The sequence below is a fragment of the Populus alba genome, chromosome 9, assembly GCF_005239225.2.
Source record: "Populus alba chromosome 9, ASM523922v2, whole genome shotgun sequence".
Classification (NCBI taxonomy): domain Eukaryota; kingdom Viridiplantae; phylum Streptophyta; class Magnoliopsida; order Malpighiales; family Salicaceae; genus Populus; species Populus alba.
This window is the reverse complement of record NC_133292.1, coordinates 8,351,537-8,480,054: the sequence shown is the minus strand read 5'-3', so window position 1 is coordinate 8,480,054 and position 128,518 is coordinate 8,351,537. Positions and strand designations below refer to the sequence as shown.

Here is a 128,518-nt window from a genome sequence, read left to right as displayed (position 1 = left end):
AACAACAGATTCATTTACAAATTGCATTCGAATATCTAAGTCACAAAAGAGATCTAGAGAAGGAATAACCATGTTGTACGAGGAGAGAGTCTCCCCGACATTCTTAACTGCATATGCATCATAGAGTTTCCTTGTTTGATTCAGACTATCTGTATATATGTCTGCTTCTATGAGAAGAACGCAAAAAATTGTAAGAAGAATACGATCAAGAGACAAAACAAATGATTAAGCACCAGAATACTGGTTCGCAAATATCAGTGACCACGTCCGCGATTGCTTGGCCCCGAACGAGCTTGCCTTATATTAAGTGTAACACCCTTCTCCCATTCAAAAGAGTGTCCTTGTGTAACAGGCCTACCCTCAACGTGCATGGTGTACGACAGCAAGAGGAAGAAGATCAATATAGAAAGAGCATTGAAAGCTAGTATAAATGAACTGCACCTCATTTTCTCTCTCTAGATCTCTCTCTGGCTTAGCGTTAGGTAGGGGTGAAGTTGTTTATTGCTATCTAATGTGATGAAAAGTGAGAAGAGAGGATCGTTGTTTATATATTAGGAGGGAGAGACAGAGTGTTTATGTTTTTACAATTTGACTCACGGTTAACGCTGTTGTGTAGCTCATGCGTGCGTTTGAATTTGGTGCTTCAAATGTGAAATCTACAATTTGACTGTTGACATGTTGAGAATATTGAGGTAGGATACGAGCCGAGTCAATTTTTCAGGCAAGAATCGATAAGGATACAAAACTCTCCTTTTTGATCTTATACTAGTGTTTTTTTCACCTAACAAAAAGGCAAGGGCTCGTCCCCTTTCCTCAGGCCCCCCAACTCCAACCTACTCCCATTGAGTCCCAAATGCCTTGTGTCCTTTTCCCATTACTACTGTCAGTTGAACAAACCCGAATTCTTTTCACTCGTCTAAATCTCATAGATTGAGTAGGGCGTAGCAGACTTTCTCTGTAGTTTCCTATTCTGTATCCACTATGCCGCAATCAACTAGGCATATGGCGGGGCCTGAATGGCCGGGTAGAGATTAATTAGAAGTTACTGTTTTACATGCCGCCAAACTCGTAGCCCCGATATACTGCAACAAGGAAAAGATCACTAACTAACAACTTTAAAGTAGATAAATTATGTGATAGAACATGTTGATCTGACCTTCAAATGAAGAGGACGTGATCTAGTTTAGCTAGAGAACCCAGCATTACGTTGCTTGGCTGACAACAACATCAACGAGACTTTCTACAGAGATTTCATCTCCAATGCTTTAAGTTTCATGTTTTTCTCCTACAGTAAATTCGAGCCTAACACACGAGAACGATTGTAATATTTGCCCACTTGGGAGAGGAAATCGGAGAATATTTTTCTTGCGGGAAAAGAAAACTAGAAAAATTTTTAAAACAAATACAATTCAAGTTCAACTAACTGACTAAATTACAATCTTGACTGTATACAATGGCCTAAAAATCAGCAAGTTGAATTATGGGGAGATGAAGGAAAGAACCCGCAGTAAGTCGACCTGTATGAATGCCCAGCTTGATAGGCTGTCCAGTCACATGACAGGGGTTGATCTCCTATTTCAAAGCACGTGCCAGCAACATACACATGAGAATCAACCTGTTGAAAGGGTCAATTCTCCATTCTTTCCGTGGAGGGAACTGTTGTGTTTGGTAATGGTTTCATACATTTCTGGGTTGTTAGCAATACTTTCTGGTCTTCAGTCCACGGTCCTCATTGCTACAAAACGACATTTTAAAGATTTTAAATTCGACCATATCTCATATCTTTGGAGAAAAGGAAAAGGATGCCACTTTTCGTGGGATTGAAAAATCATAATTCATCGCCTCCCCCTCCCTACCAAGATGTAGGGGGTAAGAAATGAATTGCAAAAGTGATGATCTCGTGGACGTGATAATAGAAAGGAGAGAGTAATCTATTTAAGGAAATATCAGTGACTAATAGTTAACTTCAAATTTATTTAAAAAAAAACTAAATTTTTACATTTCACCAAAACAAAACACAGTTTATTGTGGGTTGAAGCAATGTAAATATGATTTTGCATTTGCTTAAAAAACTGACTAAGCATACAATTAAATAAATATATCTTTTCCATGAAATATATTCATATTGCATATTTGAATGGAGGCAAAATAACATGTGAATTATTATTTTTTTTTGCTACAATATAAATATTATTGTCCTTTGAAACACAAAAAAAATTAATTCTTAAGTGAGGGGCTCTTCTATCATGTAATTTTAGGTTTAAAAATATTATTAAAAAAAATTATCACTTATCAACGCATGATGGCCTCCATGTTATTCAAGTGGTGCATGAGATCCAAAACATCAACTAAAATCTTGCTTCTGCTGCAGCATTAAGAGCGGCTCGTCATCCTCAAAGAGGAGGGTCGGCTGGGCTGCGATAGAAGTTTTTTTTTTATTCTCTTTTTTCTCTCTTATTTTCTAGAAAATTGCATTTGAACTTTTAAAAAATTAATTGTCCTCCGGTTTGTAATATTATTAATTTTGATCCTTCTTCTTTAATTACTGTTTATTCTGCTTTTAAATCTTTTTAAAGTTTGGATTTTTTTAATTTAATCTTGTGAATTTTAATTTATTCAATTTCATTTTATTATCCAGTTTGGTCCCTTTACTTTTAATTACTTTATTTTTGTGCTTTATACTTTTCTTTTCTTGATTATTGCAATTTTTTCCCTTTTTATTTTATTACATATGTTTTTTTAATTTATTTTTTGTCATTATTTTAATTGTTATATTCTTATCATTTTCTTTATTTATCTTTTTTTCATTTTTTTTTCCCCTCAACTCTTTTTTATTGAACTTTAGTTTTTTTTACTAGATCATCCTATTTAGTACACTCAAACCCTACACGTGTGCATCTTGTCTAATAAGTACTAACAATATAATTATCAAGGACTTTTTGTTAGCCTAATTTCTTTTAAAAATGAGTTTCAAGAAAAGTAATTTTCAATAAAAACAAATTATTGTATGATGTTTGATTATAAAATAAATTAGAAATCTTTTTTCTGATGTTTGGTCATGTGGTAGAAAAAAATGAACTCGAAATACTACATTTTAGAGCTATTAAACTTTCTAAAATAGTAAATTTTTTAGTTATTAGTTTTTTAGGCCTCATTTATTCAATGGAAAATAAACTGGGAAAATGAATTGTTTTATTATATTTGGTTGTGCAATGAAAAAATGAGTTGAAAAACTTTGAAAAATCAATTGCAAAAGCTGACATGTAACCTACAGAATGAAAAGTGCTTCCCAAACCTCAAACCAATATCTAAATATAAATATTCCATAACTCGAATGAAGTATATCTTAATCATTATTTATTTATAATTAATATTGCAAATTAAAAAAGAACAAACATTGATGAACAATAAACTTCAAAATAGTTTAAATAGTGATAATATGCACCGAGCAAAATGGGAAAGTGTTTTCCCGAGTTTAAAAGAGGAAACCACAAAACCCTCTTTAAATTGTGTTTTCGCAACACATTTTAATGACGACACATTCTATTCACCGACCGAACGGTCAGAAAGCGTCTAAATTGTTTTAGAAAACCACTTTAATACAAACAAACAAGGACTGAATGTTAATGCTGATGGTTAACTATGATGCTAGTGAAAATGTTGTTACCATCTCTATGTCGCAGCGGTAATGACGGTTCCGGTTAGATTTCATTCAGGATGAAGGAACATGAATAAGAACTCGAATGCTGGTAGCTTTGATGCAGCATAAATAGTCACCAACCATCAACAATGCAGATTTTTTAACTGTAGCACCATACCATCAAGAAGACGATTCATTATCGGTGCTGCATTAAACCCATCTAGCTCAACAGGGCGACTTTGTAACATCCTTTGCACTTCAATGGATTGAACTGATACACTGTGATGATGCACATGTCTATTGATCTGTTCCTTCAATCGCTAAAACTATTTCTGAAACATGAATTGAAGACCCCACTGTGCTTAGCAATTCGTAAGGATTTAGTATATTATCAGCTGGATTTTCTATAAATCGAGGAAATCTATCTGAGGATTCACACCAGGAAGAAAATGGCTACCTTCAAACTGAGGTGTTTCCAAGACAATGCTCATGGGCCAGCAGAAACTGCACAAGGGTGGTTATGAAAATGAAATGCTCCAAGTGCAGCACCAATGATCCAATTGTAGCACAATGATGGGATGTGTAAGCCCTGTTATGACCCATTCCACTCAGTTTGGATAGTTTCCCCAAAGTTCTGGGTCAACCTTTCATAAACACAGCCTCAAGTTCTTCAGGTTGGTTACAGAAATGATCGTTCATATCAACATCAGGCGTGCCCAATAAGCTATGAATACTCAGGCCTGGAGCAATAATACCAATCTTAGAAGGCTTAAATGCCTACAGCATTCCAAAACCACATATAGCTGCAATTGGCCAAAAAAGGGATGAAAATCAAAACCTTCCAGAACACATGAATTTTTATTTGAATGCATTATAAATAGTAACAGTGATTCAGGATATACTTTCACTCGGTGAATCACCTGCAAGATTGGTAACGAGTCTCAAGCCAAGAGCACACGTGCAACTCCATTCAAAGATGACAGATCAGAAGTTCAATCATCTCTGGGAACCTGAGATGAGAAGCCAAAACCATGGTTAGCAAATCTGTGCTAAACTAGTTGTTAACAGTCATTCTTCATGACAGCAAGATGGAGCGATCAGATTTTGGAGCTTATGACAATCAACTCGCAGGCTCACAGCTATCAAATATGAATTCATGAAATCATTAAAAGGCATGAGATCAGCAAAGCTTCATATTAAAATCCAGTGAAAGGTTAAGAAATCAGACCATCATTGAATGAAATATTAATTAATGAGAAGGCATACGGTACTCAACTAATTAAGATGGTCTGGCATGCTGGGAGAGACTAATCATGCAGACACTTTCACAAAGATAAAGCTTATGGCACAGCCATGGAAATCACAATAATGTTGTGGTTAGCTAAGCTGTGCAAACACCCCCTATATTAAAGCTTTTTTGTGAAAGTGTCCATTCTAGCCATTAAAAATACCATGTTCAAGTCACGTGTTATCCTCAAAACACCAAGAAAAAACATAAAACAATTGATTTCTTCTAGTCGTGATTTTTATATTTTATAGAAAAACACATGCCACTCATATTATATAATGGAAAATGGACAGAATCTAACTGAAAGGGTTTCAAGCAAAACACCCTATAGTTGAATCGGGGTTTAAATAGAAAGGCATTTGTATGGATTAGCCTGTTGTGATCATCAATAGAAAGGCGTAGTGAGACAAAAATCCAAGAAATTCATTCATCCAGATGTTTGGAGTAAGAACAAATTTAAGAAGAAATAATAGCAGTTTAGATGTAAATGCTAGAAACTTGGATTGCTAAAACTTCAAAGCAGAGATCCATGGATCCTAAGAAAATCAGCAATATATAATCCAAGCTACTAACTATCAGATTTGATCTTACCATTAGGGTTGGTTAACACTGTGAGACCCCAAATTGGGATAGCAAAGTAAATGGTTGATAACTCTTCCCCATGAATTGCTTCACTTTACATCGTGTAGGAAATGGGTGGAGCTATGAAGTCCTTTCAGAAAGGCTGTAATAAATCATTTAAATATGCAAACCTCCTCCATAATTTTCTCCAACAGATGCCTAGAAGATTGAGGTCACAGGAACAGGAAGTCAGAATTCCAATTGTGGATTAAAAGTAAAATAAAAGAAAAGAGGCTCATAAGTCAAAAGGCGTCAAAACAAAGTGGAAGAAGGGAAGAACAAATGAAGACCTCAAAGTAAAATTAAAGCTACAAGTTCAACTTCCTAAAGTGCAAAATCCTCAGCAAGCAATAGTATCCAATGGAACAAATGAAGAGAGATGCTAGGACACAATATTAGCACAAAAGGATTAAATTCTTATTGTGCATGAAAAAAGCAAACAAAAACACTTGAGATAAATGACAATCAGCACAAGAACATGCAATAATTACTTTCAATGTGGCAACAGGTCCTGATAGGGTATTATAAAATCAAATATACAACTTGGTGGAACCACAAAGCATTGTTAAATCATAGCAAATCTTCTAACCAACTGTCATATAAATTATTCATACACATCTCAAATATGAGTTTTATAGAGAAACTGTATGCATCATTATATAACCACAATAAAATTGCTTCCACGATAAATGCAAAACATCTACAACAGAATCAATAAAAAAGTGGGTGTGCTAACCTGAAGGTAAGGAAAGACAATATTGTATACTTGTAGGAGGAATTTCGACTTGGTCGTCAACCTGAGGCAAGATTGAAGTTTCATTAGCGAAACACATCAAAGATTTGAATAAGAATTTGCCATATAAATAAAGAGCATGAATTCAGCAGTAGTATAGCTTATTAAGACCAGAAATAAAATGGCATCATCATTCATGAAGCCCAATATTGCAAACATAATTAGCCATCATAAAACAAGCCACACTTAACATCAGCAACAAAATCAAAATTAAACACGAGAAACAGAGAAATTTACATACAAGACTATTTCAATATGATAGACCAACTACAAAAGGTGGTAACAAAATGCAATGCTTAATTGTGCATTACCACTACCGTTTCTTTATAATCAATCTTACCAAACCCAACTTGCAGAGGTAAGAACTAGTTGCACCTACTCTAGCAACAATAACTTGCAAAAGACAGGAACTGGAGAGAAGCAAGAACTACAGGTGCATATGTGCACACGCACATGCACACATGAGACAGAGAGACACAAAAAGAGACCAATCAGATACATGCACATACCTTCTAAGAAGACAGAAACAAACATAAATTTCTTCGAGGTCTAGCTTTATCTTTAGTTTAACATATTGCTTGAAAAGCTCACACAAATCATATGTAGCTTCCTCAACACAAGCATCACTATTTTCATCCAAAGGATATAGACATTCAGAAATCATGCGTTGCAGTATAGGAGATAGACTTCCAGTTGATCCCAGTTTGTAATACAACTCTGCCAAAGTCTTTAATATCAAGCAGCTGCTGACTGTGAACTTATCAACCCACCGTGGGGGGCTCCCCATCCAAAGATTAGTATTCAAAACAGAGGCAATGGAATTTGATTGATTCTCAGTGATTTTAATAATCAAAAATCCCTCAGGATTTTCTGAAAGAGGGTGTGATCCAGCATTTGAAGTCAACTCTTGTTTTCTGTGCGCAGGAAGCTGTCCAAGTATGTCACCTCTCAATTCTTCTGGCAATTGTTGTAACACTGATACATCCACTTGACTTAGAGATAAAGGCATTAAATCAGTATTGTTAGTGCTTACAGAGCAAATGGCCTCATTCTGCAATCCAGCCCCAGAAGGTGCTGCTTGTGCTTCCTCAATCATATGCTGTTTTGCCCTATTTTCCACCATTATGAAGTCAAGGGGAATCATATCAGATGCAAGAGGTCCCTTGCCACCGTCAACTGCAAGCTCTTGCCCTTCAGCTGAAGGGGTGCTAGGATAACTGTTGGTGTTTTCACTTGCAACACTGCTTTTAGCAATGAAATCTGTTAACTTCCCTCCATAAATTTCATTTAACTCAGAAAAAAGTTCTGCTGGAAGACTCTTGACAACTCCCATATCAAGATGAGATAAAGGTGGTGGAACTGAAATACCACTTGATGAATTGTTGTCCACTTGAGCAGAAAACCCAGTCTGGTCAGGAAATAATTGGCCTGAAGTTCCAATCATGTTCTTCACCTCAGAATCTATCCTAGCCCTCTCTTTGTCCATACTGTTGATGCTACACTCTTTTTCAGTAGTTGCTGAGGAAGAGGTGAGCCATGACCTCAAATAGTTTCTTTCAAGCACTTGTTTAGAAGGGTCTGCATTTTCAAGCTTGGAAACTTGCAAGCCAACACCCCGAATGTCCTTGACATCCAAGCAGAAAGACCCAAAGAGCTGCTTTGTTATCCTTTGAAGAACTTCAACATCATCAGTAGCATTAGGAACTGTCATGGAGTGGCTCAGATTCTCACAGTCCCCGCAGCCCATATATTTAGCAGGTTCATCGGCATCTTTTCTTCTCTTCTTTATCTTAAGGGTAAATGTGCGCCCTTGCAATCTACATCCTTGCAAACGGAACGAAACCTCCTTGCATAGATTTAATAGGAAACATTGACTGTCTTGCAGATCCTTGAACCGGACACCCCAGTTGACTTCAGCACCTACAGTCTTGCTTTCCTGAATGTTACCAACCAGTCTATTATCAACTCCTCTACTATAGTTCCACAACATTTCTCCAGTTTTCAGTCCAAAATCCTTTTGAAGAGATTCCTTGGATATCAGGCGTAATTGTCCACAAGTCCAAACATTTTGCTTCTTCAACTTCTCCTCCAAAACGTGCCCTATTCCTGGAAGTGCCTTAATTGGAAGTTTGTGTAGATACTCATCCACACTTACAGAAGGGATATGGCATTGACCATTGGGTTTAGCACTTCTAGTGGCAAGTCGAGCCATGAGCATATTCCCAGCTATCCCAGCACTTGCAGTGCATCCTGTAGTGTCAAAAATCTCTTTCCTTATTGTTGAAGCTAAAAGCTCAGGATCTCCCATATCTTTTTCCGTGATGTCTAAAAATGCTTCATCACAGCTTACGGCCTGCACTTTGTGGCAGTGCTTATGCAAGATGTTGTAAAGCTGATCAGCTACTTCTTCATAAGCTTTGAAATTGTAAGGGAAAATGACAAGTTGCGGACAAAGGGCTTTGGCATCTCTAACAAAAATCCCAGCCTTAACTCCATAGTTTCGGGCAGGGTAGTTTGCTGATGAAATTTCAGCTGTTCCTTTTGGGTTGTCAGAATGGCATACTGCTACAGGCTTATCATGTAACTCTGGATGATTTCGGATGACTACAGAAACAAAAAAGCAGTCCTGTGCAGCATATAAAGCCAGTGACCATCAAGAAAACAAAATGAAGAAATATGGGAAGACAAAAAAAATATCTAAATGACATCCAAGTCCAACTATTTTTACAGTTCTGAATCTCATACTACTACTAAATCAACAGTGCTTATATGCTAAAATTGAAAATGGTGATAAGATGGAACTATTGGACAATTCATGCCAGCTGCATGAGCACCTTAACTAATTCACAAGGAAAGAAGACACAAGCAGGAGTATGTTCAAAAACAATACCATGTCAACATGGATAATAGTTGACTTGTAAGAATTATCAGAGGTGTTGAGATCTGAGCTTCTGCACTTAAACTCACTTGATGAGCTAGGAAAACGCTTACGGTACCGACTTCTCCAGGTTCCTATGAAGTGCAGCCTTGAACTCTGCAAGAACCAAAGTTTGGTCAGCATGTCACCAAAGAAGGCACCATGGGAGTACCCTAAACTATCAACACATTGAGGAATGGAAAATTCACAAGATGTCAAGAGAGTGATCACATGACAAAAATGACTCATCAAGAAAATTATGCATTCAATGTCCTTAAGTAGAAGCACTTGTGGATTCTACAAGCATATGAATCTACTATAATAAATTTACTTTCCTAATAAACAGAATTAAATGCGCAATCCACAAACACATAGGATGGATACTGTAGAGAGGAACAGATTGAGAAGAATAAAGTTATAAAGTGATGGATGCCATGTCAGTACTCATTAGTAACAAAAATCTAAAAGGCAGACTTATAACAAAAATTCTGATATAGCAGGCTTGTGAGAACTGAGAAAACGATTGCATCATTGGTCAGTAACACCCAACTAGCTACTAGTCATTTTCAGTTTGGTGGCTGAAAATTTTGAGTATTTTAACTCTGATCTTTCAGGGAAAGGCTCAAGTACTGGGAAAGTCAAAGAAAGTATCAACCAAATGCCTCAACAATAAATATTTCTGCTCAGCATACACATAGGCCTGTATTACCATGACCTTTTGGCATAGCCTGACAAAACAAACCTTTTTGTTAGAAGAAAGAAAATCATATTAAGCTTGATGAGAGAAACATATAGATCTGCAATTCCCAAAAAATCAAACATCGATAAGGCATCAAGATAACAAACACAAAGAAATACCAGAATAAGTATATACAATTTTATGAGGACCAGATCAAGTTCTAGGTAATCATTCATGCACATGGTTTAAAAGAATAGAAATTAAAGGAGATAAAAACAGTAGAGAAGAAGTGCAGGGTGGCAGCAATCTTCTTATTCAATAATGCACAGTCAGTATTCTAATCCAGTACCTTAAAGTAATTTTCCACAAAATTGGGATCCCCAAGAGTTGAATGACGTCGATTTGAAGGCCCACTAGGTTCTGAACTCAGTGATCCATCCAAACTTTGATTGTGTAAGCAATAGCCACTAACTGAAGAAGAAAATTGATCTGGACCAGATTGATGCTTGTTGTTTACACTGTTTCCATATTCTGCATCACTACTACCAAATTCTGCCATCTTTACTTCTGCAGATTTTCCACTACTGCTATTTAGCTCCTTGAGTTGATGATTAGGATCATCAAGTAGTTTGCTGGCTTGCTCGGCAAATCTCACGGGTTCATCCACTTCGGAAATATATGCATCCTTTGTGGTGCCACCCTTCAAAATTGGATCCAGGTTCACTTGACAAACTTCATCAGTCAAAACATTCTCTGGGACTGGGTTACTTTTCAGGGTAAAGAAGGCTGATAATTTTGGTTGGTTATTAGCAAGCTGGTTGAGCTGGTAAGGAATCCCTAGCGACAAAACAATAAATTTCATGGAGTCAAGATGTATGAATTTAACATACTTTTAACTCCTCAAACATCAGAGAAAGTGAGAGGGCAGAATCCCCTCAGGCCCACTCAGGGCAATGGCTCATCAAATTTGAAACTTTATTAGTTATACCCTTTTGCCAAAAGAATTTACATTTCAATCATTATCAAGGCCTCTCACAGATTAATCTTTAGGTTTTGATCAAGATATGTCTGTTATTGACTTGCTGAGTATTAACAAGTTAATGTCAATACATGTAGGTGGACAATATTTCAGCAAAAACAAGAAGGTGACCCATTGCCAAGTAACAGTCAAACTCCTCTTTCAAAAGAAGGAAAACTCATTCACCTATTTCAATTCTTTTAATAAATTAAAAAAAAAAAAAAAAACTTTCCTGACTGCCCCCACCCCTGCAATTTTTTCTAACAAAGCCAACGCTGCTTTTTTAAGCATTGATAGAGAAAACAAGGAGAATGCAACCTCAACATGGTTACCACTTACACTTAAAAATCCTCTAGTCCTTTATCTAATACATTTCTCTTTAGAAAATTAGATTTGGTAAGTTCTCTTATTGCTTATTTCTACTCTCCATCGAAGAACTATGCCATCTATAATAACAAGTCAAGATCAAGAAAACAGGCAACTTACAACTCAAAAGTTTGTTAGCAGCAATAGAATCCAAAATCCATGCAGGTTTGACCACTGGGAGCCCACCACTAAATGACCTGCATTGGATTACCAGCAATGAAAAGAAAAATTAATTCCAATTCCATGTTTATTGGTTTCAGAAAATAAAACCAATAACAGTGTGAACCTCAGGTTCTTGATTTTACTATCGGGAAGACTGCTACAGATTATATGCGTAACTTGATGCCTAGAAAAGTAATTCGCAAATCGCCCACCATACTTCAACATGTAAGCTCGCAGTTCCTGAAGCAGGTGTAAATATCAAACACAAATTCAAACAGTAAGGAATCGCAGATTAAAACGAAATGTATGAAAAATTAACCTGGTTCGAAGGAATTGTGAAACCATCAATAAAAATAGAGACTCCTTGAAAAATCAGCTTCCCGGAACTCGAACCAGAATGGTGAGAAGTGGAAGCCTCTGCTTCAAACTGGTGTTGAAGCTTCCTATTCTTCTCTACCATATAACTGCACCCAATTTTATTTTTTCAAACATTACAATTATAGCACAAATACACAATCAACAAAACATTATTCACAAATTACGTTCCATTAAATCTGAATTAAGGTATTTTTTAAGAAATTATTAAGCAGCACATTAAAAAGAACGTAAAGCAACATGTTCATTTCTTGTGAAATTCCAAGTTCTACAGAAAAATAAAATTATCATAGAAAACTTGAAAATTATTTTAAAAAATATATAATATATATAGAGAGAGAGAGAGAGGACCTGCCGAAATTGGAGAAAGGAGAGCTACGAAAAGAGGAGCGAGAGGAGGAGAGAGAGTTAGCACCCCAACCCATGCCGAGGGTTTTTTGCTTGCTATTTTTATTATTTGAAGAATTCGAATTATTCAAGCCTCTCTTTGATTTTCGACTTGAATTGGCAGAGGAGGATCGCGAAGAATCAAAACTCATTTTCTTTCCGTTTTTACTTTTTTTTCTTTAGGTGTGATAGATATATAGAGAGAATCCAAATGGAGTGCGGAAGAAGCTTTTTGACTCTCTGTTGTTCGTGTGTTCTAAATTTTAAAACAAACGGCAAAAGTGAAGTCCTGATTTTATATTCAGGATATACTGGCCGCTTGGCCCATGGGTTAGGCAGACTAGGATCACGGTCCGGCATGAGTTTTTTTTTTACCAGACTAGTAGTTTTTTAAATATTCTCTAAAATCGGACCAGGCCTGGGCTGGGTGAGGGGATCGGTGTTTTTCCCTCTCTTTTTTTTTTTTTCCTTATCAATGGGGATTGATTTTTTAAAACCACTATATTTGCACTCGTATTGTATGATTTTATTCTTAAGAAATCACCGCTATCAGAGTTTTGAAAAGTATGACGTTGACCTGCGTAGGCTCCGGACGTTAAGAACTTAAAACACCACCACCGGTCTACAAATTGATACTTAATCTTTAATTTTAATCATTTAATATATTTTTTCTAATGTGATGTTAATGACCGGTGAATCTGAAATCAAACGGTTCGAAAATATGAATCCGGGCTGGTAAAGGAAAGAGTGTATATTTAGTATTTCACCTGATTAAGAATAACTGTCGAGAAGTTCGGTGACTTTAGTTTTTTGATGTTTTGTAAAAGTATGTATCTTCAATAAATATTAAATTAATGTTTTTGTGCATTTTATTATTATTTTGATATATTAATATTTTAATATATTTTAAAATAAAAAATACTTTGAATAATATTTTGAACCACAACTAAATTGAGTTCAATTCTATTTGTTTGAAATATAATCTCGTTTTTTTAACAAAAAAATGCAGGCTTTTTGTGACGAAAAATGAAAAAGTGACGGCATAATTACCATCCCATGTCTTGTGTTTTTAACCAAAAAAAAAATTTAAGACTAAAAGTTTATTTTTGTATTTTAAAAATATTTAAAATATATATTTTTTTATTTTAAATTATCTTTTTTTGTATTTTTAAGTTATTTTAAGTTATTGATATCAAAAATAAATTTTATAAAATAAAAAATATTATTTAATATATTTTTTATCAAAAAAAATTAAAAAGTAATTGATATCACAGTATCAAACAAACTTAAAAAAAATAATGTGAAAAGGAATTAAATTAATGAGATAAATTAATATTGTAAAAAAAATTGAAAGTAGAATAATATGTTGGTCAAATATTAATCCACATCAAAGAGACAAGTCACCATTTGAAAACCTACTCATCTCCTCTCCCTTTATGAATAGGATATCAAGAGACCCTTCATGTAGTAGCTTCTCTTATGAACAGTTGCAGTTCTTACCAAGAGTGAAACACTTGCCCTCTCAGAGCATGTTTCGGGCTGCGTTTTGCTCAAATTTGATTTTTTTTTTTTGTTAAAATTGAGTTCGGTTTGTATTTTTTGGATCGTTTTGATATGCTGATGTCAAAAATAATTTTTAAAAAATAAAAAAACATCATTGACATGTATTTTAGCACGAAAAGCAGGCTCTCAGGCTGCATTGATTTCTTAGATGGTTGCCCTGCAATGGCATTCGAAAGGATTTATTTGCAGAGAGGGTGTCAATATTATATCATGTACGAGATAACCTGGCCATGCCTCCTCGATCACAGATGTCTAGCTAGAATTTTTCGACGGATTCCCTTTCTCATAATATTTCCCATTTGGCTAGATCAATTGCTTGCCATTTGCCAATAATCATATCATTTCATGCACATTAAGCTTAAGATGAGTTCATCCAACCATTGGCAAAAACACTTAAGAAACTGTTTACTTTTTTTAAAAAAAAAAATTAGCTTAATATTTTTTTTTTATATTTTGATGCTAATATCAAAAATAATATTTAAATAAAAATAACTATTTAAATATATTTTCAAGTTAAAAATTCTTTTAAAAACACTATCTACATGTCAATTGCATCATTAATACAAACAACACGGTCTTTTGCATGGTTCCCAGCTGTACAGACAAGATTTATTTTATTTTTTCTCCAAATATTTTTAAACTATGCAAGTTTGTCAAATATTCTTTTTAACACGTATTAGTTTCATAAAAACTTCGACCTGAGGGTTAGAACCTCATACCCCTGGTAAGAATCCCAAGTTAATTTTCAAGGATACATTTGAAAATGCTTTTGAGTGCTTAATGAGAGTCCTTAAGGAAAAAATATATGGGAGAAAAACATTTATATATATTTTTAAACTAAAAAATATCATAGATCACAGTATCAAATAACACATTGAATTGAGATAACATTCATTTTAGATGCTTTTTAAAAATATATTTAATTTTAAAAAATCAAATTGAAAACTTTTTTAATATTTCTTAATCGGTTTAATAGGCTAACATAAAAAAAAAATTAATATATTTTAAATAAAAAACAGTTTTTAAACAAGCGCTTCCTTGACTGATTTTGGCACCTCTGTACCTTAAAAGGTAAATACTCCAGGTAAAAGAAACGATTAGACTTGCAACCAACCCTTCTTACCGAAAAATGGCATTGATATCAGTAATGCCGGGAACATTTACAGGTGTGATCCATGTTAGAAAGCTAACTATGCCAAAGAGGCTGCCACCCCAAAACAAGGAGAGAAGCATCCTCCCTCTTCCCTTCTCCACCTCTTCCAGTACCTTCCCAAAAGTCTCACCTGGTTTACATAAAAAATAGGCAGAGAACCCCCTTGCACCCGACGCTTGGTTCTTCTCCACCATGCACGAGTCCTATGGTATTTTTACTACCATGTCCGTTTGCTCTTTTTGACCTTTTTCCACCTTGAGCTACCTGGCTCTCAAAACTAGGCAGAGAATTAACTATTACAATAGATTCACTGTTTACTTGATGAGAATGGTGGGTGGTTTTTTTCAGTAGTAGCAGGTGACCAGAAATCAGCACCATTGCTGCTTGACAGGTGAACGGTGCAGTCCACTGGGACAAGACACAGCCCCCTGCTGCTCAGATTCTTTATTGGCTCCTTTACTCCAATCTCTCTGCCTTCCTAGCATGGTTTTACCATAGTAAAATAAAATTAACCAGAGGCCATGTCAATATCAATACTAATAGCAGTCTGACTCTCTACCGCAAAGGCAAATTTGTTTCACCGTGGTCAAAATTTTCACTTGATCCGTGTGGTCTAGTCAAGAGTAAGTGGGACCTACTTAAGGTGGATCCAGATGCTAAGATGTGGATTCATATAGATGTTTTAAGAGAGGTAAAAAAGGACAAAATATGATTGTACTTTGGTACTTACAGGTAGATTTTGCAGGTAAGGAGAGCACAGGACCTTAACCTGATCTTGCAGAAACCTGATGTATCCCATCGCTTCATGGAGCACTGAAGCTGTGTCTGTCTGCTAAATTTCAATTCCCAATGACATCTTTACTTAGCATGAAGCCAAAGCCAATTTTCATCATAAAAAAACTCTTTGAACTATACAGAAAACAATCCTGACCAAATTAAATATAGAAAAATAACTTAATTGTGCAGTTCGGACCTTGCCAAAGGGAGATACAAGCTGTTGTAATGAAGTGATTCTGTCTCCCACCTTCTCTCTCTTCACCTGTCAGCATAAGGAAATTAAGCCGATCAGTGCACTTTCGTCAAAATTAAAGAATTATATGCAGCGTGCATGCAGGTATATCCTAGAAATTAAGAAAAATCTATAAACCGTAACCTTAGCATTTCCGGTTGACCTGGGATTCTCAGTTTTGGTCTTTTTGCTGGTTCTCTGGCTATGCAAATTAGTTTTGGCTATGGTGTTAGTACTCTTCGCTGTTACTTCTTGGCTTGACCCATTTCTTTTTCTCTGCAAAACTAGCAAGTATAAAGACAAGACCAGAAAAATCCAAAAGCAAAATAAGCAAATTTCAACCAGATACTAACATTTGATTTGGAGACGGTACTGATTGCGTTAACAGTACCGTTGCAGTTGTTACCAGAAGAAGCTGAAGATGAGTCAGTACTGCATGTGACTCCAGAGATTTGAAGGGTAGTCTTTGTTGCTTCACTAAACATCACAGTTTCACTTTCATTCTGATGGGTATACCCCCCGAAACAAAGCATTCTGGGAGACTTTACAGCGGAAGAGAAACGTGAGGCATGAGCCATATCATCACCAGCACCCACTCCATCGTCATCGTTAGAGAAGAGCAGTTCAGATAAACTAGGAGGATTGCCCTCTGCTACAAGATGGCTCCCCTCAAGAAAACTCTCACTCCCAGACATCTAAAACAAGGCCTAGAATCACGAAGAATACAGTGTGTAACAAATGGCGTTCTTTGTTTGTGTGAGTGTGGTGGTGTGGTCAGGACAGGGGTAGCAGCCGTTACCTTAGAGAGAGTGAAGTGACCACTGTATGTTGCGTAGCATGGGAGTGAAGTTTGTGGGGGCCTGGGATATTTCCAATACTGGCTTTGGGTTTCGGAGTGTTTCAGTCAACCACGCCTGGCCCGAGAAAACCGTGGTTTAGTCCTTCAAAGCATTCGGTTTGGTTAAAACCCTGTTAGCTTTCTTTCTTTCTTTCTTTCTTTCATTGCTTGGCTCGGACACCAGACTAGTCACGACCATGCACCGACTGGTGCTGGTTAGAACGAAACTGGCTGGACTCGACGTATTTTCACGTACTATCAGAGATCTATTGTTTTATAAGTAGTTTTTGTGTTTATAATTTATTTTTATAGTTATAATTTTAAAAAAATATAATTAGATGGATTTAGAAACATATTTAATAAAAATTATAATTGAGATTTATATATAACAAAAAAATATGTATAAAATATTTGATAATTGTGTAGTTGTAATTGTTTTTCAGAGTGTTTTTTATTTGAAAATACATTAAAATAATATATTTTTATTTTTAAAAAATTATTTTTGATATCAACACATTAAAATAATCTAGAACACTAAAAAATATTAATTTAAAATAAAAAAATAAAAAAAATATCAATTTTTTTCAAAAACGTTATTGAAACGTAAAAACAAATAGTATTTACAAAACTCAGTTACAAAAGTATGTAAAAACTGCTTCACAAAAACTGTGTTTCAAACTCATTTTTTAGTTGTTTCACAATATAAAACGTAATTTTTACAATTAACAAATATTTTTATGTGTTTTTTGCATCGCAAACACAAAAACATGTGTAAAATAAACGCACCCTGAATTAAAGAATTTTTAAATAATTTTTTATTTAAAAATATTAAATTGGTAATTTAAAAATTTTTATGATTTTAATAAAATAATATTTAAAATAAAAATAAATCTTAACAAATATTTAAATGTTTTTTTTTATTAATATGTACTTTTACAAAGCATTTCATTACTGTATACACTTGTTCACGATTCCGCGCCCTGTCAAAGTTAATCATATGCTTTTTAAGATAGTTTAAGAGTCTGTTTGTTTGCGTGGTTGTTTTTGCGTTTGAAACAATCACATCAAACATCATGTTTGGTTACATCAAAAACATAATTTAATTTTGATGGGTCCCATAACAATTCACATTTTGAACGTGAATTTTGCGTAGCAGCTCCTAGCTGCTTTTTAAAATTGAGAGTTTACGTGTACAGTGCAATCACTTTACATTGTTTGCGCAGTGCAAGTGAATTGCATTGTTCACGTGAGCAGTTTTTTTTTTTTATCAATATGTTTATTTTGTGTACACTTTTTTTTTTAAAAAAAAAAATAGTTTAGAGTAAATTAAATTTACTTGCATTGTTATGTAAACAATATTTTTTTTCCCGAAAAACTAGTGTAGAGTGAATTAAATTCACTCGCACTGTAATATCAAATCAATTTTATTCTTGATAATATTTTATCTAATTTTATTGCACACTCAAAAAATTATAGAAATTGTAATTATTGTCGGATAAATTTTATATGTAATGGAATTGTAGATGGTTTAATGAAATAATAAAAAAAATTTCATATAAAGTATTATTTATTTCATGAAATAATAGCAATAGTTAAATCTACAACATTTAAATTAAAAACCATCAATATTAATATATATATATATATATATTTTAAAATTATTTTATAACTTTAATTTCAAAAGCATTCTTAACCAAACACATTAAACTACTTTTTATTCAACTTCAATTTCAATCACAGTTTTAACCAAATACTTATTTTTTCAAACCAAACTCGGTTAAAAGTATTTTTTATAAAATAATTTTTTTCAAATCACAACCACAACAGCTACAGTAATACCAAATACACTCTAAAATGTGGCTGTGATTATTTTTTAAAATATTTTTTATATTAAAATAATATTTTTTTAGCATGCAGTGTTATTAACTAATTAATGAATTATTGCGCAAGTTGAAGAGCATTAAAATTATAGATTGAGTGGCAATCCTTAAAAGCTTGTGAATTATTTCGCTCTTATAATCATGGCATCATTGAACATTTGCTACCTGGAAATGATTTTTTAAAAATCTGATGGACCAGCATTACGTGTTCTACTCGATTGATATGAGACTAAACAGTAAACACCTATCCTTCATCCAAGCATTCGTCTTGTAAATAGTTACTTGCTACTTTATTGTCTTGTGTTACACCTTGGATTAAAATTTTATTGTACAGGACAAAAAAATTTACTCAACATTATTAAAAAAAATACAGTTTGTGAATAATTATTAAAAAAAAAAAAATCTTGAAATTTTTTAATTTAACTTCTTGTTTGATATAAATTTAAAATCAAACCATGTGAAGATTGACATGACCAGAAAAATAAATATTTAAAATCTTTTAATTTAACTTCTTGCACCAAATAAGTTTTAAATCAAAGTTATATTGACATGACCAATCAACTTGATTAGTCCAGAAATAATTCGCCCCAACCACTAAAAAGAATACAGCAAAGGAATTGAGAAGAAAAATGATGGAATTAACAATAAAAAAATATATTGAATCAACTTATTGTCTAGCTTCAGGGTTAAAAATAAATCGCGTGAAAAACTATCCATAATATGACTCAGTTTTCTGGTTGGTTCAAGATAACTCATCTCACAGATAAAAAAATATAAATATGAAATTAAAAAAAAATCAAAGGAAAAATCTCAATTTAAATTTCTTACTTAACTTGAGTTTAAAATTAAATTATATGAAGGTTATTTTAATATAAGTTAATTGACTTGATAAATTTAAAAATTATCTATATAATTATTAAAAAATAAGGACGGGATTAGAAAAAAACAAAAAAAAAGTTTGAAAAAAAAAAGAGAGTTTGGGTTAAAAACAAAAAAGAGCCTTGTTGCTATTGACATGAAGTGTTAAGCTCCGTAAAGAATGTCACTTGTTTTAGTATACAAAAGTTTCGGATCTGACTCAACTGTTAAATAGCTTTGTTACTGACATTATCGTTGCAAATTATAATTCAGAATAAGTACGAGAAAAATAGTATTCATCAGTGAATAATCTATTTCAAGTTAAAATGGAATGTAGCTGGTATTTTTATCCAGCAGTTTTTAAAATAAAATTTTATCTAATTATGTTAAAATAAAAATAGACAGCTGTACATGGAAGACAAGCGATTTAAACTTTGAAATGAAGTTTATTTTATTATGTGAACTTTCATTCTCCTGTTGATGATTTTTTTTACAAATTCGTTTTTTTTTTATTAGCAACGTGCTTTTTAAAATGAAAAGCCGAGATCCTTTGAAATAAATATCCATGAAAATCTCATTTATTAGAAATTTAGAATAGAAAAGAATAAAAAATATACATCTCTAATCAAAACTCCATTTCCTTATCTATTTATTTTTTTTCCTGTAAAAATATCTATTTTATTCTCAATTAATACCCATTAGCATATTTTTATAGATTTTGCATTTTAGATCATATATAGTAATTCACAGGGTAAGTTTCAATATTATTATACAAACTATAATCTCTTCCGGAAACAATTAAAATAAAATAAAATTTTAATAATTTTATTCATTGTTAATTTGAATTAAAAAAGAAAGGAGAGATATAAAAGAGATCAGGCTAAGCTAGGATGAAAAAGAAAAAAAAAAATCCAACTACCTTTATAAAACTCCGTTATTAATATAAATTTATTAACATAAAAATCAATTATTTTCATTGTTAAAATGTAGATAACCGAATATTTTTTTCAATTTCTCTTGTTTTTTAATATCTTTTACTCCTTGCCATCGACATACACGGATCATATGCAAAATAAATAAAATTTACAATATAAACATAATATTTTTAAAAAATAAAAATCAAATATATAAAAATTTAAATTCCATTTTTTGTTGTTATTTCAATTTTTTCTACAACAATGAATTTATTTTTTATTTTATAATATTGATGTTAGTACATCTAGAGATAATGATCATACAATAAAATACAAATAAAAATAAAAATGAATTATAACGTATAAATTGAAGCTAATGCTAATGGTATCAAGCCTGTTTGTTTCTACGTTTTAAAAGTACTTTTGAAAAAAAAAATTTTTATTTTATTTTTTTATTAAATTCAAATTAATATGTTTCTAGTGTTTTCAAATTATTTTAATTGCTAATATTAAAAAAAAAAATTTAAAAATATTATTAACATGCATTTTAAAACAAAAAATTAATTAAAAAGCAACTATAATCGCAACCACATTACCAAATAAGCTTTTAACATGTAAATAAATTAAGCTGCGAGGGCTGGAAAAAGATGCACAGTATCATTTAATCAGTTTTAATATTAACTTAAAAGAGTTTGATCAAAAGTATTTTGATCATTAAAATAAATAAATAAAACACTAATTAATTATTCATACTATTGCTGCGAATTGGAATTCGAGGAATGACTGAAAACAAAAACCTCCCGATGCCATTTGAAGCAAAACCAGAAAAGAATCTACTCTAGCGTGTGAATTTTTGATCAAGATTTGCTAATAGTCAAAGCCAAAATAGAGTTTGTGTATCTTGTGGTCAATTGTTTGGTATTGCGGTGTACTGGTGTTAATAAAAGTATTTTTTATTTAAAAATATATTAAAATAAAAAAATTATTTTTAATATAGAATATCAAAATAATTTTAAAAAATACAAAAAAATATTTAAATTTTTTAAAAATAACTTGCACCATATTCCCAAACAATACAAAATTATCTATAAGCTCGTGTTTAAAAATCATCCTATAGCATTGAATTTGAGCGACACTACAGAGGCCATGGAAAAAAGACGAGGATAACATTCGTGAGACTCCACTGAAAATGCCAGTTAAATTTGGAGCTGATTGACCTTTGATGGGCGTGGGAGATACTAAAGAGAGGGCGCGTGGGGGTTAAGCATTCAGCTTTCATTAAGTTCCAAAACTAGCTTAAGAAATGGGCCCACGAGCTGTTTCTCAAGAAAGATCAGCCGCGCAGGAGAACCACAGATCGTACATTTCCATCTTATCACGAGCAGTCCAGATCAGGTGATGCACGGATGACGACTTCATTTGTGATGGAGAGCTATAAGAAGACGAACGTGTTGAAGTCGCACGCGCTTCGTTCATGCATCGTTGTCCTGCCCCCCTTCCTTCCCTTTCCTTATGGGAACTTTTACCGCACTAGCACAATTTATTACATAGATACTGGGATTAAACTCATCCGCTAAGTAAAAAATTACAGTTTTATTAATAGATCGCTAATAAAAATTTATTAGCGATTGTTTTAAACAATTATTGCTGTAATTAGTATTTATATTAAACAACTGTTAAGTACAATAATGGTTTTTTTTAATACACGGATTTTAATATGAATAACTTAACCTAAATTTTATATAAAACAAAATCTAAACCACAACGACTTCTCAGTAAAATCATAAATTATTAAACTCATAGCTAAGAGTGCAATAATTTAACATAATTTTTATTTGTTAATTATAATTATAAATTTATCCAATGTTATTTTTAGACATTATTTTTATTTATTAATTATAAAGATAATTGATAATGACAATAACAAAACAAAATAAAATGTGTTTGTTTTAATTGTGAATTATCGAAATTTTAAACAAGTTATTTATAGTATCCACTTATTAATTAAAATTTTTTAAAATATATTTATTTAAAACAAGTATGAAAATACATAAAATGCAGGACAACATTAAAATTAATATGATAATTAGCTAAAATAATAATAATAAAAATAACTTTTAATTAAAAAAACAACAACACAAAATAATAGTACATTAAAGCCTATCCATTTCTCGTATAACAATAAGTGGATGAGCCGATTTCATTAATATCACAACTTTTTTACTTATTTAAATGGTCTTGTTATTTGAAACAACATTACTTTGACGAATTATCTCTTTTAACATGTTAAATATAATACATCATATCTCAAATAAAAAAAAAAAAATATAACAATAAACAAGTTTATCATCATCGATAAAACATGTAGATCAACCGCGACACTTCAACGATCATGTTGCAGTGGTTGTAGCGGTGGGAGGCTGTAAATGGAAGCTTGAGCTGATGATTTGCAAAAAAAAACAGTAGAAAGAATTGTGAAAACAAGATGAAGATGATTACCCGTGGAGATAAAATGAAGATGATTATGGTGTTTTAGCGAGGCTAAGTGATTGAAGGCTGGTTTTGTTATAGTTTTTTTTTTTTTTTTTTTGTTATCAAGTTTTTTTTTATGCAGGAGTGACGAACATTGATAAAGTAGAAGAATTGTAAACTCATTGTAACCGTGATTTTAAAAATCATGGTTGTATTAAACCATGATCCTGAATCATAATTTATATTAAAAACATAATTTTTAACAGTGATTGAAAAATAGCAGGTCCCTTTATAAACATGATTATAAACAACGATTTTGTTAAGCTTTACTATTTCTCCGTAACCTTTTCAGTTGTATGATTCCCTTAAAACTTTCTTGTAGCTGTGTTATTTTTCAAAGAAATAATGTCTCCTGCTCTTTTTTTTTTTTTTTTTTTAATCTATTGAATCATCAGATCGCGTTTTTACCTTGTTGTTTGTGTGTTGGTATGGATGTAAACGCCTTGAAATTTATTTCTGTAAAATTTAAGAACTTCCGGTGAAAAAACAGGAAAGAAGGGGGACATTTCAAAGGAAAGCGAAACAAAAAAATGGCGTTAAAATATTTTTTTTTAAAATTCAGGTATCTAGTGTAATATTTAACCTCTCAATTATATATATTCATTTATTTTCACCCTTTCTTTTTTATTTCTCGCACCAAGATAATTTTATATTTTTCTTCTCCAATCACTGTTAATATTTTAACTATTTCTTTTTATTTTTAATTCCATTGATTATGGGTTAAGAAAATCCAATTTGTAGAATTTTGCATCTCGCATGATACACCTTTTCTTCTTCTAAATAAAGTCGGGTCGGACTGAAGATCTCTTAAACCTTGAATTTCAAATAGTTTATTTATTTATTTATTCTAATTGCTTCTACGTTTTTTAAATGAATAGTGGGAAGCTATATATATTTTTTTAAAAATTACACTAACAAGGAACAATTATAATGTAAAATTATTTTCCTTTATCATGATTTAAAATATTATTATTATTTTTTATAAAAATAAATTTAATTATCATATAATTAAATAAAAAATTTAAATAATCCCTCACAATGCAAGATTATATATTTTAACCGTACATATCTCTCAATTTTCTAACTTAATATTTCATTAACTTAACATTTTTTTAATATTTATTACCCTATCTATTTATTCAATTAAATACACAAAGTTTTCGATCCATAATTAATTGTTTTAATACTAGAAATTTATGTTGAAAATGCATGCAATTTGTTTTAATTACAAAACTCAATCGATTATAACAAATAAGTAAACGTATTCTAAAAAAACAATTGTTACAGCCGGTGACGATTGATAAGGTAACAAGTTTTTAACAAAAACAACGATGGAGCAGTTATAGCTTGTTTGATGTTGTTATAACGGTAAATATAAACGCGTCTTGCAGCAGACAGCACGTGAAAGATCCCACCGCGGCCCACAAGTCAAGTATTCGGCCGCTGCTGGTACAGTTTCCACTCTCCTGAGCTGCTGATAGCTGGCAACTTCGAAACCGCAGACACATGAAGGGCACGTGGCAATTATGTCTACCGAAAGAGACACTTGGAAACAGACCTGGCTATAAACTAGAGCTTCGAGGAGTCTGACAGCCAATCACTTCCCGACAATTCCTTCGTTGCATGACGAGCCTTTCCACACCTCGCTGGCCCTCGTCAAGGTGCCTGGTCTCCATGTTTAGTTACATGGTTCGATATTTAGTTATTTCTGGTATTGATATTTTTTTAAAATTGATTTGATATATATTGATATTAAAAATATTTTTTTAAATAAAAAAACAACTTTAAATTTTAACCGAGAGGGCAAGGCTGCCCCACCGTCCGTCTAACGGTAGTTGAGCCATGGTTAATTTACTTAACTTCTTCCGAGAAGAAAAGCATCACCATTTTGGTTTCGAAGGTTGGAAATTTCATGTCGGGTTTTTAGAGGGGTTTTCACTAATTAAAAACCCGTAAGGATCATTGCACGTGATTATAATAAATCCAGTTTGTGAATTTCTAAAACATGCACGCAGTTTAGTTCCTAACAGACAAATGGAGCTAACATGATCTGACCAACAAATCCTATGAACGTGGTCGATATTGAATCAATAGAATTATATTTACAAGAATAATTGTTAACATCGTGTGGTGTCGAATAGTAGAGAGGAAGGATTATTAAGGGAATTAAAAATTAACCCCCGAGTAATACAATTGAAAGGTTAAAAATATAACCTCGGACAGAAAGGGGGCAAAAACCAACTAGAAATCCATGAAATGTAGATGAGAATTAATGTCAGTTTAATGTAGAACCAGTCACATGTAAGCAGACTACTTGTAACCATTTAATAAAAGCATACAAGCTGTTGTTTTTCCAAGGAATGCAAATGGAAGATACTTCTTCTGCAACACAACACATATGGAAGAAAGAAAACCACAGAATTAGCGTACCTCACTTGATCAAAATGAGATACTTCATCCAATCGGCTGCTGTTATTAATCTAATCGGACACAACCTGGCGGCAAACATAAATATCTAAAAAATGTAGAAACAAGCTAAAAATCCAACCACATTAAAAACGAGCAGAAACAAGTCATAAACCCTCACATTTCGAAAACAAAAGAGTTCGTGCCTACCCATTGGGGTATAACGACAAACACCTGGCAGGCACACGCATAGTTCCCTTTTCTAGCCGCTACAAATCTCCTTCAGTTTATTAGCAGCCGATTCATCAACCGAATACTGCAATCGTAATGCACCTCCGTAAATAAAAACTCTTTAAAACAATTCACAAGAAACATTAATAGACAAGCATTAAAGGCATATAAAAAAGGAACCTTGTTGAGAACCCATAGGGAGTGGTTATAAGCTCTAAGGAAGAGCTCGTCGAGGAATTGGGTTTCATTGGCATCGACATCTCTGTAGTTGACAAAGTTTTCGCGTGCGTATTTGGCGTAATAAGGCCTCGAGTCCTTTGGTAACCGCCTCACTAGTCGCAGAACCTGCCCATATACTCCCAATGCTTTCTGCATCTCTCTTCGAACCGTTGACTGGAGCTCCCGCTCTTGAGATGCCGTCTCGCCGCTAAATGTCGCTAGAAATCGAGGCATATGGATGCCATTAATGGGCTTTACCCAAATAGTGTTGGGCTTATATTGGGCAGACGGACTTTAGGTCCAAAAATAATATGCTTGCTCTTGAGCCTCAGATCATCGTTTTGTGAAATGTGAGGTACCTGTCAATCACAGAATCTTGGGCTCTCGGCTTTAGACGGCCCTAGCATCCTAGTTGTTTGCAATGTTTTCGTTAACAGAGTTTTTGGGTGAAACGACTTGTCGTTGGACTCGCAAAGAAATAGATGCAGGATTTGTGAGAACTAACCACGATCTCTTTCTGTTAATCTCTTCCTCCTACTTCTAAATAAATTTAGATAGAGTAACATAAAGTTCGACAGTAATTCGTAGTCTCAATTAATTTTATATGATGTAATTCAACATTGGAGCAAATGTTTCAGTAGCTAATGCTCAGAAGCTCCATTACTTTGGCTTCTACTTTCTTTTTTCCCAAAGCATCACATTTATCATAGACGCAAGTGCTAGCCATGGCTTTACGACATGTAGATATTGCTAGCAAGCTTCCTAATGTCCGTTGTCCGCTAGCTTTTCTAAAACAAAAGGTCGAGTGGTAATCCGCGAAAGGTATATATTTTTTAAAAATATAAAAAAATACGTTCATGTGCTGGAGAGGTACTGTAAAAAAGGAAGAGAAAATTGCGACTTAGTTTACACACCTGATTAGTTAAATAAGCTAATTTAATTAATTATATGATAATAAGAAGATAATAACAGTAAATAGGCTGAATAGGAAAAAAAAAAAACCATGAGGACCTTACAAAAAAGCTTGCCAAAAGGGAAACTTAGCCAAACCACTATTAAAGGAAGAAATTAAAAAAAAAAAAAAATAAATAATTTGAATTAACTAAGTTAACATATTGAACTTGTATTTTATATCCTAGAGTCGGGATAATCATATGGATCAAATAAAAAAAAATATAACTCCCAATTTCTAATAACCTAATGTGAAATTATATAAAAAAAGATCAATTAAAAGCAATGATCTAAAAAAAAACACTAGCAAAGCCTGTTAAGTCTACCAAACCTTGCAACTTGGATTATGCAAATAGGATAACTTAATAAAAAAAAAACAAAAAGTAATTAGGAAGTTCAATTCTCAACTCAACTCAACTCAACGTTGAATGATAAAATCAAAAAATTATTAATTTTTTAAAAAATAACCTAAAAACACTTGAGTCAACTCGAGCTAACCCTTCAAACCTGCAACCTAGGTTATGTAACCGGTATAACCCTGTAAAAAGAAAATCAAAGAAAATAATGAAGCCAAATTTCTAAACTCATTATTAAATGATAAAATTAAAAAAAATTCAAAATAAAGACTTGAAAAAAAAAATCAATATCAATCTAGGTTAACCCTTCAAACTTGTGACTTGAGTAATGAGAACTAGAAGACACCATTGAAAAAAATCATGAAACCCAATTTCTAACAAGTCAAATATTAAAGAATATATATATTAATAAAGGATCTATAAAAAAAAAATAGCATTCAATGAGAATGAGGACTAAATGATACACAAAATAAAACAATATGACATCTTTAATTTTTGGCAAATTAATGTGAACCCTAAGAAGAGAAAAGAGAAAAGTGGGAGGGGAAAAAAAAAAGATTGTTAGAGCCTCGTCGCCGCTCATCTGCTGACACACTTAACACCATAAAAAAAGCTCATTACAATGCTCCCAATAGAATTTTCAATTACGATGTTAAGCTATCGGAGGAAGTTACAAATATCGCTAAGGAGTGGTGATTTCATCACCCATGACGCGCGTGTTGCACGCATTAGCAAAATTGTCTTGCTCTTCTTTTCAAGTATCTATAGTTGTTTGTAGCAAACTTGATCCCTTAAGACTCAATTATTTTAGATCATTAAAATTAATTTTTATATTGTAAAATGGAGCATCAAATGCATGTCAAAATCTTTTCTTGACATCATGGGATCCCCCATATCTAGATTGTCAAGAAAAACTATCAAGTCTAATAAAAAAAACTTAATGCTAATGGATCAAATTAAAAAAAATAAAAGAACCAAAAAGAAGGTTGGATCTCTCCCCTAATACTCTGATGTTTACAAAAAAAAAAAAAAAAAAGGCTCAAGACTTGTCTAGTGTCCAAATGTGGTCTCCATTAATTTAATTATTTTATTTTTATTTAATCTAATTTCATTTAATATTTTCAAATTAAGAATCAATTGAGATTTGATTTTTAGAAACGCTATGTATAACGTGTTTCCAAACACCTTTTTATTGACATCGTGAGCTGTAAATACCAAGTTAAACAAAACAAATAACCATGTTTAATTCCAAATTAATCTACTGTAATATGATCAAATAAAAATAAATTGAGTGACAAAAAACTAAAAAAAGGAAATATTGACCGTATCCGCAGCATAGAATATCACTAAGCTCTTTTATTTTATTTTATATAATATATAATTTTAATTATAATTTAGGTGGTCAAAATTAGGGCAACATAAATTTCCAACAAGTGTAAATTAACACACCAATGCTAGAAGTGCTTCTGCTTTCTGACGACGTACAACCCGTGCATTTGTTCTTAGCTAGCCAGCCACCATGGCCGGCTTTTTTTTCTCTTTTCATGAACGTATCAGTAGTTTAGTACTGATCTTCCGTTCTCTTCCGTTCCCAAACGGGCACTTGCTTTGCTGGACTCATCTTCAACTGCTTAATTCAAATTCTGGCAGATAATTTTCGAAATTCTCAGTGGACCATAGAAGACACGCGTTTCTTGTTAAATCCAAGGCATTTTTTCTTTAGTTTCTGTGACTCAGAACTCACCATGCAAACTATCCACGTCCCTTTGTCTACGTGTAAGGCGACTCATCAAGAAAACGTTAAATTTCCACGTCGTCGACCTGCAGCTACCTCTGGCCATTCAAGCACTTATCTTTCAACCCCAGACGAGATATATAGAAGAAGAGTTCAAGAAAGAAAATATTATGCATTTAATGTGACCGCAAACCATACACATTATTACAAATCCGCGAGAACCACCAGCTCTCATGCGTGGTTTCTGTTAACTCCAAGGTGGCGTGCCCATCATCACTCGTTTTCTCTTTAAAATCTTATGTAAACCTCCATTACTAATCAACCCATCTCCAGAGTTGCCTATCTTCCAAACAGTCATAGACAAACAAAAGCAGCCAAAACCAAGACATCAGCCAAGATGATGGACATTTGGTCATGGATATGTGAGCTACCTAACTCGGACGAGTGGGCCGAGTCAGACTCAGCGCTCATATTTGAGCTAGCGAGTTCGAAACCGAGTCAGGAGGGGCCAACTCGAGCTATTCAACTCAAAGCTGAGAGAACTGCCGGGTCAAGCTCGGAAGCGTTGGTGACTTTCACTATATGTTTACAGGGGTTTCATCCTTTTGATGCTCCAAATACTCTCTGGGTCTCTGACACCTGCCCTCTCAACTCTGAAAAACCCTTCCTCCCTCTTGTACTCCAGCTTCTCCAAGAAATCATAGCCCGTTCACCCACGGCGCACAATACCACTTGCCCACGTTCCCAACTACAAAAGCTAAAACCCGACCCAGTATCCTGGATTATGGACTCTCACACACCCGAGTCCTTTTCAAGTTTCTTCAGCTTAGTTTTTATCACGCGCTTGTTTTGGTTGTGTGCATTTGACGCACCCACCGAAGCTGGGTCTCTGTGCTTTGAGTCCGTATTGGGTCCTCACCTGGAAACATTATCGTGTAAACAAGCACCTGTGCTGCGAACGTTTTTACTTACAGTGGGGGTGGATGCTGAGCTATGTTTTATGCGCGCAATGGGTTACATGTTAGCAAAATGGCTCATTTTAAGGGAAGTAGGAGTTGGGTTACAAACATTAGCACCCTTGGCAAGCCAGCAAGTTGGGTTATCTTATGCAACGGAGGCTTATGGGTTATGGGTCTTAAAGGGCTACGCTCCAATTTTAGCAATGAATCCTACATGCCCTAGAAACAATAAATTTTGCATCCTTGAAGCTAAGGATACCGTGTTGAAATATGCCTTGGCACACCACCAGTTGGAGGCAGTTATCCAGTTGGAATACGCAGTTCGATTCTATGATGGGTATATTCTGGTCAATGCACGTGTCAACAATTTACGTTTCCACGTGGTGAGATTAGGGTTCAAGAAAAATGAAGGTGTGGATTATGATGACGAGAGGCATTTTGTGTCACGGGCTCGAGTCTGGGTTGGGCCAGAAATTGGAGCGACTTATGTGGGTGGATTGTGTTTGGGTCGGTCCACATATAACGGGGAGAAGGAGGTGGAAATTCAAAGGATTTTGAAAGGTAGTTATGGTGAAGCAAAGGTCCCGCAGGTGAAGACGAGATCAGGGATGGCAACAAAGACAAGGATGAAAAGCTGGAGGTGTGACCAAGATGTTGAAGGGAACGCTGTCGTCTTTGATGCTGTCTTATATGACAACAAGATGGGTCAAGAAGTTGCCGCACGGAAACCAATTGGTGATGGTAACGGTGGCGGTGTTGGTGGCAGGAATGGCAAAAGCTTTGGTTCTAGATGCGATGGACCAAACAGACCATTTACAAAAACAGGAGGGGTGGTTTTTGCAGGAGACGAGTATGGGGAGGGAGTAGAGTGGAGACTGAGCAAGGAAACGGAAGGCAGCGTCTTGAAGTGGAGGCTAGGAGGGCAAGTTTGGGTGAGTTATTGCCCTAGCGAGGTGAAGAGTTCGCATTTTGAGACGAGGAGTGTTGAATGGTGCGATGAGGTTGATTTGCCCATAATTCCTGCAAAATAGACCGAGCTTTAATTACTCAGAAAACGACTTCGACTATCTTGTAAATTCGTAGAAAGGGGTTCGTGTAAAGCAAATGCTGTAATATATAGTATTGTTGCATGCTGTGCCTTTCCTCCATGGAATTTGTGTAAAGCAAGTGCTATAATATATAGTATGTTGTTGCATGCTCTGCCTTTCCTCCATGGAATGTCTGCATGTCTAATTAACTCTACAGCAATATTATAACCTGCGGGGACGACAGAGGGCGTCCTATACAGATCAATAATAATAATAAGACACCACTGCAGGTTCACGTACTGATATCTTGTTTCTAATTTTCTGAAATTGATGTAGTTTCTTCTTAGCACCCGCTAGATTCATGCACATGATCACCCTCTGATATTATCAAAAGCTTAGTTGCATCATCACCTTAATTAATATAGTTGCTGTTAAATCCAAATCCGACTAGGTTGATCCAAAACTTAATCAAGCTAGATTTGTAATTAGTTCACAGGTTAGGATGTTGACATGTACAAATATAAAATTAAGCTCAAATTTTGAAAATTAAATTTCATCTCGAAAAAAATAATAATTAATAAATTTTTGCCAACATAATGCATCAAAACAAGCAAACCAGATTGCATATAATAATTTATTGAAAAATAAATGTCAGAATTGTGAAGAAACGGAGCTGCTGATTATGATTCAATATTTATTTTACTACTGGTTGCAATCCATTTCTTCGAGCTAAATTGATGTCTAGCTCGCTTTTCAATAACTAGTTATAAGAGGCACACGCATCAACATCATTTTTTATGAGAATTTTGCAAATTCAATCAACAATTCTTTTTTGTGAAAATCTTATTTTTTAATCAAATTGTGATTTTAAAAAATTAAATTTATTAAAGTTTAATTATTGAAATGAATCATATATATCAATGTAAATTTGAAAGTATTTTTATGAATATTAAATTTTTTTGATTGAGAACCCAAATATTTTAATGATTAATATTATTAATTGAAAGTATATATATATTAAATATTTTAATGATTAATATTATTTTAATCTCAATTATTCCAATTATTTTCTGGCTTCATTTTAAGCAGCCTTTGAAATTTCGATATGGGTTTGCACGGTTGGTTTTGCTTTGTTTTGAAAAGGCCAGTGAAATTGCAACTTGTGGTTGTTTCATTGTAGTCCCTTTAGTTTTCGAGTTTGTGGCAATTAGATCCCTCGTGGTAGGGAGTATCTGCTACTCCTCTATAGGCTGTCATGGACCATTAAAGTCTCGTGTTCCAAGACTAGCCCACCTGAAGCAAAGGTCTTGGGTTTTTCTTTACGTTGCCAAGTGGTGGCACTGGGGGATGAGGCCCAACTCCCTTTGATATTTCCCAATTCTGTTCTCACGCGCGATTTCGCAGAAATTTCATGCAACCCCGTTAACGTGTATGACATGACGCCTTCCCTCGGTTAATGGAGCATCTGGTTCCTCTACTCTTAAGTTTATTTTACTTTGGTACCCTTACTATTTTTATTCTAATATTGTCCTTTTATTGTTGACTCTATTTTGTACTAATATATATAGCCATCAGCTAGCATAAAGAGCTGTCTGGGACTCAGCCAAAATTAAACAGATTGTAGCTGTCCTCTACTTTTTATCACTTAATAAGAGTCTATTTAACTTGGTTTTTGCATTGTAAATAAAAATGAGATTTTTTTTTTGAAAAAAAAGAACATGGAGAAAACAAATAGATTAAAAAAGTGTTTGGTTGCAAAATGATATCAAAAGGCATGTATTCTTTATGTAAATTTAAATTAAAAATTAAATACAAAGAATTGAATCAAGAAATGTAGAAACAACATGACAATCCAGTTTATAAATAAAAAAAAAATTTGAGCAATACATTATTTTTTAATCTTAGTATCAAATAAAATTATAAAAAACTAAAAAATTTATGAGAAAGTGTGTAGGAATTTAATACATATTGGTCGTAATGTCGCGGATTTTATAATTGCTTTATATTTATTTAAAAAAATAATAAATAAAGAATCTAGAGGTTTTTTAAATTGTTAGGGATATAGAAAAGATGAGTTCATATTATAATTATTATTATTTGTAAAATTCTTCATTTTTAATGTAATAGGAAGTTGAAGATTAAATTAGGACCAAAAAAATTATAGTAGAAGGACCAAATTAAGACAACTAGGAAGTTGGGATCAAATACACCATTAACCCTGACCATGCCTGATGCGACTTTTCTCTCATGTTAATTGTTTCTCCCATGCATCCTCCCGTAAGTCACTCTAATTTCTTCACGCTAACTTAACCCTCCAGTTTTCTCACTGAGCTACCCTGTCTCTCTCTCTCTCTCTCTCTCTCTCAATTTCCTTTCCCCTTTGACCATCCACTTCTCCCAGGTCAGACATTTCAGTGTTTTCGATGATTCAAATTTACGGTTTCATCTCATTCAGCTATCTTTCTTCTTCCTGCTACGTTCTTATAAACTTTCTTGCATTTTTCGGTTTTTGTACTTAAATTTTATTTCTGCTGTGTTTTCACTACTGTCTTCCAGTGAAATCACCATATACGACTGGATAGTGTGAGCTGTAATGAAAATATTATAGTATTAATTCGACGAGAATGTTGAGCTTTAAATTTGATTAAATGAGATAGCCTAATTAAATAAATGGAATTGATACAAATAAAACAACTGGGGCCACTTTAGTTTCCTCCTTTTGTTTGCATTTGTGATTTATTTTGCTCTTTAATGTGTGTTTTCCGAATTTATAATACCTGATCGTATACATTGTTGAGTGGCTTATTTGTTCTGTGTTATCATCTAGAATGATCTGGACATTGAATCAGATTGACATGGTTATTAAGGTTGTCATGTGTTCGGTTTTTACCCGCCTAAGGTGGGGTTCCTCAAGCAGCAAAAAAAAAAAAAAAAAAAGAAGGAACAAACTTCATTTTTAGCTTGGATTTGGGTATAAGTGTTATAGTGGAGCAATCGTGGCACTCTTAATGGTGTGGGTGTGTGGGTGTGTGTGTGGGGGGGGGGGTGTATGGTTATTTAAAACATAGATTTGTGGACACTGGTGATGATGAGCGGTAAAGGACCGTGTAATGGGGTTTTGGGAGTTCAATTCTCAGGTTTGAATCTCCTACTCCCTAGATTTATACGGGCTTTGGCTGAAAAGGTAAGGAATGTTTGCTACTTCACTTGATTTAGTCCATTCCGTGCAGTTGGAGGTAACATTGCTGCATTTTCCGGACTGACTTTAAAGCTAAAACAATGATTTCTGAGCGTGTTCACATCTCTCTTTGTGATTTGTGACTCTGCGATTTCTTCTGGTTAAGGGAAAAAGCTGCTGTTTAAGAAAGTCTTCTGTGATTCTTTAACAGAATATTATATTAACTGGTCATGGATTGATGTCCTTGCAAATCTTTGACCCCCCCCCCCCCAACTTAGAACAGGAAAGGTCCTTCCTGATGGATAAATTGGGTTCTATGTAGAGTATAATTGTAAGAGGCTCACAAATAGAGCATGATTGGTGAAACTATTCTCTGTCCTTATTTCATGTATTTGGTATACTAAGTGATACTGCGGGGTGTCCTTTCCTAACAGCATACAGCATACTTGCAAGAACAATTACTGGATTGATGTCATAAAAAAATTATTTTTGGTGCTAACAGGTTTCATATTTACATTATGAGCAGCCTCGAGGATTCACCAATGAGTGACTCTGAAATGAGTGATTCTGAGACGAGTGGCTCTGAAGATTTCGAGTTGAGCACCCCTGAAGATTTTGAGTCTAGTACCCCTGAAGATGCTTGCCTGGAATGCTATTGTGGACGTCTTGCAAAACTGCGAGTATCAAATACTAATAAGAATCCATCTCGGTTATTCTACAATTGCCCCATGAGAATTGATAGTGTAACTGCATCTTTCTTTTCTTCGAATGTGAATTTATATTATATATTTTTAATCTGAAAATATTGATATTTACTGTTCAATATTTTCAGCCTATCATCATTTTCTCTATTCTTATTATTGTCAGCAATGTGGATATTTCGAGTGGGCTGATGAGCTAGGTCAAGCTAAACATACCAAGGAGCTAAATAAGATTCGCCTCCGGTGCACTCAACTGCAAGAAAGGTTGGGGGACATTCAGCAGCAACGTGATAATGATAGGATTGTCTGGCAGAGGGAAAGATCCGAGCTAATGACAAAATTATATACTGTCCAAGCTGAGCTTGATGATATCAAGAATAAAATTAAAATGGTGAACGAGTCAGACCTTATGCCCCCTCTTGATAAATTATCCAGTACAGTTGCAGATGATGAGAGAGATGATGCAAAAGTCATATATGCTACAAACTAGTTGCAAAATCCTTCCCCTCCCTCCCTCACCCTTCTGTTGATATATTGCAAAGAACTTTCTCTTTTAAACTGATAGTGAAAGACTTTCATGTAAATAACTTATAATGTATTTTGTTCGAACGGGGGAAGAAATACGGAAGTCTGAGAGCTTAATAGAGCTCACTCTCTGATTTGAACATTTTCTGCATTTTGAGGTAATTTTTGCACTAGCATGTCATGTGACAAGGTCGGAGAATTGAAAGCGTATGCTGCATTTGAATTTGCACTTACTGAAGAGTTTCATTGAGTTGATTTTCTGTTTTCCAGTCTGGAAGACTATGCCATTACAGAGTTGGAGGAGATCTAGCCTGATGTCGTTCTCCTATTCACAAGGTAAAGGAAATTATCAGTCTTCGTTTCTCCCATTAGAATCTTTACCACAGTCCAGTTATGTTCTCGAGCTTCTATTACTTGCCTCTGCTTTTTACGTTTTTAACTAAAGTCTCAGCTTTTTACCCTTGCCTGAATAATTGAGTGCAATTGTATGAGTTGGATACATCACATAAAAGTTGACGCAGCACGAAGCTATAATTTTTTTTTATTAAATCTAATAATAGTCTAAAATTTTCAAAAATAAACTAGAAATCTTCTATTTATAATAGTTCTAATCTTCTATATAAAATGATTCTTAATGGAAACTTTACTATCTGAGAAATTTCTAAAAAGTAAACTACTAATTAAATAAAAAATTTTAAACTTGAACTAAATAAATAAAATTTAAAATCAACTAGAAAAATAATAAAAATTTAAAAACAATAACTTCAAATGTCATATCATATGTTTTTAGATTTCTTCATGAATATTTTTCACACTTGTTTTTGTCAATTTAATCCATAAACTCTTGGAATAATTGTTCTACATCTAAAGAGCTAATCTATTTTGTGCAATTATATATATATCAAGAACATGAAAAATATTAAAACCTATGGGTGTCTATTTGTTTCCCTCTAACCTCTCTATCCATTAATGGTGGAGCAAATGAGCAATCGGTAATATCTTGAATATAGTATTTGCTTTCAGCTTGATCAACACTGTATATAAAAAGAAATCTCTGCTTCTTGACCTTGATTGGTTATTAGCGTTATTTATTGGTCGTGAATTTTTGAAAACGAGAGAACACGTGCTTACAAACTTCATTATTAAGAGCATATCGATTTGTCCCTTTGGGCAAAGGCATGGCAATCGACATCCTAGGTATCTTGCCTCCTTGAAATCTTATTTTTTCGAAAATAGTTTCACCCTACTCGTTGCGAGGAAAGGAAAAAAATATATCAAGACTCCCCAAATTTTAGATATATTTTTCAAAAAAGATTATCACAGGGAATCATGGGGGTAAAGAAGGATTCCTTTTCAATTTGCATTGCTCGGAAGAAAGATTGTTTTATAAAAACAAAACGAAAATTGTTTTATGATCCCAAAATCTTGCATTCCCCACGCAAACGATTTCTTTTTGGCCTCCCTATGGAAAAAGTCTTTGCGTGTTTCTTAAAAATAGTTCTTGTTCAACAAATATCAACAGCTTGTTTAGAAACCCAATTGAGATTTGTTGTTTTGGGTCCCCTTTCTATATTTATATCACATAAGCACATTTCACCGCCTCCATGCTCCAGCACCAGGAGTGTAGTTAAAAACTTGTCTTGCTAACCTAACCTAAGAAGAACATCATCATCTCACGCCCCAACAAACAAATAAAATACAGTGTACGTAGTTACTCCCGTGAACCCTTTCTCTGTCCCCATGTCCACCCGCCGCGTGGTACATGGCATAAATAATCGGAAAGGAAATGAAAAGTCCGATGCAAAACACTGCGAAATCACATGGACCCCACGCTGCAACATTACACGCTGTTTGCATTCAATGCTGCTTTCCTCAATCACTCACTCTTCACACCTTTTTTACCCATCTCTCTCTTTAAACAAGAAAAGTTTTCAGTTGTTTTCTTATATTGGTGGAAAACTAAAATTAAAATAAAGATTACAACACTCCATAGACGTGATGGAGGATGAGGAGTGGGTTCTTGTTCGCCGGACTACTGAGAAAGACTGGTGGAGCTCCAGTTTTATGGATGATGACGACAATGGAGAGAATTCTAGGTCGTTGAAGATTACATTTAATGGGCCGGCTAAGCATTGGACGGATGCGATTCCCATAGGGAATGGAAGACTTGGTGCCATGATCTGGGGTGGTGTTGCATTAGAAACTCTTCAGCTTAATGGTGAGTGACCACAAAACAAAAACAATCCTCATTGTGCTTCGTTTTGTTTATAACAAAAAAAAGGGGTTGGGTTTGTAATAGGTCAAGGTAAGCTGGATGCTAAATTTAGATTCGTTTTGTTTGTGTTCAATATTTGGCCTCAAATGGATATTTAAAATGATCTTTTGTTGGGTGCTATAAAAGATGTTGCTTTTGTCAAGAAAATATGAGAGTTTCTACTTAATGTTACGAATAAAAGTGGACTTTTTTTTTTTTTTTTAATTACTTTCAGTAAATGATCATGACATTTGTGCTTTCAGTGCTTATCCTGGTTTATTAGCTTCTAAATATTGCGTAGTTCATTATTTTGAATATTACTGCCTCTAAAATAGCATTTTCGATAACTTTATGATCATGCCTTTTAAATGTATGTTTCTGGTCAGTTGATAGGAAATTTGACAAAAAGAAGAGGATAATGGCGAAGTTTTTAGGTTTTTATGCATTATGTTAATTCAGTTTTCTCTCACGAGAAGTGGGATCATTTGAATTGGGAGACTTGTGTTTTTCTTTAGAATATTGGTGCTCGAAGTTTGAATTTCTTTTATTTTCTTGTTTCTATGACCATATAGAGGGAGTGAAATACAATAGTCTTATCTGGATTTATAGATCATTGCTGCATTGTTATTTTCTGCGTTGTTTGATAAATGATGAATTTGCTCCTTTCTCACGTGTGTTTGCCCGCAAAATGAGTATAGCTCACTGCATTGGATTCTTTTGTAGAGGATACACTCTGGACCGGGACTCCAGGAAATTATACTAATCCTCACGCCCCGGAAGCCCTCTCGGTAGTCAGAAAACTTGTTGATAATGGCCAGTATGCTGAAGCTACAACTGCAGCAGAAAAGCTGTCCCATGATCCTTCTGATGTATGTATCATCCTTATGCATAATTTACCTTTTCATTTTATCAACGAGTATTACAATATAATGCTTGTTGGTTTGCCACCACGTGTGGAGTTTTAAGCTCATTGTCATCCTGCACTACCTCCCAAGCATCAAAATCTCAGCTGATTTAAGTGGCAAACAAATAAAATTTTCTATACTGATCACTTAATGCTTTGAGAGTTGAAATTATTTTAATTATAGAATAAAGATGGAAGGTTAAGTGTGAATATAGCCAAGAACAGATCATTGTGATTAGGACTTCCTGGGCTGGTGCCTGGTGCATTGATGCTTTAGTCTGGATTTTCCTAACCTCAAACCAGCAACATATGCTCTGGCTTGGCCTTGTAACGCTTTCTCCTAAAATCTTGTGATGGATCATATATTCTTTGTTTGCTAAAGCACTACCAATTTCTGGACAACTTCATAATTGATATGTTTAACAAGCTTTATATTCTGATTATTAAAATGATTTTGTTTTTCATCTTGATATCTCCATTCCACTAAGGTTTGGATTTTTGTGAAAGTTATTGTCCTAATGTTTAATTTCTGCTATTGAAGGTTTACCAACTACTTGGTGATATCAAGCTAGAATTTGATAGTTCCCATCTCAAATATGTTGAGAAATCATATCACAGGGAGCTGGACTTGGATACTGCAACTGCCAGAGTAAAATATTCTGTTGGGGATGTGGAATATACTAGGGAATACTTTGCTTCTAATCCTAATCAAGTGATCGCAACAAAGATTTCTGGAAGCAAATCAGGGTCTGTATCATTTACAGTATATCTAGACAGCAAGATGCATCACTATTCATATGTTAAAGGTGAAAATCAGATTATAATGGAAGGAAGTTGTCCTGGTAAGAGGATCCCACCAAAACTGAATGCAGATGGCAATCCAAAGGGAATTCAGTTTACAGCAATTCTCAATTTACAGATAAGTAATAGCAGAGGAGTAGTTCATGTTTTAGATGGCAGGAAGTTGAAGGTTGAAGGTTCAGACTGGGCTATTTTGCTTTTAGTGTCTTCTTCTTCATTTGACGGGCCATTCACTAAGCCTATAGATTCCAAGAAGGACCCTACTTCAGACTCCTTGAGTGCATTAAAGTCAATAAACAATTTGTCCTATACTGATCTATATGCACGTCATTTGGATGATTATCAGAGTCTTTTTCATCGTGTTTCACTCCAGCTTTCAAAAAGCTCCAAGAGGGTTTCGGGAAATGGGCCTTTGCACATGAAGAAGCATATGGCAAATAATAATGATTTATTTTTCAAGAGAAGTGAAGATGATACAGTTTCAACAGCAGAGAGGGTGAAATCCTTCAAAACTGATGAAGATCCATCCTTGGTGGAGCTATTATTTCAATACGGTCGTTACTTGCTTATTTCCTGTTCAAGGCCTGGAACTCAGGTGGCAAATCTGCAGGGTATATGGAACAAGGATATTGAACCACCATGGGAGTATGTTCAGCATTCCTCCCTCCCTTTTTAATTTTAATTGCATTATATGTTGTGCATTATCTGCCCCGTAGTATGTACTCAACTCTTCCCTTTTGTTCTCATACATGTGCATGTGTGCCTTCATCTACATGAACTTGCATTGGTATTTGGTGTAAAATTTCAGGGTCTTGTTAGCTGTTGGTATGCACTGAGAACTAGGAAAATGCTGGATCACCCAAATTCTAGATGAGTGCTTTATCTGTCGAGTCTAAAAATATTTTCTCTTCTCCAACAGCATGAGGAGGGTTGAGGTAATAAGTGATTTGGTATAAGTACAAAAACATGGTCATCCAAAAATAAAATAAAAAAATTTGGACATTAAGTGGGAGTTGGGAGAGTACTGCTGCTGATGTTGGTTTGTCTTCAATCGTGGGTGAAAATGATATCTTTCTATACCCCTAACAAAAGGTTTTTTCCTTCTTCCTTTGCTGCCCCAAAGAAGCTGATGGCATCCAAAAATATTTTTCCCTCATGTTTTCTCCATAATACTTTGAATTGCACACAGGTATTGTGTAGACTTTCATTTAATAGGTCTCTGCACAGAGCCAGGGTTTTTAGATGGACATATGAGTTGATTGAGAAGTAAGATAAAGTGAGCATTGTGAGGAATGGTATTTCACTTCCCCCCCTGCACATTAGCATGCCAGCTTAAAGCACTTCCTATTTGCATAACATACCACAGAAATATGACACCTCGAATTTCCTGCAGCTATTCATGTCGAAATCTTCTTTTTTGATGATAATCTTTTATTATTTTTCAGTGGTGCCCAACACTTGAACATCAACCTACAAATGAACTACTGGCCTGCCCTTCCTTGCAATCTAAAAGAGTGTCAAGATCCCTTGTTTGAGTACATCTCCTCCCTGTCAATCAATGGGAGTAAGACTGCGAAAGTAAGTTTTCTTTTTCCCATTCATTTACAGTTGAAGCCTTTCAAAACACTCTAAACGTCCATGCATTTATGTTTGCAAAAAATAGGTTTCCATTTTCCTCACTTATTTGTAGTTAAAGCCTTTCAAAATTTTTCTGTTTCTTCATGTTTTCTCATTGGGCTGGGTTTTCTACAAGTTGAAGTAATGTTAGAAATACATGGATCCTACAGCTTAGCAATCTGGTACTCAGCAGTGAGCTTGTTGGTAAAGTACTGAAAATATTTTTAAGCCTTAAATTTGTGCACACAGTGATTAGCAGCTGTTGTGATCCTATAGAAGGGAGAATTTAGTTTCTCCTTATTCGGACAATCATACTTTAAGTCAGTTAAGTTTATCAGATGAAAAGTCCAAAACCAGCATGACCCCCCACCCTACCTGGACCCTGATCCAATCACAAATTTTTAAGAATAGTTTCCATTCTCAACCAACTGCATGCTTTTTTTGTGTCTTCTTGATGCTTGAATCTTGAAGCAAAAAGAGATGTCAGGTAACAGAGTGTGACTGTAGTCTTACTCAACCTTTTTACATTTGAATGTGTAAATTCTCTTATTCAGTGCTGAATATTGCAGGTTAACTATGAAGCCAAAGGCTGGGTTGCACATCAAGTATCTGACATTTGGGCAAAAACATCTCCGGATCGAGGTCAAGCTGTATGGGCTTTGTGGCCAATGGGAGGGGCTTGGCTCTGTACACACTTGTGGGAGCATTATACTTACACGATGGACAAAGTAAGATTCAAACTTGAGTTTAGGATACAAATGAGATGTATGCTAACATAAAACGTAAAGAGGGAAGGCCTCACTTCTTTGAGTGATTGATCCTTAAGGATATATCAAAGATATGGTCATTTTGCACCAAGTACAATTGATCCCCTTGTCATGGAGTAAGTTAATTTACAGAAACAAGAGAGTTTGATGTTGGTGTTGTTTAACCACTTGCTATTTATCAACAAATCTCATACATTGATAGGCGCTGGATCAAACCTAGGATATTTGATTCCCAATTCATAACCTCAACTTACATCTCCCTACTAATGTGGATAATTGGCGATACTTGACATGTACAAGAAAGTGTTGGATGACCGGACATGTCAAACTGGAAATTTTGTCTACTAAGCCTGGTGTTTACTAACTGATTAAAACATTTCATGGAAGGGTTTGAGTCGCATCATTGCTTCACGGAAATGTATAATTTGTTAGATAGGATAGATGCACTTAATGTAGTAGTCATCACTTGTGTCCCCTTAAAGCAACTGATAAACAAGTTACTTAAAATATTTTTCATATGAATAGAATACCTGTGACGAGACTAGGCTAATATATAAATTTCTGTTATTACTCAAGTTCAAGGTAGTTGACTTGAGATTTGCTGTTGTAAGGAAAATGTTGATCACTCCAGGTCTCATTTTTATACTACTTCCATAACTTTTCTTCTCCCTAATAATTCATGTGTGGTAACAGAGCATCCAGGATATATGCATGTTCTTGGAGACGTCACTACTCATTTTGGAGAAAAAAGTTGTACATTGCTTTTGAATATTAAATGTACTACAAGTTTTTTAGTCATTAAATGGTTGCTAATTCATTGCTGCTCAATTAGGATTTTCTAAAAAATAAAGCATACCCGTTGCTGGAAGGATGCTCATTGTTTCTATTGGACTGGTTGATTGAAGGACGTGGAGGATATCTAGAAACTAACCCATCAACTTCTCCAGAACACATGTTTATTGATCCAGATGGTAAACCTGCTAGTGTGAGCTATTCATCAACCATGGACATGTCAATCATAAAAGAAGTATTTTCTGCAATTATTTCTGCTGCTGAGGTGTACTTTTTTTCTCAGTGTCACACGTTGGTCATTTATTTCTGTTTTTCCTTAACATACTTTGGTCATTTATTCCTTTTAGCTCTATTGTGTCTTCTAATAAGTTTTTACAATATACATCAGATTTTGGGGAAAAATGAGGATGGAATTGTTCAAAAAGTCCGTGAAGCTCAGCCAAGGCTTTTACCAACAAGAATAGCTAGAGATGGTTCCATTATGGAATGGGTGTGTATCTTGGCTTGAATTTCTTAGTTTTTTTTTCCTGGAAGTTCAAATATCCAGAACAAATAATCAAGTTTTGGTTTGCATAGGTGTCAGGCATGGTAAATTATTTTGGGTTTTCTGACAGGCTGTGGATTTTGAAGATCCAGAGATTCATCATCGACACGTATCACACCTCTTTGGCCTGTTTCCAGGGCATACAATAACTGTTGAGAAAACTTCGGACCTCTGTAAAGCTGCAGATTATACCCTTTATAAAAGAGGTGTATTATCTACTGACTCAATATACTAGATAGATAATTGATAGTTAAATGTGCAGTTTGGTTTAGTGGTATTTCCACACACACAAAAAAAGATGTTAAAAAGAAAAGGAAAAATCTTAGCTTCCATTTGCCCTTGAAATGCCTGATTTGTGTAGAGATTGCGTCATGCTATTGTGGGCACTGGAGTATTAAGTGCTACTTTATTTATACCCAATTTAAAATTCAAAACATGCATGTGAGTATCATGTTTCTCCATTGATTATGGTGGTAATTGTCTTACAGAAATGATTGGGTCACTTTCATTTACCCAAGTTCATTCTTTGAAGGTGTGCATGTTTTCTGAACTTCATCAGTTGTGGCATTATATGAGCAATCTCAATTTGTCTGTATATTTGCCTAATGCATGAACAGGAGAGGAAGGTCCAGGATGGTCAACTGTGTGGAAAACTGCATTGTGGGCACGCCTTCACAACAGTGAACATGCATATCGGATGGTTAAACATTTGTTTGACCTAGTGGATCCAGATCATGAAAGCAATTATGAAGGAGGGCTATACGGTAACCTGTTCACTTCACACCCTCCTTTCCAGATCGATGCCAACTTTGGGTAAGTAACACTGCTTTGTGACAATGAAAGTGCAAGTAATTATTAGTTCTATTTGTATCTAGCTTATTTATGGTGCCTGGCTTGAATTTCAAGTAATCGGGATATCAATGCCATGGAATGATTGAAGAGAAAGTATGGAGTACAGGGCCAATAGTTGACCTTGTTGGGATGAAAATTGACGTCAAATGCCTGTGAAATAATATTTTTTTGAACGTTCTTCTCATTGCAACCTAAGAACCCATTTAGAGTACTCCAGTTTTATGTTCAAATAATATGAGCTTTAGAAATAATTGATATTACATTTTTTTTATCACCTTATAACATATCTACGTTGGAAATCATCAATGACCTTTGTGAGGTCTCCGTCCAAGTTTCTACGCGACCCTCCTTAATACGTTTCCTATAGGACAGCATATATTTGAACAATGTATGAATTCTAGATGAGGAGTTGAATCCAAAAGTCGATTTGGAGAACGGTGATTACTAATAAATCAATAATGGTGGTTCCATGCAATTTTCTTAATTTTGTGATCTGTTCGTGTCAGTTTTTCCGCAGCAATAGCAGAAATGCTAGTCCAGAGCACCGTAAAAGACCTGTACTTACTCCCTGCTCTTCCTCGAAATAAGTGGGCGAATGGTTGCGTGAAAGGACTGAAGGCTCGAGGTGGGGTGACAGTCAATGTATGCTGGAAAGAAGGGGATCTTCATGAAGTCGGTCTTTGGTCGAAGGAACATCATTCTATTCAACGATTACATTACAGAGGAACTATAGTGAACGCAAACTTATCACCTGGTAGAGCTTACACATTCAATAGACAGTTGAGATGCATAAAGACATACGCTCTTCCATCAGCAACTTCCTATTGAAAGTTGAGATAAGTATCTTTAGAACAACATTATTCAGACATTCCGTGATAAATCTGGCTATGAATTACGATTTTTTTTTTTAATATATCAAACACTCATTTTCTTATGAATACATCTACCACGACTCTACGTTCTTTTTTCTCTCCTTTTATTTCCTATTGGGTTGTACCCGGTCACCAGTAAAGAAGCAAATTAGCCTTAATTTGAGACCTTTGAGTATCTTCTGCTCTGTAGTGATGACAAATTTGGCTAAATACATTCATAGATCATAAAACCTGAAACTAACCGAAGCCAAATCCCACAGCCTCTTACAACCCACTAATGGCGCTTGCCGTATAGAGAAAAGGCAGTCTTGTGGAAGATCTGCCTTTTGACTTAGATGGTACTGTTATGAATTAATTAAAGAATAAATGAAAAATGAGCAATCACTTGCTGATAACGATTTTCATAATTGACAGGATCTCCTGCTCCGATCGAATGACAATTCAAACCTAGATCTTTTGCGTCGAATCGTGCAGTGGTGTGTATATATATATATATATAAATTTCTTCCCGAACGCGACTAATGAAAAGAAAGTCACTATGTTCCGAGTTTTGTCAAGGATCGTGTAGAGCACTCGATTGGTTTGCAAAGAGTTCCATGACTATACACTCTAGCCTTGAGACCCATGATGGACCAAGCATAATCATCTGCAGATACAAAAAGATAAAAGAAAGTTGATTGTAAATCATCTCCCTTCATATGCAGAAAGAAAACAGGGATTCAAGAGAAGTGAAGTCCTCTCAACGTTATTGTATTTAGGTAAGAAAACGTGACGTTTCCTATGATGAGTTATGAGTAGCGTACTGCTACACAACATGTTCTCTCCCTTGAACAACAGGGAATTTACACACAAAATCAGAAATGAACCAGCAATTTCTGTCAAAAAGAAAAGTATTATTGCTAACAATATCTGACACAATAGATACGAATCCCATTTGTACCTCCCCGCTACAATCTGTCTCAGCCCTCATGCACCTCGTGTGCGTGGCAGGAGTATGAGGGATGGGTTCTGCTGCAGCTTGCTACAAAGAAAGATTGGTGGAATCCAAGTTTGATGGAGGATAACAGTGGAGAAGGTCCTAGGCCATTGAAGGTTACCTTTAGTGGGCCAGCTAAGCATTGGACGGATGCCATTCCGATTGGATATGGCAGACTTGGTGCCATGATTTGGGGTGGTGTTGCATCAGAAACTCTCCAACTTAATGGTAACTTAATGAATATATAAAAGATGTTGCTTTCGTTTCAAGATATGGAAATTCTAAATAATGAGGTACTATCAGTTAATGTAAAAAGATTGTTTTTGTTTAGCTCATCAGTTCATGGGGAGATCTTTTATATGTATTCTTTTTTCTGTCAATGAAAGTGAAATCAATCAACGACGGTTCTATATGCAAACTTTAACAAAACATGAATTCCTGATAAAAAGTTAGAATCTAAAAGCTGTGGACACTTTGTGTCAACGACAGCTTAGTTTACGCACTAACATTTCTCATAATTTTTCAATTTTTATTTCCATTTCATTTTTCCAGCAGCAATCGCAGAAATGCTTGTCGAGAGCACGGCAGAAATGGTTGTGTAAAGGACTGAAGGCACGAGGCAAGCTGACAGTTACAATTTATGCTGGAAGGAATAAGGGGATCTTCGCGAAGCTGGGCTTTGGTCTAACGAACATAATTCTTTTGAAGGGTTACGTTTGCAGAGGAACTGTAGTGAAAGCAAATCTATCACCTGATAGAGTCTACTACACATTCAATAGAAAGTTTGAGATGCATTAAGACATACCCTCTCCCATCAGCAGCTTCTTGTCGAATGTTGAGATTAGGTAATTCTTTGAAAACAAAAATATTACTAGTTCGTGGATAAATCTGCGAAGTAACTACAGATTCTTTGGAAGTCTACCATGATTTTATTTTAAGAAAAATCTTCTGTTCTTTGGCATTGTTCTTCTTATTTACTACATTTCATGTCAATTTTCATGGCCAAATATTTTCAAAGACCAAATTAGCCCTCATTCACCGTCTTAGTCACGTGCAAAGTTTTCCCGCCTAAAACAAGAAGTCGTTATAAATCCTGTTACTTACCGAAGCCAAATCCCACAACCTCTTATCACCAACTAGCAGGAAGAGAGTGAGAGAGAGGGAGATCTCAAAGAAAGCCCAAGCCTCTTCTTCTTCTTCTCCTCTAATCTCCTGTGCCCTCTGCACAAAAAAACCATATAAAAAAAAAAAAAATCTCTCTCTAGTCTCTTCATCCGTGAGGAAAATGCAGCAGAGGCCAATAAACAGCTTATGTAGAGCACTTGCTCAGGATCAGGATTACATAATCGAGATAGAAAAGCACATTCGAGAAATGAAATATGCACCAAGAAGGATGGAAAAGACATCTGGCTATTTTCGCCGTGTTTGCATTCCCAATATGATGAGTGACAAATGGATTCATGCTATTCCCATAGTTGTGTTGCTGTGCCTCTTCACACTCTGGTGGTTCTCTTATCCAGGTGCTTAGTTCTTTTCCAGTTTCTTTCACTGGTTTCTGTTCTTTAAACTTTGACTGTTTTTCTTATTTGGGTTTCTTGCTTTGTGTGTATACCTTGTTTTTGTGCCACTCTATTGATTTTGGTGGGTTCTTGTATTCAAATAGTGATGGTATGCTGTAATGCAGTTGAAATGTTATTTGAGTTCGTAATGTTTTCCTTGAAATTCTTGGTTCTTGATAACGGCATTGACTTAATTTATTTGAGTGATTGTTTCAGATTCATGTGTGAGAATCTTGATCTTGAATTCAACTTTAATTAATTAGCTTCTGTATAATCACATCTGTTTCCTCTTGTTTCTACTTTTTCTTTAATTTTATATTAGAACCCTGTCTTTGTTTTCTTGAATTTATACTTGTTGTGCAAGAAAAAAAAAAAATTATAATACGCAAATGGTGCTTGAAAGGAGTGATCGATGTGGAGAAGGGAAGGAGAAGTCGTTGATTTGCTATGGACGGATAGTGAGGCTCCTTTCATAAGCATTTTAACTTCTGGTTGGCTCCCCAAGATAAATCTGTTTGATATGTATGATAATTACACCTCATTAAACAAAATAATTGTAGTAGGTATTCATAAAAAAAATACTGCAGTCGGTTCAATCGGATGAATCTGATATATTTTGAACAGCAAACAATCTCATATTCTTAAAATTCTTTTGAATTCATTTTCCTGACTATCTATCTATTCTAAGCAATGAAACGGAAATATGCTTTTATGGTCAGAAATTAATCTATGACAATTAGAAATCACTGATATCATCTTATGTTCCCTAGTTAATTACATTGTCTCTTTTCCTATGAAAAAGTGAACGTGGAGATCAAGGATGGCAGGATTACGGGTATACATCGTGCTGATCATGACACACCGCTGCCCCTCAACACTAGGCATGTTGCACTTGCTGCATCAGCTACATCCCCAATTGCCCCAGTTCCCGAGGACCTCACACTCAGCAATGAAATTGAAGCACTTCCAGCGAGTAATGAATCATTTGTGCTTTATGAGAACGATGAAGATTTTGTAAAAACTACATACCGTGTCGATCATGAGATGCCGCTGTCTCTCAATACTAATCATGTTGCACTCACCACGACATCAGCTACATCCCCGATTGCACCTGTTCCTCAGGACCTTGCACTCGGTAATGAAACAGAAGAAAATCCAGTGAGTAATGAATCACTTAAGCTTTATGGGAACGATGAGGCTTTTTACAAAGCTGATCATGGTATGCTGCCGCTTCTCAATACTAACCATGCTGCACTCAGCACCTTAGCACCAGTAACATCCCCGGTTGCACCAGTTCCCCAGGACCTCACACTCAAAGATCAGACCGAGGCACATTCAATGAGTAATGAATCATTTTCGGACTAATGAGAATGATGAAGCTTTTGGAAGAGGCAAACTATCAGCCGACATGAATTGCAGTTGAGATCAGAGGTGCCGTATCCATATGGCTCTTCTGTGTTAGCATGGTTCTCCCAAGTGTCACTTTCAGAAGATAGTAGAAAACAAGTGTTTCGGTACATTTAAACAAAAAACTGAGGTTTTTAACCATGAGCTTGTACTGATTTTACCTTGTATGAATAGAACAACAAATGGCTCATTGTAGGTGATTAGTTTTGAGGATTGGAAAATCTGATTTTGTGAGTTTTCTGGTACATTGTAAGCCTGTAAGGTAATTAAAATAGTCCCATGAGGTTTATTTCTATTGATACCATGAACACTGATTTTATTCCAGTATGAATTAGGCATTCTCTGGGCCGGTAAAGGAGATGAAATTGCCCACCATAATTACATGGTGAGACTTTATATGGGAGCAGGTTCTGCAACAGTCCCTTCTTGCTGACAGCAAAATATTGTGTTCACTCAGTAATTAAAGGCATCGACCGTAATATTTTGACTGCAAGGATGACTTTTTGCTGATGTTGACATTATCTAAAATCGCAAAGCGCATAAGAATTTGTTTATTTCCAGGTTGATCAGGGCAAAGAGGAAAAGGAGGAAATCGTTTCTCTTATGCTCAGTGATATCTGATCTTCTCTGCATTAACAAGTAGATGTTGATGGGAAACAACTTATCATATCTAATTATTTAAAGATTTTTTACCAGAAATATTCATTAAAAAAAAGACTTTAAGTTGATGCTGCAATTTCTCCACTTTTTTGGTAACTCCATGGTTGAAATGAGGTCTCTCAAGATGATCGAATATTACAGTTTCAATTCATGGCATTCAATCGAATATGACAAATATCAGGTCACCAGTGTTGGCAATGGCTACCGGGACAAAAGATAGGCTGTTTGGGTCACATTCGATCAAAAAGATTCAGTTACTATCTATGAGCAAATTTATGGCGGCAGTTACTCTAGGTTTGTTCGAGAATAAAAAAAAGAAGAGATAGATATCTCTCTTCTTTGTTGAGAATTTGGTGGGTTCTCGATAGGAGAGAGAAGCGACAACAAGGATTGATGAGAGAATCAGTTAATCATTGTGCATAAAGAAAGAAGCAACAACAAAAGGTTCAAGCAGTACCAGAAACAACAATCATGCACATAACCGATCAAAATCAACTTGTAATGGAAGGAATTTGCCCGGAAAAAGGATGACCAAATGATGATCCATAGGGAATGAAGTTCACTGCTGTTCTTGGTTTACAGACTGGTACTGGTGCGCTTGTGGCACGTCTTATGGATGGCAAGAAGTTGAAGGTTGCTACTGGTAGCTTCATCTTTGAAGGGCCTTCAGTGGTTAAGGATTTCAAAGGGAACAAAGATGCTGTCGTTTCAACTGTGGCGAGAATAAAGTCTTTGAATCTGATGAAGATCCTTCCTCAGTGGAGTTTCTATTCAAGTTTGGTCGATAATTGCTTATTTCTATGTATTGTACTGTATTGCATTGCATTGTATTGTACATTAAAACTATGATATTTCACTAATATTTTTTTAAAATATATTATATTACCATTTTTTTTTTTTAAAAAATATGCTAATATATAAAAATAGCCGAGGAAAAGTGTTCGGTCGTCCAAGCCAGCGAAGACCGATGGCATTGAGCGTGTGACAATCTACCAGTCAAAATAAAGCCTTTTATAAAAATATAAGTAAAATGTTTGGGTCAATATCTTATGCATTAAATAATTTCGGATTTGAATTTGAAGGAGACGGGTGTGTTTGGAACGAGGTTCTAAAAATTTTAATTTTTTTAAATTTAAAATATTTTTTTTTATATATTTTTAAATAAAAAATATTTTAAATTATAATCATTATCAAAATCCCAAGCAGCCCATGCAATCGCAACTAACATATTACCCAGTACCCACCCAAGCGTTGGAATTAAAATAAATCAACAACAACAACACTATCCTGATGGAAGATGGAAGCTGGGTTTTAGTTACACGACCCACTGATAGAGACATGTGGAATCCAACCTCAACTTACTTGGAGGACTCCAAACCCTTAAAGATCACTTCTACTGGGCCCGCCAAGTACTGGACGGATGCAATTCCGATCGGTAATGGCCGTCTCGGTGCCATGGTGTGGGGTGGCGTCTCATCAGAGCTTATCCAGCTTAACGGTATGTAAAATAAAAAAGAAAAGCTTGCTTTTCCATTTTTTTATGTTAGTTATCTTTTGTTGAAAATCTAGATACTTCCTTTTCCTTTTGCAGAGGACACACTTTGGACAGGGACTCCGATTGATTATACTAACCCTGATGCACCAGAGGCATTAGCTGATGTTAGAAATCTTGTGGACAGTGGTGAATTTGCAGAAGCGAGTGATGCAGCAGCCAAGTTGTCTGGAACTAATGCCAATGTATGTTAAACAATCATTATTGATGTTTCCTTTCTCTAGCAATTAAACTCCTTCTATTTTCTCTATGGTTAGATGTTAATAGACGATTAGGATCAATTGGTTTCTGGGGCCCCACATTCGGAATTTATGTGTTTTATTTGATGAAAACAAAACCGAAGCTGAACTAAAGCTGCTGACATTGTTACCTTTTCAGGGGCTAACAAATAGAAGAAACTGAACTCAAACTATGTAGTTCTATAACATGATTTTGTAGGCTTTCTACTTGTGTATTGCTTGCACTTCCATCGGATTATTGCTTGTGACTACCCCTTGCATGTTATTGGTATATTATTTCTAGTTTCCTGGACCTATTTAAACTTCAGGGACTTGAATTATAATGTTGATCGATTAAGTCTATGGAAGAGGCTTTGAAAAGTTTTGGCATTCACATCCTAATGATTTGCATTTGATGATTAAGGTTTACCAACTACTTGGTGATATCAAGCTAGAATTCGATGGTTACCTTATGTGTTCTGAAGAAACATATTATAGAGAGCTAGACTTAGATACTGCAACAGCAAGGGTGAAGTATTCTGTGGGTGATGTAGAATTTACGAGGGAGCACTTTGCATCTTATCCAGATCAAGTGATTGTGACAAAGATTGCTGGAAGCAAAGAAGGGTCCGTATCCTTTACTGTATCTTTAGACAGCAAGTTGGATCATCATTGTTACATAACAGACGAAAGCCAAATTGTAATGGAAGGAAGATGCCCTGGAAAAAGGATCCCGCCAAAAGTAAAGGCTAATGATGATCCAAAAGGAATTCTGTTTGCTGCTGTTCTTGGTTTACAGATTAGTGATGGTGCAGGTCTGATGAGTGTTTTGGATGGTGGGAAGTTGAAGGTTGAAGGTGCAAATTGGGTTGTGTTGCATATGGTGGCTTCATCTTCTTTTGAAGGGCCATTCACAAAGCCCTCAGAATCAGAGAAAGATCCTACTTCTGTGTCTCTCCGTGCATTGAAATCAATAAAAAACCAGTCATATTCTGAGCTTTATTCACGTCATTTAGATGACTATCAGAACCTTTTTCACCGTGTTTCAATGCAGCTATGCAAGGGCTCTGATAAAAATATAGGAGATAGATCTTTGGAGATCAAGAATCTTATGCCTTCTGGAAAAAGATGTGTTGAAGGGAACAAAGATGTAGTTCCAACAGTAGACAGGATAAGATCTTTTCAATCTGATGAAGATCCTTCGTTGGTGGAACTTCTATTCCAGTTTGGTCGATATTTGCTTATTTCTAGTTCACGCCCTGGAACTCAGGTGGCTAACCTTCAGGGGATATGGAACAAGGATCTTGAGCCAATGTGGGAGTACGTTACACTCTCTGATCTTCTTCATTTTCCACTTCCCTCTTTTCTCAATCTATATATGTGTCGGAAGTTAGGGAGTTGAGGGGGACATGCAGGAGATTGAAGTTATGATGTCTTCCACTTCTTTCTGCATCAGGATTTCATATAGACCGCTACTGACTCCTTTATCTCTTTCTTCAGTTCTGCTCCTCACTTGAACATCAATCTTGAAATGAACTATTGGCCTTCCCTGCCTTGCAACCTTAGTGAGTGCCAGGAGCCCTTGTTTGAATTTATCAAATCCCTATCAATCAATGGATGTAAAACTGCACAAGTAAGAGCTCTTTCCATTTCTATCTCATAATAAAAAAAAAACATTTTGTAATTTATTTATAATTTATTTCACTCTCTGGACTGTTTGGTTAGATTTCAATGGCGGAGTTTCTTCTCAAACTCTAGCCAATATTAAGAAATTCAGTTGTTGCAATCAGCACTGTAATAGACTAAGATAATGTTCATCTTTGCTAATGAGGTTTCCATGTCAAAATGGCTTGGTTACCAGAGAGTCTTATCCTCAAAGCAGTACCATACCATTTACCCTTGCTATCATTGAACTAGGATGGGGGCAATATATATTCTCTAGTCAATGTAGCATCCCAAGACCTTAACCAGAAAGATCCTCAACCATACCCTGAGTCCCTTGTAGTGTTTTGTGATCTTCATTCTACTTCTCAAATATTTCTTATCTGAGTCTCAGAATGTTTCAGGTAAACTACAAAACAAGTGGTTGGGTGGTGCATCATAAGTCTGACATATGGGCGAAACCATCAGCAGATAAGGGAGAGGTTGTGTGGGCAATATGGCCTATGGGCGGGGCATGGCTTTGCACTCATTTATGGGAGCACTACAGTTATACAATGGATGAAGTACGCTATTGATTTTTCCTAAAATTGCCCATTACCTTGCTGTCCTTGATAATTGGCTTTCTCGTTTGACTTTATGACCAAAGTGGTTGTAGCTTTCCTTAACACCTACTGTGATGAATTGTTTTTAGGACTAAGTTATGGTGCATGCAAATTTTATAGAAAGCATAAGATCTGATGACTGAGGGGAAGGCCTCTTGCCCTTAAATTCCATAATAGTCTGTTCTACTAATTTCGACTCTTTCTAAGATTGGATGGTTTGTATGTTATTAAGTGGCTACTTGGCCTTACATCATGTTATTTTCTCCCCCTCTGTTGTTACTGGGCACTGTCATCAGCAGATCTCTGATTATCTTATGAAACTTTAGAGAGTCTCTTTTCCTCTTTCTTTCTCAGAAGAAAATTATAAATTTTTTTAATGGCATAATTTACATGTTATTTTCTTCCCCTCTGTTATGCTGATATTTTCTAAATGATTAGGATTTTCTTAGAAATAAGGCATACCCTCTGTTGGAAGGATGTGCATCATTTTTGTTGGACTGGTTGATTGAAGGGCATGGAGGATATCTAGAAACCAACCCGTCCACTTCTCCTGAACACATGTTTATTGCCCCAGATGGTAAGTATGCTTCTGTGAGCTATTCATCAACTATGGATATGGCTCTCATCAAAGAAGTATTTTCTGCGATTATTTCTGCTTCTGAGGTGAAACTCTTATTCTCAATGTCTGTAATAATTACAGTTTTGGTATTTGCTAAATTTTCTAATTTCTAACTTAAAATTGTAAAAAACTTGTTAAAAACAGGTTTTGGGCAGAAATGAGGATGCTTTTGTTCAGAAAGTGCACCAGGCTCAACCAAGGCTTTATCCAACAAAAATTGATGAAGAAGGCTGTATTATGGAATGGGTGCGCAAGTGGCGCATATCTTTTGTATTGTTGTCCACGTAATGTAGTCCTTTCCTGTATTTTGACTGCTGGATTTTGACAAATGTAATCCTCTCTGTGGTAGTGCAGGCACAAGACTTTAAGGACCCTGATGTGCATCATCGACACCTTTCACATCTGTTTGGCCTGTTTCCAGGGCACTCAATAACCATCGACAAAAATCCAGAGCTTTGTGAAGCAGCAGAAAATTCTCTCTACAAACGAGGTTAGCTTAAATATACAACTAGTTTAGGGGGATTGAGGCTAAATGGTTCCATCCAGCTGTATCACTTTCTCTCACCTTTACCTGTTCTTTTCTGGTTCTGAAAGATTATATTTGAGACTGATTAATGAATGCATAAGAGCAAGTTTCAAGCGTCAAAAAAATGTTATGCTTTGAACAGAATAGCTCTCGTTGCAAGAGCAGAATGATATAAAAAGGCCTCTCGTGGTGTCATGGAATATCACTAGGCATGCTAAATTATTTGAAGTTACTTTTCATTAAATTGGAGAAATTATGCAGCAGTAAATTATATTGAATTTCTTGATTGAAGTGAAAAAATGTCATGCTTTGAACACTAAAGTTCTTGATGCAAGTGCAAAATATACAACAAGGCCTATTGATGTTTAACAAATATCACTTTGCATGCAAAAGTATGTCGAGTTACTTTCATTGGATTAGATAACTTACGCAGCCAGAGAATTCCATTGAAACTTGTATGCATTGTCCACAGATGAGGATTGTCTACGCTTAAAGGATTACTTTATCTTTCCTGAAGTGTTATACTGTTCAAAAGTTCATCTTATATTCCTTCATGATTGTATTTGTAACTTCAGCTGGGACGGCATTGCTTTAGGGTTATAGTCTGGTATTGTGTTACATTGTATTTGTCAATGGAAACAGGAGAGGATGGGCCAGGATGGTCAACCACATGGAAAATTGCTCTATGGGCACATCTGCACAACAGTGACCATTCTTATAGGATGGTTAAGCAATTAATTAAGTTGGTGGATCCAGATCACGAGGTAGCGTTTGAAGGTGGACTGTACAGTAATTTGTTTGCAGCACATCCTCCTTTTCAAATTGATGCCAATTTTGGGTAAGCAGCCTTGTCTATGTTATCGATGACAATGCGGTAAACTATCCAAATTAGTTTCTCTCAACGTTTGTCGAAACATATAATCCTGTTTGTAGTTTTAAACAGACAGATACCATCTTCAAATACCAGAAACATCTGTGCATGCATTATATCAATGATTTAATAGAGATGTTATTTCTGCAACTTTTGGTTTCAGGTTCACAGCGGGGGTTTCAGAAATGCTTGTCCAGAGTAGCATAAAAGATCTGTACTTGCTCCCTGCTCTCCCTCGAGATAAATGGGCAAACGGATGTGTTAAAGGATTAAAGGCACGCGGGGGGTTGACAGTCAGCATATGCTGGAAAGAAGGAGATCTTCATGAAGTTGGTGTTTGGCTGAAGGATGGAAGCTCCTCCCTCCATAGAATACATTATAGAGGAACTACAGTCACAGTAAACTTGTCATGTAGAAAGATTTACACATTCAATACACAGTTAGAGTGTGTAAAGACTCTCTCCCTCTCGTAATAAGAGATAGGGTTCTCTTTCAACTTTGTTCAATGTCAATACTGAATAAAATTCCATGAGAACGATGCGTGCAAAAAATCTGGCAAGGAACTCAGCTTTCTTTGTATGTGAATAGCCAAAGCCGAAGTGTTTTTGTTTAGAGGCTACGGGCGGCATTGTATTTTATTTTATGTTTTCTTTTTGACAAAAACCAAAAACTAGTTTTTTTAAAAAAAAAAAAGTGAAAAAAAAAATATGATGTAGAAATTTTAAAAAAAATAAAATTATTTTCATTTAAAAAAATGAAAAAAAAATCAAGGCAAACTAAAAAAAATTATTTATGTTTTAAAAAATTTGACAATAAAAGGGGAAAATGGAAACTATATTTCGTTTATAGGCGTTGTTGGCCCACAGCCCAATCTTCAAACAATATAGTATAGCTCAATTGCAGGCTTTGAATCGATTAGGCCTGGGCCAAAGATACTCCTCTACGACGCCGTGTAATAGACAAATCCAAACATCCTCTCCTCCAAAACAAAAAGTCTAAAACCCTAACCAAAACCCCCGCATTTCACCCCATTCTCCTTGACACGCTGAAATGGCTTGGCGCAGTGGAGGATCGCTCTCGCGTTCGCTCATGTCCGCCGCCAGGGCGCCGCTTCCTCGCTCTTCTGCACCTCTCCCCCGCCTCCGTCCCCCGCCTTCCTCCGCACCCCGTTTACAATCTCGCCGCTTATCCTTTGCTCCTTCCAGGTAGCCGTCCCTCTTGAATTTTTCTTGTTGATTTTCTTTTTCTGAAATATTGTTTCCCAATTTTCATTTTTTGTTTCATTTATATTTCTTTCTATTATGGATAATGAAGCTGTAAAATTGACCTTATTTTGCGTGATAGGCCAGTGCAGATTTTGTTAATAAATTTCACTTATTTTGGCTCGATGGGCTCGTTTGAAATGGAGGGCTTATTCCTGTGGATCCTTAAATTTATGAAATAACCAACGCTAGTAATTCTACATTTCGTAAGAAATCAAGAAAATCCATTTTTAATTTATTGTTGCATATTGTTTGTCGAAGCCAATCTGGGGATGAGAATTTCTTCTTCTTCTTCTATATTATGGTTTAATGTTTCTCTTTGTTGTTGTGTTTTTGTAGGAACTTGGGAGAACTGGGATGCATGCAGTCGTTCCTGCCTTTGGTGTCCGCGGGGAACTTGACATCGCGTCTCAATGCTAATTTGCGGGCTTTTTGTGAGCTGTCTCATGGTACCTTCTGTCGTTCTTGTCCAGATCGCTAATAGTTTCTTTGTGAGTCTTACTGTTTCTAGGGCGCAAAACAAAGCAAAAACAGAATGTTTTTGAATTGTTGTTATTCATGAACTGCTGTGGCATAACTTCTATTGGAAAGAGAAATCGTTTGTGTTGCTTTCCATAAGTTTGTCAAAAATGTGTTCAATTCACTAAGTGAGCTATAAAGTAGATTTGGTTTTTGTTGGTTTTACGAAACCTGGTTAATGAGAGGAATTGGGACTGGGATTGATAGGGAGGAATGGAAAAGATGGGTGATGCACGTGGACTTACAGTCGGCTAAAGGCGCGGAACTGATGCCACAATAGTAGGTTTCTATTTTTTTATGTTTCTTATTCTTAAAAAACATAAATGTAGTGCATCAATATTCAGACCAAAGATAAAACAAAGCCTTCGAGACTAAGAAACATAGAGGCATTTAGTCAAATGCATCGTACATTTCAAATTGACTGTTTGCAAGGTTGTTGTGATCCTTGATTCTTGTGCTGGGAGATCCATCTCTCCTTGATTATTTTGTTGTTTATATTAAAGTGCTGGGAGATCCATCTCTCCTTGATTATTTTGTTGTTTATATTAAAGGCTCTCCGTATAAATCTATCAATATTACAAGGGAAGAAACCTTCTTTCCATTTGCTTCTGAGATAAACACATTGCAGTTAGTTGGATTTTTCTTCATTTACTGTTTTTGTTGTGTTTTTTTTAATATTGTCGTAATAAGTTTGTTTGCAACCCACTTGTGGCATATTCCCTTTTCCTTTGCTGCTGATAAAAATATGATGAGAAATCCTTTTGGTGCGTTATTTTCGCCTTATAGTTTATCAAAAGAGTCATTACTTGACCCCATGAGGGACTTGTTTCAAGTACTGCATATGGAATTTAGAATTCAGTGGATTCTTTTCCTTCAACATAAAAGGCCAGCTTTAGATTTTGTCTTGCAATTTTTTTCTTTGATCGTGTATAGTTTTCTGCAAATTACAAGTAAAAACTAAGGTGTGTTACTGCTCTGTTTTTATTACTTGACAGCTTCATCACAATAAAAAATATCTGTATACAAAAGGAGCCACAGGATTTTGTAATCTGTACTGGAAAGGCTGAGTTTTAAATCAATTAATCAGTTTTTATGCTGTTACCAGCAACGAACATCATTCCTAATTTCTGATAAGACCTGGAATTAGAAATCTTCGAATTCAAACTTTTCTGTGGTTGAACTCCAAGATTCCTACTGCTTGAAGGAATTACGCCCCATGAAACTACGCTTTTCTAGAGGAGAATTCTTGCATGGATTTTGAACCATTACCCTGTTATTGCAGGTACTTGAAGAGCCTTTGGATTAGCACTACCAAATGCAACGTTATCTGAAGGAAGTCAGTGACTGGAGTACTATGTGGGATGCTAGGAATTTTGTCGTTTTGGCATGGATAATTAATAATGATGTCATGTTCTATGCTACATCTGAGATCAATGTTAGGTTTTATATACTATTCAGACAATCTATTAGATGGTTTTGCAGGCACCTGTATTCACTTGTCGGTTTGTGTGCTCTGTTTCTTTGATTTGTACCTTGTCTCTGGAAGGTCCTGCTGTTGATACATGATGATCAAACTTTTTTCAGTTTTTGGAATTTATGTTCTTGTTCATTGTATAAAAGAGTTTTTATGGGCCATCACTACCCCCACCCCACTGTTAAGAGCTCATGGAGTAGCCGACTGCACAGGGGAATGCTTGGAGTGGTGTTTGACCATTCATACCCAAAACAGTGGATTTTTGACACCTCAAAACATTGTATAAAAGGTTTTTTTTTTTTTTTTTTTTTTTTTGAGGAGGGAATGGTATGGATTGGGTTTTGACCATTCATACCCAAAACAATGGATTTTTGACACCTCACCTGATTGGGTTTTGGTACTCATTTAGTTTCCCAAATTTAAATGTTATAATCTAGAATTATTTAGAACATTTTTAGGTCATTTATTCATTTTAGTTCAAGTCAAGTAGACCGGTATCTATACTCGATTCAAAACCTGACATTTTGTCTTAAGAGTTTTACCCAAAATTAATCAGGATATTCATAGATTGAATTTTGTACTATCAATCATTATCTTTTGCTAAGAATAGATGACTTGTTTTCCTGGTTGTAGGTTTCTTTTAAAAAAAATTTGACTCGAGGTTAGGCTACCGTAGGACTGATGATGGAGGACAAGGAAAAAAACATGTTGCAATCACTATCTTTTAAACTCGGCCTGGACACGTTCAATGGACAGTTTTGCCATTAGAATTGATGAATCCCTAACAGTTTTTTTCAATGAACCGTGTTTTCCAACCAATGCTTGAACCGCTTTGCCATTATTTTCATTTACAATGTCCGTGTTTCATCTAATGAGGAGCATCGAGGACATTTCAAAGTGCTTGCAGCTAGAGAGAATGATGCTCAGATCCAAGCATTCTTCCATACATAAAACAATTATCCAAACCTGACCTGAACTAGAATGCACATGGATTCTTGATATCCGTTTCAATCGGGTTTTGGGTTTCTATCAGCTATCCAAAACTCAAACATGAATGATATGATTTTAAAAATTTGTAATATATAATTAGCTTGTTTTATATGTAATTCTTTCAAACTTTGAGGAGATTTATTTATTTTAGGTCCGGTTTGGGTCAAGCAAACTAGTATCTATATTCAACTAAAAGCTTAAATTTTTACTTTCGAGTTTTACCTGAACCTGATTAGGTTTAAAAATTTTCTATCTATTCGGGCTAGTATCTATGAGGCTTAGGTGAAATTGCTACCGAGATTTTTAGTTGAAGCAAGAAATTCATATTTATCCGATTCTTTTACTGTAGGGGATGTAATGGCATTGCAACTTTTGTTTTCTTGAAACTAGATGCTAGTTCTCTTACAATGGTTTTGACGGATCAAAATTTCTCTTTTTGACACCAAATTTGTAATGGTCAATCAAAATCTTAGAATTTAAAGTTTTTTAAATATATTAATTTTTTTTCTCTACTAAGTTGCTAACTTTACTATCATAAAATTCTAAAACACCTTAAAAGAGAATTTTTTACAAGTATCCACAGTTGTTCATCAAAAAAATTTATCTTAATATTAGAAAAATGAGCTATTTACAAAGACACTTAACTGATTTATGATCAACCACTAAAAACCCTTATCATATAAATATTCCTAATTTTAACACTTCATCAGGTTTTTTAGCTTGAAAGGTAATCAGTGGGTAATTGGATAGATTTTGTTGCATGCAATGACTGGATTGGACTGTACTTCAAGGAGAAGAGTGTATTTCCCAGAAGTTACTGACTGTGACGAGCAAAATACTGTCAAGTAGCATTACATAATGATGCTGCATCTGATTTCTGTTTGACTTTTGACATTCTGTGGAGGAACTCCTTGTGAGCACATGGGATGTCCACACCTGACTAGTGTCTCATACTAGTTATGGTATATGAAACAGCACGAGGGGCTGTTCTTCAGCTTGTGCAACATGATCCACTCCATATAGACGTTAATGGAGCATCAAATTCCAACCTGGAGTAATTGGTGGTGTTACCCGTGCAACAGTGTACATCCAATAAACCCAGGCCCCAAGTTTGGCTTTAATGTCATTGTCATTAATGAGAATCTTAGAAGGTGCTACTTCCAAACAAACGTTAAAGTTTATTGTGAAAAATGTTGTTCTGGATGCTGAAGTATCTTGAGTTCAAATGCATGCCAGCTCCTTACAGGTATTACTTAATTCCTGTGAGCTATCGGTAGCTTTTGATACATGATATATAATTAATGAACAGGATAGGAAAACACAACTCACTTGTAATGGTGTTTGGTGGATAGTGCACATATGGAATATGGTCTCACAAGGCAGTCTTATCATGTCCACTCTCCTCTGCTCATCAAATATATTGTCGGGGTGCAACAATATAGCCCAACTTATTCGATTCTATGGCCTCGTCAAGGGAAGTCTAGAAGTTTTGACGAATCCGAAAGTTAGCGAGGAAGCTCTGAATCCATCCTGTGCAACAAGGGAGCTACTGAATAAGTTCTTCAATAGTTCAATAACTCCACTTCGGTTTCCATGTCTCTTTGTAGAGGAAGCTTGCGCAATTCTGCAGCAGACCATTGGCTAGATGAAAGTAGTTGAGTCGATATTCGTTAAAAGGAAGCATTCGGGGCCACATGCAACTTGTTAAAAGTCCATATTGTGCACGACTATTTGTGGAGAACTGATCCCAGGAAAAGGCAAGTCACAAATGAACATCAAGTGCTTGGCATTTTATGTTACAAGTGGAAGCCTTGCTTCTGGCCCATGTATAGTGATGACTCATATCATTATCCCAATTACATAAAGAAAGTGCTGTCTTTTTTCACCGACAGTACATGAAATGAAAAGAACTTGTATCACAATCTTTCGGATGAGACACAAAAAAGTAGGCAGGCAGAACTTTTAACTTGGGAGATTCTTGTGTCTCATCTTTTTACACCTCCGATCGAGTTTAGTTTTTGGCACAAGAGAAACCAACGTGGAGCCAAATTTCGAAAAACCTAATTCAATCCACAAGAGATGGACAGGCCACTTTGCATCATCATTATTCTTATTCCATTTTTTCGAAGCACTACAGCGGTACATTGATTGAAACCATTTTGTATCAATCTTCTTATGACCAGACATATTGTTGTAGTCCCTTTCAACCATTTCCAGTTGCTTTCCAATTAGCCAATGTGATGGATGTGTCACCAAATGATGCTGGCATGCTGCTTAATTATATCCCACAAATTTGATCTCGAGGAAGAAAATACGAAATAATACAGTGCTTCCATATCAAACTGGATTTCGAGGGTCCACGGGCAACTGTGAAACCCACTATTTCCTACCACCCTATAGTTGTTTTTGGCCACAACTTTGACCTCAATATCGAGCGAGGCAGCATATCACAGGTGAGGCGCGCATGCAGACGAAGCTAGCAAAGTCCCACACCCTTCTTACCACTGACATGACAACATCGAATGAGAATTAAACCTGAAAGACTGGATAAAAATTCACAAGAAAAGAGAGTTAAAAAGACTCCAAAAGTATCATCCCTTGTAATATACAAATTGAATTGTATGAGGAATAAAAAAAATGAAAAAATTGAGAAGTTTGAGCATTCCTTAGGATCGAGTCGGAGATAACACCGACTGAGAATGATAGAAAGTTGACTAGAGCAGTACGTTAAACATCAAACTAAAAGCCTAACTTCAAAATTTCTTCCCCGACTTTTCAAGTCTACATCCTCGTGATCTTAATCGAATATGTAATCATGTATGAAGGGATTAATACAGTATTCAGCACCATGATATATGCTACAAGAAAAAATCAAGTCGCTAGCTCCATAGACAAAAAAAAAAAAAAAAACTCCTCTTTTCAAATGCTCCCAATCCAAGAAGTTTGGGAAACAACTCATAACTCTCCTCAATCTAAAGCTCCTCAATCTAAAGCCGAGACATTCTAAATGTCAACGGCACAAATTCTTATCCTTAATTTATTCCTACAGGTCTCTAGCCTCTCTCATGCATGCCACGCTTATCAGCAGAGAGAGAGAGAGAGAGAGAGAGAGAGGGCAATGAAATATCCTTCATGGCATCTAAGCTCCAAATGCCTTGTATGATGTAACAAAAGAATTGAAAATTACCAACAAAAAAAAAAGGCCTCACTAAAGTCCTTTGGCCTTTGAGTTGGAACATTATAGATTGGAGCAGTATTTCTCGCACTGGGAATCTATTTCTCTGTGATTTTCTCGCGTGATGTGAGGCTTTCTAGAGATCTGCTTACATTAAATGCACACCTTATTTATAATGTACCTAGTTGCTTGGTGATGGTTGTGAGAGTATTGTTCCGGTACTCTAGGATTAGATATATGTTTGATTCAGAGAGAAATTTGTTAAAGTTTATGTGCCTTATCAATTAGCTTTTTCAGTTTGGTTACTATGAGATAAGTTTTTTTTTTCTTTATTCTGGTTTCATTTGTTTTCTAATTTCTTTTTGAATTGCTGAATTCAAAGGGTTTTCATAGGATTTGAGACTAGGCTTGAATGAGATATTCATCCTTTTATTGTACTTTTTTTTTTTTTTACATCGTTGCTTTCATCTCTTTTTTAGAGAGGTACATGGGTGTATATAGTTGCTTTCAAAATGTTTGCTTAGTTTCTTGGGACACTTTAAGAACTTCCCCCGTGTCTTGATTAGGTTGATATGTTTTATTCTTTGATTGTCAAGGGTTGCTGATGTTTTTTTTATTGTGTTTGTTTTGCAGTTGTTTATTGAGGATCTTGAGCTTTTTATGTGGTGGCAATTTATCATCATGGTTATTGTTGTTGTGCTTTGGTTAGCAAGGTTTTTTGTGCTTACCAAGTTTGTTATCCATGTATTAATTTCCGGTGTCTTTAGCTTTGCTTAATTCCAATTTGTATTCTTTATTCTTTTAAGAGCTTGGTTGTTGGTTTGATAATTGGGTTGCATGTATGTTGTAATGAATTTGGAAAGTTCTTTTAGATTGTTTAGTTATTGTATACCTCCTTTTTTTTTATGCAGATGATAGTCAATGACTTGCAGCACATTGCCTTTCACCTCCACTAGCGAAGAAGCCACACATGCTAGGCTCCTCAGATTTGAAGGTAATGTCCCTCCCATTTACCATGTTGTTTTATTGCTTAATCAAGGCAACTTCCATTTTAATTTCTCATTACCTTTAATATGCGTTCCAATTACTTCCCAAAACATGGCTAAAAAACAGCATGTTCTTATATTCAATCCCTTTTTTATTTATTTATTTTTACTTTTATATCACAAGAAAAGAATAAATTGTTTTCTTCAAGTTTTCTTATGCTTTGTTATTTTCTATACAAATTCTATCAATAAAACACGGGATCGCTAGCTTTCAAAGCTTCAATGCAGAAAATGCGCAGATATTGTGATCGTTACTCATACCAATCATGCTTCATTTTGTTAGAGTACTCCATCACAATCTTAACAAATATTTAGAGTTTTATTTTACTTTGTTGGTAATAACTTTATTTTTTGGATTAGCTTTTGTATTTATAATGTAGATCTATCACTATCTAATTTGTCTATTTAAATGTTCACAAGTCTAAATAAATAATTATTCATCCTAACTAAGAATTGGCCCAACAAGTACAAACCACCAGCACTCCTCTGTTTGCACATAAACAATGGCTGCTAAATGTTTTTATTTTTTTTTATTAAGTATGCCATGAAACTTTAAAATTAAATTTTGTTATTGTAATGGTAATTATTTTTAAATTATTTTTTATTTAAAAATATATTAAAAATAATATTTTTTAATTTTTTAAAATCAATATATCAAAATAATTTTAAAATATATAAAAAATAAACCAAAAAAAATTCAAAATTTTGCCACCGTTCCCAGACGATATTGAAAACCCCCGCATATTTACTCTTGTCTAAAGGAAAACAATGTTAAAATGGCAAGAGAACCCTCTATTATATTCTTGCTTTCATCACCATTATTGGCAATTCCTTGGGGCCATCACCATTCATCCCCACCAACATTAAATCAGAAGGCAATTAGAAAACAAAGGAACCCTACCACCATTGAATTTAATATTTCCATTGAGGTTTGAAGCTTATCAATCACTCTCCTCTCCGAATAGGAAATGCATCTTTTCAATGTCTTCATCACATAACATACCAAATTACATGACAGAGTACTGAACACTACAAATGTGCCTGTTTCGAACTGTGCCCACCATTATAGTGCTTAGCCCAGATACACTGGAGAAGAAATGTACAGGCAAAAAAAAATGAAACAGAAAGTTTTGTGAATAAGAATCATATGCCGGTGTGATCCTATCTGAGTGGATGGATGGCTTGCTTGCTATCATCAAAGCAATCCAACCGTGATCAAAATCACTCGATGAGTGCACACTTGTGCATGCTCTCACATTTATCTACAAGGATGGGTAGATCTACCCATACATCCATCATCTATATATATATATAAAGCATCTAAGAGCATTTATACCGAAGACAGGAAAGTGAAGCAGTTTTATTTGTTTACGAGAGGATGAGGAGCACTGGAGGCAGAATCGATTTACCATGAGATTATGATCTTGACCACGGATGGGATTAATGTCCATTGTCAACCTTAAGTTTCTCTACTTGATCCAAAAGAGAACCATGTAAAGTTGGCTTGATTTGAGGAGGGAAAAGATAAAGAAGATGGATGGAAGTGGGGAATCCTAAGCTTGACAAGGGCAACATGTAAAGATGACATAAGCATTGTCCCGTGAAACACCGAGCATTGGGCTAGTGGGGTTGCTGTATTGAGACCAAATAAATTAAAAAAAAAAAACGTCCAATTTAACTTCATTTCCAAAATTGTTAAATCTATCTCCATTTGTTTCCCCTCTCCTGCTTCGATCTAACCCTTCGATCCTGCCGCAATCATTCCATCCCTTCCCTGCTCATCTTCCCTCCATACACTTCCTAGAAGTTCAGATTCTGAAGATATGATCTTCCAGGAAGAAGCGATCGAGATAAAAACCAGCAAGCACCAAAATGAAATAGTGGGCAACCACAACAGCAATGAAGGTTGTAATGATAACAATCCAGGAGAGTGGCTGAATCTGAGACTAGGTGGAAATTCACCCTCAACAGCAGGAGATTATGACTCGCAATCAAGACCTACTTCTAGCAAGGTGTTCTCATGCAACTTCTGTAGAAGGAAGTTCTTCAGTTCACAGGCACTTGGGGGTCATCAGAACGCCCACAAGAGAGAGAGGGGTGCGGCCAGAAGATACCACTCCCAGAGGATGATGACAATGATGGGCTTGCCTGTCAATTCTCCAATGGCTAGATCACTAGGGGTCAGGCCCCATGCCCTTGTGCACAAGCCAACCAGAGATGGAACTCCTATTGGAGGGAGATTTAATGAAGCCAATCCAGGATTTGTTATGTCATGGATGCCCTTCGCACTTGATGATACAACGGATTTGACATGGCCGGGCAGTTTTCGCTTGGATCCACAGCTACCAGAGACATCATCGGAGTCGCTCAAGCTTGACTTGAACCTCCGACTCTAATCAACCCCCCTGCTGTGGTTCCCAATTTTCTTCACATGGAACTGTTTTTGAAGTGCCATCTAATACAGAAACTAATACAGGTGGGTAACCAACCCTTTGAAATGTTAAAAATCATACCAATTCTGCTTGGTCAAACTAGAAGAAACATGGAAAATGCCCTACCATGTATGCTCGTCATGTCCAAGAAACAGAAATCCCCATCCCCCTCTTTAGTTCAGTTTCTGGAAAAAATAAATGCCCGGAACCATATTTATATGGCACCTAACATATAGGGGTTCTTTAGATCCTTATCAACCTCCATTTTCAAGCCATTGTACATTTCTTTTTAGAGTGATAATAATGTTTTTTTTTTTTTTTTTTTTGCAATAATTATACCATTTTACGCCTTCAGTAATTATTCTCTCTTTCACGTAATGATTATGCTGTTTGACATCATTGGACCTTTTTTTTATTCAATTCAAAGTTTTTTGGGCAATTATTAATTTATTATTGATGCAATAATTATCCATTTTACACCACAGGTAATTATTCTTTTGCAGATATGACTTGTAAATATTTGTTGGAACACCCTAACACAAACCAGACAGTGCCAAGAAGGGAAGGAAAACAATTAACACCATTTGAGATCATGTGTTAGCTCTCTCTGTTCCCGATATGGCTCTCCATGTGGCATTTTACATTTTAACATGGCCCTTGTTTTTTGCTTATATGTCCAAAAATCGCTCAATAAGCCCAAAAGGATCCATATGGCTGACCCCAACAACTTTGGGATTGAGGCTTGGCTGATGTTTTTGTTGTTAATGTCCCGAAGAAAGCCATGCGAATTTTCCTTATGGTACCGGCTTCGAAGGTCTTGTCGGGCGTCTCAAAAGCTCCCTGGGACGACTTCCATGTGCCTTCCTTTCCTCTTTTGTTTTTGCATCTTTTCCTTTAGCAAAGAACCAATAAAAGTCAGAAGATTTCTATGCTAAAATCTTGAATTCTTTCAATACGTCACTAGATTTATTAAAGTCTTGAAATCAACCTAATATCATGCATATCCTTTGCCCATTATCTCCTCATCTTCCTATTTATAGCCCCAGCTTCGCCATTTTCCATATAATCTCCGGGGCTTTCCTATCCACTAGTTTTGTTTTTTTATCTTATTTATCTGAAAATGGATTTGATTTGCTTCAGTTATGAAAATTCCTACCATTTCTTCTTCCATTCGTCCAAGATGATCCTAATCTCCGTCGATATTACTGCCGCCCTTGGCCTGCCTTATCATCTGTATAATGGAATTTGTCATTTAATTTAAAAGGGCTTAACCACGGCAAATCACGAAGCAACTGAGTTTTTGTGATCAATCTCTCTTTTGGCAATCACAATACCCTTGTCCGTGGAAGTTGACTACCAAATAAGCAAAGGGAGAAACTACCTAAGACTGTCTCCGAATTGATTAATCATCTCCTTGTTGAAATTTTTTTTGATATAATAGGGTAAATCTTCTATTATTCCTGCCTCGGTCCATGTCCTTTATGGCCCTTATCTTCAATTTCTCCGATATTATATGTAACTTTAAGTGGAAACGTTTCCCTCAATTTTTTTTAATATATAAAAACAATCTAAAAATATATTATTTTAATATATTTCTAAACAAAAAATACTTTGAACCACTAACACAATCTCTAAAAACCCTTCTTATGATCTGGATTGTTTTGTTTGCATCCCATCCCAAGTTCCCAACATGCTCAGTTAATTATACTCGCTCATGTGCGTGTTTCTCCAAAACCACCCATTGCTTTATAGGTGTAAATCATTAGACACTGTCAATCCTCAAAGTCCCAACTAACTTGATGTCTCCATGAACATGGTCAGGAAACACCAAATGAAAATGTCAATCAGGAGATTATTATCAATCATTGATGATGGGTAGGTTTCTTTATCCCTTGCAAAAAGTTCTGTGAACTCTTTGCTTTCCTATTCCCTTGTCATCCGAGCACTTCTTACACTTCTTCATTTTCTTAACTGTGGTAATGTATTTCGGTTGATACAGCACTCCAAAAGCTTTTCTTTCCTTCTCATTGTGCTTCCTTTCTACACTCTAAGCATAGCTCATATGCTCTACTAGTGCTTATGTATCTCAGTTTGTCCTAGTTACAATGTCATGTGCATGTTTTCCTATTAGTTTCTGCATCCCATTATCATCCGATGTAGAAACAATTACACAAACATGAAAACAGAATATCTTTGTTCATCCAGTGAATATCGTTTCCTTTTTCTCTTTCCACAAATAAAATCATAAAATAGTTTACCAATTTAATAAGCAAATACAATCCACAATCCACGTGAAACGGCTTGATTTCTATATGGCCTCAACATTGTAAGCAATTCAAATCTTCATGCACAAAGACAATTTACAGCCTCAGAAATTACAGTGGACCTTAAGCTTTTGAGTCTTGTGTACGATGACAGGAAGCCTTTGGCTGATGATGCTTGGATCACTATATGAAGCAGAATCTGTAGGATATCCTTTCTGCAAAATAACATTACAGAAAGTGATGCATGAAAATTGGAGAACACTTGTTGCAATGTTACACAAGTAGACTGTACTACAATTAGAAATATATCTAAGAAAAGCATTAATTGCCTACAGAGAAAGAGAATAAAAATAGATACCCATTCGAGATCAGGACGACATAAAAAATCAATATTGCCCAATTTAAACAGCCTAAGTGGATGCATATTAAAACATCATGAATTTACAGTGATAATACTGTGACATTTATATCAATGCAATGAAACATGTACCAGACCACACACTTCCACATAGAACCAACTTATTTGAGAACTTCTGCAGTCATACTAATAGGACAAAGTGCAGAAATTAGCAGATTCAAAGATGTGTAAATGACAGAAACATTTATTTTAAACAGCAGCACGTCCTATGCCTAAACTTTCCCAGGACATGCTGGACTGCGTATTCTGTTCATCCTCTAGGAAAAATTCTGTACTTCTGTCTTTCTATCCGGATTAGCTTTTCTTTTTGCTCCTCACTCCTCACTCCTCTTTTAGACACAATTTTGAAAGCTGTTTGCACTACTGCTATTTTTTAGAAATAACCTGATGATCATTCCTATGATAACACTCAAAAAAGAAACTATCTTTACAGCTTCTGAAAGTGTAGAGACCTGGAAAAAAAAGGTAATAAACACCCACCACACACACACACATCTAGCCATACATGTGCTCTTTATCGTGGGTGGGTGGGTAGATAGCTAGGGAGAGGGAGAGGGAGAGGGAGAGAAAGAGGTTACAGCAGCCAGAGCTTCAAAGGTGGCTTCTCTCCAGCAGCTTTCTCGAAGAACAATAGGATTTGCACTTTCACTAAAAGCACAATGCATACGAGTGTCCCTTAATCTCATTAGCACTCCATCAACTCTAAGCTGTAGCAGAGGCGGTGGAAAAGAGAAATTTAGTGAAACAATATAAAAGTGAAGAAAAAATGTCCCTTTTCAGGAAAAGGAAAATGTTTACAGCTTCTTTATACCTAGCATTGATACATGCACACATGTACAAAGAAAATGGAGCTGTTTTACTGAAGTGGATGTGCAAATTGAGTAAAAAATAATGATGATTAACGCACCCAGAATTGCAAAAGAAGAAACCAGCAACTTGGCATGACTCTCTACAAAACTCAAAGAGGAGATAATCAATTCTTTGGAAACTGATTATCAGGCAGCATATCATATCAGTACTTAGAACAACTAGTAAAAGTTTCAGTATTTACCACTTTTACAGTTAAAAGCGACACCCCATTATCAGCCAGTTCATCTTCATACAAGACTACCTGTGGAATTAAACAGATTATTTAATCATGACAAACCCATAAATACCAGGAAGAGAATGAATTTCAAATTTTATGAATTTATGCTCTTAGTTTTACACAAGGAGTCAACCTCATCATAGAAAAGAATAGGCTCTTTTGATGCAAGTGCAACCACATCAATTTGCTCTTCACAGTCTTCCCAACAGGGGCTGCAGCTAGCCTCCAAAATTCCCCCGCTGTCTTTCTGATCACAAAACCAAGGATATGATTTGCAACGTGTTCTTACACAAAACCAAATGACATGAGAAAGAGAACAGTTAATTTTTTTATATTTAACAAAAGCTTAATTACACTATATTTGAGCCAGCTTATGTTTTTGATTCATCAATGGTCAATCTCAGCCATGGTTAACATATATTTTTTTAAGGAAATCCAAGTCATGTCTTAGCCTTCACAGTAAACCCAAATAACCTAAAGAAAAAAAGTTTTAATCAGGACCTCTTTTAAAGTTGTTAACGTTTTGATGGGGAAAAATGGCAGGAAGAAAGCAGAAATAACAAAGAAAAGAAAAACAGAAAATCCAACATTAAAATAGAAACTGCTAACGTAAAATTCTCAACAAGGAGGACATGAATTAATCCATTAAGTCCGCCTACTTAGAACATGACTTTAACCTCCAACACAAAACATCCTATAGCAACAAGTCTTCCCTTTATTCTCTGCCAACCACAAACACAACAAAAAGTTTGTTAAGTAACAGAACAGACCTTCTCTATATCCAATTCCATTGTTTCACTACCACAATAAGGCGTCGTGAATGTATAATCATAATCCAATATCACCTGCTGGAATGGTTTGCTGTAAGTTGAATTCACACCAAGTGTTAGCACAAGCTAAAAACAATCTCTCTTGCCTCATGCTCGTACACGTTACTATATCAAAAATTGAAACAATTCAACTGTCTATTAACACAATGAGCTTCTGGATGCCATATATTGATGCAATTAAATCCAAACAAATACTTAAAATTACCTTCTAAATTTCCATAGCGCAGCAGCAGGGACTTCGACCGGAGGTAAAGCCTCTTGTTTCCAGCCAGTTAGGGCATCAAACGCATTGAAATGAATTTTGGTACCACTAGTCGCATGTTTAAGTTCTAAACAACTTTCTCCAAAAACCATCTCTGGTAAATGAGAAGTTTTTAGCTTGTCTTCCCATCTGCAGCAGTCGCATCAACCATCAAAAACTCTAAAATTAACCATTTGCGCTCAGATTTGCATGAGACACTTCAATTGAGTGCAAATTTGAAACTAATTTAGAAAGAGGGAGAGTACGTGATCAGAGAGGAGGAGTTGAGGATGGCGCCGTTGCAAGATACGATTTCCCAGCCATGGATGCGGAGTCCATGACGGCCATCGGTTAAAATCTCGGCGCCAGCGGCTTTTAGGTCTTTGTCATCGACTTCCACGTCCATCGCGATGGATTTTTTATTACGGATTCGGTCGGTGTGGCAGTTTTTCTGCTTCGCTCCGGCCTTTTCGGGTCTTAACTATGAGCATCGTGATTTTATTAGGCATTCCGGGTACGAGATTTGACGGGTTCGGGTTGGGCCGAAAAAGCAGATCCAATTTAGTAATTGACTTCGAAGAATAGAAGGGCAATTTTTATAGTTACTCCTTTTCATTCTCATTTTTAACCTAATTCTATAGTTAATTGACTTCGAAGTTGGAACAACAAGCGATATGGTAAATGTACCGAAAATAAGCAAAAACATTTAATAGTTGATTGATATTTAATCTCTTAAAATTTGCATTCTAAGAAAAATAAAAGCATTTTACTCCGATAGTGCTAAGATTATTGAAATTTTTTTTACTAGGTTTTACTTGCTATATGACATGGCATCTATTTTAAATAAAAATTTTAAAATCATTAAATATAATTTTTATTATATCTAATGAAATAATTATAAATAATTTACTTCTTGTGCATGGGTTAGACTAAAAAAATTTTGGACATAAAAAAAATTATCCAAGTTATAGAAAAAATTTTGATATTATTATTAAATTAATCTAGGAAGTCAATCATAAAACACTTGACTCCCCTCCTTGTCAAGTTTTGGTTTCTAATTAAATTATTTGAAAGTTATCGTATTATGATTTGGTCAATTTAACAAATTTAAAAATAAAAAAAAAATCAAATGATAAAAAATAACAAGAAAAACAAAGTTAAAAGCTTAAATTTAAAGGCAGTTTGAATGACTATCAAATTTTTTATATATATATAACATTAAGACGATGAAATATTATATCAATTATAGTCAACTCAGATTAAATCATCAAAGTCATGGCTTTGGCTTGTGGATTTTAATGGTTCCATAATATTTTTAAAATTTTAATTATATAAAAAAAAAATTCAAAATCAATTTAATATTAAATAAAATAAAAATTTGAACAAACACACATGCCTGAGTAGTTGAACATATTAGAGTTTTAAAAGAAAAGTCATCATCATTGAACTCTACATATCAAATGGAATCCATCAATACTAAGGCTAGCCATTTTTATTATTTGTTGCCCATAATTAATTCTACAAAGATTCCTTCAACTGAACAGCATTTAGATTGAAACATAAGTATTTTCTTCCCGATTTTCTACACTCATTTTTAGCATCAAAAGACTTCTTACTTGGGAGCAAAATTTGAGAGGTAGAAACTAGAAGAGTCTGAAAACGTAACCTTTTACCTGGGATCAAAACCATAGGGATTTTCAATGTTTGGGAGTCGAAAAACATTAGGCACGGCATATTATGTTCCTAAAGCTAACATGATGTACAGTGTTATTTGCAAATTCAGAATTTACTTTGAACTCCAACCATAGAAGCCTGCCATACTAATGGCTGACCTCCAGGGTATGCAAAGCTAAACGTTACCAGATTATAATGCCAAGTCTTGAAGAAGCACCTCCATTTTGAACCACCAGCTATCAACAAGAAGTTGACTGGTACCGCCATCCAATTGAGCAAGGACATCGAAAGAAAATAATGCTGTAAAATCTGCTGGAAGAAAACAACACTACTTCAACGCATTCTTGAGAATCTCACAGAGCATAGCTCATTGATGGCCGCAAAGTAACACCCAGGAACTTCTGAGGGAGGAGATAAAGTTGCCACATGCTTAAACTGTCCCCAGGAAAACAGAAGAAGAGAAGGAAGGAATATCACCATATTAATATTTATTAGCTGCAACCCCGTGTCCTAAATTTTATAAGCCATAGTTGTGCAATCAACAGAAAAATGGCAGGAATCCAATGAATCATACAGCCATTTCTCAAACCAGTTTCTTTGGAAGGTAAGCACATGAGATCAGAAACAAATGCAGATACTGTAAACTGGAATACCTTGTTCTGTGTGTATTTATCTCTCACTGCTCGCGAAGAGCTTCCTTTTCTATTTAATTGAATGTCATGAATAGCAAGAACACATTCCTTTAGGTCAGATGGTCTGTAACCTGAATGATGCTGCAATGTCATACTCTGAAGAGGCACACAAACATAATTAGAAAGAAAACATTTGCAAATGATGCAGCAATGTTAAAGTAGGACTAAAATTCAAGATTTCCTGATTTTATCATCCATCTCTCAATATCCAGGAAATTATTCACTTCTGCCTGTTGCAATCAGCCTGAGCCACTTCCAGTTCTAAATATTCATAATCTTTTCTCATACTGAGTTTGTAGATGCTATTACAAAATCACAAACCAACGAATTTATGATTGGCTGCCTGTGTTCTTTACACTATTAAGGATATTTCCAAATATCAATGTCTCTCCAAAGCTGAGAATTGCAATGCTCACTCAAGTCTACAATTAAAATTCTCAGGCATAATGAAACATTCAGAAACTTGAATATTCCAGGGAAATTATATTTTTTACCCAAGGATGCATCTGTGGCTGGATCGTGAAACTTGAAAGGAAAACAGCTGACGCAGCAATCATTGATGGTAAGAAGCGCATGCACCCATATTCTAACAAACTTAGCTCCGCCAGATAACAACTCAAGAGCTCGAATTGCAAATCAGAAGACTGAAAAGAACATTTTTTACAGAGTAAGAATTAGTTGAAGGGGAAAGAAAAAGGAGAACAAGCAAAAAACATTCTGAATACAGCATAAATAGGTTAGCCTACTTCGCAATTCTCTTGAGCAGCTTTCAGCAAGATTCTGCATATCCAAAATGATGTGTTGTTAGTAGGACTGGCTTTCAGGTAGGAATCATAAATGGGACAAGGAAAAAGAATTCATTAAATGCAATAACGTACTGCCAGTTTTTTTTAAAAAACTTGCCTGAGAAAATTTATTGTTGTAGGAGCACCCATTTCATAGTTCAAGGATTTAAGTACTTGTTTCTCCATATCAAGTACCTGCACATTTACCCAAATTAAATACTCAACCAAAAACATGAAACCAAAGTGCTGAGTTTAGCTGTCAAAAATTGATGAAAAATAAAATAATTGAAGTTCGCATCAAGCAATTCTTAAAACATGAAAAAATTGAATACATAATACAACTAGTTCAGTTACTTAACAAATTCAATTTCAGTTTAATTTGTTTCAGTTACTTAACAAGTTCAATTTCAGTTTAATTTATTTCCCTTAATCTTACAGAGAGACACACCTGATCCTTGGTGTAAGTGTTGTCTGTTATGTGGCAAAAGCTCTCGACTTGTGGAGGACTAATCTCTTCATACTTCCTGCGTCATCAAAGCATTAGTAATTAGCATTACAGAAGTGGAACACCAATGAATAACTAACAGAAAACAGAACAACAATATAGAGAGTCGTCTTTTTACGAGGCAATAAGCATGCAAGAAACACCAAGAAGCTGTAGATTGTTCCTACTCAAAGCCTGCGAAGATAGAAACCTATCGATATACGATACAGTGAGATAAAGGGTGTCTGAGACAAGTCTGTATTCTTCTGCAACTTCCACTAACCAATCCACTAGAATTTCCCGCATATTGCCTGATACATCATCCTGCACCTCCCGCATGTAATTTGACAGGCACCTTCTATTGCCCTCCATCTGAATAACCAATCATTATTTTTTAATTTTGTAGTTTCCAACTGTGTTATAAAAGTAAGATACTGAATTCATTTAGTGAGAAAACAAAAAAGAGCCCAGATACCTAATGAACAAATCCAAACTAAATCACCGAAATTAGAAACTACATAAACCCAACATGTGAAAAAATTGTCACATGGACCCAGCCTATGTAAAAAAGCAGTGATCCCCTCTGGTACAATTGATTAGTGTTGCGAAACTTCATAATTTGATCGGTGTAAGTCTAAATTTACTAAATCTATGCAAAAAGAACTCCAACTTGACACACACCTAATTTACATGTCAGCAAAATAGGAAACGCATCCTCCAAATCCAGAGGCAAGAGACCAAAATTTCTTTTTTTTCCCTCTTGTTTTCAATCATCTTACCCGTCAAAACAGTAAAAATCATCGAACCCAAAACCAAAATGAACACAAACAAGCAGTAGGAGTACTTATGTTGTATGGAGAGGGAGGGAGGCGGGGGACAACAACAAAAAATCTCCTGATCAAAGGCAAAACCCTTGTTTCTCTTACTGGTTAAATCCAAAGTTCTTGTTTCATTGGTTTCTCATTAAAATGAAGGAAAACGACACCACCAAATTCAAAACCCAGAAATCAATTAAGAAAAGAACAGCATGCTATTAATTAATTAATTACTAATACCTCCAAGGAGTGAAGATATCGATAGATAGAGGACGTGTAAGAACACCTCCTTAACCCTGATTTTTGAATGGACTCAGTGCTCGGAAACTTTTCTAAATCGTTATGATTCCCCTCCTTCACTTCACATTCATTCTTCGGGGTGGTCTCGAAATCCGAGTCCCGACTTGACGCAGTACTTGGTGGTGGCGAGTCATCCTCTTTGGCCGCATACTTAGACTCGCTGATATTGCAATCCGAGTTGTTGGTGGTGATATGGAGAGAGTTTGTGAGTTCACCCAGTGGGACTCGCCTCTTCTTGGAGGGTGGCAGAGGGTGGTGAGCCTTTGGGGCCCGTTTCCTGGATGATGATGATGATGATGAGCGCGTGGATTGCACGTGATTCTCATTCTCGCTCATGTCTATTGTGAAAAGTCTCTTTTATCTCTTTAATGTCAGAGACAGAGACGGAGGAAGGAGAAGAGAAGATCAAGGCAGTTAGTTTTATGTACTTTTATTATTGGAGAATGGCGAGCTTGTTCTATTAGAAGCGCGTTAAGTTAAGTTAACAGATTTATTTTTTGCGTGTGTTTTCTTTGGGCGGGAGATTTTCTTCTTCAATCGAAGAGCAAGCGGTGTCGTTTTCGTGAAAGGAATATGGGCCTCTTGAGAAACCTACCTTCTTAGTTTTGGGCTGATGGTAGCACGGGATGGGTTTATTTATAGAACGCTCGAGATAAAGAAAGAAAAGGGAGAAAAACAGCTGGATAAAATTGATTTCTTATAGCTTTCATTTGGATCCGAGATCAAACCTAATTTCTATATGGGCTATTTTTCCATTGTACGTAATTTTGGGGCTTGCCAGTAGAGATTTGATTTGAAGTCATAAAACATTATTAATTAGGTCAATCGGGTTGAAAACGATGACACTCCACCGTCCTAATTATCTTCACCCAGGAATCAAAGATTTTTAATGTCACATGAGCTATTAATAAAACACACTTCCCCGCCAGACTTTTATTTATAAGAATCAAAAGGCTCAGAAATGTCGGAGCGGGTGATGTGCATAACAAAATTAAGAATAAAAATCTCAAGAACAAATAAAGAAACATAAGTTGGGTAGGGTAGACTTGTAGCTTTGCGTCGAGCCAGAATATTCATAACCAAAAGAATAATGTTATTTTATAAGGAAAAATATAAATTATTTGATTAGTGAAACCCACTAATGACTCTCACCGTGATCATCTGATTGGATGGCTTACAATCTTACTCCCATTATATTATTATTATTATTATTATTCGGTGAAGAATCATTACTCTTTTTTTTATAAGGGCGAACACGGCTGCCAGGTCAAGCTTCACGTTTTGCAAGTTATGGCATGACTGCAGAGCATTCTTCAACTGGATCAAACACAACAGTCAAAATACCTTCGTGTCCCCAGTTGATGAAATGAAAGTCCACTGATTTTCTGTTAATGGCCAAACACGCCTTTTCCAGAATGTTGTTTCTCTATGTTTTAGGTTGTCCGTTATTTTGCATACCAAATTGCATGCTCAAGCACGCAAAAAGCATGCTACAAGTAAAGCAATTGTTCATAAATTCGTGGCTTACAGATTTAACGTAGCGAACAAATTTTAATGCTCATTACAAATTTAAAAATAAAGGAATTGATGACGAGCTGGACTCGCTCAACTTTTTTTGTGTGTAAGAATCCTTGTGAATGGAGTTGAATGTTTTTTTAAAAAGGGAACTTAAAAAAGAAAGCTGGAGCAGTGAGCACATCACCAATTACAGTACAGCAGTGGCGTCATTGGTCACCTTCATGGCAGAGTTAATCCTTCACAATAAAACCAGCATATCATCTCCTAACATCTTGCTCTTGCAGAAGGTAAATGGTCAGTTCGTCTACAAGGAGCATAGAATAAAATTGATTTCCCAACCAAAATCTTTCCTTCTTGTCGAACAAACCTGAATCTAAAGAGCTTCGGGTAAATGAACTTCTTTCTCCATTCTTGTTTCCATAAAAGATGTTCAATAATCTAATTCACATTATCTCCTAGATTTCGGGGTGTTAGTTTTTTGTTTATTGCTCTTTCGGTTCTTCGATTCACTATCCCTCACTTGGCCATCACAGCTACCTTTTCCAGAAGCACTTTCAGCTTTACTTGTACCTGTAGATGATGAATGGTTGAAGCTCCAACGAGCATTCACAAACCACTTGTTAACCTGCATAAGACAACTTCTAGGTAAGAAAAGCGTGAAACTATGCTCTCTTATCTTTAACCCATAAGAGTAAATTTTAGAATGAATGAAACAGTTTCCCATTTGTATGACCTGCTCAAAAGTAATTCCTAGCTCTTCTGCCAAGCTTGCTTTTGCAGCTCGGTCTGGATACTGATTTTCCTTGAAGTAACTGTACAGTCTCTGCATACAAAAATGATCAACACCTTTACCTCCTCTACAATTCTGTGCGCGTGTATCAGAGAGAGGAGGGGGGGAACAAAAATTATATTATAGAAAAATGATAATGGCGTAACACCATGATTCCCAAAACATCTTGCAAATTGCAAAATAGATAATGGTTCTCTCCATATCAATCTCAGATATTTCTCTTTCTTCAAAAACCAAATAAGCAGCTTTTGTAGGTCGAAAGCAAGACGAGGATGATTTTGCACAAGCACTCTTTGAGAAGTACTACAAAAGTTTCTAATGTAAGTGGATCATGGCTGAAGCTTGCATGCAAAAGTGTAAATTTGTTAAAGCAAACTTTAAGGCCTAAGAAAAATGCCAACTAAACACAGACCAGCATTCACTCAGTGAGACGTTTGAAAAGTGACTGAAAGGTTAAAGAATAATATGAAACGCTGAGGACTAAAGGGGAAAAAAAAGATTATTTATTTTGTTCTCATTCTAAAAAGGGCAAAAAAAAACCATATTGTATATTTTCAATAAGACCCTGCACCTTAATGAAAAAGGATATAATATAGAATGATGGCATGGTATCCTCAACTCAATTAAGAATTGATGGGTTATTAGAACTGTTGAGCATATGAAACAAATAACTCACAAAAACATACCTGAGTTACAGCTTCTCCAAGTTTTTTATAAGCAGAGGGCCTACCGCTTTTACGACTTGAACCAACATATGATTCAGCTGGGGAAACATTTGTTTCTTGAAAGCTCGAGTTTTGGCAAGTTCCTCTCTCAGGATTACGTTTGTTCTCCTTAAATTCCTGGTTCATATTCTTGCTATTCATTCCATTCTCGGTAACAGTGGCATCTCCATTAGCTGTCACTGTAGCAACATCTCCAGTATTTTTCCTCCTCTTCCTTGGCCCAACAGTATCAGTGTAATCATCATCACTTGAAGTAGAAATGTTTCCATACGTTTCCTTCACAGAGCACAGAAACATGAAATTAAACTATTGAAAGAAAACATCATATGATTAAAAATTTGGACCATATCAAGAATAAAATCTGCATATTTGAAACTAAGTTTAAACCTCTATGAAGACAGAAGGTGGACAAAATTTAATGTGAAATAATTCTGAAAATATTTTTGCTCGAGAGGCTTTATCTTTATTGCTTTAGGAAAAATATTTGCAGAGGAATGCAATGGATATAGTGTTATCTAATATGTAGCACAACTATTTTCTATACATATGTAAGGGCACCACATTCATATGGAAGCATTAATATTATATTTGCTTCCAACAATCACAAGTATTTGGCATTAGCAAGTTATGCTTTGATATATAATCTAATTCCATGAGAATGTGTATAGTACATGACATCTATCAATAATTCCTTGTTCTCTATAAATGGTGCGCTTCTCTGTAAAAGAGTGGAACAAATAGTAGTCAGGTTAAAATAATTTATTTTTTATGGAAAGAATCACAATTCCTTCACTTCTCAAAAAAAAGCAGGTAAAACACCCATTTGAAACAAAAGATCGGGACATGATTCTAATTACAGGATCATGCTTGGAATATATGTGTGTTAAACAACCACCAAAAAAGTGCCAAGACTATATGATAGAAAAGCTGTTTCAAATATTGTAAGATCAGAGGCACTCACATCATAGAGCTTCTTGTAGTCCAATCTGTCGACATTTCTTTTTCCAGAAACAGTTGGAGACTCATCTTGGCACAGATCTGGTTCTAGCATGGATAAAAGCTCGCTGTTTAAAGACTGCATCTTCTTTCCATCAAATTTAGATTTCCTCCCATTAGAAACTCCACGAGGTTCAATAGGCATGTGACATTCATCTTCTAAAGACAACCCATCACTATTAATAGTGGCAGCAAGATCCTCAGAGTCTGATGTAAAATCAGAACTTGAACTTTCCTGCTTCATCTTATCCTCAAGAACTGGAGAATCAGGATCATAGTCATCATCCTCTGAATCATCAGAAGAGAGCCCCAAGTACTCTTTGCCATCAGGGGGAGCCTTGAATTCATCAGATGCAGAAGTGAAGTCAGATTCGTCAGAGCTCGATTCCTCCTCCTGACTCTTCTTATCAATATCTGGACCATCAGGATCATAATCATTATCATCAGAATCATCAGAAGATGGTCCAAAGTTGTGATCCAGTTTTTGTCCAGACGCTGTGGCAGCAGCCTCAGGGAAAACTTTCTGCACATCGGATAGGAGTACAATAAGGAATGAACACAAGTTTGTAATTAACAAATATTAAGGCTGGGGACTGCATGATTACCTCCCAGCTATCACTGATAGATATATTTGTTCCTTGAGAATCGTTAAGCAAGCCAATGCAGTCAACTTTGCAATCACATCCAGGGCATAACCAGCCCTCATCATCAGGAGGAACTAAAGGAGAAATGAAAACATGCAATCAGGAAAGTATAAATGACCAGAGAAGTAACTCAGGAACAATTATTCAACTCAGTGCCATCAAACAAGTGGATAGAGCATTACTGTCTTCTCTTAATAATGGTGGTATCAAACAGAACTGATGAAATCCTCTGTCACAAGCACCATCACATAGTATAATATCATTATCAGCATTCAAATCTTTGGACCCACATTTTGCACAGAATATCTGCCACAAATGAATTGTCTAAGCAATTACACTCCAAGAGATATTCACTGTTATAAGAACCATCCTAAACAGCAACAATCATGGAAATAAGAAGCTTGTTAACAAGAGAATATGACAAATTAAAAAAAAAAATTCCTACATCCTCACTGTCAATCTGTCCTTCAGAATCAAATAAAGATGATGGGAACCTTCCTTCGCTGCACAGAGAATCAATATGTTGAAATAAATCCCTTATTTTCACTTTGCGTCTGGTAATTTCAGATGTGGCTCGCTGCAACTCCTTCTCAGGCTTTAACTTTTCGAGGCTGGAAAGTTACACGTGTCAAAGAAAAAAAGATAAAACTCTCCAGTGGAGAAAAGATCGCTACACAGTGTGTAAAAAAGAGCTTGAGATCAAATCATTTTAAAGGGCAGGTCAAACTGGATTTCATTTTAAAACAAAAGGGTTTCCTTCTATTTCTCATAATCATACCAAGCAAGAACAATTCTCTAGCTCATCAAATTAGCCTCCTTGACAAAGATACTGAGATATTTTGCCACATACACGATATTATAAGCAATGGAAGTTTTTAAAGGAAAAGGATGGGCTCAGATCTATGCACACAAGGAGGGAGGGAGATGCACCGGAGAAGAGGGTTATTACTTGGCAATAACACTGAAAGCTGAACTAACATCATCTTAAATTCCTTGTTTCAAAAAAATTAAACCAGCATCCTTTATTGATCCCACTGCTCATTTGTATAGCACTTCTCATAATGGACACAATTGACACTAATGATCATCTGGTTCAAAGACAAGCATCAAAAGTTTATCCAACGTAAATAACTTTTAATTCTTTGCAAGTGTGGCTATAAAGATTCCTGTTCTATATTTGTTTTCTCTGATGTTGGCCTCTTCCAAATGCAATGAGTCCTTGGTGGATAGTCAGCGCATAAATTTGGATGCAACTTTCCATGCTAAAAAAAATTGTGCTAAAATCAAAACAAAAACATTAAGAGAACAAAATTTAAAAAGTCATTAAAAACAAAATGAAAGAAAAGGCTACAGAAAAACTTTGTGGTAGAATAGTACACACCTAAGTCCTTTCCAGCCTTCCCCGGAATAAGCAGTGATCAAGCTTTGCTCATAGCTCATCCGATTCAATAAGTACCTAAGATGTGCCCTGATTCTGGAATATTCATCAGCAACAATATTCTTTCCTCTTCTCTTTTTCCTTCTTTTCCCTTTTTTATCACCAGTGGAATTAACATTACCTGAATTATTACTTGATTCAGGAGCTTTAGGTTTCTCTTGTGATCTTGACCGGAGAACTCTATCACTACTTCTCAAAGATCTTAACATATATATCTTCCTTGACAATCTTGAAGCACTCTTACCACTAGGTCTACCGCGTCTAGTAATACCAATAGCAACTCTAGATGGTGTTTCCAAATGTTCATGATCTGGGCCTTTGTCCTCATCATCATGAGTTGGTCTTGTTTGTTCATTTGCAGGAATGATGATGCTGTCACCAGGAAGCAAGCCTACATTTTTGATAGGAGAACTCTTGGTCACAAGTTGAGTAAGCGGCTCTGAATTCTTGATAGCAATGCCACTATGTAATTCAGTGTCAATTCCCGTTGATTCATTTTCTGAAAGTTCAGATCCAGGCTTCTGTCTTTCTTCTGATGGTTCACAACAAGCTCTGTCAGAAAGTAACTCAAGTGTATGTCCAGATATAGTTTGTTGAGGGTATGAACTTTTATCAATCTGGTTACCCGTGCTTGCATCTCCATCCAGCGGACCCACATCTTCAGTACAAGAATTATTGGCTAGATTTTCAAGTGATGCTTGTGAGGTTTCATTAGCAATGCAGCTTGATGATGCAGCATTGGTATTTCCAGGTTCATCCTGTAGAATACCAGAGTCAGTTGCTTTTGATGATTCACCATGCGTACATGCAGTATTCACACTACTAGCACCTGGCTCGAGTTTCTGATCTGTAGCAGTTAGTATAGGTCTTGAACTTTCATCAAAAGTAGCACCCCTGGCATCTTCGGGAGGTGGATCCAAATCAGTAAAAGAATTGTTTGTTACATCTTCAGTAGATGGTTCCACAGTTTCCCCAGCACCAGATTGGAGAACTGCAGTACCGCTATCTCCGGCTTCAGTTTGTATGATTTCAGACTCAAGCTTATGTTTCTCTTCCGAATATCCACCACAGTTATATTCAGCAGTAAATTCATGAGTATTTTCCAGTTTAGTTTGTGAAGGGCATGAGTAACTTTTAGTTTGAGAACTAACTTGTGATGGAGAAACACTTATGTTCCCAGCCTCAGACATATGCTATGAGTAAAATATATCAGCTCTCTAGAATTCAAAATTGAACCTTGTATTAGAAGGGTCTTCCCACAAAACTACTGTGACAAGAAAAAATCCAAGTCACTACAAATAGCATGGGTGTTGTTCTACTATCTATACTCCATACACTTGCAGCAAACATCAAACATCAGAAAATTTCTTGGAGAGAGATAGTAATCCTATCTCAACAAAGCAGCCCAAATAAGACGAGCATGGACAAGGTAAGGCAGTGATTTATATAATGACTAGACGATCAAGGCATAATAGTTATTTCAAATGTTACCTTGTCTTTGCACAAGGAAATTCAACCAAATCTCCATAAGAAGACAAAGACTATTATCATTCAGTCGGTTACGTTAATTGTTCACTGTTCACTAATACAATGCTATTAAACAAGTTAAACACTACAAAACATATGCATCTCCATGTAAACGACGAGTAAGTTTAGAGACACAACCTTAATTGCACACTTGCAACAATTGGCATCAGCACACATCTTTTTACCAGTTATTAAAATTTTGCAAACCTAGCTAGCATCAATTATCAGGAATAAATGATAAATTCTTGAATATAATAAATATTTGCCTCTGTGGTCGAAAATCTCAACCCTCATTCCCTTGCAATTATTTATCACTAAGCTAATAGGACCTTGAAAACATATTCCTCTGCTCACTTATTCCTCTGCTCATTCTCTCTTTTTATGCACATTTTTACTTAGCAGAAACTAATCTATACATAGCTAACTTGAGCATTAGATTGCAAAGCTAAAATTTTAAAAAATAATATCAATCTAAAACTCCAGCTGTTTCTTTCTTCTCTCTTCTTTTTTTGTTTTCTTGCAGTTTCTTGGCATCCAAACAGCTCAAAAAAGAATGCAAATCGATTAAGGAACCTCACTCGGGCGACATTTCTACGTTGCATTCCTTTTAAGCTCAAACAAAACAAAAGCATGAAAAACCATAACCCTCAACTTTTCTCGGCGGATTTAGTTTCTCTTTTACAGTTTTCTGGAGGAAAGGATAATAAAAAACGAATATATACAAAAATGAAACTGAGATATTTTTAGTTCAGAGAACTGACCTTAGCCTTTTATTCTTGCTGCTTATAGTTTTAGTTTCTGCACAGGAGAGCAAAACAGAGTTTTGATGCGGAGAGAGGAAGATAATTTTTTAGGAGCGAAGAGGAGGAAGAAGAAAAAAGCGGTTGATAGTGGTGGTGGTGGTGGAAGAAGCCTCTAAATCTGGGCCACCGTCGCTGCGAAAGTAAGAAAAAGGGCTTTCTGCTCCTGCCCTTGTGCGCTTTCGGTATAATTTTTGTGTGTTTCCCAATGCTCCGTTTTATGGGCTGGGCTTTCCTTTTTTAATATTTGCTCTCTTATACAGAAAGGCCAGGTGTGGGCTAGTTTGCGTTTTATTTTTATATATTGGTCCGACTAGCCTGAAGTAGATAAATACGGCAATCTTAGTAGCTAGAGTCTGCGGCTATTTTTCGATGGCTTGTATACGTGGGCTCAGGCCTGTTCTGCTAAATTTATTGACAAAAATTGCCTTAAAAAAATGATTCCAGCCTTTATATTGTTATCCATTTGGATTCCTATTCCTTCCTTCTATAGAAAGTTTTTGATGAGGTAAAATGTTAACATAATAAAGAGTTATAAATCTGGGATCACGTGACTTGCATGTGCCCACATGCATTAGATTGGACCGTGGAAAATTAAATTAAATTTGTTTACACTGATTCCAGATTACACGTTTTCTTTCATGTTTAAAAACTTACATTTTATATACTATGGTTAATATATATAGTTGACACCATTATTATATATACTAAGTCAGAAACACATGAACACGATCCATCACTAAAAAACACTTTAAAATATTACAAATTAGATATAATTATAATTAATTTAATATTCAAAGTGCCCTTGTAATTTATGTATGTTCTTTGTTTTCTCCTCTGTCTCCACTAATTAACCTCACAAGATTCAGGCGTGGAAGGTTTATGTGTGGGTGGGTTTTTGCTAGATGTGCTAGTCTGGCTCGAGACTTGGCTCCGTCGGTGCATGGTACGCAGGGCTAATCTGTTGGTTCTAGTAGCTTGGCTGGTGATGGTCTGATTGTATAGCTCGGGTGTTTAGGTCTGGTTCAGTCTTGGAGTTGTTGCGGGTAGTTTGTTATGATTTTCTTTAAAAATAAAATAATTTCTAATCTATCAACATCAATTGTGGGTAGCTTGTGGTGATTTTCTTTAAACCATCAAGATTCAAGAAGAGTGGTGGTTAAGGAGACAAGAAAGTGGAAGTTAGGGATTTGTAGAGATTTAGAATTAGGAATTTGAAGATAGAAAAAAGGAACCTAAGTTATTAATATCAGAAGGCCATTTTTATATTTTCATCAAAATTTAAAACTAGTTTTGACTTAGATTATAATTTTTTTTAATATGATAGAAAAAAGTGCTAGCTGAATGATTTGTTGCATCAACTTATTATACTAACTTGAGCATGAACCAAGGTTCAATTTATTTATTTTACTGTTATTGAGGGTTTTAAACTTGTTTGTTTTTGTGTTTTGAATTTGTTTTTGAAAAAAATTGAATTTTTTTTTATTTTTTATTAACTTTAAATTAATATATTTTTAAGTATTTTTAAATTATTTTGATGTATTGATATCAAAAATAATTTTTAAAAAATTAAATAAAATATAATTAACATACATTTTGATATGAAAAATTATTTAAAAAGTAATCACAACTATATTGTCAAATAATCTCTAAATAATAGATTTCATGGGAGGGATTATAGATCTTTTCCTAGGAGGATGTTCAACTTCAATATTGTTTTCTTTCTTTATTTTTATTCTTTAAACATTATTAAATTTGTTAAGGGTTTATGTATAGAGAGAACATGCATCTGCCTCAATATTTATACTAGGTTATGAGTACGTATTTTATATAAACATCTCTCTTTTCTCATTTATTTTCAATATGGAATTTTTAATACTTAAATGCGCACCAGATAAATCTCCACCTCACAACTCTCCCTCTAGTGAAAGTATTTAACAATTCAACTGCTATATCCAGGACTTGGAGCTCAGTTCTTTAATTTTTCTTAATTACGAGGAAGCAAACAAAGCCTCGAGCCACACCTTCGAGTCTAGTATCAATTTATTAGGAAGCTAGCTTGGCCTCGGTGTTTGTATTGGATTTGCACTCATGAGGGATTACACATAAGAGATGAGTATTACCTCCAACCCATAAGACTAGATTAATGAGTTACATGTATATCTTATACAAAAAAAACCTCTCTTTTTTTCATTATGAAATATTTACTGGTATCAAATAAAATTAATTAGCAATAAGTGAAAGTTTTCATTTTATTACATGTACAGTGATTCAACAAGATTGTATCCTACCTAACCAGAACATATATATCAACAAATAACCCGTTTCGGAATTTTCAAAGGGAAATGAGAAGGTTCTGTTAGTGGATCTCGTGTCTCCTCTTAGAACAAAACTGATCAGTGGCTTCCATCAAGACAGCAGTTTGAAAACTATATGCTTTGACTTGGCCTGTCTAATGGCAAACATGTCATCTGAAACAAGACTGGTCGAAGTTTGTTGGGTTTTAACTAATTCAAATCTTCAATAATTTCATGTGGTACCTGCCAAAATGGATAATCATCCAGCATTTTCTGAAACCCTTCTCTTAATCATAAGCATTAAAGTACATAAACTTGTGTTCTTCGGACTTCTATTAGAGAGTAGGGTTAGCAACCTATCAATCATAATTCACAATTAATCTAACTCATAATAGGGTGTGATATTGATCTCAAAGACTTTATGACAAAAGGAAAGCAGCATGAAAGTAAACCCCCACCATCACGTTTTTCGCAAGATTTTCTTCCATTTACTACCCACTTCCAGACCAAGAATTTTGTAGCGGAACTTTCTTCGAACTTCCTAATCTATCATGAATATGATTTTGAAAAAAGAAGAGAAAAGAAACATAATTCATCATATTTTCTTAAAGAACTAACTACAATGCATGCTAACTATTATATAATAAGCTTTACCCAACTTTTTTTCCTTGGTGAAAAATCACGAACCAACCAGAGGTTAATTAATTGATTGTTGAAGAATATTTTAGCAACTCCGCTCAAAAAATTGGACCACACAGAAGCAGGTAATACGTAATTTCAAAGTTGGCTGGCTAACTAATGAGACCGGATGGTCCCTTGTGTAATCCTTACGTTGGACAAAAAATGAGTTGGCTCATGACATTAACATACCAGATCAATTGCTCTTGTAATAACACGAGCGGCAAGCCTACATAATATATCTCCCAAGAACACTCCATTAGAGAAACAAGTCAGAAATGTAGAGTGAGTGGTCCTGGTTCTCACCATCGGTCGATTAGATTAATATGTAGCGCTTGGATCTTCATAAATTCCACCACACCTGCTGCTTAGGAAAGCCCCAACATATTTTAGGAGTTCGATAGGATATGTAGGCATCACATGAAGAAAGAACAAAATTTATAAGTGGTTGATCGAATTGTATGGCATTTAATGTAGTAGTAGCTATCAACCGGCATAATAGTTGGGAAAACATGGATCTTCAATTAAAAAAGAATATATGCAATCTCTCTAGTTAGAGGTGTTAGAAATTTTTATTAATTAATATGGTTTAATTATAATGGTGGGTATATTAACTGTTAAAAAACCATGCATGTCAACTTAATTAAAATTAAAATTGTTATGTGGAGCTTAATCAGGAATTGATGGTTTTATATTATCTCTAATATCAACTAGCTCTTGCCTTGGTTTAGAATGGGAGTCATGATTTCTTGAAGGGTTCAAGTCATTTTCCTTCACATGGAATGAATGATCATAAAACTCTGAAATTAAAGAAAGAAGCAAGATATTTCTTAAAAGTGGGTGTTGTAATCAGAGAAAAGTACAACAACATCCGTTTAATTATTTTTGTGTGGTGTGATTAAGTTTCCTCGAATGCTAGAGTTCTTGATGCTCTAAGCTTACATCCACATCATTTCCATGACAATTCTATTTGCAGACAATCCTGATAATTCGCTGAAAAGAAAAAAGAGAAAAGTTGAATATGAAAAGTATCAGAGGACTCGTGGTTAGGTTGAAGTCTGCGTCATGAATTTTAAGAGCTGCCTTTGTGCCGCTGAGCAAAATATCAAATTATCCGAAACAAAAGAAAAAAAATGTTTGAAGGGGACACAAGACTTTTCTAACTTGACGTTTGCTATAAAGTGCAGCTGCCGGAGAGTTGGGTTTGAATGTTTTTGAGAATGTGATAAGGTTAATTTTTAAAATGATTTTTTTTTTAGAAATGTATTAAAATAATATTTTTTAAAAAAATTATTTATAATATCATGTAAAAATATCAAAAACCATTTAATTCATAGTAAAAAAATAAATTTTAATAAAAAATTGATTAAAACTCAATAACAAATATATACATTCATTATATATATATATATATATATATATATATATATATATATATATATATATATTTCTAGAAACTTGTACAACTCGAACTTGTACCCTTATGAATTATAATCCACCAAAGTCATTAAGTCACACAGTAATCTGGTTCCAATTTTTTTTATGCTTTTACTAACTCTAATTCATGACCTTCCTGGGTTTAAAAAAAAAAAATCCATGCTCTCATTGTATTTCCTAACTACGGCAAAACTTGGAGAAATCTTAATTATGATTCTCATAAAGTTATTAGTTATTTTTTAAATCTACTTTTAAAAAAATACAAATAAGAAAGATATTTATATCATTTTTAGTAAATCATGAGTGTTATTTTATTTTTATTTATGTATTTGTTTTTTTTTAAATGAATTTATAATGTAATCAATAGAATATTACTAATTATAGCTAGTACTCTAGCACCATGCAATTTTTCAAGGGAAAATTATATAGTAAAATGTAGAATTAAAAATCATGAGAGGATTATCGTAGGTTACTGTAGCTCTTGAACTTTCTATAAAATTAAAAATATGTGCTTACAACACAACTTTTCTCGTTCATTTGTTAGGAAATGCATGTGGTTCTTCTTTTAATCCCTAGGAAGGTTTATTATTAGAATTTGACTTACATGATAATAAATTAAGTTATTAAGATTATCTTCTCTGTAATATTTCAAACTAATAAGTTTTTTTCTTTCTTTTTTTCACTTCCCTTTCCTTGCAGACGACGCTCAAAACATTCGGACTGCTATATATATATATATATATATATATATAGGAGAAGACCATACATGCTATGGTCTTTGCTTAATTGCTTTCATTTTGTACTTTTGTTCAATTAATCCGTTTTTGTCGGCAATCGCTGAAGTGATGATCATAAGCATGTTTTAGACCAAACAAATATACGTGGAAAAGATATAAACATGTCAGAAAGAAAAAAAGAAAAAAAGAAAACTACATGCATGGTCCCTTACATCTGAAAGAAACATTTCATGTACTAGACAAACATCTTGGTCAAGGTCACATCCTTTCCACAGGTTAAGTGAACCACACCACAAAACCTGACTCTGAAACATCCTTATCAGTAAATAACCTTTAACAGTTGGTCCCAAAAGCTACCTAGCTTCTCAGATGTATTCCTCGCCCGAGTGAAAGATCAAGAAAAAGAAGAATCTAATATTAATAAGTAATCTATTATTATTCTACATTCGAATCCATTTGACTTAATTAATGTGGTTGGACACGCCCAAAGAAATCACCTTCTTCTTTCCGGGGCCCAACGTGGCAAAGCTGGGCTAAAATGCTTGGATACCACCCTAGAATCAAGCAACTCCATGATCGGAGTAAAATTAACGCACCGCGGTACCTTATACTGATTAATGGATGCCCCCCTTGAAATCGCATAATCCATCAGCTCCTCAAATGTACCATTTTTTACCACTCGTATCTCTAGTGGTCCAATTGAATTATCTGCCACTCGACCTTGTCGATACACCGAGTTCAAAGATTCTTCCATGGCAAGGCAACATTGGTTCAGTACCTCGTCACCAGGAGAGTTTGCTGAGTTTTTGACCAATAATTCCCAGTAAATCACATAGTGCCCTGGAATCGTCTTTGTATCGGCATGGCTTGTGTATTCAACTACACTTGTGTTGAATTCACGTAGAAGTTGCGATGCATTCTCGACGGCCTTTTGTAACTCGGCCTCATCTGTTTTGTCTGAGTCAATACTGAGCAATACATTCTTTCTTCGTACGAAATGGAACTGAGGAGCTGAGTTGTGGAATCCAGTAACTCGGAGGATGTCACCAACTCGATACCTGTATAAACCGGCGTAGGTTGTGATAACAAGCTCGTATTCTTTACCCAATTCAACATCAGCAAGATCAACAAGTTTTGGAGTTGGATCCTGACTGATCCCAGCAGGCTCATGGGGTAAGAACTCAAAGTAGGCCATATTCGGCATTATTGTGTAGCAAACTTCTGATGGCTTGCACATTGGGTTGAGGTTCAACCCAAAGTAACATTCTGATGAGGCATACATGGTGCATGCTTTAGGCAAGCCACCACTGTAGTAGTCAAGGGTAGGGATATATTGGGCCATGGCTCCAGTGACGATCACGTCGAGATATTTGGTGTTAGGCCAAATTCTTGTAATGATCCCTTCCCAATTTTCCTTACCACACTCCATCCTGACAAACTCTGCGAGCTTTGGGTTCGGTTTCAGAATATTCACCATGCAATCTTGGACCGTCGGGTCAGTGATTTTCTTGTTTAGCATTCCTGACTCGATATCATCAGAAAGTTCACACCAGTGAAGCTGGAGAAACCTTATAGCACGGAGGAGGCCGGAGGCAAAGACTGCACCGACCCTGAGCACTTGTTCGCGCTCTAGAAGGCCACAGAGCATCTGAGTGTACATGCTCTGGAATGAATCTGCACAAAGAATGGCCTCATTCGGGCTTGTGTACACGTTGTAAGGATCATATGGACGTGTCTTGAAGTGGTCGCTCTTGTAATAGCTTGTAAGCACCGGACGAGCCAGGAGACCTCCTGGGGTTCTTGTTTCAGATTTCACAAACAAGAAGTATAAGCCTTTGCCTTTGTCTAACCCAGGCACGTAACTGTTGCATAAATAAATTGCATTTTTATCAGTATAAAAGTTACATAAAAAAAAAAATCACACATGCATGTGAGCTGAAATTAAATGAAGCTCGCATAATTAACATGAACGCTTTTATTGGAAATATATATATTTTTTGGAACTTACAGGTTCATTACTGGCATGAGTAAACTATACAATAATTGGCGGCGATCCAGCTCTTGTTTAATTGTTGGCATGAGCTTTCTTTCACCAGCAGATGTCCCGGAACTATAAAAAATCAAGAAGACAAAAACTTAATTAGGCCAAGAATCACAGTACACAAGGAAAGTTTACAAGTAATATAGTTGTATAAAACTCACCTAGTGAGGAATTCTGAGATGGGGTGAGCTGATAAGATGGAAGAGCGATCTCCATTAGCAATTCGTTGAATTTCAGGCTGGAGATCCTCGTATCTAATCATGGGGATTTTAGACTTAAAAGTCTCACGGTCAATTGCACCATCAAGATTGAACCGTTTTAAGTACTCAACCTCGGAGTTTTGGGTCAAGATTTTAGCCAAAACATTGTCTTGAACGGAGTCGGCATTTTTAGTCATTTCCTCAAGGAATTGAAGAGCTTTAGCATCTTTCTCACACGCAGGAGGACCCAGAAGTGATGAAAGAGCATTATCAACAGCCATTGAGGGAGGGGGGAAAAGAAGGAGGGTTATTTAGAAGAAGGAAAAATGTGTTTTTAGAGAGAGAAAGAGGCGGGGTGTGGTATAATACTAGAATTAAGAAGTTGGGAGTTGAAGTGTGAGAATGGAGGGTGGCTTTGCTGGGCTTTATATAGGTGAATTAAGCCAGTCGGCAGTGGCATTACGTGAAGGAAAATGGTATGCCACGTCATGAGCCATATAAGAGATGGACCCAAAGGGGCAAAAGGGAGATAGGAAGGAAGCTGACGGACTTGATTGGGATTGGGGAAGGGAAATTTTAGACACCAACAAAACAATTGTCCTTGATAAAATGTTGGGTTACCAGGGGACAAGGTGGGTCCCACAACACGTAGACATGGCTAGAAATAAGGCGGGCATGTGGGGTTAGGTGACCGCCATGTCAGCGAAGAGATCCGGGGCAAGATGTTATACGCGTCACCCACCACGCGGCTGCTTTTGGGGCACAGATGCTGGTCATCGACGGTGACTCGTGGCCGGCGTGTGAGACATTTTTCATTGTTATATTAGCCTTCCAACGTGAAACAGATGCGTCATAGAGTACTAATAAAATTTCTATATTTCTTCGGTATCTGCGCATGGACCGTACATGTCCCTAAAAGGTTTTCTTTTTCTTTTTAAGCTATAATAGAGCCATTTTTAAAAAAGAATATCAAGAATAAATTCTGTCATTCAAGTAGGTAGATAATCTAATTCATACACATTCAAATTCAAATTAATACTAAAATATTCAGTTACGAAAAGAATTCTGTCACGGCATTTCCGTATTGAAATTAAAATTAGCAATGTGAATTGCAAACTCCAATAACTGAAAGTTATATTAATATCACTAGAAAAAAAATACTGTGCCGAATATATTGAGTTTGAGGTTCAAATTTCATGTTGAAATTTTGTGCATGTTCATAGTCACGGGGTAGAGAGCACCGATTTGCAAGTATGAAGATTGTCACCTCACATCATGCATGGCTCAAAATAGAAGTTGTGTACTAGTTGTCAAATGACAGCCAAAACCGTTAACTAAATAAAGACAAACATTGCCTATTAATTTTTATTAGAGAATAATATAAATTATATCTTAAATTTTATTTAATAATTTAAATTATTAGATTGAAATGATTCTTTGACATGGTATCAGAACCTTGATGACCAAGTGATCATGAATTTGAATCTCATTATCCCTATTTATTTGATAAAAAAATCAGGTACAAGATAATATAGATTTGTGTAAATTTCAAGTTTAAAGGACTTTTATTTAAAAAAATATGTTAAAAAATAATATAAATCATATATTAGAATCTTACCTTAATAATTTAAATTATTAAATTGAAATGGTAATTTAACAATTTTATTCTTAAAATTGTGTGCTCCTAAGTAGCCAAACTCGTCAGGATTTAGGAACTCGTATGCCATTCTAAATCGGCCTCTTCTTTTTGTCAAAAACGAGACAAGAAAAAGAAAAACAGAGAACTTCAAGTGGGCTGGTGGGGTGGGGGCGGGGGATTATTCCAGTGAATATTGTTTTTTATCTGGAAGGTGGCCTGCCTGCCTTTTAACAATTTAAAATATGCTACAAAGTATCGTGAAAAAACTATGCCTTGAAGAGTTCATGATCAAATCATCAAAGAGTGGAATTCATACAAAAACAAAAACAATCGGTTTGATTCATCGTTAGTACTCATATATCAGAAATGGTCTGCTGATCATAAAAAAAAAAAAAAAAAACGGTTGTTAGTTGTTACATTTGTTGTTCAATAAAAAAAAGATTATAGAGAACGGTATACTTGCGGCCCTGTTGCTTATTTGATAGACACGTCACGCATTGTTTTAATTTTGTGCGACTAACAACATGAATCCAGCTCGAACTGGAGAGTAACAGCAAAAATCCTCAATTAGTTTATCCTGTTGGCCAATACATAAGTTCTTAGCGTCTGAAGCATATTTATTAATCCAAGTACGGAAAACAATGAGAATTCTCAAGACGCGGCATAGATTTAATTAGGATTGGAACACACAAACTCCACGAGATCCCAGACTTTGTAGTCCAGCAGGGGCAATCACGTGTGTCTTATTTCCTCTGTGGTTCCTTCACTTCTTGTTTTATTTTTATTTTTTTTAATATGATAGGGAATAATGTGGGGAAAATAGTACAGGCATGGTGTTTGATATTTGATTGTGCGATGATAATTGAGAAAAAGTGTGTGCTAGAAATACAAGTTCCGAAGAACATCAGGCGCTGTGATAGTATTAATCCGAGGATTTTACTTTCCTAATATTTGAAAATGACATGACGAATCCAACAACAACTTCGACATACTTATATCAAGAGTGAATAAATCAATTAGTCATCGCACGCACGAACGCTCCACTGTAGCAAGCGCACCGAGCAAGATATGCATTGCATATGGCCTGTCTACGGATGGCGACCCCTTGCCAGAATTAAAATAGACAGGCAGGGAAAGTGGATGTCATCTTGCTTGCTAGAATAGTTAGCCGAGTGCCAAAAAGTTAATACAAGGGTCCTCTCTTTGCATTATTGTTGGTTCTAACTTACATTAATTAGATGATTGTATATTGGGGATGATATAAGCAGCCCGAGACTGTTGCATCGAATATGAATTGCTAACAATTACTATATATATAAAAAAAGGTTGTCCTAATTGTTAAATAAGAGGCATGTTTCTTTCTTAATCATTGGCATTCAAACCTAAAGTTGTATTTTGACAAAAACAAATTCATGTGAATTTCATTGTCAAATGTGGATCGTAGTGTAGTATTTCTTGACCGGATAGGCTTAAATCTACTATGAAAACACTTACTTCTGATTGAAAAACTTGTACAAAAAATTACTTTGTGTATGTGCACTGGATGATGTCCCAGCCAAAGAAAGTTTAGGATCGAAAAAGAATGCGCTTTGCACCTTATTGTTTTGCTCTCTACCGCTTCCTTGCGTCCTGGCTTCAAGGTCCTTGTTCTTGTCCTTGCTTTCACTCATATTACATACAGCTGGTAAACAAACCTCTGCCTTCATAGGCTCATTCCTTTGACCCGATCGTTTAAAGAACAGCCTTTGGCACGCTTCCCCTTAGTTTAGTTGAGTCGAGCTCTGAATTTTCTCTAATAATATTTTTCTTGGTTTTTCTACTAAAAAAACACCATTATTTTTTTCTAGATTTAGTTTTTAATTTATAGTGATTAATTAAAAATTAGTAGTGATGAGAAAAAAAATTTTATTAATTTTTAATTTTTAAAATTCACTAAAAAAAGAAAAGTGAATAAAGAGTTGCGAACTTGAAATTTTAGATTTTACTCACTTTTTCTCATATTTTTTTTTTGTTTTTTTTACACTTTAATTTTTTCTTCTAAACATAGAGTTTATATTCATCTTATTGAAATATATTTTAGTTATATAATTTTTAGTTCGAAACTTTATTCAGGCAATGCTTGGAATCATGATAGAGTTATTTTATTTTTTTAAAATACATTAAAATAATATATTTTTTATTTTTTAAAAAATTATTTTTAATATCAGCGCATCAAAAAAAATCAGAATTTTTCAAAAGCACGGTTGAACCGCAAAAAATAAACATTATCTTAAAAGTGCATCTAAATCAATGTGATGTTGTTGGAATCTTGAAAGATATATTACAAATATTTTAATAAAAAATTTATTATTTTAAAGTGCTTCAACAAGTAAGGATTATTCTTGTTTTAATTTAAATATAATTAATTTTATTATTAATATACATACTAGATTTTTTTTATTTTATATCAATTATAATTCAAATATATGTATGGTAAGTGTAATAATTTTTTTAAAGAATGTTAGTCCTTAGTTATATTTTTACGTGTTTATAGTTTTAAATATGCATAAACTTTAGGTTTTTATTAGATATCTTTTTGTTTAGAATGTATTTAAGATAATAAATTAAAAATCTTTCCTCACTAATATATAAACTTACAAGCTTCAATTCTACAATAAAAACATAAGTGAAGCATTACGAAGAAAGGAGAGCTCAAGCTGTTGAGTTATGCAAGAACGAAGCTCAATTTATTCCAATGGAGTTATATAAAGCCTTAAAACTCCAATTTTCAATAGTCAAGTTGAGACCGGAGTGTTTGGATACGAAGGGGGAGCATAATCGATTTTGCTGCCTCTTTCTCTGTTTAGGTTCTTATGGAAATTTCAGCTTTAGAGACCTTGACTTCTAACAACTATCTAAATCAACGAGTGACGTGTAAATGTTTTCCCCCCCTTTGTTGAAAAATATATGGTACGGGGACGGGGGACCACTTGGTAAAGCTTGCATCATTACTCGATGACGAGACCATGAGATTAGACCCTTGGGCTATAGATTATTGGAGTTATGAGCTGATTGGACACAGACTTGTGCCTCAAAAACAAATGATACTACGAAACCTTTCTTGTTATCAATATTTTTGGTTAGGTAAATACCTAAATAAATAGCTAATTAATTGAAAGGGCGTTTTCATGAATGGTAGAGAATTTTAATATATGAGCCTGGTCGATCATTGCGCTGCGTGTTGATGAGTTTCGGAGCCCAGCAACACAAAAACAAATTGGATTAGCCTCTTCAGCCCTAACATAGGGCAGCGATATGCTCTAAAGTCTAAAATATTTTATGTATGATTCTTACGTGAATTGAAATCAAAAGATTAATAAGTTGAGGAAATTATGTATACGTCACTTTCAATTATAGATGGATAAATTAAGACCACTTGGGTATAGTTGTCCAAATGTCTTTTAATGTGGATTAATTACAGAGATAGTATTGTTTTCAAAAGGGTGTGTAAAAGAGAAAAAGATTAATGTGTGTATATATATAATAAATCTCGAACAGGGTCGTAAAAACAATCCACCGTTGATTGGTGGTAGGTCCTGCACTGATCCCGTCGGCCAAAAATATTGATGTAAGAAGACGCGGTGGATTCACCAAGGAAGTGGAGCAAACGTGGAGCTGAACAGGAAGGATGGTGGAAGGTGAAAACCGACCTTTTCTTTGCCTCACGTTTCTTGAAGTCAAGAATCCATGGTTGCTAATACAAGCTGCTGCGGTCTGGTCCAATATATATGTGCTCGTTAGGCCACCAAGTATTTGCACGTGAAGGTGGATTAGAGGGGACATTTTGCACCCATGGGCATCAAAGACGGTTCCTGTGTTGCCAATTCACGTGATGCAAAAGTGGCAATGGTTTTACCGTCCACGCATCGCGTCGTGCTATATAGTCTTTGTATTATTTTTAGAGCATCTACATGCTAAATGACAGAAACAAAAAAAAAATATTATTTTAACTTTTCAATGTTTATTTTACATGATGAAGGGAGTGCTAAATAAAATATCATTTTACCTTTCTTTTCTAAAAATGTTATTTTCATGTATCTTGTAAAAATATCAAAATACTATTTATTATAATAATATTTCTTTACTTGGTTTTTTCTTTCTTTGTTTTTTTTTTTAAATTTATGTTCTTTTAATTTGTTTTTTATGAAATTATCTTAATTTCATAACACGTATCATGGATTTAGCGTATTCACCCAGGTTAACTTAGATAATTTTTTATTATTTTTTAATTGATTTTTTTTAATTTTATAAATAATTGTTTGTATTGTTTTTAGACCTGTCAAATCAATCGAGTCATATCAAGTTATTAAAATAGTTATATATCAAATATATTAAAATATTGTTGGCTCTTCTAATTTTATTTTTTTTATTTGAGAGCAAATAAACAAATATCGAGTCTTCTAATTTTTTTATTTGTGAGCATATAAACAAAAAAAAAATATTATTTATACTATTTTAAAAATATACTATTCATTTGCTAAATAACATGAGATGAGATGCTCTTAGAGGATTCAAATCCTTTGTATTGCCTTTTATCACTCTTTTTCAGTCAACTATTACCTTTCCAGTAATTCTTACCAAACCTATTTTTTGAAGAAGTCTTTCAGTGGAAGATACCAAGAGAGTAAGATTTTGTCTTCAGGCTTCTTTCTATGAAGTTTCCCTCCTCCGCTTTTGTTCGATTGGATTACAAAGAAGTTGCTTTTTGGATATTATCACTGTCATTGTTTGTTACAGAGTATCGCTGTCCTCTACGTTTGGTAATTGGGCAAAGCAAATCACGGGAAGTTAAAAATATTGATAATCACAAACATATAAAAATATATATGTTAATTTTTTTAAAAAATATAAAAATAGAGGAGCTAGAAGCTAGAAGCTGAGTCACAAACATCTAGCTATTGAAAATTTATATTATTGTTAATTTTAAAATTTAAAAAAAATTAAGTCAAAATACATATAAATTAATCTAGATACCCACTATTAATAAAAAAATAAAAAAATAAAAACCAATACAAGAATAAATATGCAGAACAACAAGCAAGTAAAAGCTATTTTGTATGTGGTCATATCTTATAATAAGAAAAAATAGGAAAGATAATCATGAAGGGTGTAATTTAACACTCAGGTTTTGAGTTTGCTTTCCAGAAATCACCAGTTTCAAATATCATAAACTTCAGGATTATTGAAGATTTATATAATTATTAATTTTAGAATTCAGATGATTAGTTAAAATACGCATAAACTAATTTAAATACCCACTATTAACACAAAAAAAAAAGTGAAGAGAATGAAACCAGTTCAAGAATAAATAACCGGAAAAACAAGCAAGTAAAAGCTATTTTGTTTGTTTGTAATTTAAATTTTATGGCTACCTATAAAAAATAATTGATTTTAAGAAATCAAACTCAATGGATTGAAATTGAAAATAAATTTGTTGAATTGACCTAATGAAAAATACATGGGCTTATTGATGAATTTTTAAAAATAGAGGGTGCAACTTGGTTGTGCATCCTATTACTACGAGCGGTTTTCCTTTGATTTTTTTCATTGTACTTGTAATTAATTATATAATTAGATCCCTTGATGGTTCTGAATTATATATAATTGGATTAAGAAATGTAGCTGGATATTAAGCTTCGAAACAAGAAGAGCAACGTCGAGCAGAGAGGGGGCTGGCTAGGGGGGTATATAGCATGTAGAGGCAGCATATGGTGCGTTGGACTTTGGTGGCAAAAGGCAAAAGCAGAGACAAGTAACTGGAGCGACTTCAGCACACCACTTTGGCAATGTCTGTGTGCTTTTCTTGATGCACTGAACCTCCCCCTCGTACATATTTGACTATAATTCATCCATGTCTGGTTACTAGCGACCCCAACTTGAACAGTATTTCCCGTTATCTCTTAGCTTCCTTGGATTCAGCAATGAAAAAACACCGTGAATTCTCACTAGCTACCTCGTTTTTTTTTTTTTTTTGATCAAAATGTAAGTTAGCTACCTCGTTTTTACTTGATCATGATTATCAAACGCAATTCTATGAGAGCAGGAAGCGGTTCGTTTGGCCGGAACCACTGCTTCAGACTTTGAACCGAGTTGGTCTTTGTGATGAACTTGTTAGTCAATAGTCATGGTCAAACTTGTTGGGCATTGGTCAAGACAAACTAAATTGTCAAACTTGTGAATGGGCGGTGTTAGGAAAAACAGGAAAGAAAAATTTGCGCCGTATTTGAACAGGTATCTGTGTCAACTGAGACTAGATTATCATACTCGTAGGCTTGATGTCAGCGGAGCGGGATTATTTTTTTACGCGTAAAATATTATTCAATTGCCACAAGTGTATTTTAAAAATAAAATAAAAATACTCGACTTAGATCATAGCTGATTTTAATTTAATTATAAAAATAATAAATAATAAATAGATCAAATTTAAAAATAAAAATATCAGGATACCCTGAAAAAAACAGTAGGTAATAATGATAGTAATTATAGAGCTACTATTTTTAATACTTTCATTGATTGGAGTAGATATTTTAACTCATGTTTAAAACAAAAACGGTGACTTAAGGAATCGTACTCTTGTCACAATTATCAACTTATAAAGAGAGACTCTAAAAAATATTTTTTTAGAAAAAACTAATTTGGACGTGATGAGCTCATTAAACCTCAATGTGTTTAAAATGCCATTTCTCTAAATTTTATTTTTTTTTCATTTAAAATTATTATTTTTTAATATTTTTTAGATCATTTTGATTTGCAGATGTTAAAAATAATTTTTTTAAAATATAAAAAAATTATTTTAATATACTTTTTAATGAAAAAAATTTGAAAAGTAACCTTTACTATACAGTCATGTTTACCATTGTGGGCTCAGACACAAAATATAAATTTTTGGTGGGCCTCCATCCCACTAATAACTTTTTTACGTGTCATCACCCACAAATAAAGGCCCAGCTTCATCCCAAGGCCTTAAGCCTGCAACTGATGCTACAAGGGACTATGTTAATTTATTAGACTGTTCATTACTGTAAAGCCCGATGGCTTTGTTTTTCTTCAGAAGACTGCAATGCCCAATTTGACATCCGGTTGATTGAAATTATAGTGTATTTTTTTTAATGTATTTTATTTAAAAATATATTAAAATATTATTTTTTATTTTTTACATCATTACATTAAAATTTTTTTAAAAATTTAAAAATATTATTTTAATACATTTTAAAATACATATTTTTAAAAATAATTTTAAACAAAAAAACAAACCTGTTATAAGCATTACGGGAAAATAATTATAAAATAGACATAGGTGGAAACATTTTAGATGAAGTGTATTTGAGAGTATGATTATAGTTGTTTTTCAAAGTTTTTTTTTTACCTAGAAATGCATCAAAATAATTTTTTTTTAAAAATTACTTTTGATATCAGCATATCGAAACGATTTAAAAACACTAAAAAAATTAATTTTAAATAAAAAAAATTTTTAAATTTTGTGGGAACGCGGGTTGAACTGCATTCCCAAACGGTCTTGAAAATGCTTTTTAACTGAGTTAGTAAAAGAGTAATTCTCTATCAATGGAGGTCTCATTCTTGTAATTACATTCTAACGAATTTATTTGATTTGTCAAAAAAAGAAAAGGAAGAAGGTAGTCATCGTAAAAAGAAAGCAGAGCATTCGTGAGCGTGATACAGTAGTAATTACTTTGTTTTTTAATGTATTTTTTATTTAAAAATATATTTTTAATATCAATACATTAAAAAAATTTAAAAAATAAAACATCCAGAAAAAGTTCTTATGTCTACCTTGCTTTGTTTCCAAGGCAGGCTGAAAATGGATTTTGTACCTGTTGCTGGGCAGCTGAGAGCCCACAAAGCTACCGGATCCTTGTCAATTGTCATAATAGATGCACAAACCGTTTATCACTGGAGCATTTCCTTAACCACTCAGAACTCATATGTGTTGAATATTACCGCCCCTCGCTGTTCTTGCACACGGACAGGGTCGATCGAAAGTAGATCCCCTGCCATGCTAATTGCATCGAATTTGCAAGGGTGAGTTTCATCAGCCAGCTTCTTGCAGAGGAGGCAAAGGTTCACTCAATGTTCTTTCTTTTTACATTCAATGTGTTTCTGCTGGTAGAAACTCGGCGAGACATTTACAACGCGAAGGAATCATGGATCCCTGGCTAATGGGAGGTGGTTAATTTATATATAAAACCTCCTCGATCCCTGGTTTCGCTGTTCTGATATGAACTTAAACCAGTAGCGAGATTTAGCAGGGTTTCGTCGTTTGTAAGCTCTGGAAAATGCTCTGGCAATGGCCTTCCCTTTCTAAGATGACAATGTCTTTGCATCACTAGAAATTGTGTTGATGCTGTACTAACTACATGCTTACTCATCGAATTTGCCGTCTTGACGATCAAACCATAGAAACTTTATCTTCAAAAAGAGTGGATATAGAACTCGTAAAGTGGGATTCGATTAAATAAAATCTATACGCTGTCCAGGTTTTTCTTTAGAATAGCCATTCCATTCCTTTCCTTTCCAGCATGCATTACAAAACGTCAACATCGTATTAAAATAGAATCACAGTTCGATGGCGGCATGTTCCGTCTCTATTTTTTTTCTTTTTAATTTTTTATTAATATAATCTAGTTTATACACATCACTAATTCTATAAACACTAAAATTTAAAATTATATAAACTTCTAGTAATTCTGAGATTTATAAAACATAATCTCTAAATAATAACCTAAAACCTGACCAATTCAAAATATATTTTATATTTTTTTATTCAGCTGATTTAGTATATTAAAATATATATATATATATATTTAGTACCATATTAATTATTTTATATATCTTAAATACAATAAAAAAACTCAACAAAACTCTATTTATATATTTACAAGCATAACATAATATTTCTACCTCATAAAAAGGTTAAAGCATGATATAATTAATAATATCACACAAACTCTCAATGATTTCCCAAAACTGTCATCTTATTTTTAAGTTTTAAGAAGGTTTTTATTTTCTGACCTGGAACAGGATTCGGTTTTCCTTTTCCAGTTGATTTATACATTTTTCTAACTCGTACAAGTAAGGTCAAAAAAGGAGGTCCCTGTAAAACGTAACCATCTATTTTATCTACATGTACATGCACTCCGCGGTAGCTAGTGATTGACAAGAGAAGGATAATATATTAAAATAATATTTTTTTTAATTTATTTTTAATAAAATATATTAAATATAAAAAATTAATTTAAAATAAAAAATTAATTTATTTTAAAAACAACGTAAAAAAATTTTACTCTTATTTATAGTAGTGGAGAGTGTTTTATCTCAAAAATTGTGTGTTTATTATTATGTATTATATGAATCAAGCAAAAACATATCGAGTCCTGTTTGGATTCTACTATACAAGTGCTGACTTTCGTGATGTATTTGCTGACGTGTAACGTCACCAACCATTTCTCTTGCTTTATACTTTTTGTCCGCTTCGAAGAAATATTGTGGCTCCAAATTTTCACTTTCTAGAGAGAGAGGAGAGAAAAGAAGAGGCAGAAGAAGAAGGGAAAGATATCTAAAAAGGTTGCGTTTTTAATGGCAACCTTTCTCTCCTCTTCTTCTCTTCCTCTTCCTCTGCACTTCTCCTCTAATCACTATCCACATCAGACGCCGCCGTCTTTCTCTATCTCCTTCCCCTTCTCCCATCCTCTTCGCGCCACTATTACTGCAAATTCTAGAAAAATCAAAACCCTAATCCTTGCTTCGCCTGCTTCAGATTCTTCCTTCGATGGATTCGAGTTTAATCGAGAGGCTGCTGATAAGGTTGGTTAGTATCTCTATTTATCCATCCTTTTCCTTTTCTCTTTCAATTGGATTGGATTGGACTTTGTTTTTTATATTGGGTGTTATTTTTATAGAATTAATTAGTTTTTGTTATGGATTTTGATGATAGTTGATGGGATTTGTGGAGTTTAGGTTAAATTGAGCCTCTGAACTTGCTGAATTGTTGGGGATTAGGTTTAAGGCGAAACTACTGAATTTGATACTATTGGCTTTGTTTGAATTTATGAGTGCTTTAATGAATGAAATTATGAAACAAATGGATTGTGATATGATTTGGGATGTAAATATGGCGCGCTTGCTTAAATTTAGGCAGTATGTTAGATGCTGGTATTGAATTTTGGCAAAATGTTAGGGCAGGGAGAACAAGTAAGAACTGCTATAGATAATTCGTCAGATGAAAGCTGTTTTTTGTGGAATGAGAGTGTACATCGTAAATTTTCAATGATAAACTGGTTTGTTTTCATTTTGCAATATGAGCTGGGTCTATAAATTACATCTGTTTCTCTTCCATGTGACGAAGTTTGCATTTGGTTTGTGTTTTTGTTTGCTACGCTCTATGCAACAACTGTTTCATGATTGGTCAATTTATTGATCACTTTGTTTTACTACCAAGTTGTGGTAGTTTTGCATGTAGACGATAACAAGCAACGGGAAAATCAAATTTGCATGTTGAGTTCAAGATTGTTTGTAGTTGGTATTTGATTAATTGTTCAATTTAATTCTTGAAGGGTCATATGATATCCGTAGTGATTAAGAGTGTATATTCTTGCAGAAATCAGTTCTCTCAGATTTGATACAGGAGATAGAGCCACTAGATGTGAGCCTTATCCAGAAAGACGTTTCACCTACAACATTGGATGCTATGAAGAGGACCATCTCAGGCATGTTGGGCTTACTTCCATCAGACCGGTTTCAAGTGTTTATCGAGGCTTGGTGGGAATCTCTCTCAAAGTTATTGATCTCTTCAATGATGACAGGGTATGATCAGTTTTGTTATACTACTAAATATTTCTATTCTCTGATGTCAGAAAGAGTTGATATCATTTTGGTAATTGTTTTTCAATTCATTGTTTTTGTTATGTAGCTTATATAGGAAGGTTGTTATTTGTCTAGGCCCATTTAATATCACATGATCGTAAGGGAAAAGAAGTTATTTGTGCAATTGATTCTTGCATGGTTAGTTGTTTGAACACTTTATGCAACACATGATGTTTTGAGAAGCCTGCCTTTAGTTTATTCTTTTTTTACAATCAGTGTTATGTAACACAGTAGATATTCATGAATTGTTTTTCTCCTTGAATTGCAGGTATACGCTGCGGAATGCTGAGTACAGGCTTTGCCTTGAAAGAAACCTTGATATACACGAAAAAGATCCTGAAAAGCAAGCGCAAGAAAATTCAAGAAATGAACTTCAAAGGACAGCGCTAGAAAGTGAAAAAGCAAATCAAAGTTTTGGAAAGGATACTGAATTTGAAAAAACCATGGAAGACCCATCCAATATCATTGATCTCCAAGGCCTTGGTGAAGTATCCCCTGAAGCTCAGCAATATATTCTTCGTCTGCAATCTTGTTTATCTTCTGTTACGAAGGTATGCAATAGCATTCTAGAACTCCCTTGGAACGCAGACAAGTCGTAGTTTATTTTCTTTATAATTTTGAGATGATAAATAATTGTTAAGAATGTCCCACACGGACCTGGATGCTAGTTTGTTGGTAGCATGGTAGCATGGTAGCAGAATATGACTTACTCGGATGTCCAATAGAGGCGTCACAAAGGATGCAGCCTTATGGAATGGGAGGGTGTTTTCATAGGAATCCTCAGACTGTTGAAACGAAAAGCTTTGTTGAGTTGAGATGGAAAGCTTTGCTGAGTGGAATTATATGAGTCAGTTTTAAAGCTAATCAGATGCGAGTTTATCTGCATTCTTGTGAGTATCATGGGTTTTGGTGCTTAGGATTCCTTATGAGAACACCTTTTGTTAGGTTTTTGACTGCATTCATGCTGTTTTAATTCTTATGAGGCTTGCATGTAATCTAGTTGATTATGTAAATATCACACACATATGAAAATTTGCATTTCCTTTTTCTAAAGTATCCTGAAGCCGTACATGTCTTTCTATACACATCTTTCCCATTTCAAGAAGAGATGTGCTGTAATTTAGGAGGGGAGATGTTCCATTTCCAATGATAGTAGTTTTCTGTAGTCCTGTACTTTTTGATAATCATGTAAAGTATCTTCTTTGCCACCATGTCCACATAGGTGAGAGAAAGTGATTAAATTTCTGACTCCGGAGTTAAATGTCTTTGGTGGCAATACTCCATGGTTATTATGAGAGTTTGATCGATGTGACTGAATGCTATTAGAAACATTTGAGTGTTTGCATGTATTACTTTTTTGTTTTTTCCCCATTTAATAACTTATTTTTCTCATCTCAACCTCCTGTCCGGTGTTCTACCTTTAATTTGTTAATTTTCAGACACATGCTCAGCATGTTTAAATTCTCACTCTCTTTTGCTAGGAATTAGAATATCCATGCCAGATAGGTGGTCTTGGTGCATGGAAACTGGCTCAATAATACCCACCTGACCATAAAACCAAAAACAGAAAATTGTTTTTCTTTGCTGCTTTATCCATATGTTTTATTCAGGATGCATCCTTACCTTTTCTTGCCTGTTAAAGGAACTACATGACGTTAAGAGGAAAAGTGCGGCTCTTCAAATGCAACAATTTGTTGGTGAAGAAATGAATGATTTACTGGACTACTTAAGGTCACTACAACCAGAGAAGGTAATAATTATCTCTAAGCTTATTTTCCTGCAGAATATCTTCTTTAGAAGTTTGCCTAATATTTCTAATCTCTGTATGCTTTACATGAAATGATCTCCACTATCAGATGCTGTATGCTTCACATAAGATGATCTCCACTATCAGATGCAGTGGTTGCATGCTTCGTATCAAACTGGTTGTTTACAGGGTTTAATGCTCTTAGTAAAGTACTAGTGAGGTCTTGCTGTTGTTTATAATGTTTGAAAAAACTTGCTAATGGCTCAGCACATGAAAGTGGTGATTCTATATGATAATCCTTTCTGATATGTAAAATTTCTTGATGATCCTGCTTTTTCATCAGAATAAGCTTAAGAAAGTTTTCTTTGATAACCGTTCCAATAGTTAGCAGTTTTAATATTCGATGTCATTCTTTCTTCTTTTCCATCTTCTTTTGCAACTGTACCAAGTGTAAAGCTATTTTTATTGTCTAGTATCCAGTTTTATTTTCTCGATGTCAGATCTGTTTCTGAGAATTGGACGTGCAATGATTTTTTATTTTTTGGTTCTTCCCCCCAGTGATTGGTAAGTTGTTTTACATTAGACATAATGTTGCCCATAGATTTTAAAGCCACAAATATCTCTCTGATCCTGCAATTCCTTACACTAATTTTAATGTTCATAACCCCACTTTTAACTCTAATTATGTTTGGTGTGTGTGTGTGTGTGTGTGTGTGTGTAAAGTGACGATTTACAGCTTTTGGTTTAACTATGTCCCTACTAGTGCTATCTTAACTGTAGCTACATGTTCCTACACCAGTATTTATGTTTTCAAAGTGTTCATATGAATCTGCTTTGAGAACAACGTTACTGTGAATTTTTTTTTTCTTTCATAAGCACTGGAGCACAGTTGTTCTTTCTGCTTGTGTTTAGCCGAGTTCTTTAGTTATATATAATATGAGACCAGCTCAGGCAATGAACTGCTTGGCTTATTTTAGATATGCAGCTAATATATATGGTTGTAACATGAACAGGTTGCTGAGTTATCAGAACCCACATCCCCTGAATTAAAAGAAACCATCCATTCTGTGGTCCATGGCCTTCTTGCAACCCTTTCTCCTAAGATGCATTCCAAGACTCCTCCGCAATCAGATAACACATCAACTGGATCACTAAATATTGGAGGTGATTGTGCTGAACTCGTGGAGAACACCTCACTTCATTTCCAGCCCCTCATTTCATTGACTAGGGACTATCTGGCGCGTCTACTTTTCTGGTTAGGCTTTCTCATTGAACTCTTTTTTCATCGATGCTTGCATTTTCCCCCCTGGCAACAGATTTTAATACACTATTACATCCGTTGTCTTTTATTCTTCAAGGTGTATGCTTTTGGGGCACTACCTTCGAGGTCTTGAGCACCGAATGGAGCTGATGGAACTTTTATCCTTGACAAGCCATGAAGAAAATGATCCCTGTGAAGATGAGCAAGTTGCTTGAAGGTGCTTTCTTTCAGATGCTTCGGATTGTAAATATTCAAAGTTTGTTTTTCAACATGAAGAGGCTGAAAGTGAGATGCAAGAATAGGCCAATTGAGCTCCTGGGGATAGATAGTTTCCTTACCTGTAATAGAATACCTTATATTTTTTCAGCATATTATCTTGTCCTGTTCTTTTTCCGTCCGTTTATCACCACACACGTGCACAAAGGAGAAACCTGTGCGTTTTTACTTTCATTTATGTTTTTAGCTAGTGCTGTTAGTATTGCTATTTTTTTCAAACGTTGTTGCAGGTGTGAGAATATCCAAGGAATGATCGTAAGTAGATCATTTACCAGTAAATGTGGAGGGGAGAAATCAAAATTTCTTTTCACTTGTTACAAGCTGTGATTTTTTACACCTCTGGTTATTGAGCAGAGAATTTGTTATTGCCTTTCACCCCTGCCTTTCTGTCTAATTACACACACACACACACACATGAAAAATGCAGGACTTGTGTTCTAACACACACACACACACACATGCACAAGTGTTGTTCTGGTCTAAGCAATAACAGTAAGAATCTAGAATAGCCATGGCAATTCCTGTAAGAGTGAAGTAAAGAGAGAAGAAATACCTGGTGACTAAATTAGATAGAAAGTCTCAAAGAGAGACAGAAGACGTATTTAAGAAAGTGGAGTTAAGGACGATTTTGGTATCAGCGCCCCTGCATGTGGCTGGCGGGAGATAAAGGCGGGAAGGGTCTTGTTAATCTTTCCCTCCTATAATTATGCTGAAAAGGGGTCATCTTAGGATTTATATCAAGCAAGAAAAAAAAAAATCAAATGACATAGCCACATGTCCAGGTCTTCTACAACATTTTATGTTCTGCTTTTATTGAGATTGAAAGTTTGATAATTTCTCAAAATAAGGTTTTCGTAAAAACCTAAACTTTTTTTTTCTCCCGCAAGAATAACTAAACGCGCACATGCAGTCTTGCAGGTAGGGAAGGGAGGAGCGCATATATGGATAAGGCAGCTGACTCAGGTAGCAACTTCATACATTTTTAATCCATAAGATGACTCATTTTGAGTATCAGGTTTTTTCTGAATTAAAAAGCTATAGCCTTGTCGTCAGGTACCAAGTTCAATCTTGTTTGATTAAGCTGCAAAAAGTCCCACGGTTTATAGAGACAGAAGGCTTTTTATAATAATTTTTAGATACCAATACATCGCACAGAGATGACATGATTTCATTGCTTCAAAGAAATCCCAGAAACAAGTCAAGCATCAACAAAATGCATCATACGTGTAGCCTACATAGCCATTTATATAGATCAAAATGACAATTAGATGAGAAAGCATTGGTCAACCAGGCAGCTAAGTGGAATATGTACTGGACCCTAGGATGCAAAAGTTCCAGCTCCATAGCATTTGTTGGCATGTAGATTTTTTTCACTAAAAGTGATCCAGATGGTCGTGATTTCTTTAGTTACGCGGTTCTTGTGCACTTTACACTGCATCACCGCCGCCTCCCCCACCAGTGCTCATCCCATTTTCCACTCTCATCACTTTAACTCTCAGAATAAATCTCCATGTTTCTGTTTCCTACACCGAAGAAAGAGCTCTGGACTCGCCCAGCAATTTCAACTCGGCAAGCCTGCATAATAATAAAACTAAAAGATTACTCGGCAAAATGGATAAAATGGGGGGACACAAATCGCAAAGTAAATCTTGTATGCAATCAAGGCAAGAAAAATGATGCTAGCAAAAGAATACAGAAAGGGACATCTTATATTTTTGCTTTCGCAGCCATTGTCTAATGAAAGTAAACAATAATAGAGGAACCTTGTCTTTTCTTTTTTCTGTTTCACGATCATTGTTTCCGGGGGACAACAGCCAACATTGAAATTTCATTATCAGTTCAAGTTGGCTGACACCATTTTCACAAATAATTCATGTAGCACCATTCTCAGATGATACAAAGATGTTTCTATTCTGTCTATGAAGCATTTAATGCAAGGATCACTTGCATTCAACACGGTTCTCTACTTTATTTGAAAGGAAGGAGGAAAAAGATATGCGTAGTCGTGTATATAGGTAATCAATAATTCAACTTGATATCAGTGAAAAGCGCAGGGTTTTGCTCCCACCTACACAGTCATATTTAGCTGAAGTCTAGGTGTTGTGATGGAAAAAGAATAAAGCATCCAACCAGCTTGCATTACTAGTTAAAACAAATAAATAGACTGAATTAATGTTCTTCAGCGTTTGATATTACAAATGCGAAGGTAACTTGTGGAACAACTCTTTATGGTTAAGATTAAAAAGAAATGTAAAATCACCAGAAGAACCTAAAACAATAAGATATATCATTCTAATTCCTACATATCATCTTAATATCATTTAATTAATTTTAATGATGACAGCACCACGAAAGTGGAGAATGAGCTTGTAACAGCGAGTAAGAGAATAAAACACTGGTTTCGATTATCATAATAATTGCGTTCTGAAAATTTCTAGCCGGTCTGAAGATTCAATAACAAAAAACACTTTCAAGAGGTAACAACAAAATCTGAACAAGAGAAATGATCACCAAGAAATAGCTAGATTTTAAATAGAAGAAATTAACTAGCAACTACAGTGACAAAATTGGAAGTTTCAAAGAGGAATTTAATAAAAACCCTACAGTAGTACAGTGACAAAATCGGAGGGATATCCAAGTTTCAAGAAACAGAACGAGAGAGACGTGCTTAATGGAGTGGAGGGGACAGTGATGACGTTTCGAGTTTTGATAGTAGCGTAATTGCAGATAGCGGGAAATGAAGGACTTTGAGCTGGCCTTTTGACCTACAATTACTGGGCTTGCTGTGAGCTTTTAATACTGGGCTACAGACCCACTGGAAAAAACGTGCTCTGCTTGCCTACATCATCAATGAATACATTGCATCTTGCAAATAGGAGCATCAAAGCAAAATATCATACATAATATTAATGCTTCGGTGAATTTCATCTGGAAGCTGTTCCAGAAATTCAGCCAATACAACAAATAGCACAAGAGTTGACAGCGCCATAATCCCATCCACCGGACGACGCCCCATGACAACATGGATCTCAAAATATGGAATAATCGATAAGGTTTATATCAAATACAAGAATCAAATGACAATGCCACCCCAATATAGCAGCTGAAACTCATAGACTTGTACAGCATAAAGCTTAAGGATAGAATATTCGATCTGCTTTCTACAAACAGAACAACACAGCTATGGCAGTCAAATGAGCTGTGGCTCAATTTGCAGATTGGAACACACATGCTCTACGAGACTAGGATTAAAATCTCCTTGTACCAAAATGAGGTTACTATGACTTAATCTGAATCTGAAGAGTCATGGCTCTCGCTTTGTCGCACGCTCCTCCTGGTTTGTGCACTTGATTTAGATGAATTTAGAGATGATTCACCCTCGAAAAAGATTACTTGAGCTTTAGCCAATCTCTCCTCCAAATCCTCTGTGTTAAACTCATCTGTCCCTCCAAGCTCATCAAATCCCACCTGGACAATAAAAACATGGCAGTCTAAATTTTAAAGCACCAGAAAAAAGGAGTGAATTTAGTCAACAACACATAGCTATATATATAAATAACATACCACATAATCATCTACTTTGGCATTCTTTATAAGTGCAAGTGTTGGAAGAACAAGAATCTTGAGTTTCTCAGCCAAAAATGGACTTTTCTCAGCATTAATCTTCACAAAACGTGTCTCTATATGTTGCTTTGCCAGTATACCCATGTGCTTGTCCATCACCTGCAAAGGAACTGTAAGCGTAAGAACTTCTCCTAAATCTCCCCTTTTCCCAGTTTATGTAAAGGCAATACTAATATCACTTTCACACACAAAGTAGCTCATCACATGCCGAATAGCTAGAAAGTAGTTAGGAGTTCTTTAGCATAATTATCTCTACAATGTTGGCAAGATCAAGCAATTAAGCAACGGTATTATGTTGCTATTTAAATGAGAACTAACTGCATAAGCATTTGAATCAGTATATAAAACACAACAGATAATAGTTTTGCATCAGGGAACCTCTAACTTTGATTAAGAACAATCCTATTTATAAATTGCCCTTCGCAGCCCATGTCAAGAAACAAAGACTAGCAAAACCCTGAACATCCACTCCCATAAAAAAAAAGTTGCAAGACTTGCTAAATAGAACCTACAAAACTCAAAATTCCAAGATTTTAATTCCAACAAGAACAATGAAATTCCTTAAAACAATAAAACATCAATAAATAAAAAATTTCTTTAACTATATAAATGAAAGTGATAATGATTTCCAGTATTACCTTGCAAGGCCAATTATCGCGATAGAAATGACAAACGACACGATCACTAGCTTTGACAGCAGAGAAGAAATCCTTCTCTGATGGAATCTCGGTGTACTCGCTATGACCTAAAGAGATCCAACGGCTACGCTTCTCCGCCATTTTCTTCATTTGTTGCAAGCGTCTCTCCCTCAATACCTCTATATCGTCGAGATCGAGACGATCTAAGGCTGCGATCTCTTCGTCGATCTTGTCTTCCACTGCCTTCGCTACAGTAAGTACTTGGTTCTCTATAATCTCTTGAACGTTAGGGTTTGCCATTGTTGGATGATTTCGGGAGATCTCTCTCGCTTGCACGAAATGAATTTTAAAAAATGGGAAATTAAGAGAAATGCAAGTGAGCTTTTTTGCTTGGACAGCTGCACTTCGGCAAGAAAATGGCTTAATGCATACCGTTTTGATCGAGTGTTGGGCTTGGGCCGGGTCCTTCACGTCAAGGTGAGATCCATTTAACAAGTTCAGAACCCACATAATAGCCTCTATTTTAGAATTTTGGGCTGATCTGAAAGCTTAGCTTTTCTATAATGTTTATTTATTTATTTATTAATGGGATTTGTGTACGAAGGGCATGTCCAGCAAGGACCCAACTACTAGAGTACAGTACAGTCAGTACCTTCTTGGTATACATAAATCTGTCGGTGTCTTTGTTTTAGCCAATCGGCAATCAACAAATCAACCCCTACCACTCTACTAACCTGCCATGTCCATATATTAACAATTTATATATATTGATTTAGTTATATAGAATGAGATTCACTTTATTTTTATGTTTTAAAAATATTTATAAAAAAAATTAATTTTTTTATATGATAATATCAAAAATAAATTTTAAAAAACAAAAAAAACTATTTCAATTTATTTTTTTAAAAAATTTATTTTAAAAAACAATACCATACACCAAGCATGCTCTGAATAATTAGCATTGATTCGTTATACTAAAAAAGATTCTACATTCATCATCCACTATTTTAATCTAGTTAGAGTATTAATTGAGTTGGAAGGTGCAACTTAATATATATACTGTATGAGATTATAAAAAATAATAATAAAAACCTTTTACTTAAAATATTATTAGTATTGCTATTATTATACGTATAAGCTTATATTCTCCGATAAAAAAAAAAAAAAACATGAAGCGTGATTGCGAAGACTGGTAAAAAGAAAAGGAAATTTAATTGATTTAATTAATTATAAGAAGAGAAAAAAACGAGAATCTTGAAATGTAGAGGGATTCTGATACCAGTTTAATTAATCATAGCAATTAAAAGCTGAACATATAAAAGACCACACACACACATATATATATTAAGTTATTAACCACAAAATATATGATGTACGATGCAAAGAAAGATATTATTTCATACAAATCCCAACATTAATTCACTGTTCTTCATCACACGATCACACCCATGCTAATCAAACCCCATAAGTAATGCGAAGAAGAAGAAGAAGAAGAAGCGTCCTCTTATATATCATTTCTAATGATTCGAGTCTCGAGAACTGTTACAGTACTGCTAGCTCTCATATACATGATATCTTTCTCAACACATGCACATCTTGACTGTCTAAGAGGTTGATTTAAGGACACTTGGGCTTGCCCTTGGAGTTCCTCTTGTCCCTGTAACAAGGGCACTCATGCTTGTTCCCATAAGTTCCAGAGGGCACACACTTGCACTGTTCGCAGCATATTCCACAGTACTTCAAGCACCTATCCTGTATGCCAGCGTTTGCGCACCTCGTATCGCACTTCTTGGCACAGAAAGCTACACCAATATATAGACATCGCCAACATCAGTTTATATCCAGAAAATTACTAAATAATTAACACAAAATGCATGGGATGGAGTCTACTCTCTGTGCTTTTGAGGGTCTAACAAACACTACAATAACATCTCAACTTCAAATAAACGAAGCCCTTACATGACTTGGCCATGACAGGTTCCAAGAAAGACGAGCTGAAGAGGAGTGAACACAGCAGCAAAGTAGCAAAGAAGAGCTTCTTCATCGTTTGTTTTGCCTCAAGCAAGGATAATCGATAATGGAAGTATCTGGAGAGGGGAGTGAAGTGGAGAGAACAGTGAGAGATTACGTGGGAATTTATAGCAGCAAAGCTGTTAATAAAGATAGGGGTACGTACGGGTGTGGGCAATAGATTGAACAGCTGGAGCTTTGCTTGGCACTTTATGAGGGAGCGATGGATACAGCCATGCATGTACAGACCATCTGTTTCGCGGTTTCAGCTAGCAGCCTTGTCCTTTTGTGAAGGGATTTCACTGCTGCTTTCCTTTTCCTTTGTCCTTTTGTGCCCACGAGTACTCAGCGCCATAACTAGGTGTTTGTTTCACCAACCTAAATCATACAACGTAAGCATCAGGGCACAGACGATGTCGAGGTTCATAGCATCTGGGTGGTTGAGCCTTTTATTTCCCAGTTTTATGACCCATGGCTGAAAACATAAAAAATTTAAGTCCGATGCATTTTTTAATTAGTAATGTTGTTCATCCCAAATGGGATTCACATTCATTGATATTATTTGTATAGTTGTAAAGGGGTGATAAAGGGCAAGTTTCGGGTGACGAATTGATACAATGAACTCTAAAAAAACCAATACAATACCTTTTTGAAAGAAAAAAAATCAACAATTTAAAAAAAGATTGTGTTTTTACAAAATTAAATCCAGGTAGATTGAGTTAAAAGATTATTCTTGATTTCAAACTATGCTAGCCAGATACTTCAAAAAAAAAAAATGCAACTGGGATTGTTCTAGATCCTAGATTAGTCGGGATGAGTAAACCCTAACTCATTTATAATCTCGATTATTTATTATAATTTTTTCCACCCGCTACAGAGAGCAAATTAAGTTTTTGAACCCTTGTAACGAAAATTTAAACTTGTTTTTATATGCAAATACTTCAAAAATTTCACAAAAAAACACCATCTAATTATTTTTTTAAAAAAACAAAACCCTTAACAGTCTTGTTTACATTCTTGGTCACAGAGAAAGCCACCTCCATTCAGGACGAATCCATCATATCAAGATGAACCTATTAGCTCTTTTTTCTCCCTTTTCCAACGAATTTTTATCTTCGCTCTCTCAAGATCCAAGATAGAACACGTGAAGAGAACTTAAACTTTGAAATAAAAAACCACAAGGATTAAACATGTAAAACATGAAAACTTCAATGATCACATCAAACTTTTTCATACCAAGATGAACAGTGTGGATTGCAGTGCAAGGGAGCGGTGCAATCCACATTAATTCATGTCTTGCTGCACAGTAACTTTCATCATAGTAAAGTAGTAGATGTTTTAGTTTGCATGTAAAAATTGAAAATTTCACTGTACTTTTCGGCACCTCATCATGAATAGTGGATTGCATTGTGAAGGAATACTGCAATCGAAAGTAACTTTTGTCTTGCTATATGGTAGAGCATATATACTTTATGTTAAAAATGTTTTAATATAAAATTTAGCATCTAAACTCTCCTTGATGTGCTGGCTCCCATCCTACGTACAGTGTATACATAGCATCTCTTGTGTTGATGCCTTTGCTCATTGAACGATGAGCAAAAGCTTCAAATATTCCTTGTCACTAAGTTGTTTGTCAGCCCAAGATCAGTAATATGATCCTTCTATCTAAATCTTTATATTGTCGAGCTGTCCGGATTCCTTCAGTTAAATTAATGGTTTTATGCTGCCGTAAGAGAGTTTTTTTGGCGTGTGAGGGTGAAAGTTTTTTTAAAAAAGAATTTATATAGGATCCATTAAAATAATAATTATAATAGTATTTGGGATATTATTTCATTGAATGCTTTTCGGTTTCAAATTTATTTTCAAATAAGGTTGTAATAAATTCTTTAATATTATTAAATGCTTTTTCCACGGTCCTTCATTTTTTTCTTAATGTTTATTAATTAGTATAATTAAATAGACATATCCAAGATGGCCTTTCATTAGAAATCATTCACTATTCAATTGTCATATAATAAAGTAAAAAAATTAAATAAATCTACATCTCCCAGTTTTATGATTGAATCTTAGAATAAATTTGACAACTATTTTTTACATTTATTAACTGATATAATTCTTATTTTATTTTAGTAGAATAATACATGCATTGACTATGCTTACACATTTATTTTTCTGCGGTGAAAAGAATTTCTTATTCGGCTGCCCGCAAGCAGCCGAGCTCTAGTTTACTCCATTTTCTAACATCAAAATACTTCCAGTTTTTTTTATATTTGTGTAAGAAACAATTAAGATGCTGAGATCCCAAATGCTCAAATCAAAATCACAAACACTATAGTGCCTTGGGTTGGGTTCTTTTGTTAAAAATCATAACCTCGACTATTCATGCTAGAATTGTTTACGCTAAGAAAAGATACAGATATACATTTTCAATCATGGAAAGAATATGAAAGGTGTACATTTTCTGTGTGCCGGAAAAAAAAAATATATACATACACACACATCAACCTCCCATGCTATTGGAAGGGCAGGAATCCTGGCTTTTAGAGTATCCTTTGGCATTGTCACAAGATGCTAGCAAATTGACCTGCAAATTTTACCTTAAAATTATAAAATCTTAAAAGGAAAAGGGAAACAGGCAACAAATTAAACTTCAAATTACAAAGAATGAAGAACAAGGAATGATCATACCTTAACAATTTCATACTTCGAGTTTGGACGCATATGAGCTGCCAGTATACTCATGTTGAAATCCTGTGTACAAGGGCGTAAAAAACACATTTGAGATTCACTTAATAATTCCACAATGCACAAGCCTCAGCTTAGTAGATTAACAATATGCCAAGTAGAAGAGTGGGGTAGAGAGACCAAGCAGAGAAAGTAAAAATTGGCAGCTAAAAAAGAAGTTTCAGCAACAAGTAAAATAATACTAAATAAAAAAGAACATAGATGTTTAATGAGGTAAAATTCCCACAACAATATTTTGCTTAAAATCCAAAAACTGAAAGGGCTATGGAAAAGAAAAAAATCAAATCTACAATTCAATAACCAAAATCAAGTTAAGAATTAGTAGCAAAAGTAAACTCACCCTAAAAGGATCACCCCTCAAAGACTGCACATACATTGAAGTCCCTGAGCCTTTCCCCTGCAAGAAAACAACAGAAGCTCATTTTACAAGTTCCAGGAAAATGCGACCCTCCCTTGGCATGTACACTCCGATATCAATAACTCCATAGCATTTCTGTCATTATATATGCTTCCACATCCCAATCAAAAACTGTTTTTAACATTTAAGAGTTTAATATAAAGCATTAAATGAAAATATGGATGTACCTCCAAGGATATGTCTCTCAGACGCCTTCCAGTTTGAGCACAGCAAACACGGACCACATGTTCATCACAACTCCCACTTATAATATAATCCCTTCCATTCATGTAGTAGGAACGGGTGTAATTCTGTGAACTTCTTGTAGGCTCTATGTCAAAACTCAAGTGAAGCCTTCCATCAACAGCCAAAAGTTGTCGAACCTGATACATTTCTACTTGTTAATCTCAAGACTCCACTAATTTCCTTAAAAGGAGTGACCAGAATTCTATTAAATATCAGAAGAAAAAATTAATAATAATAATAAAGTCAATGCACGAGTTATAATTGGAGGGGAAATGAATATTTAGCTAGTCACCAAGCCCAAAATGCAAAAGGAGAATGAATTAAGCACCAAGAAGTTAGCTGTTAGAATTGCTTGAAATAAAAGAAACATGTCCATAAGTTTGAAACCCCGATGAATCACATCTGCGCCCTAATAAATAAATTCTACTCCTCTTATATCAAACATAGTATAATAGACAAGTCATGTCATCATAGGCAGTAAGCACTAATTAGATCCCCAGGTAATTAGGGCTCAACCCAAATGTTGATCACCAAAAAACATGGGCTAGCATTACAAGAAAGAGAGGCTTTAGCAAATGGCGTTGTGGAGAAAAATTTTAATTTGTATGTACGCCATCACTCAGTTTCATTAAGGGTAGATTCTGCACAAGGGAAAACAATTGATGGGGCCCTAGTTTAACATTCAACTCGATGGAAATGCATCGAGACCACTCAAAATGCAGCAAATTAATTCAAATAATACCTCATTATCAACAGCAGATGCAAGAAGATAGTGATCATCAGGAGAAAAGCACACCATCACATTTCCTCTAGAGCTTGAATTAGTGTAGCAAGGTCGTATTGGTTTCAGTCTCAAGTCCCACAGTTTGACATCCTGATCAAATGAAGAAGTTGCAAAAATTGATGGGGAATGGTTTGAGAACTTGACAACATTGATATGCTCTCTGTGCATATCAGTGAACACCTGTATGCGCCTTCCACAGCTGATGTCATACAAAGCAACATTTTTTGAGTATCCGCTTGCAAGAAATAGTTCGTCGGTGGAGTTAATGTGAACAGATGTCAATTGGTCAAAGTCATCAAAGGTGATTGAACCAGCACCTAAATACATGCCTGTAACTGTAGGGGGCAGGTGTTCAATGTCATACAATTTTAGCGAACCATTATCTGAACCTGCTATGAGCTGACATTTAAAAGGAGAGGAACCAAAACAGAATCAGAAGGGGGCATATGATTAGGAACTTGATAAGCACATGATCAAACGCGCTAACAAAATGTTGATAGATAGAGAACATTAAATGATCATGTTGCCAAAAGTAATTTCATTATCACGGTAAACTGCTATCTCTAAGAAGTAGTTTGGTCTTGTGAAGCCGCATGCACATTGTTTTAGAATTTGATGTTCCTAAGTTGACATGCATGAACATCACACTGTGCAAATCACCTCAAAAAACTCAACTGAATGCTCTAGAAGTACAGATCAAATTAACTTCATTTCAAAATGGATAATGCTTTAAATTAACTATTAACCATTTCTGAAACCAGTTAGCCATATACAATTACCAAACTTATTTCTAATTACAAACGATAAGCATCACGGAATGATAAGACACTGTACATATTCACCGCACTCAATGCAGTATGAGATACCTTGGATGGATACTTTTTGAGCCAGCAGAGTCCCAACACACTGTTCATGGCACCAAGTGATGGAACATACCTAACCACTTTCCCATTCTCATGGTTGACCACAACAACTTCACCATCTAGAGTTCCAAACACCATTAGACTAGAAAGAGACGGATGGTACTCAAATTGTCTGGGGCGAAAGCTCCTACTTCCATCACCCAAATCACAGCCTGATACAGAAAGTGAATGCAAGAACGGCCAGGCAGAAGATCCCACCTTGGCAGCACAAAGAGACCGGGTATAAAAGTATTGTGAGTTTCCATAAGAATAAGAAAGCTTTTGATTTTTTGACTGTATATGAGAACGAGTTTCTTTTATTTCACGCTTATGCAAGATACTAACAACACTCTCTTTATGCTTCCGATTGTATGGTAAGTACTCAAAGTATTGTGAAAATGTAACAGCAGCCCTTTCTCTGTCAATCTTTCTGACAGGTAAGTTGTCCAAAACTTTCAAATGGGGTAATGAAGCTATCATGTACTCTCTATAATGTTTCTCAAAGCATATTGGTGAGGCATGTCGAGGGGTATACTTCAAAGGAACATCTGCAATATGTCTCCCAAACGAGCCAGTAAGGGACTCTTCTTTTTGATTCAGTGATGCACCAGATGAAACCTACCAAAGTAAATTTGAAATTTGATTATTGAGGATTTTAAAAAGAAGAGAGTTGGATGGACACAAGAAAATAGTATAAATTCAATCTATAGTAGACATTTAATAATCCAGCATTATAAAGGAAGGTGGGATCATGCACTGCAGGAAGTCTGCACATATAAGCATAAATGACCAGACCCTTTCCCCTTTAAAAAGAAAAGGACAAGAAAAACAAGATATATGATCCATGAAACCTTTACAGTCAAATGTGACCAGGAGAAATGCCAAAAATTAAAAAGAATTACAGGTGAAAAGATACAACAATCATACTTTGCTAGACTTCCTAAATAGGAATTCATTTGTAATTCAAATGACTCGTTCTGAATGCCATCAATTGAAAATGAACAAAAAGACACCACTTTCTTAAGCGATGAGATGCATCTGCCTCCTCCAGCTGAAATTACTAGAGACCAGTACCTAAGGAAAGTGCACATGTGGATTACCTCATTTTGCAGATTGACCTGCCTGTTCCAACCCGAAGATAAATTGGCCAACAGATCCGTATAATCAAATTCCCGCCAATTACTTGAAAAATCTACTTCACTGTCATCAGATGAATCCTCCATCATACTTTGAACTGGTTGATTTATAGCTATATTATTGAATGAAAACAAATTCCCAAATTCCTCGTCTGTGCCTGGGTTAAGATATGTTTCTTCCTCAGTATCAGTCAACTGTTCTCCAATGTCAGTACAGCTGATTGGCAGACCAACATCAGGTTGGTCCTCCAAATTTCCACCTGAAGATGCTGACGGTGAGGCACTGCCATTGCAGCATAGCCACTTCTGAAACCGAAGTTCTACCAAACAAGAGAGTTTAGAAAGTGCTGAAATAGTTGTCCATAGATTTGCAACTCTTGTCTCACACATTGAGAGGCAAATTAGATTGGGCATGCAAGTAAAACAATCCTCCAGGAAGCTTGTTAGTGAAGTACTAAAATCAAGGTTGAGAGTATGTATTTGCATGAATTTCCCTGCCATGTTCAGCTTCCGGAAATGAGAAGACCTCAAATTCAAAATTTGGCATGCCAAACCTCTCTGCGAGAGCTCCCTAGGTATGAAACTGAAGTTAGTGATAAAAAATAAATCGTATCTGCAAAATTATAGTGAAATTCCCAGCTCGTTTAAGAGAAAGAATTCAGGACTCGAGACTATTCTAACAAGAGAATATTTGGTTAGATTCCGAGGTGATGGTAGGGATTAAGGAAGGATCTGTTCTTATCCAGGCCTTTCTCTCAACTTCTGGCTGCTTTAAAACCTTCAGCGGCTACAGACTTCGCATTTCTGGTATGCAGGGATTTTCTTTTTTTCTTTTTTTGGTAAATGAGGGCATTTTAGAGTTTTTTTATTCATTATATTGATGTGGCTTTCCTGATCATTGCAAACAGATGGTGTCCCTTCGGTGTGTTATCAAAGAACTAGTTTTTACTCATCAAAACCATAACACAAATAATAAAAATAAGCATAACTATATACCGCAAGAAGTCCTTTCCAAAGGGTGAATCCTGAAGATCAACTGCTCGAAGCTTTTGATTGAAAGCACGCATCAAAGATAAAGCACATTCTCCATTCAAAGAGCATGATGGTCCATTGCGTATGTCAACTGCTTCAATCTCGGAGGTTTCTATGGTTGCACATACATCAAGAAGCGGAGGAACATCAATATCTTCAAGATAGTCCAAGATGATCTCCAAACTGCATAACTCATTGCAGGACTTTTTAACCTCAGCCTGAACAGTAAAACAATGATCAGGTTCAACTTCTTGTTTCCATCAATAACTAAACCAATCCCTAACTTAACGCAGATAACACTGTGCTGAATCAAACATGACAAATTTAACACATATCAATTAATATTATTTTATTTCAGGTTTTGTTGAACACACAGGTAAGGTGCAACTCTAACCCACACTGACCTTAAAGAAACCAGATAGAATTTCTGTATTAGGTAGGATATCACGCCTCTTGCAAGAATCAATGTACCTAAAACCAGAATCAAAATATAAAAGAAATCGGTTTAAATAAAGTGCTTACATTTATAGACAATAAAAATGGCAATGACTAATTCGATAAGTCGCGAAGAGTAATCAATGACTGTGCATTCCAGCATCCTTTTCTTTTTTCAATGCAAGCAACTTTTGTCCCAATGTCCACATAACTCCACATGAAAATATTACCAAATTTCAATTCTTTCACCACCAATCCTTACGTCTCACTCTGTAACTTATAAAATACAAGGAAGAAACAAAAGGGCAAAAAAACATTTAATGGGTCGAAATTGATTTCTCAATTCAACTAAAAACAGAGTCCTTATTTATAGTCTCCCTCAATTCAGTTCAAAAGAAACAAAAGGTAAAAATTCGTAGCTGAACTCTTTGTGTAATCCAATTGGGTTCGAGGAATTTCCTTGTTAACATAGAATTCAATGTCTACAGAAAAAAGGCGTTCAAATTGTAGAGATGAAAAGAAAAAAAAAACTTACATTTGTTCGAGCGTTGGGATATCAGTGGCCATGATTTAGATTCGGAGTCTCCGGTTATCAGCAGAGAAAAGAAAAGAAAAGAAATAAACGGAAAAAGAAAAGGAAAAGGGTAACTCAATGGTAGCAGAGGTGATGGTGTTTTCTTTATAGCTTTGCACAGTTGAGCAATTATGCATAAGCACGGAGACACGTACGTATTTTATTGAACATTTATTTTGTTCTTTATTTCGGATATGGCCTTTTGTTTTTAGAAAAGTTAGAAATCTATACACACACACAAACATATATATTTATTTATTTTACTGCAATTAGATTTTATTTTTTATATCTTTTTCTCGTCAGTTTAGATGAAGTGTATCTTAGAAATGATAATAAATAATTTACATTTTATTTTTATTTTTATTTTTTATATTCTTTTGTTGCTTTAAATCTTGCACATGTATAATATAATTTAGGTTTCGGTCATGTTTGGTATTTCAATTAATTTTATTTTAAAAAAAATTTAATTTTTTTTAATTTTAAAATAATTTTTTGTTATTATTTTAAACAAATACTTATTCCTTTCTTGTTGAGTTAGACAAAACTCTATTTTTTAACTTGAATCGGGAAAAAAAGTCTTAAAAAATTTCTAGGACATGTACTCATGTTGTGTTGTGAATATCCTATAATATGCATAAATTATTATACTTAGCATGGTACCCTGCGACAAGCATCACCCATCTTATCATGCTGTACATTTTAGATTCCCCTGTTGTAAATCAATAAATTTTCTGTTCGTATATTGTATTATATGGTAGGCGAAGCAATCATTAGTTTTTTTTTATTATTATTGATATAGATATTTTAATTAATTTTATAAATTTTAAAATTAATAATTATATAAGGTTCTAGTAGCTATGAAATTCATAAAGTTTAAATTAATAATTTTTAAAAAATAAACTCAATATTTGATAAAGTGAAACTCTCAATATTTGAAGTAAGCATTTGTTATTGTTTGATTATATATATTTTATATATATATATTGTGATGGCAGCTTTAGGAGCATTATGCGTCGAATTAATCAAAGTTTTGGAGGGGGTTGGTGGATCAATCAAACTCTCCCGAAGAGAAGAAAGGAGTTGGTGCGTGATCAGTAATAAATAAAGCTTGAAACGTATAATCGTATAATTAATGGCTTTTTAGAACATGTTACCATATAATCATCTAGACGGTCTATCCTTTTCCCAGTGATGAATTCTCAAAATATTCAACTACTAATGCAGGGTCAAGGTTTACGTGTAAAATGATTAATTAATCTCTTGATTATAAAATATTATTAATTCTTTTTGGTCAAAATAATTAATAACTTATATGTAGTGTCTAGTAAATTAAAATGACTAAAACATGTAAAAAATTATCTATCAAAGGTTTAGAAACTCTCAAATATTAAGTAAATATATTTTTAGAGAAAAGTATATTGATATAATAGAAAAATATACTATAAAAAATATATATACAATAAAAATGAAAATTATAAACTTGTAGCTTGACGAATTTATGAGATAGTCAATGAACTTTATTTTTATGTGAAGAGAAAGGGTTAAGCTATCATTTTATTTTTATATCATTTAATTAGAGATAAATATCATTTATATATATATATATATATGAAATTCTTAAACGCCTAAAAATGCAGAAACAGTAACATACAAAACATAGATACGTCTATGGAGACTTAGCTCTTACCTGTTGAAATATTTATGACCATGATATAAATGCAAAATTCAATAAACTATAAAAATAAAAACACTAAAAAATAACGAGGACCAAAAGTAAATAATTAGAAAAATTATAGTAAGTGGGTGTTTGGTATTGTGACTGCGGGTGAGGTTCACCCGCAGCCACAATTTTTTCTGTTTGGTAACCTTTGCACCACAATTTTTCAATGGTGGACCCCACCATTAACTGTGGTGCAACCACAGGTCTCAAGAAGCAGCTTTCGGCTGCTTCTTGAAATGGAAACATGGATGAACAGTGAAGCATGGCTCCACTGTTCATCCATTTTCTTCTGAACAGTGGAGCATGGCACCCTGTTAGAAGACGTTTTCTTCTAACAGTGGTTTTTTTTTTTTTAAATCAGTATAAAAAGTTTATTTATTTATTTTTAAAAAAAAAATCAATGAGCAAAGTTTATTTTTTCCTCCAAAAAACCAGTTCAGTTAATCGTAAACAATATATTTTTTTGTTTTTTTAAAAAAAATTAGTTTAAAATGAATTAAATTTATTCGTACTGTAATCTCAATTTTATTTATGATAATATTTTACCTAATTTTATTGCACGCTCAAAAAATCATGGAAACTGTAGTTGTCGAATAACTTTTGTACGACTTTTGTACGTAATGAAATTGTAATTTTTTTAAAAAAATTATGTTTTACTCAAAAAACTAGTATTTAATATTATTTAATAACACTACATAAATTAGAAATATATCGCATGATGACATAATATTTATGAAATTTGATCGCAATTCCAATAATAAATATATCACAATCTTTATTATTTAATAACACTACATAAATTAAAAAATTAGTTTTTGTTGTTGCGCGCTTAAGAAACCATGAAAAATATAGTCCTTATTTGATAGATTTCGTATGTAATGACATTACATATAGTTTAATGAAATAATAAAAAATATTTGATATTAATATTATTTATTTCATGATGTAATAACAATAGTTAAATCTACAATATTTAAATTAAAAATCATTAATATTAGTATATATATATATATATTAATTATTTTATAACCTCAATTTGAAAAGCATTTTTTTAACCAAACACATTAAACTACTTTTTGTTCAACCTCAATTTCAACCACAGTTTTAACCAAACACCTATTTTTCCAACCCAACCTCAACTAAAAGTACTTTTTATAAAACTATTTTTTTTAACAGCAACCCCAATACCAAACACACCAAAACAGACAACTCATTAAAATAATTCTTCATCTACAACCACTTCCCCGATCTTTCACCGCGGCCTGTCACTTGTTTTCTGGGCTTCCGTTTTCCTTCTTGTTTCGGATCCGTTTTGCCAAGAAGCTTCGAGTTACAAGCCCACAAACATCAATATCTAGCTGACTACATGTGAAACACGTGCCTTAAAAGAACAGGGCACAACCACTTCATTTCTCGTGGGCTCTATCTCTTGGACCCATTCCTATCAGTGCCCGATGGAGAGGAGCATATAATGTGAGTCGAAGCCCATTCCACAGCCATCTTTTTTTTTATATTGCAGCCCAATAATGGTAATTGGGCCAGACATAGCGGGCACGGTTTCGTATCTAAATTAATAAATACCCATAAAAAATGTCCAATGGGCAACGTGCATTAAAGCATGCAGGCCCGAAAAAATACATCCGGCTTCGGGTATGGGTAATCCACTTTAGAAATAAAAACTTTACACCCTATTAATACACTTTATTTTCTTAGAAAACATTTAACATATAGGGAGTTGATTGCACAAACTTTCTAGCATAGAGAGCTCACATGTCTGGAAGCACAGGATCGTTCAGAAGAGGAATAGCTATTCTAATTTGGTATGCTTTAAAGAAACCGTCTGTATGATATGGAAGATATCACAAAGATTGAATTTGAGTGAATTTTTATTTACTGATATTATTTTTTACATAATTGATCCCTTTTTAATTAGTTGTTTTGATTTTTTAAAACAATTTGATGAATTTAGTAGATTTTTTAGGTTAAAAAGGTCAAATCAAAAACAGAGTTGATAGTATATGATAAGAAAAGCTAAAATTAATATAATAAGACATATACTATTTCATATTTAAATACAAAATAAAAAATTGTTTTGCAGGTCCCAAGCCCATACTTGCCTCCCCTTAGCTCCACTACTGATCCAATAACTATATATCAAACCTTTTTAATTTTTACAATAGGATGATTTGCTGTTCACATATTAGTTATAACTATTGTTTTTTTTTTATTTTAGATAAAAATCAATGATACAGTCCATCTAACAATAAATCTAATCTGAATTTATTATATAACCTAATCTGAAGTAATTATAAAACTATAAAACAAATTAATTATATAACCTAATCTGAATTAATTATATAGCTATGAAACAAATTAAAGTGTTTTTTTATTACAACACATCAAGGGTCTATAAATTATTTTTAGGGTATTGGACACACGGGGCAAGAATTTTAAATGGAGGGTAAATGATTAAATTAATGGGTCGGTCATCCTGCTCATTGCTATGTAGATCTATATCTGGTGAGTATACATTAAAAATATATTCTGGATGTGGATGCTTTCGTCCATGTTTTTTTTTTTAAAAAAAATAAAAATAAAAATTACTTATAATAAGCACAATTTTTAGCAATGAAATTATTTGTTTCTGACGGAAAATATTGATTGAAAACAAAAATAATAAAAATACGAATCAAACACGGACCAAGAACATTATTTAAAAATACATAAATAACAGCAGACATAAATAAATTACTCGATTCAATTTGTTGATAAACGTCATCGTCATCGTCATCGTCATCGTCATCTATCCACCAAATATCTCTCTACTTGGGATCTGCTCTGTGCACCATCCTCCTCCTTCAAGTGCTTCTTCAACTGGGAAGCTAAGACACCATGTCTCATCCTCAGGCTCATCCACAATCATCACTCCTCGAGGTGCAGTTTAAGGAGGATCATCTTCTTGAAAGAAAGCCAAGTTCCCAGGGTCATCTTCTTCCACACAGTCAAATACTTAATTTCTCGTTAAATTCAGCAGCCTCTAATATCATGTAGCTTGAGTTCCGACGCATCGTAGTATCCAAGCACATCAGCTTTTTACTTACACTTTTCATTTCCCCTGCACACTTGTCAAACGAGTTTAGCATAGAAGGAGGAGACCTCACATGCCCCACTACTGTATTCCGAATTTTAACAATTAAATCATCCAGTTCTTTCAAACCCTGATCGCATGCGTGTATTTATTATCAAAATGTTGGTTTTCCAATCCCTATTTGCTCTCTCGAAGACCTATATAATATCAGAACCATCATCAGAGCTTTGCACTCTCTACGATAAAAGTTAATTAAAATCTTGTTGATTTCTCAATTTAACTAGCAAGTGTCAACGTTCTGCTCCTTGTGATTAAGAGCTTGAAAAGAGTTTAAGATTTTTTTAAAAAAATTATAATCAAATTTTCAATCCAATCACCCGTGATTAAACACGTGTAATTAGCATTTTGAACTGACGACGTTCAAGTATTGGCTATCGAGCAAATAAACTACGTTGACCCCTCGCTCGTTGTTTGTTTAAGTTTTTCCTTCTTTTTTTAAGTTTCCAATATTTTTTTTGCAATAGTAAAATGAGAGGGGACTGCAAACCTAGGTCGCATAACTTAAACAAAATTTCTAAAACCCTCAAGTCTCAACAAATCTAAAAGGCATCTCACCGATAATTATCATCCTAGCAAGTGCCTTCCTACGTACGCGCTTTTTAAATATATTTTTTGAATGGGAGCCTGGAAGGATTGTGATTTTAGAGTAAACCACGAGGCAGTCGACACCAACAGAAGAAAAAAATCGATTTTGAATAAGGGTTTGTTGTTTTTTTTTTTTTTTTAATATCTCATGGCTCAAGATCTTCAAAGAAGAAGAAGCAAGAGATATTTCTACACTTACATCTTGAGAGAATAGAGAACGGGGAGTTCGAGAAGGCATGAATGTTGAGAAATCTAGACTGTGAGAGATCGAGAGATCAGAGATGGAGGCGGCTTCTCTTATGTCTGTCTGAGAAGCGCGAGAGTCCGGATCAGGTCAGGTAGCAAAGAAAAAAATTGGTACTTATAGCTTGGTTGTTTTACATTCGATTCATTCCAGAATATGTGTAATATTTTCAAATTTCAAATTAGACCAGGTCAGATACCATGCATGGATCTTCCAGATAACTCGATTTTTATGCTCACCTTTTGCTTTGATTAAGATCACTGAGAATAATCTAGTTACACACACACACAAATGAGGTAACCGATATATATATATAGAGAGAGAGATCTAGGGAGGGAGAGAAGAAAATTAATAGCTAGAAATTAAGCAAATGAAGGCATAAGAAGGCATTCATCAGGCTTGATATTCTAAAATTAAGTTATGGATCATTTTAGTTGCGTAATTAACTATATATTTCAGAGATGGATAGTTAGAAAATTGATGAACAAGATCGTTCCAAGCATTAAGACTTGAATAGACCATATCAAGAATCCAAGAAAGTTACATGGGTCCAAATTAAGGACCACCCTTAAAGCAGTGTAGTCATAATCCCTGCTGCGATGGCAAATGCTAGCTTTAAAAGAGAGTACTCTAATTGCATGGCCCTCAGCCCCTCACTTTCACCCAACTAACCCTCCTCATGTTTACCTACTCAACTCAATCGACATGAATAGAATCCTCTACATCATATGCGCATACCCTCTTGAAAGAGCCAGGGCTAGCCTGTTCCAAACACAGCCTCATCGGTTTCGTGTTTTCATGA

At 34.9% G+C, this 128,518-nt stretch overlaps 16 protein-coding genes and 1 non-coding gene across 35 annotated transcripts; 7 read left to right on the top strand and 10 right to left on the bottom strand.

The window, feature by feature from the left end:
- Positions 1–3,563: 3,563 nt before the first annotated feature.
- LOC118059154 (DNA repair protein REV1) lies at positions 3,564–12,503 on the bottom strand. 2 transcript variants are annotated; one of them, XM_035072001.2, is made up of 12 exons: positions 12,211–12,503; positions 11,804–11,948; positions 11,609–11,724; positions 11,443–11,519; positions 10,288–10,775; positions 9,233–9,376; positions 6,852–8,968; positions 6,286–6,346; positions 5,520–5,708; positions 4,543–4,650; positions 4,098–4,443; positions 3,564–3,972 (listed from the first exon to the last, which is right to left on the bottom strand). In XM_035072001.2, the coding sequence occupies exons 1-9, from the start codon at positions 12,396–12,398 to the stop codon at positions 5,667–5,669; spliced, it is 3,378 nt and encodes a 1,125-aa protein (XP_034927892.1). In that variant the 5' UTR covers positions 12,399–12,503; the 3' UTR covers positions 3,564–3,972; positions 4,098–4,443; positions 4,543–4,650; positions 5,520–5,666. The 2 variants fall into 2 exon arrangements, with proteins under 2 accessions (XP_034927892.1, XP_034927890.1); XM_035071999.2 differs by having other exon boundaries at positions 3,564–4,443.
- A 1,890-nt stretch (positions 12,504–14,393) lies between these two features.
- On the bottom strand, positions 14,394–17,041 carry LOC118059155 (transcription factor bHLH113). 4 transcript variants are annotated; one of them, XM_073411550.1, is made up of 5 exons: positions 16,325–17,039; positions 16,116–16,247; positions 15,936–16,001; positions 15,693–15,794; positions 14,394–15,440 (listed from the first exon to the last, which is right to left on the bottom strand). In XM_073411550.1, exons 1-5 carry the CDS (start codon positions 16,664–16,666, stop codon positions 15,270–15,272), a joined length of 813 nt encoding a protein of 270 aa, XP_073267651.1. In that variant the 5' UTR covers positions 16,667–17,039; the 3' UTR covers positions 14,394–15,269. The 4 variants fall into 4 exon arrangements, with proteins under 4 accessions (XP_073267651.1, XP_034927894.1, XP_073267652.1 ...); XM_035072003.2 differs by having other exon boundaries at positions 15,693–15,791; positions 16,325–17,037; XM_073411551.1 differs by having other exon boundaries at positions 15,273–15,436; positions 16,325–17,041.
- Positions 17,042–25,288: 8,247 nt separating this feature from the next.
- On the bottom strand, positions 25,289–26,073 carry LOC118059156 (LYR motif-containing protein At3g19508). 2 transcript variants are annotated; one of them, XR_004689270.2, is made up of 3 exons: positions 25,811–26,073; positions 25,581–25,715; positions 25,289–25,488 (listed from the first exon to the last, which is right to left on the bottom strand). XR_004689270.2 is itself a non-coding variant. In XM_035072004.2 (2 exons), the coding sequence occupies exons 1-2, from the start codon at positions 26,003–26,005 to the stop codon at positions 25,662–25,664; spliced, it is 249 nt and encodes an 82-aa protein (XP_034927895.1). In that variant the 5' UTR covers positions 26,006–26,073; the 3' UTR covers positions 25,289–25,661. The 2 variants fall into 2 exon arrangements, 1 of the variants encoding a protein (XP_034927895.1); XM_035072004.2 differs by having other exon boundaries at positions 25,289–25,715.
- A 3,078-nt stretch (positions 26,074–29,151) lies between these two features.
- Positions 29,152–31,045, top strand: LOC118059153 (uncharacterized). Its single transcript, XM_035071998.2, has one exon. It carries the CDS (start codon positions 29,289–29,291, stop codon positions 30,879–30,881), a length of 1,593 nt encoding a protein of 530 aa, XP_034927889.1. The 5' UTR covers positions 29,152–29,288; the 3' UTR covers positions 30,882–31,045.
- Positions 31,046–36,878: 5,833 nt separating this feature from the next.
- On the top strand, positions 36,879–44,782 carry LOC118059149 (alpha-L-fucosidase 2). Its single transcript, XM_035071993.2, has 10 exons — positions 36,879–37,500; positions 38,260–38,405; positions 38,982–39,886; positions 40,687–40,819; positions 41,428–41,586; positions 42,458–42,682; positions 42,806–42,907; positions 43,032–43,167; positions 43,579–43,774; positions 44,320–44,782. The coding sequence occupies exons 1-10, from the start codon at positions 37,281–37,283 to the stop codon at positions 44,639–44,641; spliced, it is 2,544 nt and encodes an 847-aa protein (XP_034927884.1). The 5' UTR covers positions 36,879–37,280; the 3' UTR covers positions 44,642–44,782.
- A 147-nt stretch (positions 44,783–44,929) lies between these two features.
- LOC118059151 (uncharacterized) lies at positions 44,930–48,956 on the top strand. The gene is made up of 4 exons (XM_073411354.1): positions 44,930–45,889; positions 46,214–46,506; positions 46,680–47,181; positions 48,023–48,956. Exons 3-4 carry the CDS (start codon positions 46,947–46,949, stop codon positions 48,583–48,585), a joined length of 798 nt encoding a protein of 265 aa, XP_073267455.1. The 5' UTR covers positions 44,930–45,889; positions 46,214–46,506; positions 46,680–46,946; the 3' UTR covers positions 48,586–48,956.
- Positions 48,957–50,516: 1,560 nt separating this feature from the next.
- On the top strand, positions 50,517–55,956 carry LOC118059147 (alpha-L-fucosidase 2-like). The gene is made up of 10 exons (XM_035071989.2): positions 50,517–50,785; positions 50,879–51,024; positions 51,482–52,377; positions 52,558–52,690; positions 53,124–53,282; positions 53,760–53,984; positions 54,085–54,186; positions 54,295–54,430; positions 55,109–55,304; positions 55,501–55,956. Exons 1-10 carry the CDS (start codon positions 50,578–50,580, stop codon positions 55,808–55,810), a joined length of 2,511 nt encoding a protein of 836 aa, XP_034927880.1. The 5' UTR covers positions 50,517–50,577; the 3' UTR covers positions 55,811–55,956.
- A 431-nt stretch (positions 55,957–56,387) lies between these two features.
- Positions 56,388–58,737, top strand: LOC118059148 (uncharacterized). Of its 3 annotated transcripts, XM_035071991.2 has the most exons (4): positions 56,388–56,542; positions 56,939–57,048; positions 57,326–57,397; positions 58,401–58,737. In XM_035071991.2, the coding sequence occupies exons 1-3, from the start codon at positions 56,388–56,390 to the stop codon at positions 57,346–57,348; spliced, it is 288 nt and encodes a 95-aa protein (XP_034927882.1). In that variant the 3' UTR covers positions 57,349–57,397; positions 58,401–58,737. The 3 variants fall into 3 exon arrangements, with proteins under 3 accessions (XP_034927882.1, XP_073267458.1, XP_034927881.1); XM_073411357.1 differs by lacking the exon at positions 57,326–57,397 and having other exon boundaries at positions 56,939–57,052; positions 58,405–58,737; XM_035071990.2 differs by lacking the exon at positions 57,326–57,397 and having other exon boundaries at positions 56,939–57,090.
- Positions 58,738–62,218: 3,481 nt separating this feature from the next.
- Positions 62,219–66,551, top strand: LOC118059146 (uncharacterized). Of its 4 annotated transcripts, XR_012170740.1 has the most exons (3): positions 62,224–63,501; positions 63,669–63,751; positions 65,149–66,551. It is a non-coding gene; the product is annotated as an uncharacterized protein (transcript). The 4 variants fall into 4 exon arrangements; XR_012170741.1 differs by having other exon boundaries at positions 62,219–62,883; positions 63,669–66,551; XR_012170739.1 differs by having other exon boundaries at positions 62,219–63,470; positions 63,669–66,551.
- A 1,850-nt stretch (positions 66,552–68,401) lies between these two features.
- LOC118059144 (TIP41-like protein) lies at positions 68,402–71,571 on the bottom strand. Of its 3 annotated transcripts, XM_035071985.2 has the most exons (8): positions 71,342–71,569; positions 71,040–71,225; positions 70,775–70,865; positions 70,138–70,251; positions 69,969–70,028; positions 69,825–69,866; positions 69,496–69,624; positions 68,402–68,714 (listed from the first exon to the last, which is right to left on the bottom strand). In XM_035071985.2, exons 1-8 carry the CDS (start codon positions 71,479–71,481, stop codon positions 68,604–68,606), a joined length of 873 nt encoding a protein of 290 aa, XP_034927876.1. In that variant the 5' UTR covers positions 71,482–71,569; the 3' UTR covers positions 68,402–68,603. The 3 variants fall into 3 exon arrangements, with proteins under 3 accessions (XP_034927876.1, XP_034927877.1, XP_034927878.1); XM_035071986.2 differs by lacking the exon at positions 69,825–69,866 and having other exon boundaries at positions 71,342–71,570; XM_035071987.2 differs by lacking the exons at positions 69,496–69,624; positions 69,825–69,866 and having other exon boundaries at positions 71,342–71,571.
- A 1,154-nt stretch (positions 71,572–72,725) lies between these two features.
- On the bottom strand, positions 72,726–76,253 carry LOC118059143 (G2/mitotic-specific cyclin C13-1). The gene is made up of 8 exons (XM_035071983.2): positions 75,766–76,253; positions 74,850–75,082; positions 74,675–74,750; positions 74,345–74,421; positions 74,188–74,221; positions 73,936–74,085; positions 73,403–73,537; positions 72,726–73,184 (listed from the first exon to the last, which is right to left on the bottom strand). The coding sequence occupies exons 1-8, from the start codon at positions 76,159–76,161 to the stop codon at positions 73,083–73,085; spliced, it is 1,203 nt and encodes a 400-aa protein (XP_034927874.1). The 5' UTR covers positions 76,162–76,253; the 3' UTR covers positions 72,726–73,082.
- Positions 76,254–77,187: 934 nt separating this feature from the next.
- Positions 77,188–84,426, bottom strand: LOC118059142 (homeobox protein HAT3.1). 4 transcript variants are annotated; one of them, XM_073411382.1, is made up of 9 exons: positions 83,479–84,426; positions 81,880–83,432; positions 80,944–81,109; positions 80,681–80,804; positions 80,460–80,572; positions 79,820–80,377; positions 78,820–79,134; positions 78,077–78,166; positions 77,188–77,968 (listed from the first exon to the last, which is right to left on the bottom strand). In XM_073411382.1, the coding sequence occupies exons 2-9, from the start codon at positions 83,124–83,126 to the stop codon at positions 77,792–77,794; spliced, it is 2,790 nt and encodes a 929-aa protein (XP_073267483.1). In that variant the 5' UTR covers positions 83,127–83,432; positions 83,479–84,426; the 3' UTR covers positions 77,188–77,791. The 4 variants fall into 4 exon arrangements, with proteins under 4 accessions (XP_073267483.1, XP_034927871.1, XP_034927872.1 ...); XM_035071980.2 differs by having other exon boundaries at positions 81,880–83,203; positions 84,225–84,426; XM_035071981.2 differs by having other exon boundaries at positions 81,880–83,200; positions 84,225–84,426.
- Positions 84,427–89,591: 5,165 nt separating this feature from the next.
- LOC118059141 (probable indole-3-acetic acid-amido synthetase GH3.1) lies at positions 89,592–92,045 on the bottom strand. The gene is made up of 3 exons (XM_035071979.2): positions 91,615–92,045; positions 91,421–91,522; positions 89,592–91,274 (listed from the first exon to the last, which is right to left on the bottom strand). Exons 1-3 carry the CDS (start codon positions 91,932–91,934, stop codon positions 89,906–89,908), a joined length of 1,791 nt encoding a protein of 596 aa, XP_034927870.1. The 5' UTR covers positions 91,935–92,045; the 3' UTR covers positions 89,592–89,905.
- Positions 92,046–102,824: 10,779 nt separating this feature from the next.
- Positions 102,825–107,816, top strand: LOC118059140 (uncharacterized). 2 transcript variants are annotated; one of them, XM_035071977.2, is made up of 6 exons: positions 102,825–103,153; positions 103,947–104,152; positions 104,481–104,763; positions 105,855–105,962; positions 106,973–107,214; positions 107,318–107,816. In XM_035071977.2, the coding sequence occupies exons 1-6, from the start codon at positions 102,926–102,928 to the stop codon at positions 107,433–107,435; spliced, it is 1,185 nt and encodes a 394-aa protein (XP_034927868.1). In that variant the 5' UTR covers positions 102,825–102,925; the 3' UTR covers positions 107,436–107,816. The 2 variants fall into 2 exon arrangements, with proteins under 2 accessions (XP_034927868.1, XP_034927869.1); XM_035071978.2 differs by having other exon boundaries at positions 102,976–103,157.
- A 2,707-nt stretch (positions 107,817–110,523) lies between these two features.
- LOC118059139 (thioredoxin domain-containing protein 9 homolog) lies at positions 110,524–112,168 on the bottom strand. The gene is made up of 3 exons (XM_035071976.2): positions 111,759–112,168; positions 111,061–111,219; positions 110,524–110,964 (listed from the first exon to the last, which is right to left on the bottom strand). Exons 1-3 carry the CDS (start codon positions 112,056–112,058, stop codon positions 110,782–110,784), a joined length of 642 nt encoding a protein of 213 aa, XP_034927867.1. The 5' UTR covers positions 112,059–112,168; the 3' UTR covers positions 110,524–110,781.
- Positions 112,169–113,121: 953 nt separating this feature from the next.
- Positions 113,122–113,887, bottom strand: LOC118059138 (peamaclein). The gene is made up of 2 exons (XM_035071975.2): positions 113,718–113,887; positions 113,122–113,560 (listed from the first exon to the last, which is right to left on the bottom strand). Exons 1-2 carry the CDS (start codon positions 113,800–113,802, stop codon positions 113,376–113,378), a joined length of 270 nt encoding a protein of 89 aa, XP_034927866.1. The 5' UTR covers positions 113,803–113,887; the 3' UTR covers positions 113,122–113,375.
- A 2,197-nt stretch (positions 113,888–116,084) lies between these two features.
- On the bottom strand, positions 116,085–122,169 carry LOC118059137 (protein DWD HYPERSENSITIVE TO UV-B 1). Of its 3 annotated transcripts, none has more exons than XM_073411241.1 (10): positions 121,981–122,169; positions 121,415–121,481; positions 120,975–121,228; positions 119,943–120,561; positions 118,807–119,460; positions 117,899–118,339; positions 117,099–117,293; positions 116,854–116,910; positions 116,457–116,519; positions 116,085–116,352 (listed from the first exon to the last, which is right to left on the bottom strand). In XM_073411241.1, the coding sequence occupies exons 1-10, from the start codon at positions 122,010–122,012 to the stop codon at positions 116,269–116,271; spliced, it is 2,466 nt and encodes an 821-aa protein (XP_073267342.1). In that variant the 5' UTR covers positions 122,013–122,169; the 3' UTR covers positions 116,085–116,268. The 3 variants fall into 3 exon arrangements, with proteins under 3 accessions (XP_073267342.1, XP_034927865.1, XP_073267343.1); XM_035071974.2 differs by having other exon boundaries at positions 119,943–120,549; positions 121,981–122,168; XM_073411242.1 differs by lacking the exon at positions 121,415–121,481 and having other exon boundaries at positions 121,981–122,168.
- Positions 122,170–128,518: the final 6,349 nt, after the last annotated feature.

Coding starts and splice junctions, on each gene's coding strand:
- LOC118059154 (XM_035071999.2), bottom strand. CDS start 12,398: ATGAGTTTTGATTCTTCGCGATCCTCCTCTGCCAATTCAAGTCGAAAA. Junction 9,377..10,287: donor TTGTGGAAAATTACTTTAAG/GTACTGGATTAG, acceptor TGGTTCTTGCAG/AGTTCAAGGCTGCACTTCAT. Junction 6,347..6,851: donor TGTTTCTGTCTTCTTAGAAG/GTATGTGCATGT, acceptor ATCTTGCCTCAG/GTTGACGACCAAGTCGAAAT.
- LOC118059155 (XM_073411550.1), bottom strand. CDS start 16,666: ATGTCTGGGAGTGAGAGTTTTCTTGAGGGGAGCCATCTTGTAGCAGAG. Junction 16,002..16,115: donor GGTCAACCGGAAATGCTAAG/GTTACGGTTTAT, acceptor TTATGCTGACAG/GTGAAGAGAGAGAAGGTGGG. Junction 15,441..15,692: donor CTTACCTGCAAAATCTACCT/GTAAGTACCAAA, acceptor AAACCATGCTAG/GAAGGCAGAGAGATTGGAGT.
- LOC118059156 (XM_035072004.2), bottom strand. CDS start 26,005: ATGCAGAAAGCATTGGGAGTATATGGGCAGGTTCTGCGACTAGTGAGG. Junction 25,716..25,810: donor CCCTATGGGTTCTCAACAAG/GTTCCTTTTTTA, acceptor TTACGATTGCAG/TATTCGGTTGATGAATCGGC.
- LOC118059153 (XM_035071998.2), top strand. CDS start 29,289: ATGATGGACATTTGGTCATGGATATGTGAGCTACCTAACTCGGACGAG.
- LOC118059149 (XM_035071993.2), top strand. CDS start 37,281: ATGGAGGATGAGGAGTGGGTTCTTGTTCGCCGGACTACTGAGAAAGAC. Junction 37,501..38,259: donor AGAAACTCTTCAGCTTAATG/GTGAGTGACCAC, acceptor ATTCTTTTGTAG/AGGATACACTCTGGACCGGG. Junction 38,406..38,981: donor TGTCCCATGATCCTTCTGAT/GTATGTATCATC, acceptor CTGCTATTGAAG/GTTTACCAACTACTTGGTGA.
- LOC118059151 (XM_073411354.1), top strand. CDS start 46,947: ATGCAGCAGAGGCCAATAAACAGCTTATGTAGAGCACTTGCTCAGGAT. Junction 47,182..48,022: donor CTGGTGGTTCTCTTATCCAG/GTGCTTAGTTCT, acceptor CCTATGAAAAAG/TGAACGTGGAGATCAAGGAT.
- LOC118059147 (XM_035071989.2), top strand. CDS start 50,578: ATGGAAGATGGAAGCTGGGTTTTAGTTACACGACCCACTGATAGAGAC. Junction 51,025..51,481: donor TGTCTGGAACTAATGCCAAT/GTATGTTAAACA, acceptor TTGATGATTAAG/GTTTACCAACTACTTGGTGA. Junction 52,378..52,557: donor GATCTTGAGCCAATGTGGGA/GTACGTTACACT, acceptor CTCTTTCTTCAG/TTCTGCTCCTCACTTGAACA.
- LOC118059148 (XM_035071990.2), top strand. CDS start 56,388: ATGGCTTGGCGCAGTGGAGGATCGCTCTCGCGTTCGCTCATGTCCGCC. Junction 56,543..56,938: donor TTATCCTTTGCTCCTTCCAG/GTAGCCGTCCCT, acceptor GTGTTTTTGTAG/GAACTTGGGAGAACTGGGAT.
- LOC118059144 (XM_035071985.2), bottom strand. CDS start 71,481: ATGGACGTGGAAGTCGATGACAAAGACCTAAAAGCCGCTGGCGCCGAG. Junction 69,867..69,968: donor CGCTTTTAACTGTAAAAGTG/GTAAATACTGAA, acceptor TGAGTTTTGTAG/AGAGTCATGCCAAGTTGCTG. Junction 69,625..69,824: donor TTCTTCTTTTGCAATTCTGG/GTGCGTTAATCA, acceptor CCTCTGCTACAG/CTTAGAGTTGATGGAGTGCT.
- LOC118059143 (XM_035071983.2), bottom strand. CDS start 76,161: ATGAGCGAGAATGAGAATCACGTGCAATCCACGCGCTCATCATCATCA. Junction 75,083..75,765: donor GATATCTTCACTCCTTGGAG/GTATTAGTAATT, acceptor TTGGTTATTCAG/ATGGAGGGCAATAGAAGGTG. Junction 73,185..73,402: donor ATAAATACACACAGAACAAG/GTATTCCAGTTT, acceptor TCCTGGGGACAG/TTTAAGCATGTGGCAACTTT.
- LOC118059142 (XM_073411382.1), bottom strand. CDS start 83,126: ATGTCTGAGGCTGGGAACATAAGTGTTTCTCCATCACAAGTTAGTTCT. Junction 80,805..80,943: donor GACAGATTGACAGTGAGGAT/GTAGGAATTTTT, acceptor CATTTGTGGCAG/ATATTCTGTGCAAAATGTGG. Junction 80,378..80,459: donor CTATCAGTGATAGCTGGGAG/GTAATCATGCAG, acceptor TCCGATGTGCAG/AAAGTTTTCCCTGAGGCTGC.
- LOC118059141 (XM_035071979.2), bottom strand. CDS start 91,934: ATGGCTGTTGATAATGCTCTTTCATCACTTCTGGGTCCTCCTGCGTGT. Junction 91,523..91,614: donor ATCTCAGAATTCCTCACTAG/GTGAGTTTTATA, acceptor GATTTTTTATAG/TTCCGGGACATCTGCTGGTG. Junction 91,275..91,420: donor CTCATGCCAGTAATGAACCT/GTAAGTTCCAAA, acceptor TTTATGCAACAG/TTACGTGCCTGGGTTAGACA.
- LOC118059140 (XM_035071977.2), top strand. CDS start 102,926: ATGGCAACCTTTCTCTCCTCTTCTTCTCTTCCTCTTCCTCTGCACTTC. Junction 103,154..103,946: donor ATCGAGAGGCTGCTGATAAG/GTTGGTTAGTAT, acceptor ATATTCTTGCAG/AAATCAGTTCTCTCAGATTT. Junction 105,963..106,972: donor GGTCACTACAACCAGAGAAG/GTAATAATTATC, acceptor TAACATGAACAG/GTTGCTGAGTTATCAGAACC.
- LOC118059139 (XM_035071976.2), bottom strand. CDS start 112,058: ATGGCAAACCCTAACGTTCAAGAGATTATAGAGAACCAAGTACTTACT. Junction 111,220..111,758: donor GCGATAATTGGCCTTGCAAG/GTAATACTGGAA, acceptor GTTCCTTTGCAG/GTGATGGACAAGCACATGGG. Junction 110,965..111,060: donor CCAAAGTAGATGATTATGTG/GTATGTTATTTA, acceptor TTTATTGTCCAG/GTGGGATTTGATGAGCTTGG.
- LOC118059138 (XM_035071975.2), bottom strand. CDS start 113,802: ATGAAGAAGCTCTTCTTTGCTACTTTGCTGCTGTGTTCACTCCTCTTC. Junction 113,561..113,717: donor ACCTGTCATGGCCAAGTCAT/GTAAGGGCTTCG, acceptor ATATTGGTGTAG/CTTTCTGTGCCAAGAAGTGC.
- LOC118059137 (XM_073411241.1), bottom strand. CDS start 122,012: ATGGCCACTGATATCCCAACGCTCGAACAAAT. Junction 121,482..121,980: donor ATCCCAACGCTCGAACAAAT/GTAAGTTTTTTT, acceptor TTCTGGTTTTAG/GTACATTGATTCTTGCAAGA. Junction 118,340..118,806: donor TCAAAAAGTATCCATCCAAG/GTATCTCATACT, acceptor TTTAAATGTCAG/CTCATAGCAGGTTCAGATAA.